The sequence below is a fragment of the Thrips palmi genome, unplaced genomic scaffold, assembly GCF_012932325.1.
Source record: "Thrips palmi isolate BJ-2018 unplaced genomic scaffold, TpBJ-2018v1 HiC_scaffold_19, whole genome shotgun sequence".
Classification (NCBI taxonomy): Eukaryota; Metazoa; Arthropoda; class Insecta; order Thysanoptera; family Thripidae; genus Thrips; species Thrips palmi.
The window spans coordinates 2,760,306-2,867,969 of record NW_023144628.1 but is presented as its reverse complement, the minus strand read 5'-3'; the positions used below and the strand labels follow the sequence as shown (position 1 = coordinate 2,867,969).

Genomic DNA, 107,664 nt, shown 5'->3' with positions numbered 1-107,664 from the left:
GCCCTGGCCGTTCTGGCCCTCGTCGTCGGCGGGGTGCTAACCGGCCCTCTTAGTGACGGCCCTCTAACCAAGCCCGGCCCGGCCCGCCAGCGCAGTCAGCGCAGCCAGCGCCCTGGGGTCGTCAGTACGGCGCTTGTCCGCGACACGCCGCGCCCAACACCGTCGCTGTCCCTCTCGCACGCCCGCCAAGTGCCCCGCGAGTGCGACAGAGTGCGACGGACCGAGCGCCGAAGCCGAGAGTTCGGAACCAGCCTTACTTCCAGCTGGCACGGCCATGGCACGGCACCCTCACGGTCACGACGTGTCACGACGGCACCCGGAGGGAGGCCAGTCTGGCCAGCCCGGCCGATCGATCAGAGGTTCATCCTTAATCAACAACAAGGCGATGCAGCGCGTGTGGCTGGCCGTGTGGCCCGCGGGATTACCCGCACTCCGTCAATACTCGAGCATTGCCGTGGAAATAAAACATGTGTCGCCGTGCGGCAGTGCGTGGCAGTGCGGCTTGCGGTCGGAGCCGCTCGGCGCGAGCCTCCCTTTGTCGGACCGCGCTCGCCGCGTGCGTGGAGCGTCGCGGAGCAGGCCAAGCGGGCCATTATGCAGAATAAGGGCCGTCAGTGGCGGCATACCACGCCACGCGACGCCAAGCGACGCCACTGCGGCCTCCGAACAGGGCTTTACGCCGCTCTGTCCCTCTCGTACTCGTGGAGGGTTCCGTTGTCGTGCGAGAGAGACAGAGGGACTCGCAGTGCAGGGCTGGCCGGCCGTGGCGTTGGCGTGACGCACAGCCTGCTAACTACGCCGCTTGTTTGTCTCTCGGAGCGTGGAGCGAGTGGAGCGCGCCGCGCCGCGCCGTGCCGCGGTCGCCGTGCGTGCGACGGAGACGGCCCGACGGCAGAGACGGCGCGAAGGGGAGGGCGAGCAGCGGAACTTCGTTCAATAAGCACTTTGTGGAAGTAATAAGAGTGCCGGTTCGGAGTGTCGGGGTGCCGTGGCGTTGCCATGCGGGAGCACTGCGATGACGCCCCGCCGTGCTGGCCGCGCAGCCCGCGTAGCGAGCCATGTGGCATGCGGGAGCCAGCACCGCGGAGAGCCGAGTCGTTTCATCGCTCTGCCTCTCTCGCACCCCTACGCAACGCCCATGCAGTGTGAGAGATACAACAACGAAAAGACTCTTCGGAGTCAGTCGCCTGGCCCACGGTGGGCCTGTATTAATACTTACAGGCATAACTTTAAGTTTGGAGCTGTACGGTCGTGAAACGGGACTCGAATCAAGTGTATGATGGTACCAATGGATTCCTCGTTTCAAGGGCAGCCCATTGGTGCTGTGTTTGATTCGAGTCCTGATTGAGGGCCGTGCCCAGAGTTGTCTCGCCAGCACCAGCAAGCTCCTCGGGATGGAGATGCAGTGGAGCAGCTTCGCCTGCAGACTGTCTCTCTCGCACTCGTGGGGCGTCCCGTGTAGGTGGAGGAGAGACAGCGATGGAAAGGACGCCGGCATCCGTCTGCAGGGAATTTGGAGTGAACCGCGGCGAGCCGCGATGAAGGAGCAAGAAGCGCCACGTCGCCGTAACGTGCCGTTACCCTTGCGGTCGGCAGCAGCACAGCAGTCGGCAGCCTCGGCGGAGCAAGGCGGAGCGATCCCGCACAGTTTTGCGCCGCGCTGTCTCTCTCGCACTCCCACACAACGCGCCGTGAGTGCGAGAGAGACAGAGAGCACTGCCACTGCCGCCGCGCCCTACCGTTGCCGCGTTGCTACGCGTTGCCACCGACCCGCGCGTCCCGTGTAGCGTGCGCGCGGCGCCGCGGCTAATCTATCGACGCGCGCCTCGCCGCCCCCGCTGGCTTCAAATTTTAATTGGTATCGCGCCCCGCCCGAAGGCACCCGGAGGCACAGCGTAGACTTGCCAAACTCCTGTTGTCATCCCTTTGCCGTCGCCACCCTGCCGTACTTCCCGAAGGCACCCAAAGGAGCCCGAAGGCACCCGAAGGCACCCGAAGGAACCGACTGCCACGGCCAAAGCTTCAGGCGCTTTCTCGCGATTTCCTGGGCGCCGCGGCCGCCTCTCTCGAAGCGGCGAAGCGGCAGTGGAGAGGCAAGGCAAGGCATAGCAAGGCAGCAAGGCAGCGGGGTCGTCGGACGGCGCAGGAATTCGAACGCGGGACGCGGGGAAGCACTCGGGCGTCACCCGGCGGGCTGCGCCGTGCCGCGCCGCGTCCAACGGGCAGCGCACCTCCGCAGCATGGATAATGTGCACGTGGACGTGCTGCGTGCCAGGGCCTCTGCCAGGGCCTCGGCCAGGGCCGGGACCTACCGAATGTCCTCACGTGATGTCTCATTTGAGAAAAGTCATTGGAACAGACGTCGTTGCCCTGATTGATAAAACTTGAGGCAGAGAATTGAATTTTAGAGGGGGCCTGCAGGTCCCACATTTTGCCTATATGCCTTCAGCTGGAGTGTCATGCTTGTACCCATCGTCGCTATGTTTCTAATGTATAACACACTGCACTGAGTTTTCCAGCAGGCGCTCAACGCTTCCCAGCTCCGTGCCATGCAGCGACCGGTTGGTGTCAGAGCGTGCGAGACACGGCACCGGCCGCGTCGCACCACGTCCATAGCGGAGATGGCTGCTGGTCGCGTCACTACGGCACCGTGGCACCATGGATACAGCACGCCGCGACACCCACCGTTCATGGTGCGGGGAGGGGAGTGTAGGCAGTGTAGGGCGGTGCTGCGACGTGCCTGTCGCTGCCGTTCCCCGTGCCACTTCCTGGGTATATTTCCCGCTGTGACTCTGTTGTGTGTGTGTGTGTGTGTGTGTGTGTGTGTGTGTGTGTGTGTGTGTGTGTGCGCGCGCGCGCGCGCGGGCAGAGGCGGAGACGAGGAGGGGGAGTAAGAGTAGGAGGATGATTCAATAAAAAAACATGATTTGTAAGATGTATAAAGATATATATATTATTTATTCCAAAACAGTTCTCATACAATTCATAAAGAAGCTTAGCACATATTGGACTGATAGTACATGGTATTATTAATAACAATCGTTTCTACCAGAATCATATTCTGGAAAAAAAGAATATGCAATATCACATGAATTGATACATACAATTACACCTTTCCAGCAGGTTATTTTAATTATCTTATTTATACAATACGTATTGCTGTGGTCCTGATATGAAAATTGCTCTTATTACTGAAATTTGACCTGGCACTGGCGTTTGTATATAACGCATGTAAACAACGGTAAAATCGGGGGCAATGTCCCCTGCAGACATGCAAAAAATTCAATTAAAACAATTATTGCCAGAGAGGCTAAGATATATTCACTAAGAAAATTTATGGACACAGAGGCATCTTCAAATTACAACATACAGTATCACAAACTTTGAGTTAACTTTACACACTTAAATTAACACTACGTAATTGTTTCGTCGATATTACATTGTATAGTATTGACATTGGCGTTCTTTATCCTTCTGCACACAGCACATATAAGTGCAAGACTTGACACCTCAGAATCCTAATACTTAGATTACAGAAATTCATGACTCCAAAGATCTATCAAAAACCAAAATACTAGAAAAGGCCGAAAGCTTCAAGTAACATTAAAACAAAACATTCGGCAAGGGTAGTATCGGCACAGAATTCATTAAAAATACATCATTCAAAAGGTACAAAACAAATTTTAAAAAAGGCGATTAAAAATTAAAAACACACGCACATTGCACACGATACGTCAACTATAACCTATTTGCACTATACAGTAAAATAAAGCAGCTAATTCAACAGGTACAAAAACAAATTAAAACTAACGATAAAACACACAATTGTCCACGTTCATCCCACGTAAAATGATTGTCCAGAGAGCGAGAACCCGTACAACAACACAGATGAGGGTAGGCTTGGGCCAGGCCACGGCCGGCCGTGGTCAAACCGTGGCCACGGCTGGCCACGGCTGGTCACAGCGTGGTCAGAGCATGGTCACAGGTACCACGGCGCGGTCAGCCTGTTGAGGCAGGCTCGGGCGCAGATGGCCAGGTTTCTCCTGAGGTCGACCACCAGGTGCGCCGCGGCGCCGGTGGACTCCTGCAGGGCGGTGGCGGCCAGGACGGGCGCCATGGCGGGGGCGGGGGCGGGGGCGGGGGTGGGCCCGCGCGAGGACGCCGCACATTCGCGCCGTGTCAGGCCATCCTGCCGCCGCGAGCGCGTCGGGGAGCGCGTCGGGCACGCCGCGACGCGCATGCACTCGGGACGACACGATGACCTGAGACAGGGCGACTGCGCGGACCTGCCCTAGCGGTGGCCTCTGCCCTCGCGGCCCTCGCGGCTCGGACCTGCGCGCTCCGCGGACCCGCCGCCGCCGCGGTGGCTGCCGCCAGCGCGCTGACCGGTGCCCGCCCCGGAGCTGGAGGGCACGGCGCCGGAGCCCGAGGTGGCGTAGTGGCTCAGCCGGGGCTGCGCCTTGCCAGCCTTGCCGGCCTTGCCGCGCGACGCGGGCGGCTTGGCGAGCACCGCGCTGGCCGCGGCCTGGGGGTCCCCGTGGGACGGGGCCCCCGGAAGCCTGGATCAGCCCGGCCCCGCGCCGCCGCCACCGCCCGGCGTGCTCGACGCCCGCGGCACCACGAACGGTTTCCAGCGCAGGCACTTGGCGTCCAGCTCCTTGAACACGGGGCTGCGCCGCTTGGAGCGCGCCTGGTAGTCCTCGATCACGTCCTGGAAAACAGAAAACAGACCGCACACCCGGCGATGAACCTCTAACCTCTGCGGCCGGGGCTCTAGCGGCGCGGTGTACCCCCTGCCTGACTCCGGCCTCGGCGGCGACCTCGTCGGCGGCCTCGGCGGAGTGTCTAGTGTAGAGACGCGTGACACGTGACGGCCGTGGTGCCGGCAATGTGCTGCACACGCGTGATGTACGGCCGCATGGTCGCGCGGCAGGCTGAACGGGGCTGTCGTCGCCCCGTCTCCGTCGCACTCATGGGTGCGAGAGAGACGGAGCGACGAAAGACGGTCAGCCACGCAGCCAGTCGCCACGGGGGGGACGCCACCGGGACGCTGCAGCGCGCTGCAGTTGGTGGAGTACTTACGCCTCGGGGCCGCCGCTAAGCGACTTGCCCGGCTGGCCCGGCTCTGCCTGCAGGGCGGCCCTCTGGGTCTGGGGCGGTCTGGCGCTGTATATTGTTACTCTCCGCTCCGCTGGCCCTTACTCATAGACAACATAGTCCCTATGTTGTCTATGCCCTTACTGCTGGCCCTACGCGCCTCCACAGCCGCGTTGCTACGTACTCGTACAGCAGCACACACACGCTCGCTCACTCACACACACGTGCAATGCAGCAATGCAGCGGGGGGCGCAAGCACGAGCGGCACTCGGTGGCGCGAGCTACGCGAGCAGCACACAGACAGCCATCACGCAAGCAAGCAGCCGGCACAACGACAACAACAAACCAAACAACAACAAGCGTCCAATCTCGCGGCTCTTTTCGGTCCATGGGAGGGAGAGACAGGACCTCGGGCAGGACCGAGGCGGGGCACAGCACAGGCACAGCCGGGCCGTGTGTGACGCACAGTGGGCCAGAAGACCGGTGGAGGCGGCCAAATCTCTAGACGCGTTTTGAGCTCCAGAGTCGCTAAGCTGGACTCGAACCGAACGTGTGACCCCACCAATGGATTGCTCTCCGAACGCGGAATCCATCGGTGGGGTCACACGTTCGGTTCGAGTCCAGCTTAGCGACTCTGGAGCTCAAAACGCGTCTAGAGTTTTGGCCGCCTCCACCGGTCTTCTGGCCCACTGTGTGACGGCGGGGTTCCGCACGTGGATAGCACGGAACCCCTTTGAGACAAAGGCGGGGCGGGGCGGGCCGGCGGGGCGTGCCACGGAACCTACTGAGGCGTGCGGGGTGCGGGGCGCGGGGGTCGTCAGCTGGCGGGGCTGGTGGTGGCCACATAGGGCTTCCACCGCAGGCACTGCGCGTCAAGCACCACCTCGGCCGGCTCTGGTTTGCGGCGCTTCCTTTTCTCCCGGTAGTTGGTCATCACGTCCTGGCGAAACAGAAAACAGAAAAGAGGCGCGGCGGCGCGGTGAGGAGGCGGTCTGTGCACTGTAGGGTGCAGTGCCGAGGCAGTGCCGAGGCAGTGCCCGTGCGCCATCGGCAGCGAGGGGAGGCCGGCCGGTTGGGCGACAAAGGGCTGCTGGCTAGCAGGCTGTGCAAAATAAGGGCAAAAAATTTTGAAAAAAAAAAATTGTCCGGTCATGAATGAACGAGAAATAAAAACGACGCGAGAGCAGCGAAACTGCAAAAGCTTTGGCGCAGCAGAAGGCAGTGCCGCAGGCAAAAACTGCGGCGCATGACGCCTTCCATCATTTAGAGGCGGCGGCAGCGCAGCGGCAGCGCTCGGGGGAAAACGATAATTAAAAACAAGCAGGGACAAATAACTGCACTCCCGTACCGGGGGCGCAGAGCTCGGTCGAGCTCGGCGCAGCGCGCAAAGCGTTCCACTCGGTCCACCTGGACGCTGGACGCGCGGTCGCCTTGGCGTCGCACAGTGGGCCAGTATAACCGGCGCAGGCGGCCAAAATTCTAGACACGTTTTGAGCTCCAGAGTCGCTAAATGAGACTCGAATCGAACGTGTGACCCCACCAATGGATTGCTCTCCGAACGAGGAATCCATTGGTGGGGTCACAAGCTCGGTTTGAGTCATGTTTGAGTCCCATTTAGCGTTTCTGGAGCTCAAAATGCGTCTGGAATTTTGGCCGCCTGCGCCGGTTTCTGGCCCACTGTGCGTCGCCTTGGCGTCGCCTTGGCGCGACACGGGGGCAAAACGAGTCAAACGCGGAAAGCAGGGCGGCACGGCGGGGAAAGGGAGGTGGCACTCGCACTCCGGACTAGGTTCACTTGCCAAAGCGATATTTTAAGTGTAAGGCCAAAGCTTGAGCTACACACGAACAAAAACAACGACACAGGGCCAAAAACAAAGCCACGCATTACACAAGCAGAACAAGGGACTAACGAGGTGCAAATTAATTTTTTAGCCTCTAATGAGAGAGGGGAGTGCCAGGCATCTACAGACGCACACATATACATATTTATAAAAATTAGTTCCTTCACTCTGCCATTCCATTCCATTCCGATCGTAAAACTGGGCGACGGGTCCGACGGGCATGCCACGGCCGCGCCACGGCCGCAGCACAGTGTGCCACCTACCCAGTGGGTACCCACCTGCTTCTTGAGGATGATGTGCTTGCCCTTCCAGTACTTGATCATGCCCATGGCCTGCAGCGTGCTCACGATGTCGTTGGGGTTGATGGCCATCTCCTGGCTGATGTCTGCAACACGGCAAGCAAGCAATCGCACCAGGCGCCTATGCCCTTTCCCTGGTCGGCGGGGGGAAGGGGGAAAGGGGAGGCACACGTGACCCCCCGGCCTCGGGGTCCCCGTCAGTCTGCCCGGCCGTGCTGCCAGTGTGCTGGCCGCCCTGGCCGCCCTGGCCGCACCGAGCTATTTCGGGCCGGATGCGCACACTGTAGCGGCACGGCCTAGCTGCACTACGCTGCACTCGGCTGCAGTGCTGCACCGCGAGGACAGACGCACTTCGTCGCGGCGCGCTCCTTGAGCGGACGGCGGCGACCATAAAGCGATGCGAGAGAGACGAGTCGCCAGCGGCTTAGCCGAGCGTGAAGGACTCACCTTTGACCATGAGCTCCTTGCCGCCGAAGTTGCACAGGTACTCGAGCAGCACGTCCTTCCAGTACGAGCGGTACGAGATGAGCCCCAGGTCCGAGAGGGGCTTCTCGGGCGAGCCCATCTTGCCTTCCTGCCTCGTCAGCAGGTAGCCTGCAAACAAACCAAAAGCAAAATGACGACGCGGCTCGACTCGACTCGGCTCGGCAGGTTTTGGACACCGAACCCTGGCGGCGATGGCTCCTCTGCGGCGTGGTGCTACGCCGCTGCTTCCCCGCGTCCCTCCGTCCCTCCATGTGCCGCCCGCAGCCCTCCCTCCCTCCCCCTGGGTGCCGCGGCGTCGCGTCCCGTCCCTGCCCGGCACGGCAGTGCACGGCACTGTTAGAAAACGGAAAACGTGCTCCCAAAGCGGGCGGGGCCGGGCGGGCGCGCGGTGCGACGCGGCCCGACGCAGTGTCATTCTCACTCGCTTTCGGAGGCATTCATTCCTCCGCGACTCCACACTCCGCGCCCGTCATGGCGGCGCTGCGCCGCGCTGCGCACCGAGACTCGTACCGACCGGCCAGACGCCAAGGTCGACGACCCCAACCCCGAGGCAGGGCGTGGCGGGGCGTGGCGGGGCGTGGCGGGGCGGCCTAGGGCGCATGGTGCGGCGTGCAGGGTGGGGCTCCGCGCAGGGCCAGCTACCTCCATGCAGGGCTCGGCACGGCTCGGCACGGCTCGGCACCCAATGAATGAATCAATGAAAGCCGCTATGCATGAATGAGTGGTGGAATCAGAGGCTCGCGACTCCCGGAAGGGCAGCTCCGAAATCCGCCCGCCATGAGAAATTCATGTCGACCTGGCAACGCTGCCCCGCCCCGCCTCCTCTTCGCACCCTTATCCCATTTTCCTACGCCGCTGCACGCCCTGGCCACCCGGCCCGCCCCGCAGCCAAGACAGTCGCGCCGCGCAGCGCTCCGCCGGCAACGCACGGGGTTGTCGTCCGGCCTCCAGCCCCTGCCCTGCCCCACCCTCCCCGCCCCGCCCCGCCCCGCCAAACGCAGACTGCTGGCGCGGCGGGTGCGCCCGGCCCGGCCCGGCCCAGCCCCCGAGGCCCGAGGGTTGAATCAGGAGTTGCCCGATCGATTTGGCTAGACGGTAAGGGTGGATGAGGACGGCAGGCAGCGCGGCGCAGCGCGGCGGTGGAGCCTCGGCGCCTCGGCCTCGCGGAGCTAGCGGAGCACGGCCCGGACCGGCACCGCAGCGAACCGCGACGGGCCATGGGGCGGGGACCGAGGCCCGCCCGGCCCGCCCGGCCCGCCGGGGCAGGGGCAGGGGGAGGGGGGCAATGTACCCTGCGGGCCGGCCTGCGGCGCGGACCGGCGCAGGCGCACGGCGCACGCGGCGCACGCAGAGACAGCCCGAGTCGGACCGGACGGACGCCAGCATTCGCGTTCACGTCCAAGGCGCAGCCCATGCACACACACGGGCGCGCGCATACGAACGGCTGGACAGAGGCCTCCGAAGAGAGGGAGAGAGGGGAGGGACGAGGAGAGAGTACAGTACCCACATCCAGGGGCACGACACACGCACCGGGCCCTCAAAGTTGGACCAACGCGGGCCACGCCCCGCCCCGCCCCGCCCCGCCACGCCCCGCCCCGCCCCGCCCCGCCACGCCTCGGTGCCCGCAGCCTCACGGACAATGCGGAGGGCCGGGAGGGCCTGCCCGCCTGGCCCCTGGTCCGAGCTTAGCGCCGTATATTTAGCGCGGCCGCGTCTATTTTTGAGGAAGGTGGCGATGGAGGGCGTGCGGCCCGCCAGCGCTGCCTTGCTGCCAGCGGTGGAGCATGGCGTCCCCGGGCGTCTCGGGGCGGGGCGGGGCCCGGCGGGGTCCTTATCGCCGTCCTTGACGTGTCAACAGGGCCGCCACACCGCGATAAGGCTCACAAAGGGCTGAGGCTCCAGGTGGCGACAAGGCGGCACGGCCGAGGGCACGGCGGCGCCCTTCGCTGCACCGGCTGCACCACAACGATCCCGCCGTCCAGGCCGCCGTCGTCCAGGCCGCCGTCGTCCAGGCTGGATGCGGGGTCAGTGCCCGACGGCGAGCCGCCCCCTTCCCGCATTCACGGCACTCGTCTGTACTAATCGAATGGAGCGAGGCTAGCGGGAAGAGGAGGGATTCTCTCTCGTATTGTCGCTTTGCCTTCTTTGCTTGGCGCGAGCCTCTACGCCTCAGCGCCTCGGACAAAAGCAGCAGGCGCATTCCCAGCCGCTGCCCCTATAACGCGTCCCCCCGCGAGACACATACGCAGGCCCGGACACACACACACACACACACACACACACACACACACACACACACACACACACACACACACACACACGCACACACGCACCCACATTCAATGGAGCCAATCGGTGGCCACGCCTTCCCAGCCCGGGTTCGAAACCCGCCCCCGCCGCCCCCGCTACCGCCCCACCCCTTCCGGGCCCGGGCGTCCCGACCTGCCGCAACACTCCACTTCTTGCGCAGTGCGGCACTCCGACCCCCCCCCCCCCTCCCCGCCCCCCTTTCCCCCGACTGCAGACCGGCGGAATGCATTCAACCGCCAACGTGCAAATAACACTGCACGGCTGCGCAGCGCAGCCAACCAGCCAGCCCGGCTGAGCCCGGCCGCCTGGAAAGGCTCTGGAAATGACGCAGCCAGCAGGGCCGGCAGCCCGGGGAAGGGGCCGCAATGCGGGCGATGCTGGCAGCACACAGGCCGCCAGCCGACCCAAATCTAGAGGCAGCCGGGGGCCGTGCTTCTACAGGCCCGCGGTGGCGTGCGACGCGACGAGAATCAAACAATGATCAAGTCGGTCGGGAGCGGCGAGCACCTCCCCGATCAAGGCATGCGGAGCGCGGCAGCGCGGCAGCGCGGGCCAGGAGGCCAATCCAGGGCCGCGCCGCGCCGCGCCCCGTTGGGAATAGGCGAGGCGACACTGCGAGGGTTCGATAATCAGCTCGCAAACGCCACCCCGCACCCCGCAGCCCCAGGTCCGGTATTTCATACTGGCAGACGGCAGCGCCCTCGGCCGTCGGCATCATGCCGAGTTGACGCCGAGCGCGGCGCGGGGCGACACGTTAGCGACCCCACCGCCACCCCGGGGGCGCGAGGAAACCGCTTTGGATTTCCACTTTGTCGAGAGAGCATTTCTACCGCCCAACATCATTTCGCGGGGCCAAGCAGCATTTCCCCGGACCAAGAGCATTTCTTCGGTTCGGGACCTGTTCGGGACCATTTTTTTCTGGGAGAGAAGTTGATTTCGGCGGTGCGGGGTCGCGATTAGTTTCAGTCGCCATTTGTGGGTCGCGAGTCAGGAAAAGTTGAGAACCGCTGCTGCAGGGCTTGCAGGGCTTGCAGGGCTTGCAGGGCCAGAGGGCCAGCGGGGACGGGAAGGGCGGCCGCGAAGGCGGCGAAGGGAGGGAGGGAAAATGGCGGCGGTGGCGATGGCGCGTTCGATGCGGCTACACTGGCTACACGCGGCGCGGTCATCGCCCTGCACAGCGCCCCGCCCCGTCCGGCCCCGCCCCGCCCCGCCCCCCGCCGCGGAAAAATCAAAGCAAGCCAAATTGGGCGAACGCTAATCGCAGCCGTTTCGCGGCCCTCGCCACCACCAGGACGTCCCCGACGACGACGACAGGTACGCGACGACACTGTCACGGCAGGCACGCGCCGACAAAATCCGCGTCCTTCTCCTCACTCTCGTCCTCTGAGGCCTTGAGCGGCCCGCAATTTTCGCTGTCTCTCTCGCACGCCTACGGCACGCGCCACGAGTGCGAGAGAGACAGAGCTAGGCGCGCGCGGGCGGTGGAATCGCTCGGCAGGCATACGCAATGTACTCACTGAAGTCGATGAGCAGGCGACCGAAGCCCTGGCGCTGGTACGGCGGCAGCGTCAGGATGCACGACACGTTGTAGCCCTGGAACGAGTTCTTCTCCTGCAACACAGACGCACACACACACGTCAACATGAGCCGTGGTCGTTTTGGAACGCGCGCAACGCAGAGATTACTACAGGGAGACGAGGCGGCGCTCCTGGACGTGTCCAAATAGGGACGTTTCTGGACGTCCACACACACACGCACGCGCGCACACACACACACACACACACACACACACACACACACAGTCTATACACTCAGGCACACCGCACGCGCGCACACACACACTTGGGGGACGACCATGCGGCAGCCCGGCCACGCGGCGCCCAATCAGATGGCGACGATTATTTGGGCGCAGCGGCGACAAGCAGACGGACGATTCCGCAGGCTTGTTCCTGTCTCACTCGCGACCCATCGCGACGTCCCACAGTGGGCCGGAAGACCAGTGGAGGCGGCCAAAACTCTAGACGCGTTTTGGGCTGCAGAGTCGCTAAATGGGACTCGAACCGAACGTGTGACCCCACCGATGGATTGCTCTCCGAACGAGGAATCCATTGGTGGGGTCACACGTTCGGTTCGAGTCCCATTTAGCGACTCTGGAGCTCAAAACGCGTCTAGAGTTTTGGCCGCCTCCACCGGTCTTCTGGCCCACTGTGCGTCCGCCCCGCGAGTGCGACAGAGAAGAGCGGCGAAACGGCCTCGGAATGAGCCTGGGGGACAAGCAGGACAAGCAGGGGAGGAGGGGCCGGGCGTAAATAACGTGGCAAGGGCGGAGCGCGGCCCCGCGGGGACACGGACACGTGACGAGCACCCGAAGCGAGTGGCCGGGGTTCAAATCACGTGTCTCTTTGCTTTTTCTTCTTTTTCTTTCTTTCTCAATTTCGTTTCTTTCTTTTTCTTTTCCTTTTCGCTGCGCACGCCACGCACGCTCGCTGCGCTTCCTACCGGCACGTAATGCATGCGGCAGAGACACGCGCAAAACAAACGTCGCACTGCGACGGCACTGCGACGGCACTGCGACGGCACTGCTGAAGGTGGCAACCCGCCCCGCCCCGCGCCGCCCCGCCCCGCCCCCGCACGTGAGCTGCTTCCGGCCGAAGCGCACCGTCATGGCAGAGCCGGCCAGAGCACGTCTGAGGGCCGCCTGCTGCCTGTCTGTGTCAGGGTTTGCCTTGAAATAAATTGTCCTGTTCGAGTTAGTAAAAGTGTATACGCGCCCCCTCCGTGCCACTTCACCCCCCCCCCCCCCCCCCCCACCGCGCTCACCACCGCGCCACTGGAAGCCCCACACGTGCTCCACGGCCTCCAGCCGGAAGAGCGGGCCAGTGGCGTAGCAGCGCGGCAGCCCTCAGGGGCGTAGCCCTGCGTGGCACGGCACTGCGTGGCAGCCACCGCCGCCGGGCTCACGTTTCAGTCAAGGGGTTGGATGGAGCGCGGCGGCGTGGCGACGACAGCGCAGCGACAGCCGCCGCGCGAAGCTCCGGGAAGCCGCGTCTGGCTGTCCAAAGCGGGCATGCCGCGATGATAGGAAGACGCTTCACAGTGCTTCACACTCCGTCGCCTCGCCTCGCCTCCCGTATTGTTCCTCCCTGGTTCCTCCATCTCCATCGCGGCGCTCCGCGGACAGTTCGTCCGAACGGCGCTTCGTCGCCCTGTCCTTCTCGCACCCTTGCGGGAGGCTCCACGGGTGCGACAGAGTGTCGCTGGGTAGGCCGGCGGCGACACGACACGCTCCGTGGCGCAGCGAGTGCCACGGACAAACTGGGTCAAAAAAATTGGCCGGTCGTCAGCGGTTCCTGACGGCGGCGTGGACGTTGACGTTGACGCCGACCCGGGCGGTAACCGAGCAAATCGGGGCCCGTGGCGGTAAAGCAGTGCGAAGCCGCGAAGCCATGGCGAAGCGTTGCACCGCCGACTCATTCCGGACAGGGCCGTCGTCGCTCTGTCTCTCTCGCACCCGCGGGGCGTGCCGCAGGCCGCAGGGCGTACGAGAGAGAGAGAGAGAGAGAGAGAGAGAGAGAGAGAGAGAGAGAGAGAGAGAGAGAGAGAGAGAGAGAGAGAGAGAACGAGCCGGCTTGCGGCGGAGCGTTCCGGGGCGTCGCGTTGTGAAACGAGGCCAGGCCGTTCGGCCGTTCGGTGCAGCGAGCCCCGCGAAGCGCGAAGCAGTGCGAAGAAGCACGTCGCCGTCGTCCACGCGTCAGCACGGCGTCAGCCCGGCCTCGGCCACCTTGGCCACCTCAGCGGCTCCACTCCGAACACTGCCCGCGTAGCTCTGTCTCTCTCGCACCCCGACGCGGCGCCCCGGAGACGACGACCAAACACTTTTCGGAATCGGACTGCAGGCACGGACCGGCTCGGCAGAGGGCTAGCTCGGCGAGTTTGGACCTGCTCTCAGCCCTCGAGACGGACCACGGGAAGGCCTGGGCGCTGGGCGCGGGCCGGAGGACCCCTCCCCCTTTCCCCTCCCACGCTACGTTTAATTTATGAACGAGCAGCCCTTCTCGAAACGAGACGCACTCAGTCGATGACGACGCGAGAATTAGAGGAGAGTGTTTCCACGTGAGCGTCTGCGCTGCGAGTCGGGCTGGCGGGCGGGGCGGCGGCCAGGCGAGGCGGCCAGGCGAGGCGCCACCCGTCCCGAGCAGCAGCCTCACTCTCTCGCAACTATTCGGAACGGCCCGTCAGTGCGAGAGAGAGAGAGCGCGACGAAAACGACTTTCGGAATCAGTCCGCAGTCCGGAGCCACTCCGACGAGACGGATCTGGAATCGAGCGCGATAGCACGGCGCGTCTGGATAAAGCCAGTTCAGGCGGACATAACACTCGAGGAGACACATTTCGAGGTCTAATGTACCCAAATGGGACGCGCGTCGAATGCGGCCATCGGGTTCCTCCTTCCAAGGGCAATCCGTTGGCACCGTCGCGTGTTTTATTTGAGGCCTGTTCATGGAAATCCGACCTCAAAATGTGTCTCGTCAGCTGAGCCTCCGAGCTGACCATGCAGCAGACCGACTCCGAAAGGTCACTTGCTCCGTCGCACTCTTGGCGTGTCCCGTGGTACTCGTGGAGGTACTACTCGTGGAGGTGCGAGAGAGACAGAGCGACGAGGTGACTCTTCGGAATCAGGCAGACACGTGCCGACCACTTCCGTGCCGCCGGCAGGGCTGGAGTTACGGCACTCTGCACCGCAACGCCACAACCTATGGCTGCAACCCCAGCCGACGCCCGGGCCGAGTGCGAACGGCCCCTCCGTCTCCCTCTGGGGGCGCATCCCCCGAGGGCGCGAGAGAGAGGCACAGCCACGGGGAGCACTCATTCGAAATCCGGCAAGCCGCAGGCCTACTGGCTTAGCCAGCTTGTGGTAACAAAACTGGACTGAACGAGGTATTTTGCGATAGTGAAGAAGATAAAGAAGAAGATGCGGCGGTGGGGGTAGAACATCACAAACCCTCATTTGTTTGGCGGCCATGATGCCCCCCACCCGCCCCCGCCTCGCCCCGCAAGCAGACGAACTGCCTAAACAAATGAGGGTTTGTTATGTTCTACCCCCACCGCCGCATCTTCTTCCTTCTCTTCTTCACTATCGCAAAATACCTCACTGCGGCTGGTACGGCGCCCCGGCGAGGGAGGGGTTCGGAAAGGGGAAGGGGGGGGGGGTGTGTCCCCGTCGGCGGGGACTGCGGTGCGCTTGCAGGCGTAGTGCGGGGGCGCACTGCAAATACTGTCATGGGGAGGGGGAGGGAGGGACGACAGGGACAGGGCAGCCTGATTCGGTTAGAGATGCGGCCGGGGAGAGCAGCAGACCGATTCCGAGCGGGAGGTCCCTCTCTCCGTGTCTCTCTCGCACTCCTGGGGCATCCGGCAGGAGCGCGAGAGAGACAGCGAGGCGGTCCGACGGGAGGCCCGGAACCAGCCAGCAGTCGGGTCCCGCAGGTCCCGCAGGTCCCGCAGGAAGAGCGAGGGGCGGCGCGGCGGCGCGGCGGCGCGGCGGGCCAGACGGGCTGCACACCCTCCGGCCTCCACGTCCCTCGGCGCAAACTTGGTGAGGGGGGGGGGAGGCAGGGCGTCGCAGCTGTAGCTGCAGACAGCAGCGGCCTCCCTCCGAAGATCCGCTTTCTCTCTCGCTCCGCCACGGGGCGCTCCGCGCGTGCGACAGGGACAGAGACGGTCCTTCGCACCAGCGCGCAGCACGGCACAGCGAGGAGTCGTAGACGGCAAAGAGCAAGAGCGGGCGATGCCACTCCGCGACGCCGTGCGACCAAAGTTGCGAACAAGAATAGCTTTTGTCTTCCTGCCGAGCGATTCAGAGGAGCGGTTCGTCGCTCTGTCTCTCTCGCACCCTCATGGAGAGCGCCGCGAGTGCGACAGAGACAGAGCGACGAGACGACTCTTCTGAATCGCTCGGCTGCTCGACGCGAATCAAGCAGTTAAAAGACCCCCCCCCCTCCCCCTTTCCTCTGCCGGCAAACGTCGCCCTGGCACTGGCACGTCGCGCGAATCAGGCGCAACGCAGGACGTCCATCTCTCTCTCTCTCTCTGCTTCTGCCAAGACGACGCAGCACGCCGACGTCTCCATCTCCCATACCATCCCCCCTGGGGTTCCAAAAGCAGGGGAAAGCAGGGGAGGGAGGGGGGCCTCGGACAACGACGGTGGTACCGCCATCCCCGCCCATCGCCCCGCGCCGCCGTTCCCCTCTCTCTCGCTCTCGCACACACGTCCGACCCGCGAGACAAAGTAAAGGCAGGGTGTCAGCGACCCCGTATAAATGGCGCGAGGACCCGCAGCCGCGGTCGTGGCCGCCGAGCGATTCCGAAGGATTGTTTCGCCGCTCTCTCTCTCTCTCTCTCTCTCTCTCTCTCTCTCTCTCTCTCTCTCTCTCTCTCTCTCTCTCCCAATAGTCGAACGCGCCTCCGGCCGCTTGCTGCAGAACAGTGCTATCTGTCTCTCACACTCACGGGGCGCCCCGTAAGCATGCGAGAGAGACGGAGTGCTGCAGTGCGACACATCGACGTGGCGCGCCACTGGCGGTGGCTCTAGCGGTGGCGCACCGTACCGGCAGCCAGCACAGCAAGCCGACGCCGTTCCCAACTTCGACTTTATGCACTTCGGCGAGGTCAACAGCATCGACCGTGATTTCCATCTACTAGGAATCGGCGCGCAACGCGCACCGCGAGGCTTACAGTGAAGCACCGGCCGGCCCGCGCCGCCCCGCCGAGGTTTCATGCCGCCATTAAGCATACACGCTCACCTGAACCCCGGACAAAAGCTCGTAAAGACCATTCATAAAAAAGAGGCAGCAAAAAGGAAACCAAGACGAGCCGGCCGCGCCGTAAAACGTTAATCGGCGCCCACTCTGCGATAGTACACTGCATTATCTCAGTGTCACACTGTTGCCCACGCCGCGGCGCGCCGCCAGGCCGGCGGCAGGCCGGCAGTCACACTGTTGCCCCCAAACCTAAATGCTGGCCGGTGTTGCTCCGAGTCCCCGATATGGCGGCGCGGCGTGCCCACGGCGTGCCGGCCGCGGACACCGGCGGACACACTTGGCTTTGCCGTCGACGGAGTTGGTGGCCGCCATGGCCGCCACGGCCGCCATGTGGGAAGGAGCATTACGAGCGCCAAGTCGCTCAACTTGCCGCATCGCGCGGCCGCCGCGCCGGTGCACACCATGGTGCACACCGAGTTCAACGAACCGGCTCGGCTCGCGTCGCCTCGCCTCGCCTCGCCCCGCCCCGCCAGCGTCGCTGTCGCCGTCGCCTCGGGCCGGGCATGTGGCCGGGCATGTGGCCGGGCCCAGGGTCCGCGGGGAGCAGGGAAAGGGGAGTCTGGAGGACGCGGCGCGGGGGTGGCGCGGGGGTGGCGCGGGGCGGGGCGCTGAGTCACACTCCCTTCACTCTCCGCGCGCATCGTTACGGGGCGAAACCACGCCGTCCCTCCGCGCTGGGCTCGAGGCTCGGCTCCACCGCCGACTCGCACTTCGTGGCGTCCCCGGGCGCGCCGGCCGCGCGCTGTCCGTAATGGCCGCGCCAGCCCCCATTCAATGAGTCTGATTCGGACCAGTTGGGCCAATTAAAGAACAAAGTGAGGCCCGGCGTCGCGGACAACGCGGACCGGCCACGGCCGCGGAGGAAGCCGCGGAGGACGCCAAGACGACCCGCCGCCTGCACTGCTTTTTACGGCCGTAGGGGGATGACCCGGTGTCCATCAATGTTTCAGAGCCGCGGCCTCCTGCAGGCTCGTTTCGCAGGGTGCTTCGCCCTTCGCCGCTGTCCCGCCCGCACCCTGACGGGGACGCCCCACGAGTGCGAAGGAGACAGAGAGCGCCGGTCGGAAGCGGCCTGCTGCGAAGCACTGCGCGAAGCACTGCGCGAAGCACTGCGCGAAGCACGTCCCGACACACGTGGGCGCGGGGCGGGCGGGGTGCGTCTCCACGTGTCGAGGGCGTTCGACGGCCACGTGACCCTGGCCGGCGACGGCCCGGTGACGGTGGCACGCCGCAGGCCGGGGCCGCGCTAATGCACTTAGCGACGTCGTGGAGCGCTGCCGTCGCCGACGCCCGCCAAAAGATCTTTTTCACGTTTCACGGAAAGCGCGGCTGAACACGAAAGAGAGAGGGAGGGAGACAGAAAACGACGAAAGGTGTCCAGGAGGCCAAATAATTTCGGCCAGGCAATTAACACGTTCCCACTGCGCGGGCAAAGGCATGCAAACGGCCAGGCCCGCCAGGCCGACCGGCTGGGGGGGTTTATCGCAGTTTCCTTGACCGGAACCAGCACTCGCGAGCGCACTCACACACGCACACACTCACACACACTCACACACACACACACACACTCACACACACAGAGCGATACCACCACTGGCTGCGGAACCAGGTGTGTCCAACTAACGAGCGACCCCCAATCGACTCATTTGCCACATTTGCCACACAAACTCACACACGCGCGCGCGCACCAACACACACATACACATACAAACGCAGACAAAGAAAGTAAACCGTCGTCCGGCGGAATTCAGTGACGCAGACGGCCGGACGGAACAAATATAAAAATTCTGGAAAAGGGAGAAAAAGGAAGAAGGAAAGAGATATGAATTTAATTCTGCGGCAGGTTTGGTTGGCTGCGCGGGCTGCGCGCGAACATCGGCACTCGCCACACCACCACCCACACTGTCAGACGCCGCCATGTCTTTGCCGTAATTGCGCAGGCCAGCCGGCTAGCAGGCAAGCAGGCACACATCCGGCAGTGCTGTCCGTTGACTCGGCTTATTAAATGGCACACTGGCAGACTACATCCCTCTCTCTCACACAGAAACACGCTGCGGCGGCGGCGACCACCGCGCCACCTAGACGCGCGCAGACGCTCGCCTTTTTAAAACGCCAATTACTGTTGGGGCGCAACCATCCCCGCGCCGCGCCGGCCGCGCCTTCTGGAGAGGGCTCTGCTTCACCGCCAGACCGCCAGCCGCTTGACTCGGAACAGCGCTCTCGTCGCTCCGTCTCTCTCTGACGCACTGCACGGGCCGTCCGACTGGAGGGTCCGAGAGAGACGGAGCGACGCAGGCACTGTTCGGAATCGGGCTTCGGCGTGTCGGCCCTGCCGGCACGGATGTGCTCCAGACGGGCTTTACGATCAGGCCGAGCACTGGCACACTGGCACGCCGTGGCACGCCGTGCATGGCCATGGCGGGCCCCAGGCACAGGCCCACGCCAACCGTCACAAACCCGATAAGATAGAAACGCACTTCTCGTGTTACGGAGCCGGCCGCACCAATCCGTTCGCTATGTGGACCGCGACCTAAGAGATAACCGAAAGCAACTTTGTGCAAAGCCTGGCCCGCCTGGCCCGCCACCCCAGTGCAGGGGCGGGGCAGCCGTGCAGCCCAGCCAGCGCAGCGCCCAACTACTAGTACGTCAACGTCGTCAGGCAGCAGGCGGAGCTTGGGGGCGGGGGCGTCGCAGCACTGCAGCGTTGCAGCCGCCGCCCGGACAGCACCGCGGCCAGGGCAGAGCAGGGGTAGTTCCGGCGTGACAAATGACACTGCGCCGCTGTCTGCAGGCTGATTCCAAACGGTTGCCTTTCGTCTCTCTGTCCCTCTCGCACTCACGGGGGCGTGCCCTCCCGGTCCGTCCCGGTCGCAGGGGAGCGAGAGAGACGGAGCGACATTGTTGGGAGCCTCTGCTTGCTCTGCTGCAGTGCGCGGCCGCCCTGATAACGCAGCACTCGCACAGCGGCTCCAATTATTCACTCGCAGTCGAACTCGGTGAGTATGGCGGCGAGGCACTCAGTCTGTGCGCAGCAGCGAACGCCCCTGGAACGCCATTCGGAACGCCCTGGAGGGTCATGGAAACGTCATGGAACGCCATACGGAACGCCCTGGAGGGTCATGGAAACGTCATGGAACGCCATACGGAACGCCCTGGAGGGTCATGGAAACGTCATGGAACGCCATACGGAACGCCCTGGAGGGTCATGGAAACGTCATGGAACGCCCGGACGAAAGCGCAGAGCGTTTTACGGCCGTCCTCTCGTGGGGCTCGCATCGTCACGCTCGCACGCATGCGCGCACGCACACTCACGCACCACTAGACCATCCACGCTCACACGCACACACTGCGTGAGGCACTGAGTATGACACGCACCGGCGACGCAGTCATAAATAAAAATCAACACAAACACTGTACGGCTTAAAGGAAGGGGTGGAGGGAAGGTGGGGGGGGGGGCGGAAACGAGGGAGAGAGAGACGGAGAACAGAGTGAGAGACAGGGAATGAAAAAGAAACACGATGGAAACTGAAAAGACGCGGGCGTCGCGCACACACTGTGCACACACACGGACACGACGCGTCGCCATCGCCCCTCCCCACTTTAATCCAGATTGGCCGAGATGTTGGTTTGATGAAGGGGTGCGCAGGCCCAGGCCGTGCAGGCCGTGCAGGCCGTGCCCCGGCATCGGCTCGCCAGGGTTGCCAGGGTGCGGCCCCGCGGCACGCTGAGCGGCACGCTGAGCGGCAGGGACAGGGTATAAATTCAGCACGGGACGCATATATTGCGATCGGTCACCCAATCAGGCCATAACGACCGATATTGCACGGATGCGCTTTTGTAGCCGCCACGCCCCGCCACTCCTTTATCTCCAAATTCAAATAACGCCACACACACACAGAGCGACAGACACACACAGACAAGCGGAGAGGGGAGAGCCCTTGCACGATCCATCCATCCAGAGGCGAGTCCAGCAGCCGCACAATGAGCCCGGCATAGGGTGGCCGCCCGTCCGCCTGTGGTGTGTGTATAGCATGGCCACTCGTCCCGGGACTGCGGGAGACGGCAAGGAGACGGCCCGACACACGGTGACACCACACAGCGGGCGTCCTCGGTCCTCGGCCCGTGACGTCACCGCGGCGCGCGGCCCGTCATCAAGGGCGTCGAGCTGCCGCCGCCGCCAGCCCCGCCAGCCCCGCCAGCCGGCCGCTCCCTCGGATGGCGAACATCGATTAGCGCGAGACGAGCCTCGGAGTCTCGAGACGAGAAGAGAGAAGGGAAGGCTTGGGCCGAAGGGGCCGAGAGGGCCGAGCGGCGAGGCAGGGCGCGTCCAGGCGAGCAGCACTTGGCAAACACGCCGCCGCGCCGCGCCTCCCGTGCCGCAGCCACCCCCCGGCGGACAAGGACGGCGGGCACGGAGGTCGTTCACCCCTCAGAGCCGCCGCGCCGCGCCGCGCCGCTGGAATCCTTGGAGGACTGGAGGACGGGGTGCGCGGGCCGGGCGGCGGCGGGCTGGCTGATGTCTGGCTGCAGTGCGTCTGGAAAAGAGAAGGGGAGAGGGGAGGGGAGGGGCACCACACCGGCATGGCTTATCAGCAGGGGCTGGGCGCTGCTTGCGCTGCCAGCGATGCCAGGTCGACGCGGCGCGGGGCTGCGGGGTGCCAGACGAGCCAGACGCACCCTGCTCCGCCACGCCCCACCCGGGCCACCCCGGCCGACCTGATAAAACTTTAAACAAATCCGAGCTTCGGCCCCGCGGCCCCGCGGCCCCGCCCTGCGCATCAATACCGTGGACCTGGACCCCCTGGACCCGCACCCCCGGCACGCCGCGCGACGGCCTCGTCGGCCACGCCCTGCACGCCACCGGACAGCGCACTCGCAGCCTCAGGCGCGGGCATTTCCGGCACAGGGTGGCGGAGAGCACGGCCGCGCCCGGCTGGGCCATCCCAGTGGCGGGGCGGGGCGCGAGCACCAAGCCAAAGGTTCGCCGCCACTACTAAAATAAACATTTTTACGGCGCTGCACCGTGGGGGTGCCCGCGGCCGACCCGGTGCGCCGCGTGCGCGTTGCTGCCCTATGGGGTGGCCGACCTGCCGCCGGATTCCGGAGACTCGTTTCGTCGCTCTGTCTCTCTCGCACTCGTGGGGCGTCCCGTAGGCCCCCGTAGGGGTGCGAGAGAGACAGAGCGACGAAACCATCCTCGACGCCGCAAACAGCAACCGCACAATCCAGCGTCAGCGAGTCCGCGGTCGGATGCACACCGACGTCGCAAAAAGCGAAAAGGGTGAAGAGGACGCCAGCCTTTTATCATTTGGCACGAGATGTTCGTGGAATTTGAGAGAAGCCTGCAGCAATCGGCTTGCAGGTGGCGGCATTATTTTTTGCTGAGGACATTCGGTCGGGGCACTGTGTGTGCACTGTGTGTGCGCGGCACTGCTGCGACCAATGAATGGGCGGTCCCACATGTTCGATGCGATTAAAGTCAACTAATATAATAACACGACATGCTCACACGGGCACAGCCACACACACGTACATGCCCCCCTCCCAAACGCACCGCACAGAAACAGACACACACGGACGAGGGTGGCGCCACGCTGCACGCCTGTTAGTTGTTATGGGCCTCAACTTTTAGGCCAGACAGACTACGGGTTGGAGAGAGAGGGAGAGAGGGGGGACACAGCAGATAACAACTACTGCGCGACATACGTACTGGGGGAGAGGCAACGGAGCATGGCCTGTCAGAGGGGGATGTCACACACACGCACACACGGGCGCGCGCTCGCACAGAGTCATTCAAACTCCCAAACCTACGGCCAGTCATCGTCCGACATGACGCTAACACGGCCGACCCCAAAGAGCCGTTTTCGTGGCGCTGTCTCTCTCGCACCTGCGCGGTCCGCCCCATCCGTGCGAGAGAGACAGAGCGACGAAACCGCAGTTCGGGACCGGTCTGCAGCGTTCAATCCAACTTGTTTATCGTCCGCGCCGCCCCTAACTAAAACAAGGGGCCGCTACACTGTGGCCGCCACTGTGGCGCATCGGGTGATACGTCGGCTGGCGGGGCTGGCGGGGCTGGCGACAGCCGAGTCATTCCCCAGAGTCGCTTCGTCGCTCTGTCTCTCTCACACTCGCTACCGGTGCGGCGCTTGCGCGAGCGCGACAGAGACGGACGAGGAGGCGACTCTGGGGAGTCAATCTGCAGCGAGGAAAGGGATAAGAAGGCTTGGTCCGCCGCGTTCGCCGCGTTCGCCGGGATTAGCGGCAGATTAGGGAGTTGGGAATAAGGACGGCCGTCAGAGCTTCCGCCGCTCTGTCTCTCTCGCACACCTGAGGGACGGCCCGTGGGTGGGAGAGAGACAGAGCGACGGAAGCGCCGGCGAACGTCAAGGCAGCGAGATGCGCGCGGCAGCAGGGCCGACCAACCAGGAACCAGGGCATCGGCGCGTCGCCGCGTCGCTCCGTGTGGCAAGTGGCAGCAGGCACGTCCAGGCACCGAGCGGGGCGGCGCAGGCGGCGCAGGCGGAGCCCGTGGCGATGGCGGGGCGGCGGGGCCCCGGCACGGTGCGGAGCGCGGAGCACCGGAAAGAAGGACGCAACTGCAGGCCGCCGCCAGCGAGTTGCGTGGCTCTGGACCGGGCCAGCCGATAATGGACGAACAGGCCATCCAGCGGGCAGAGCGGCCAGGCACACATTGTGTGTGTGTGTGTGTGTTTGAGCGCATGTGTGTGCGCCATGTCGTTCCGTTCCCATGGCCGCCCATGCCCGGGCTTGAGGCCCGCGGGGTCGGTCTGTAAACCACCTTTGTGTGGAACATACCCCGGTTCGCACAGCGCCAGCACGGCGCTCACGGCCGGCCCCCAGGGTGCCGCCGCCATCACCCCGACCATCCGACCGGAACTAAGCCGGGGCCTTTGCGACACTACCTGGGGCTGCGGGGCTCACAGGTGAGCAGGGCGGCCGGCCCGGAGTCCCGGACCCGGAGGCCTCTGGAATGCAAATGTCTGCGACGGCATGCGAGGCGAAGCGAGCGTAGCGACTCGCCCGACGCGGAAAAAATGGTCCCGGGCTGTATCGATGTGTATGGAGCGATGTATCGAACCGGAGGCGGCACATTTCTTTCTCGACTACACTGCAACATCATGCCCTCGATGGCCAGTCAGCGCCGCCGTGCCCAAAAAGCTCGCCCCGCCCGCGCCAGCAGCAAAGCCTGTCTCCCTCGCACCCCTACGGGAGGCCACCTTCAGGAGTGCGAGAGAGACAAAACGACTCTTCGGACTCGGTCCGCGCGACGCGGGGCCTGGCGGGGCGCACACTGGGCCCACACGACGCGACCGATTCCGCGCGTACAGCACAACAGTCATCTTCTTTGTCTGCAGTGTGTACTGCGTGTATCGAGGAGGCGCGAGCAACGACCTCCGCGGCGGGGCGGGGCGGGGCGGGGCGGACGACGGCCGGGCTGCGTCCTCTTTCGCCGCACTTGGAATCCAAGACCAGACTCGGCTCGGCGCTTCATTAGAGCGTTGGGGGGCCGAACGGCGAGGCAGGGCCCGGCAGGGCGCGGCTGGCTGCACAGCCACCGACTCACCGAGAAGAGACACCCAGCAAGACGGCGTAACCCGGCCGCCCCCATTCGGGCCTCCATTTACACAGGCCGCCCTCCGCCGTGCTTGAGCGGCAAGCGCGGCACAGCGCCGGCCAGGTGCTAATCAGCTTGGTGCGCTACCATGTCGCTGCCGAGGCCTGAGGCTCGAAGTCCCGACGAAGCCGCCGACAGGTTCTTTCCGAAGCGCTGCCCCGGACCCCAGCGGCGGCGGCGGCTAGCTCCTGGGAGGCGGGCAGCCGGTCGGCACGCCGGCGGGAGGGTTGCCTACCCGCCAGGGGCTCCGCTCCCTCCGCTCACCGCGCCCTCTCCGACGAACCAGCCAACACAGATCTCGGACATGCGCAACTTTCAGTTGCCCCATCGATCCAATCGTTCAGTTCCCAGAATTTAATTTTCTCCAAAGGGTCCGACCGCACGGCGCACGGCCCGCACGCAGCGTGGACTTGGACAATGCTCCGTCGCTGCGTCTCTCTCGCACCCCAACCAGAGGTCCCGTGAGCGCGATACTAGAGACAGAGCGATGAGGTGCCCTGTTCGGAAGCAGCCTGCGCAGGCACGCGGCGTGGGGGAGGCGGTTCGGGGGCGGGGGCTTGGCGGGGGCTTGGCGGGGGCTTGGCGGGGGTTGGCGGGGGCTTGGGGGCTTGGCGGGGGCTTGGCGGGGGCCGTCAGGAAGGCGGCAGGGCGCGTGGGCGAACCGGCGGACTGGCCGGGCCGGGCCGGGCCAAGTCGCACGGAGGGCCGCGGGCCGCGCCGGGACCGCTGCAGAAAAACGAGTCGCGGACTGCCGAGGCGAGGCGAGCGATTCCGAAGGGCTCTGTCTCTCTCGCACCCCTGCCCCCTGCGAGACGCCCCAACCGCCCAACCGCCCCACGCGTGCGACAGAGACGGCGCGTATTCCCTCGGAATCACTCGGCTGACGCGCTGACGCTACTCCTCGCGGTGTGCCGGGGCCGGCAAAGCGCTCATCCGTGCCAAAACGAGCCTCCAGCAGAGGAGAGGCTCGCTGGCAGAGGTTCACTGCAGGATAGGGCAAGGGCCTCATAACGCAGCAACACGCACGCACGCTCACACGCGCAGGGCGAGCGAAGCGTAATGCGACCATGTGGCCGATGCGCCCTACACTGTCATTATATTGCAGGCCGAGGCTCGCTCGCGCACAGACGGGATGCCCCGTGAGTGCGAGCGAGACGGAGCGACGAAAACGACTCTCAGTCTGCTGCGCTGCGGGCCGCCGTTGGCCGCCGTTCGCAACCTGCACTGCAGTATGTACGTCGAGTACGTCCTGCTCCTGCGCGCGGTGGCGTGGCGGCAGGCCAGGCCACCAGGCCCAGGCCGGCCAGGTGCGGCAGACAGATGTGCGCACCCTTCCACGGATGGGGCCGGGACCGCCGGGACCGCCGGGGCAAGGACCAGGCCGAGCAACGAGCAGGGGCCTACGTGCGATCGGATGCATTCTCATGACGCGTCCGTTTATCAAGGTGTCATCACTCACGTGACGGGGGCCTACTGGGCCCCGACTGGCTGCCTGCGCGGCCAGGCGGCCCGGCCGCCCCGCCACCAGCCAGCCAGCCGCTGGCGGGGAGTGGAGGTCGAGGCGAGCGAGAGCCGAGCAAGGCAGAGCGGCACCTAGCAACAAGCACTCCGTCCTGCCCCTCCCATCCCCTCTTCGGCTCTTCGGCTGCTGCAGCTACCGCCGCTCCTTGCCTGCCTGCCTTGACTGTGCCGTGGTACGGCCCCGCCCCCCATCGCCGCGAACCCCGCATGTCCCGACTCGTCCGTCCCGACCCGCCTCTGCCCCCTCCCCCTCCCCCACCCCGCCGTGCGGGGTGCCGGCCGGTGCCGCCGGGACTATAGAGTTGTCGACGACCCAGGCGATGCCTTTGCCTTTCTCGGCCAGGCCACCGCCAGGCCGCGATGCACCCTGACTGGGTACATTCCCAGACAGAAGCAGGCCGTCGACGCGTCGACACGGCGCCGAGGCCTTCAAGCGGACGGGCCCGTGGACACGGAATGGGCGGGGCTGGCGGCCGGACCGCGATAGCACTCGATAGCCCGCGGCTTGCTGGCTGTCTGGCTTTCCAAGATTCGCGCGCCGCGGACAGGACGGCCTGCCTGCCTGCCTGCTTGGTGCCTCCGAGGCCCGCAGCCCGCACGGCCGTGACCCGCGCGCAACGACCCCGCGGGGACGACGACGCGGAGGTTATCCGCCGAAAATGTCTTTCCAGGCGACCCCTGCCACCCTGCCCTGCCCGGGCCCTGCCTCCCCCTGTGTGGGTCCTGGGTTCGCACAGGCGGCCATGGCGGCGCGGCGTGCCAGGTGGCCTCCGGGCGGACTAGCGCTGCCGAAGCGCGACAACGAGGGGCTGTCAGCCTGGCCAGGGGCAGGGGCTTTGGGGACGGACCCCGACCGCAGCGCTACGGCAGCAGCACCGCCAGGGCACGGCTCAGCAGCCTGGGGGCCTACGGCTGGGCCTACGGCTCGGCCTACGGGAAGGGGCCACGCCGTGCCGACGCGCCCGGCCGCCCGGTCATTGCTCCGTTGTGACAGAGAGGCCAAGAACCCCCGACAATTTATGTCTGTGTGACGGATATTCGTCGCCTTGCTCGTCTTGCGCGCCATGCGCGGCCAGAATACGCGAGGCTTGGCAGGCTGCGTCGCGGTCGTCGCGGTGGCTACGCCGATGCCCGCCCGCAGCGCACGGCGGCACAGCCTGGGCAGCCCCGCGCCCCGCAAAGCCAGACAGTCGTAGACATCCCCCGCCTGCAGCGCCCAGAGGCGCAGACAGGCGGTTCGGGGGTCGCCCCGCCCCGCCCCCGCAACATCCCACCGCGCCAGACAGCCAGACAGGAAGGGTAGGGCCGGAAAGGGCCGCGCCGCCGCGCCGCAGGGCCCCAGGGCAGGGTGTGTCGCCGTCCTTGTCCGGGAAGCTGCACGCCGTGCACGCCACCGGGACACCACGATCAGAGCGTAGCCCAAACCCCCAACGTCGAACCCCTCGGCAGCCTCGGCAGCCCGCGTCACGGCGACGGGGAGAGCGTGTGTGTATTTTGACCGCACTTTCCGCCAGCCGTCTCACAAATAACACGCACACAGACTTAACGTACATGGGCACGGGGGATAAAAAATGCAGACGGAACTGGGCGTCGGCCCGTCGGGTCCCAACCGGATGCCGGAGCACCGCGAGGTGGACGCCAATGAAAGCAGTGAAATGGACTTGCGATTCGGGGATTCGAATCGGATTGGCTTTTGGCGTTTCGTCACTTGGACGCCGCGGAACATGCTGCTGGAGCACAAACACGCAGCCCGCCTCTCCAGGACGGTGCTCTTGGTGCTCTCGTTCGTCGGCACGCCGCCCCCTCCTCGAGACGCTTTTTTCCCCACTTTTTTTGGAGGGGGGAGGGGGAGCCCGGCGATATGAGCGGACTTTTGGAGGACGGAGTTGAGTTAGCGGAGCGCTGCTCGGCACCAGCAGACGGTACGGTTCAACGTGAAATTCAGCTGCAGAGCGGGGCGGGGCGGGGAGGGGAGGGTGGGGTCGGACGGGGAAAGGAGGGGCATCGCGTTCTCTGCAGCCCCGCCCCGCCCCGCGAGTCAGGTCCTGGCTTCGCAATGCTTCGCTATCGAGCGCCCTACTCTTGGTGCGCGGCCTGCGCCCTCGGCCTCCCCTCAGGGCGAAGCGAAGCGAAGGGCCGGAGGGCCAGAGGGCCCATCCCCTGCATCGGCCGCAGGGCCAGGCCCTTGCCCTGCCAGGCCCTGCAAGTGCGCCTCTCTTACGGACGGCCCCCAAGCACCAGGCAAGCCAACCGGCGTCACGCGTGCGGCACACGCCGGGCCGTCAGCTTGCCGTCAGCTCGCCGTCAGCGGGTCGTCAGCTCCGGGTCGTCAGCTCCGGGTCGTCAGCTCGCCGTCAGCGGGCCGTTAGCTCGCCGTCAGCGGACCGTCAGCTCGCCGTCAGCGGGCCATCAGCTCGCCGTCAGCGGACCGTCAGCCGCAGGTCGTCAGCACGGCGTCGGCGGCAGTCAGAGGCAGAGGGCGAAAATTGGTCCTCAGTGGCCTGCCTCTTGCCTCTCGGCCTCGGTCGGCCACCGAGGCTGAGAAAAAGTCCCTGCGGGTCGTCAACTCAAACTCGCGGCAAAGTAGCCAAACTTTGCCGGCAAAAAAAGGGGTGAGGGCGCTTGAGAGGCGGGCGGAGGCGGGCGGAGGCGGGCCGGGGGCGGTGAGGGACGGCAGGCGTACGTGTCTGGGCGGGCCGTACCCTGCCGCACTGCGGCGCAAGGACCTGCAGGACCTGCGACCCACGTGGGCGGAAAATGGCGGCGGGGGCAAAGGGTGCGAGCACTGCGAGCCGAGGGTGCGGCCCAAGGGTGCGACCGGCACGCCACGCCACTATGCGCCGGCAAGCCGGGCGAGCCGCCCCCGCGTTCGCAGGGCCTTCTAGGAGCATTCTAGGAGTACCGGAGGGGAAGGCGGGGCACCGTCCGGACCGTGCAGGCAGGATCCAGGCACGTGGAAGGCGCGTGGCCGGGGCCTGCCGGGGCCTGCCGGTGTGGGCGCGGTGGGCTCGCAGGGGCCTACCGGGTGGGCGCGGGACGCAGGAGGCGCGGGGGGGTGGGAGGCGCGGCGGTCAAGCGGCAGGGATGCGCAGCGCAGTGCGGCACTGCCGCCGCCAACAACGCCATGCCACGCCTGCCACGCCCAGCTGCAGACAGCAGAGGCGACACGGACGAGTGCTGCGCTCTGTGCGCAAAGCTCGGAATCACCTGCGCACGGAAGCCCGTTCGTGGACCCCAAGCGCGCGCGCACACACTCTCACAGGCACGCGCATACATAGGCAGACGTAACACTCGACAAAATGCCATCGAAAAAGAAAAACGGAAACAATCACGATGACTAACCTTGCTGAAGTAGCCCACAGTGTGGCATCCGTCAGAATCGTTGAGAGTCATCACATAGAAGAGGAAAGGTTCCACATCGTAATACAGCGTTTTGTGGTCAAGGAAAAATTTTGCTAGGAGGCACAAGTTTTGACAGTACAACTTGTACCTCTTTCCATCAACTTCCCACACAGACAACTTGTCTTTCCTGGTTATAAATAGAATAAAATTTGTAGATAATCATCAGTTAACTTAAATGTTCAGAGAAAGAGATGTAGACATACCTGTACACTTCTTTTCCAGGCGGATGTCTCCAGACACACTTTACAGCATGTCTCTTCAAAATAGTGGCACTTTTCATATAACGAAGGCAAAATTCACAAAGGTACAGCTTAGGCAAGCGAGCATAATCGTCAGGATAGGGGCTCTGATACCAAACTTCCATTTCATGTTTCCCCATTTCTATGTATTTAGTGCCCTTGGTAAATGGAAGAGTTTTCAAATCTTCCTCCTATAAAGCATTTTTGAAAAATATTAGTTGGCAAGTTAACACCTATCAGTTTAACAAAAGAAAAAAAAGAAAAAAGTCAGTAGAAACTTACCATTTTTTGGCTTGCCATTGCTTGCGCTTCTTGGAACAGTTGGATATCATACATTGGTGCAACACCCTTAAGTTTTGGCTCTCTCTGGCCGGTATCTTCATCATCACCTTCTTCATCTTCACTGCTACTGCTGCTTCCACTGGCACTACCACTATCGCTTCCACTGCTGCTGTTTTTCCTTTTCTGACGCTTTCGGTCTTTGTCACGCATTTCTTTTACCTAATCATAAGAATTACAATGAAAACATGTTTAAAACTTTCTTGACTGTTTTCCAAGAACAACACTTTTGAAAATACAAATTTACATTACCTTTAGCATGTAATTTCGTTGCTCAAGGGACTGATGGGTTTTGGGAGATCTTCTCTCTAAAATGGCAGTCAAAGCTCGTTGTCTCTCTTCATTCTTTCTTGTCCGATCATTGTAAGATTCCTGAAAGTATAAAAATATTTATTATAAGAAAATTGTAATGCATTAATAATACTTTAAAATGAGAAATCCAATCAGTGCCTACTTTGCACTCCTGTGGAGTCTTGTTGTGATATAAAGGGCAAGCTTCAATAATGTAATGTTTTTCATAATTTCCACTCAGATGGCCTTTAGAATCACATCCTTCATACGGACACTTCCTTTCTTCCTCTGGAATTATCTTTGCACCTGTTTCAGAATGGGGAGCTCCCATACCTTTTCCCTTAGCTTTGCGAGGAGGTGCTTTGGAATTCATAGTTTTTTTCACAGGATTTTTGGAGATAATTGATTTGCTGTCTGTAAGGTGGGAAGAAAGGAGATAATAAGAATCAAATAAAGTACATAATAAAACAAATAAAGACAGAATTGTTTTGGTTAGTAGTGAAAAATGTATTTTACAAATCTCTTACCTGCATCAGAGTCAGAGTCACTGCCAAGAGTCGACTTGCCTATTAAGTGTTTGCTTCGCCGAGCATTGTTAGTAGCTGACCGTGTAACTTTTCTTACAAGTGGGGTTTCGGTCTTTGATTTCTCAGGAGAAGATTTTACCTGTGACCCATCAGCTTCACTTTCTGAGCCAGCCCTGGTAGAATCCCCACCGCCTGTTGGGAGGCCTGAGTTTGAATTAGAGTTGGAATTGGAGGATGAATTTGGAGGAGTTGCTTGCTTGGCATTTTTTGCATTTTTGCCCTGATTGCGAACAGGTGTTACTGGTGACTTCTTGGGAGGCCGTCCTGGTCCTTTCTTGACAGGTGTTGTAGCTGTTGGCTTAGTAGGAGCAGATGTTGATTCAGCACTTGAATCACTGTCAGAACTGCTTGATGATCCAGTTGAAGAACCTGATTCAGATGAGGCCGAAGAAGCAGCTGACTTATCAGATACAGCCCCTGATTCTTTCTTTTGCTTAGCCTTCTGATTCAAGGCTGATGCCACTTTGTTTGCCATACTTTTAGGCGGAATAGTTTTGGATGGAGTGGACGGTCCTTCACTTTCACTGCTGTTCTCTGGACTAAATATACTTTTTGTCTTATTTTTCTTATCTGCTTGCTTGGAGGCATTTGTTTTGGATGAAGAATTGGTATCCTTTGAAGGGGCATTCTTCTGAGTGGAATTCGATTTCCCAGCATTTGTTTTGGCCTGAGAAGGCTTTGAAGGTGCTTTTGCCTGTCTCTGCTGTGGAGTGACCGTTGCGGAGGCTTTGGGCTTGGCTGGGGCTTTACGTTTAGAAGTAGGTTTAGGTGGGACATCATCATCTTCTGATGAGTAGACCTGACTTGCCTTCTGAGCCCCTGCTCTTGTTTTGGCAGCCTTCTTTGCAGCTTCCAAAGCACTTTCAGATCCTGTACCAGATGCTTCTGGTTTAGAATTAGTTTTGGATGAAGCATTTCCAGAAGAGGCATTGGATTGACCGCTAGGAGCATTTTGACCGACTTTCTTCTTGGCAGACGATTTCCGGCTGTCTGAATCAGTTGAGCGGCCACCACTTTTAGCAGCACTGGCCTGAGAGGCTGAAGAGTTTTCTGAGTCTGATGAACTGGAGTCGCTTCCAGAAGAAGAAGAGGAATTGGATGAACTCGAAGAACTGCTGCTTCCAGATGTCGATTCAGAGCTCGTTGTTGGCTAATTACAGACAAAAATAGCAAGATTAGTGAGTGCTGCAAGGATAAATGGTATCCAATTCAAATCAAATTTCGAAAAAGGAGCAATAAAATAGATTCATTTCGATAAAAATTGTAGAAAAAGATGGGAATAACACAATGTAGTTATTTGTATATACGGACGGCTATAACCTCTAGGTTTCTAAAAACAAACAAGGACGCCCAGACAATCATCTATGAAGGTTTCAGAGAGCTTACCTTCTTTCTTGGCGTCATGGTGAACGTGGTGCAATGCGCTTTGGTGGTCGTTTAAAAGGTTAAAAGTAAAATATTACGTTAAAATAGAGTGCATCCCCCTTTTCGCACCATTTTGTATGTCAAGAAAGACGTCTGGATTTGAAGGTGGTGGGGATATTTGTATGTCAATACGGCGCCATTTTGAAAAGCACCGCCCTCACCGCCCTCTAGATTAGACTGTGTTCCAGCAGACGCCAAGCTGAAGCTGCCAGCTCGGTCAGACCGGCCATCTGTCAACTTTGTTGGTGTTGCTTTAACCTGTTTTCAGAAGTCACTCTTTTCACCTTTCAAAATTTAATCGTTCCTCCAAAACGTTGAAAAGTTTAATAACTGAGAAAAGTCTTTAACCTATCTCTGGGCTATCTTTGAAAACAATGGTGATATACAGTGTTTATATTGTATCGAAGTCAGGTGGTCTCATTTTCAACTATGATCACAATATCCCAAAAATTGAGACAGAGAAGACGTACAGCTTTCCTTTGGAGCATAAGTTAGTCTACCAGAACAAGCAAGTCGTTGTGGCTTTCGGGCAGAGAAACGGAGTCAATGGTCAGTTCACTTTTAAAACTCAATTCTATCAACTTTGATTGCCGATACTTCAAATCAAATCGTTTCTACTTATGTTCCTTTTTCCATTGACAGTTGGCCATTTACTTCTGGCAGTAAATGGTTTTCCAGTGAACGGGCGTACCATCGAGGAGGACAAAAATCCACGTGACGTGTTTGAGGTTCTAGAAAATCCTGAAAATTATCCTATTAATCTCAAGTAAGCTCATTCATTCTATTTTGACTACATTGATGAATTCTGTTAAGAAACCTTGCTGAATTTTTAAATATGTCCTCTCCCTCATTACCCTTCTTAAATTGTTTGTTTGTTTTGTTTCAGATTTGGAAGATCAAAGATGTCCACGAATGAGAAGATTTTCTTGGCGAGCATGTTCTATCCGCTCTTTGCAATAGCAAGTCAGCTGAGTCCACAACCTCGTACTTCTGGTATTCAAATTTTGGAAGCAGATACATTTCATCTCCATTGTTTTCAGACGTTAACAGGCAAGTTGGTTTCTTAAAACAGGGCAGTATATACTTAAAATTCAAAAGACTTCAATTGTATTTCTTAATATGATGTGTCATTAATTATTTGAACATTTGTGTTTTGTCTTACAGGTGTCAAGTTTATGCTTATTGTGGAACCATCTCAGACAGGAGCAGACTTACTACTGCATCGAATTTATGAATTGTATGCTGATTATGCTCTGAAAAATCCCTTCTATTCCCTGGAAATGCCAATCCGTTGTGACCTCTTTGAAAGTAATCTTCAAAATTTACTAGATCAATCTGAAAAAGCTGGAATCAGCAGTGTGTAATCCATTTTTATGGCAAAGTAATTCTAAGTGTTATATGTTGGGTTGTTAAAATTATAAATACAGTGTATATAATTATAAGTATGTTTTTAAATATATCTTTTCTAAAAGTTGCATTTATATTTATCATCCCATCCAAGTATTATTTTTCCGACGTGAGCACCGTTGAACTTTAAGATCTAAAATGTCGAACCAGCTGATGGCTGATACTAGATATAGAATCACTCGAAAACTGCCGCCGAACTGTTAAGGAAAAGGGGCAGTCGTACCAACAGCCAAACAACTTTTTTCTCGAAGGCGGAGATGTGGTGGGTGAAACAAAAGAAGGCGTGTTGTGTTGTTGTTTGGCTGTAGCTGCTGTCGAGGATTTCTTTTAATTTGCTGAGTTTTTCTTCAAGTCGCTGCTAAAACTGATCAGAAATCGCCTTTTCTGTTTCTGAGTCATAATATCACACCGGCTGTATCATGGCGATGCTCCAGCAGCGACGACAAAATGTTAGTCTCAAAGAATTTAACGTATGCTAATGCGCTAGGGTTCGAACACATTTCGTTGTGTCATTTGTTTCCCGTCAAGTTCACCCAAAATAATCATTTGTATGTAAAGTTAAGGTTTTATTAAGTCATGTATGTATCTTGTCTTGATTGAACTAACTTAACTTGCTGCAAATGTAACTCTTCCTCATGCTAATGCTACCTAACCTCTTCATGTTATACATGTTTTAAATGTTGTTTTCCTACCTTCCCGCGACTCATGTAACCCTCTGAAAACTTTCAAAAGCTCTTGTGCTGTTCCATTTTTTTATCTGCATCTTCTATGGGTCAGTAAATTTATCTTTCCTTGTTTCAGGTACGACTTCCGCCAGAAGTGAACAGAGTCCTATACATTCGTAATCTTCCATACAAAATTACTGGCGATGAAATGTATGATATATTTGGAAAGTATGGTGCGATTCGTCAAATAAGAGTGTAAGTATTTTATGGTTTCAGTTATTTATTTCCTGTCAAATGTAGGTCAAACTTACAGTCTCTTGGTTTATCTTTCAGAGGAAACACTCCGGAAACCAAAGGAACAGCTTTTGTAGTTTACGAAGACATTTTTGATGCAAAAAATGCCTGTGACCATCTGTCCGGATTCAACGTTTGCAATCGTTATTTAGTTGTTTTATACTACCAGGTATGTCTTCAATTTTGGTCCATCAGAAGGGCTTTGATTGTTATCATTTTACTGTATCACATAATTTTGTTCTTATTCTAATTTTTAGGCTACCAAGGCATTCAAGAGGGTAGATGTTGATAAGAAGAGAGAAGAGCTCGACAAGGTTAAAACAAAGTTTGGCCTTCATGATGAAGTGAAGAAGTGATATGACTTAATTTTGACATACTGTCCTATTTTCCAAAATATTTTTTACAATGTATCTGTGTTTTTTTCATGAATAGAGTTTTTGATTCCCTTGCATGAAGCTAAGATGCTTACGTGGTGAATTCGGGTCTTGACCATCATCTATTCTTTGTTTGAGTCTTCAATTATTCTTTTGTTGTTGTATGCAATCCTCAAAGTGTACAAGTAGCATGAAATTTTGATTTTACTTTCTAAAACTCTTATATTGTTTATTTTTCCTCAAACTCACTGGTTTTTTTTTTGTTTCTTTTTTGGCTTGTAGTATTGAAAGCTGCACAGCTAAGTTATCATGCTGAGTGTTGTGTACTATTCTCCATATTATCATTAAATCATGATGTCCTCATATTTATGCTGTAGCTTTATTTCCTGGTCATAAAACAATATGCTCAGATCAACCATGTTAAAAATGGTACTGTAATCCCTTTTTTTAGCTTCATCTGCCTTCTCTGGACGTTTTTTTTTTTCTGTTAACTGTCAGTAAAACTCTAATTTAGACTTGGTAAATATCAAAAATTAAATTAAAATTTAGGTTGTAAAAGAAAACCATTCAGCAATTGAAGGAGGCGGGAAAATATTTCAGTTGTAATGAATCACCTTGAAACAAGAGGTTCAAACAAAATTTATATGGTAAAGGATTTGAAAAATTTGAGTGAAATGAAAAACTTTGAAATTTAAGGTCCGGTCATGGCGCATTGAGAAAGATTGCCTGGCATAGCGCCTGCCCCGGCCGGTCCGAGTACGCCCATGGTACGCCCAAGCTGCCCAAGCGACAGCCGCGGCCCTCCGGCCCTACACTGAAAGGGGGCGTGCCGGCTGGTGTCGACGCTGCTTGCCCTGCTTGTACACGGTGTACACACCACGGCGTACACGCACCGTGGTCGATACGAAGGGACGCCCCCGGGCCCGCCGCCCCGCCGCGCCTTGGGTCCGCTCAGGGGAGGGGGTAGCCGCGGGGGTGGCGCCCCACCGCCCGGCCCGCCCGGCAGGCGCGCCTCGCCACGCCACCCCGCAGCCCCTCTTACGCCCCATGCCGTCCGCCCTGGTCCGCCCGTCCGCGTAGTCTCTGGTAGAGCCGCGACGCAGGCTTTCTGCTGCTTTCTGCCCGGCCGTGGAGACCGAGTCCGTGGAGGGGGTGGACTAGTCGCGCTTCGGGCCGGCACGTCCTGGCCGCGTCGCTCTACGTCGTGCCGCCGCCCCGGCCGTGTCTGCGCGCCCCGTGCGCCCTGTGCCGTGCCAGGCTCGCCAGGCTTGCGTTCAAGGTTGTCCGCGAACACTTTCGCTTTCCGACTCCGCTCTCGCCGCCGACCTCATACCTACCCACTCGGCATGGTGCTCGACATGGGCCGGGACCTCGACGAGAGGCCCCGCTGGCGATAGAGGTAGGCCAATTGTTTCGACCTTGCCTGACCCGAAAAAAAGGCTCGAAAGTCAGTGGCTGTCCTGTGCGGCCGTGCCGCGATCGTCCGCCGCAGAGAGGAACCAGTCCGGTCCGGGGGAGAGGCACAGGCACAGCCGGCCCGCCGAAAGGCAAGGCGGCGCCGCGGTGCGAGGGAAGTTCTCGACGTGGACGTGCAAGTCTTCGCCTGACTCGTTCATTCTCGCCGCAGACGGCCGACGGCCGGCCTGAGGCGAGGCGCGTAGGCCTTTTGACATTTCCCCCAAAGCCCGATGGGCCGGGCGATGATAGGTGCCGCGGCCTGGGCGCCTCGGCCTCTATTTACAAGGGAAGGGTTCCCATTGGCGCCGTGTGGTGGCGCCACCGGCACCGCGCTGCCAGAGCCAGGCAGGGCTGCCAACGCGGCCGACTCTCCCCTGGCGCGCGCCGCTCGTTCGCCAAATCTCGCTCGTCAGCACGAGTGTGAGTTTTCTTTCAGTCCTGCCGCAGTGACTCCTACTGCTGTCAAGTTGGCAGCTTGTAAATCGATCCAACACGCGACAAAAGCGCGGAGGACTAACGGCGCGAACTTTGAAACGCAGCGCTGTTCTGTGAAGGCCCTGCTGTAGCCCCTTCTAACACGCCGCCCGCGAGCGAGGCGCGTGGCATCTGGAACGGAGATGTGTTGGCAAGATGGCCTGAAAGGCACGGGTTTCTAAGCCCGCAGGGCCCGCAGCGTCCTGGCCGCCACCGTTCCCGAAGCACAACGTGCAGTTTGCAGCAGCCGCAACAGCTGAGGGTCCAGAGACACGCAAAGTGACGCGCAAAATAACGCGAGGGAAGTCCCACAGGGATTGCAACAAAACGAAACGGCCGTTTCTGCACTGCCGTGTGCCTATGGACCCGCCGTACCGCGGCTACGGCGGCGACGGCCACGCCTGGCTAGGCCAGGGCTTGGGCCAGGGGGCTGGAGGGGCACAGACATGGGCACAGAGGCGCGAGGGGGGCGGCGAGGCCCCGAGACCAGCAGGCCGGCCGGCCGGCTCCACATGGCCGCCCCGCCACCGCTGGGGCCCATGCCGCTGGGGCCCATGCCGCTGGGGCCCATGCTCCGTGCCCCCTCCTTGGTGCCCTGCCAGCCTGCCCAGCCTGCCCGGCCCAGCCAGCCGGCTCAATCGAAACACTTGAATTGTTGATCAGTTTTGTGCCGCCGCCCGCCGCCTGTGGCCGCCCTGTCCCGGCGGAGCGCCTGTCTCTCCTTCGTGGCCCCGCCAGCCGCACCAGCCCCGCCGCCAGCCCCGCCCCGACGCTGGGACTCGACTCGGCCAAGCTTGAGGCTCACACTCGCATTGCCTTAGCGGCGAGGCAAAGGCGCGGCGCAAGGCCCAGGCTCGGCGTTGTGCTTAGGCTCCGCGCGCCATCGCCGCCACTTCGTGGCCACTCCGCCATCGCTTGCGGCGCGGCTCGGCTCGGCACGGCCCCGACCCCTACCCGGCTTTGCCCCGGCCCCGCCTGGCCTGGCCCTTCCCGGGCCCCGACTGTACACTGTACTCGCAGAAGACCCTCGCCGGCACCGCCGTCGCCGCGCCCATCCTGTACGAGCGACGCGCCGCATCGCGACGCACCGCCGCGACGCACTCCACCGCGACGCACTCCGCCGCGAGCCCGACGCCGCCGGCGCCGCGCGTGCAGCCTGCATGGCCGCGTCCTCACCGCCGTCCTCGCCGCCGTCCTCGCCGCCGTCCTCGCCGCCCTGACGGCCAGTGACACCGCCCGCGGGACTGTGCGCGCGTTTGTGTGTGTGAGTGCGCGTGTGTGTGTTCGTGACACAAGAGGACAAGACTGCTGCTCCTGGATTTAATTATCGCTGCGATGATGCGTCAGTGACATTACGCGGTTACCCGGTTGCACGTCGTCCTTACAAAGGTACGTAGTGAGTGCACGGCCAGTGCTGCGCGCCGAGCCTCCACCAGTTTTACTTTCGTTGGCCGCCTCGGCCGTCTCGGCCGGCACGGAGCGGCCGCGGCGTCGCGGTGCAGCCACGCATTGAATGCAGTGCAGGCGGGGCGGGGCGGGGCGAGGCGTTCCGATTCCAGCTCCAGCCGCCTGCACTGCTTACTGGGGGAAAGTGGTTTGATGGTACCTCGGCCGGGCACCTGGAGTACCTCCTGGAGTACCTCTCGGAGTACCTCGCGCACCTTCTTTTCCTCCCAGCACGTCCAGCGCTCGTCCGGGCAGCCGGGGCACGTCCGGGGCACGTCCGCAGCACGTCCACCAGCAACGTGCAGGCATGTGCAGCCGGAGAAAAAAAATTAGAAGCGACAGGCCGGAGCGGCCGGAGATACCCTCCGATGCACTCTGCAAAGCAGCACAGATGGAGGTTCGGTGCGAGGCCGGCGAGGACAAGGAAGAGCCTCCTGCCGGCGTGCCGCGCGAGCATCCCCTCGGCGGGGGCGTCTGGTGAGACGAAGAGCACGCGGACGGCCGCCGCGTGTCTTGCGTCATTCGACGACAGGTGGCCCGGTGCGGCCCGGTGCGGCCCCGGCCTTCAGCCCTTATCTGCTCAGGTTTAGATAGGTCAGTGATAGGTCCCTGGTGAAGCCAGCGCCGATCAAGGTGCGCACACCCGCGGCCGCCGGGGCACCGCCCTCCCGAGGGGGCGTCGCCGTCGCCATGTCGCCGTCGCCATGTCGGCATCGCGTCGACGGCACCCTCGGCGCGGAAAAAGCGAAAAAGCGTCCGTCTGCCTCGTCACCGGACTGAAAGTGTGGCGGCGGGGTGGCCGGGCCGGGGCGCGGCCTAGACGGTCACACCTCAGCGGACACTTTACCTCGCGCCAGTCTTACTCTGAGCCGCGCTGTCTCTCTCGCGCCGCGCCCTTCGTTGGTGCCTCACGTGCGCGAGAGAGACAGTGCGACGAAAGCCGCGTTTCTGAATCGGCCGGGCAGCCGGTGGCGCGGCGCTGGGCTGGACGCGCTGGGGGCGAGCGCCCGGCAGGGTAGGCCGGCCTGTCCGACGCGGCTGTCGCGGCGTTGCCTACCTCCCAGGCGCTTCTCCCGCCCCGTTCGCGCGAGCGGTCGCGCCTCTGTGTGTGCGCGTGCGTGTGAGTGAGTGTTGATGCGGGTGCCGGCACGCACCGCTGCGCTCGCACGCACGCGCACGCCAACGCATAAAACGCACGCGCCGGCAGCCCGGCACGTGTCGGCGGGGGATGCGCGCCTGCCAGCATTTCCGTTTGCGCGCGATGGCCGACAGGCACCGCCACTGCCAGAGGGTCTTGGCGGGCTGAATCTATTTCCCTTGCCGAAAAGAAACACACGTCCGATTTTGAAAAATTGACACCCGGAGTCGGAGTGACCTGGGCCGGGGCAGGCCGGGGCCGTTGCTATGCGTGGTCGCGAGGCAGGCGCGGCGGGGCAGGTGGCACCGGCACGGCCGGCACCCAGCCCGCGGACGGGACGGGGCCGGCTGGCGGGGCCGGCTGGTGGGGCCGGCTGGCTAGGCACCGGCAAGGTGTACAGTGAAAGTGCTCGAGGACGGAAAGAGGAGGAGGAGGAGAGGGGCCGGGGGGTTCTGCCGTCGTAGACCCCCGGCAGACGGCGCGCGAGGCGGCGCGAGGCGACCGGCGACTTCCCTCCGCGCCCACGCCGCGCACTGCCAGGCACACTGCCGCGGCCCCGTCCTGCCCGGAGCAGTCCGGCCGTCCGGTAGTCCTGGAGCACTGTGGTGGCGAATCCAGGGCGGCGTCCTCGGGGCCTGCGGGTCCTGCGCGTCCTCGAATCGTCCTTGTTTCCAGAACGAAAGTGGCCCGCCGCCGTGGGCCCTGCGCGCCGGCCGGCGGCCTCCTCCCCCTTCCCCGGGCCGCACAATGGCGAGCAGGCCGGCCTGATTGACAGTCTTCGTGGCGACGAGGGGCGGAAGGAAGGAGGAAGGCGTACAGGCCAAGCAGGCCGCCAAGCAGGCCGTCAGGCCGGGCGGGCGAAGCGAGGCTCGGAGGCCGGTGCCGCCGTCCGGGCCGTCCGCGATGCGGGTCTGTGGACGGGCCGTGGACGGGCCGTGGTCCACCGGGCGATCGCAGGCGTGGCGCTGGACAAGGCCGAAACGCCAACCCCTCCCCCTCCCACGCCCGGCTCCGCTTGCTTCGCCTGCTTCGCCTCACTTTTCCCGTTTGTCCGCTGCTAACTCGTTTCCGCTAACCTTTATCCTGCGGGAAGGGCACGCGGGACGCGGCGCGGCTCGGACGTCGCCCGGGGAAAGGGGGCGGCGGAGGGGGAGGGGACCTATCGCGACTTTTCTGGTGGAGCGCGGGGCTCCTTTGAATGGGACAAGTGCCCCGAAGTCGCGAACGTGGCCGCGCTTACATTGGCGCGGACAAGAGGCTGCGAGGCCCCGCGTGGTTCGGCCGCTCGTCACCACGTGACCGCGTGTTCCGGCGCGGTGTGCGTGTGCGTGACGTCACGGCGCGTCGCGTGACTGTACTGGCGGGCCGCGTGCGCCGCGGCACTGTACTGTCGCCAAAGCACGCCAAAGCAGGCCAGCCAAAGCACGGCGAGGCGGAGCACCCATCGGTGCAGAGGCGACTTTGCTTTCCACGCCACCATGCAGGCGAAACAACGGCTGGTGGCACTGCACTGGTAGAGGAACTCACCCGTGCCGAAGAACGATTCCGAAGAGGCGCTTCGCCGGCCCGTCCCTGTCGCACCTCTTTGGGGTCTGCAGACTCTGCAAGTGCACAATGAGTGCGACAGAGACGGGGCGACGGGTCGATCCTCTCCCCGGAACGAGTGCTGCCGCCCGCCCGGCCGACGGATGCGGTCGCTGCAGACACCTGCAGCTGCACCTCCATCGCCCTCATCGCCTTCATCGCCTTCATCGGCGTGATCCACGTTTATCCGCGGTTAAGCAGGCGGCTAGGAAAACAGGGCGTCCGGCGAAAGCCGCCAGTGAAAGTGAATAATTCCCTGTGTGTGTGTGTGTGTGTGTGTGTGTGTGTGTGTGCGCGCGCGTGTGTGCGTGTGTGCGTGTGTGTGCGCGTGTGTGTGGTATGCGAAATAGGAACAGTTATTCCGCTTGCAGCGCGTAAGCAGGCCCTCGTAATTGGGGTCACGGCGAGTGCAGCGAGAGCGACGGGCGAGACACACGAAAAAAAAAAAAAAAATTTGTGGTCATCAATAACTTTTTGGTGATCGTTGGGCTCAATTCGATAACTGCAATCGAAAATCCCGTATACACACTAACCAAAAGCTGGGCTACGTACACACGGTGACCGGTCGTTTAGCAACCTGATTTTGGTAGGTGTATCGGATTTTCGACAGCAGGTATCGAACCAAGTTGAGCATCAAAGTCTGCTTTTTTTTCGCGCAGTTAGACTGCGCAGTTAGGCTGCGGGTGGCCGTCGCCACGCACTTCGCGGCTCCGCGGCGGGGCGACGCGACGCGAAGTGCAGTCGGTTCGGCCAGCCACTTGCCAGCCTGGCCAACTTGGCCAACTTGGCAGCGCGGGCTGGCAGGGAGGGACTAGCAGGGACTAGCAGGGACCAGTATGTGGGGCAGGTCACGGTTAACTTGGGTCCGGGCCGGGCCGCGCCGCATGCTACTTGCCGCGGCTTGCGCAACGCTTTCCCGCTCGGCGCGCTGCAGGCCGCGCTGCACTGACGGACTGATCCAGCCCGCTGCACTACGCTGCACTACGCTGCACCAGGTGTGCAGTGCAGTGCATTCCACATGGCTCCAGGATGACGCCACCGCCGGCCGCCGCCCCGGCCGCCACGCGTTGCAAAAGGGGCGGGAGCCAGCTGGAGGCTGGGACGAATGGGACAGGACAGCGAGCGGCACGCTGTTCCAAGGCGTGAACCAGGGTGTCTCTCATGGCTGTCTGTCCCATGACATGGAGTGTCCCATGGTAGCGATGCCCCGCGGAGCCCCATGAGGCCACATGGTGCGCCCCATGGTGCCCCATGGGAGGCTCCCGTGGCGTGGTCCTCCTCCTGCCGGCTGCCACAACCTGTCATGGCAAGGTCAACTACTCCGGCCGTCTTCCCGACAACAACACTGCTAAGCAGCGTCTGCCTTACATGTATGTATTAGAAGGCGGCGCGACGTTGCCAAAGGAAACGCCAGTCGGAAAAATTTGGCGCTCGTCCTGCTGCCCTGCTGGGCGTCCAGGAAATAGGTGGACAGGACAGGTGGCGTCCTCGCCGAATAAACAATTTCTGTTCGGCTCTAGCCCAAAAGCGCGCTTCGGTGGTCGTTCGGAGAGGTTTTGGAGTTTTCGGCAGCCCAACAGGATGGGCCCCCGACTGGCATTTCCGTCGCCCCGTCTGCGCCCCGTTGCGCTATCGTCGCTCCGTCTCTCTCGCACTCGTGGGGCGGCGTCCGGGCCCGTCCGGGTGCGAGAGAGACAGCGGCGAGAGCACCGCTCAGACTACTGCGCCTTGTTTTTAGCCGGGATAATGGATGCGGTACAAACACGAGCACGGGGTCCTGTGGGTCCTGGGTCCTGGGTCCCGTGGGGCTCGGGGGCGCCCAGGAATGCAGGCGGGCCAAAGGAGCCGAGGCAGCCCGGCCGAGGGGACTCACAAGGGACTGCGTCGGGCTGCGTCGGACTGCGTCGGACTGCGTGCATCTCCAAAAATTTCCGGCGGGAGGCGTATTTTTCTTTCCTATCGGCTTCTCGGCTGAGCGGGCTCGGACCCGGGCGGACCTGGCTGGCCTGGCCGGCGGGTTCCCTGAAGTCGAAGTCGCTCTCAACCCTATCCCATTGTGCTAGTGTGTGTGTGTGTGTGTGTGTGTGTGTGTGTGTGTGTGTGTGTGAGTGTGTGTGTGCGCGCGTGTGTGAGGATGCGTTTCAGGGAAGGATCGGCAAATCGGTCCGGAGGGGAGGGGGGAGGGGGGAGGGGGAGGCGGCCGACAGGCCCTGCCGCGAAAGGATGATTGCAGGAATGCAGGTGTGCCATGCAACCCAAAGCCTCCCGACTTTTTTTTTGTGTCTGTGCAAGTGCGTGTGTGTTTTGTGTTTTTTCAAATTTTCCCGCGGCATGGTCTTTGTTTGTCTGTTTGTTTGTGCGTGCTCCTTGTGTGTGTGTGGTAAGGCAAAAGAAGTGACCGGAGCACACTGCACCTACACTGCACCGCACGCCACTGCGGCAGCCGAGAAGACTCCGAAGAGTCGTTTCGCCGCTCTGTCTCTCTCGCACTCGCACGGGACGACCCAGAAGTGCAACAGAGACGGAATGACGAAAAATAAACAACTCGCTTCGGAATCGGTCTGCAGACAGGCCCGGAGAAAGTGGAGTCTGGTAGCGTTACCGCGCGGCGCAGTGCGGGGCAGTGCGGGGCAGTGACACTAACGTAACGTTACGCCTGCGTGACGGAGTGACGGAGTTGACGGACGTGTCGGCGGCAAGGCCGGTCGTCACAGGGAGCTTGTCCCGATGCTGGGTGCATCCTGGTGCATCGCCACGCACTGTCACACTGTCACAACGCTCGGAGCTTTTTGCCCGTCGTAGTTGAATGGATTGGCGGGGAGGTCGGCCCCTGCAGGCTGATTCCGAAGACAGTGCTTTTGACGCTGTCTGCATCTCTCTCTCTCTCTCCCTCCCTAGGGAAGTCCCGCCCTCACCAGTGAGAAAGAGAGAGAGAGGGACGAAACCATTCTGTTCGGAATCAGCCCGCTGGCGCGGAACGCATCGAAGCGCATTCACACACACATGCACACTTACACACACATGCACGCACGCGCTCACACACACACACACACACACACACAGACACAGCAACTTGTGTGCACGACCCAGGTGAGGCCCCTGCCAGCGAATCAATCGCGCGCCGGTTGGGTGTGGTCAGGGACGACGGCCGTCGGGGACCACCGGGGGGCCGGGCGGGGCCGGGCGGGCCGGGCGGGGCCGGGCGGGGCCGGGGGGGCCGGGCGGGGCCGGGCGGGCCGGGCGGGGCGGCGGGCGGGGCCGGGCGGGGCCGGCGGGGCCGGCGGGGCCGGCGGGGCCGGGCGGGGCCGGGCGGGCCGGCGGGGCCGGGCGGGGCCGGGCGGGGCCGGGCGGGGCAGGCACCGGCGGGCACGGGCAGGGACGCGCCCCGGCGACGCTGCGGCCGTAGCGACGCCCAGCCGATAAGGGGCACTCAAACTCACACCGCACCAGTTGGTGGCCGACATCGCCGCACCTCGCTCCCGGTCTCAGCGGCTTGACTTGGTGCAAGGGAAAATGAAACACAAATCTGGCCGCTGCGGGCGCTGCCTCGGCGCGCGGTGGTCGCGCGCGGCGCGGCGCGGCGAGGCATGAATATGTCATCAGCACGGCGGTGGCGAAACGCGGCAAAACGCGCGCGAGGGAGGCGCGCTTGGGAGGTCCCCGACGACGATGACGACGACTCTCCGCGCGCCGCTAAAGAACCCAAAGACTGCAGCGACACTCGCGCCGCCGATTAGGACCCGCAGCAGGCTGGCGTCTCTCTGTCTCTCTCGCACTCGCGGGCGTCCCCCAGAGGAGTGCGAGAGAGACAGAGCACGCAGGGCCGACCGGATCCCGATCGGAATCGACCGACACGCCATCGCGTCGCGGCGTCGCCGTCCCGCTGCTGTTTACCTTTGCTGCCGACTGCCTGATGCCGCCTCGCCTCGGCGCCTCGCCCTGCATTTGCATGAAGTGCGCGTCGCGCTGCGGGACTAGTCTGGGCGGCTGCAGCGCTGCCGCGCCCCGTCGCCCTGTCGCTCTCGCACCACCACGGACCACGCGGCGCCCAAAGAGTGCGAGAGTCTGTCCTTCTCGCACTCATGGGGCAGCCCGTCGCGGTGCGAGAGGGACAGGGCGAGTCGGCCTGCAGTGCAGGTGAGTCTCCAGATGAGTCACGGCCAGCGCGGCGCAATTAGCACCCGCCGGGGCCCTCGGCCGCGGTCCTTGTTCACCTTGTTGACGCGGCCAATGACCAGCACTCTTGGCAGCACTCTTGGTAGCACTCTTGGCAGCACTCTTGGCAGCACTCTTGGCAGCACTCTTGGCAGCACTCTTGGCAGCACTCTTGGTAGCACTCTTGGCAGCACTCTTGGCAGCACTCTTGGCAGCACTCTTGGCAGCACTCTTGGTAGCACTCGGCCCCCGAAACCCGAAAGGCCGAAACGAGGTAACAAGTGCTGCGATTCAGGTGCCCTATCTCGGTGACTCCGCTTTGACGCCGGGGTTCACTCGGCGAGCAATCTGTCTCCCTCGCTCTGCGCGCCATCTGTCTCTCTCGCACTGCGCCACGCTGCGCCACGCTGCGCGGCACCCCTCGCCTCGCATTTCGAAGTCAACATGATCGCTGCGATATCGGACCGATATCTCGAATACGCCGTCGAGTGCCGTGGACCGGCGGGCCGAGCGAGCAGTGGTTCCGTCGCTCCGTCTCTCTCGCTCTCGCGGCCCGGGCGGCGCGTCCCGAATGGTCCCGAAGGGGTGCGAGGGGGACAGGGGCCTGCAGGTCACCGCAGCCACCGGTATCGCCGGATGGCTGAATCGGCTGAATCGTTCGGCGCCTCGGTCCCCGTTGCACAGTGGGCCAGAAGACCGGTGGAGGCGGCCAAAACTCTAGACGCGTTTTGAGCTCCAGAGTGGCTAATGGGACTCGAACCGAACGTGTGACCCCACCAATGGATTCCTCGTTCGGAGAGCAATCCATTGGTGGGGTCACACGTTCGGTTCGAGTCCCATTCAGCGACTCTGGAGCTCAAAACGCGTCTACAATTTTGGCCGCTCCGCCGGTCTTCTGGCCCACTGTGCGTTGGCTGCCCGTTGGCTGCCGACGGCCCGTTGGTATTCATAGAGGCCCGGCTAGTGTTTTGGAAAGCGCGCCTTACGCATTCAGCGTTCGGCCATTCGGGCCATTCGGGGCCCGCGTGCTTCCGTCTCCGGCGACGCCGGGCAGCACCATGGCGGCGACAGAACTGGATCCCGAATCTGGACGGGTCGCCGGACGTAAAGAGGGTGTCTTTGCTCGGGTTTTCCCAGACGACATATTCACCGTTTTCCGCGCCTGTTGGGTTCTTTTTCTTGTTCTTGGCAGCTCTGCAGCGTACCGAATTTGAATTTCATTGTGACAATGGCATTCTCTGCATCTCGGTAAGACCGTTTGCAGGGACCACCCACACAGTCTCCAAACTGACGTCGTCCAACACAACGCTCAGCCGAACCCGGATGAAGCACTCGAGCGTCTAAAAGCCATCGTTAATCGAATTAAACCTGCATCCAATGGTGGACAGTGAAGGCCGCACGCGGTTCGGCTGTAGCACCCCTCTGGCCTTTGCTCTTCGCCTTCACACTGGATGGGCCTTGCCTCGTTGGCAGCACCTTGGCTTCGCCTTGGCTTTGCCTTGGCGCCTGGAGGCTTTTGCACGGGACCTTTTCTGGGCCATGCCCGACCCAATGCAGACTGAATGTTTCATCGGCCTCTTTTTATGTGGGTCAACAGATCAAAGTGCCATTAAAAGGCAGCCCTGGCGGGGCCCGGCGGGGCCCGGCGGGCTTGGCGGGGGCCCTGCCGACCCGGCCCATGCCCAAGCCCCAGCGCCGTCCATCCCACTGGACTGGTTCCAGGTCCTCCAGGTGTGTGTGTGCTAGTTTGGCGCGCCGCGCTGCGCGTTCCGCTTCTGGCTGCACTGGGCTGGGCTGGGCCGACCGGCGTGGCAGCCGTCTGGGGGTGTCCCCATGGCGGCCCGCGTCACCGCGCCGCCGTCCGCGCCGTCCACCGCGCTCCTTCAAAAAGCCGAGTCGGGCGACGTGGCCCCGTCCTGGCCGTCCCCAGCCGGAAGCCGCCGCCTCGCCCCGACGTCGGCTGGAGGCTGGACCGGTTGACCCACGGCAGTGTGCCAGCTCCGGCCGGACTCCAGCCTGCAGGAGCAACGCGCTTTCCACAGTGCCACCCTACGAGCAAGACCCCCGGACCCCTCCACCTCCGGGGCGTCGCGCCGCAGCCGGCTGGCGGGGCTGGCGGGGCTGGAGGGCCCCAGGCGGGCCTCGGTCTGGCCCGGTCTGGCCGCGGTCTAGACGCCGCGCCCGAGTGCGAGCCCCCAGCCCCGGCCCCAGGCCCGGCCCCAGGACCCAGCAGCCCAGCAGGCTGATTCCGAGCGGTGCGAACCGTCTGCCTGTCTCTCTTTGGCCGGGTCGCTCCCACGAATGCGAAAGAGAGAGAGAGAGAGACCACCACCCTCGGCAGCGTCCCGTTAGTGCATTCGGCTCGCTGCGTCCCGCCAGTCTCGCCTAGCGAGGCGTCTGGCGCGGCGTCTGGCGCGGCGTCTGGCGCGGCGTGCGTGTGACTGTGTGTGCTTTGGGAGGGGGTGGGGGACGCACCTGCCGCCTTGCCGCCCTGCCAGACGCCTCCAGGCTGCCTAAATGGAGCCGCGGCACGACGATGGCCCCTGCTGAGGTTCGCCCCCTTTCGCCCCCCCCCCCCCCCCGGCAGGCGCGCGAAGCAGGCCGCTGCTTTTTTGACGCCCCCATTGGCCCGGGCCCGCCGTGTCTCTGGGCCAGGCAAATAATGTATTGCCGCCTAGGCGCGGCCGCCGGCATCTCGCCGACATGGCAGCACCACCGTGGACCACTGAGGCATGGTCGCCGGGCCGCCATAGGACACTGGCTGGGCCGCGGGCGGCCGCGGGGAGGTGGGTTAGTGGGGCAGAAGGCGAAGCTGGCCAGGGCGGTGACGGCGGGGCCAGCGCGCAGGGCCAGGCCGGCCGGCCAGGCCGATTCGGGTACGAATAAAGCGACATTTTCGGGACGACTTTCTTTTCCGCCCCACACGTACACCTAGTGGGACACACCGCGGTCGGAACTGACGTCGGAGCTGCACGCATTTGTGGTGCAGGTACGGCAACGATTCAGAAATAAAACGAGGGAAACAAAAAAACAATGGAACCGCGACCATTCGGGCGGGGCGGTGCCGGCCGTGCCACCGGCCACAACGTGCGCACGGCATTCCGTTGAAGGCGTGGATGGTGATTAGCACCTGTCTCGACGTGCTCGCCGTGGCGCGGCGTGGACGGTGCCAATGACCCTGCCCTTAACGCGGTGGCAGCGCAGCGGTAGCGCCAAGGTTGTCACACGTGAAGCGGCTAGCGTGCGCGCGCACACAGATACACACGTGTGTGTGTGTGTGTGTGTGTGTGTGTGTGTGTGTGTGTGTGTGTGTGTGTTTTGTGTGTGTGTTAGTAAGTGTGAGTGTGCCTATCTATCCGCCTGTGTGCCCGACTGACGGCTTCCTAACACAAGTGTGGCTGTTTCACGCGTAACGGCCCCCCCACTGCAAGGTGCTTCTTCTCGGCACGCTGCTGATTCACCACCGGACGCGCAAACGCCTAAATGCGTCGCAAACTTTTGCTTCTCGCTCGTTGTTCTTGTTCTTGTCCTTTTTTTTGGCCGCTCTGCCGACCACCTAAAGTTCCCACCCAGCTTGCGGCGTTTCCGCGAAGTACACTCTCGTTGCCAAGTGGCTGGCCGCGCTACGCCCCGCCCCGCACCCAACCCATTCCCTTCTATCATTCTATTGGGCCGCCGGCTCCACAATAGAGGCCTAAGGCAAATGGTCCTTGGGTGGTGCCCCCCTCCCCCCCCCCCAAGATGACTCTCCCTTTCCGAGACGGATCGCCGGCCAGCAGACCGATTCCGACGGACGAGTCGTTCCGTCGCTCTCTCTCTCTCTCACCTTTTCACGGAACGCCCCGTGAGTGCGACAGAGACAGAGCGTCGAAACGACTCCCCGGGACGCTCTCGGCTGCCGCACTGCTGCCTCGGGGCGGCGGGGCCGGCCGGCGCGCTGCACTGTGAGTCAGCTGTGCCAATGGCTGCGCCGTGGTGGCCGTGCGGCGGCCGTGCGATTCGTACAGGTTCAATTAGCCCCGCAGTGCCCCCTCCTCCCCCTCCTCCCCCCGCGGGCCACGTGACCCCAATGTGCTCGGACCGGGCCGCCCAATAACCCAGTTACACGTCGAGCACTCCATCAAGCGGCACCGCCACCACGGCGTCCTCGGCGGCCTCCTCCAGAGTGGCAACGAGCAGGAGGCCCGGGGCGCCGTGCTGGGTAGGCGACCCGCGCGCGCCGCCGCACACGGCTGCCTCGAGGTTGCCTACCTGCCGGGCGGCCAGCGCGGTGCACGGTGCACCTTAAGCGACGCAGTGCGTTGCCGCGTCTGGCGCGCGGCGCTCTCTCTGTCGCACCCACGGGTGCGGGGGAGACGCAGAGACGGAGCGACGCCGCGCTGTACTTCCGAATGACGCGCCGAGCGGTCGGCCCGGGACGATCCGCCTGCAGCGAAGCAGCGCGCGGCTCTGTCGCGTCCTGCCTCTCCTCTCCGCTCGTTTGGAAGGGCGCGACCCCGGCCGGCCGGCGGGCTTACACTGTCGCGGCCCTCGCGGCCCCACGCCTCGCGAGGCCGCCTTGCGCTAGCACTGCTTCTTCCTGACGAGCCGAAATTCGAGAGACGGACGCGAGCAAGGCGGAGCAAGGGGCAGCGGGCCGCCGCCGGCAAGTGGGCCAGAAATGGTACTCGATGTGCCCCCCCCCTCCCAACTTTTTCTCGTACTTGGGGCGTCTATTGAGCTTGGAGACAATGACGGCTGATTGATTTGCCTGACCCAGTTACTGAGTCCGCTGCGCGGCTGGCACCGTCTGCGCTAGAGACCTTGCCCTTGCGGCCTGCGGGGTGCGCGTCCCCTCTTCCCTCGCGTTGCGCGCAGCGCGCCATGGTGTCTAGCGTCTAGCGCGCCGGCGCGGCCCTTTAGTTTCGAGAGGCACTCACTCTAGACTCTAGACGGCGCGCGGTAGCCTCGTGCCTCGTCTGGCCTCGCCTGGCCTCGCCATGCCGGCCGGCTGCCGTCTCAAGAGAGTCATCCTCGGCGAGACGGGACGCTGGCCGGTCTGGGTCTCGCGTCGCGTCGCGTCGGCGGAAAATAGAGGAAGCGAACGACGTCGTCTCGATGGACTCGCCGTCGTGGTGCTGTGTGTCTCAATCGCAATACCGCCTCCATGCCGCTGTTGTCCCGCGTCGTTCCGGGTGTCTGCGCCGGCCAGCTGCCGCCCCGCCCCGCCCCGCCCCGCCCCGCCGCCGGCCGGGAGCCTTATCACGCGGCGCGGCTCGGTCTGCATGGTAATGACGAAACCAATTTAAAGAAAAACATTTATTCCGCACAAAATTCGCGTGAGTGGCGGCGGCGCGCACGTGTTGTGAAAAAATTGCGGAAAGCAAGTCAGTGAAGGGGCCAGTATTTTATCTTTCCGTCTACTCCCCGAAACCCCCCCAAAAAACATCCGTGCTAAAGCAAAATATGTGCCGCGTGGTGGTGGCGTCCCCCCCCGTCTTGAGCAGGGCCAGCAGGGCGTTGGGTAAAGTGCCAAGTGCCAAGGGAAAGTTGATTGACCGCTAAAGGGGACAATGCAAAGTGAGTGCTGAGCGCGGCCTGCGCCTGACTGCACGCACGCACACAGACACACGGACACACACGCACACACACTCGCGCGCTCACTCACACACTGAGGAGAAAAACGCAGAAGGAATAAAGCAGCCACTGAAACGCTTGAAATGCACGCGATGCAGCCGCCACCGGCCGCCACATCCACCCGGGCCGTCAAGAACGTCATGACGACGTCATGACGCAGCCAAGCTGTCCTCTCTCTCCTTCTCTCTCTGGCCGGTAAAAATTAAAAATGCTCAACGTCCAATTAACGTGCAAGCGAACCCCCGCCGCGGTGCTGCAGGCTGATTCCGAACAGGGCGCTTCATCGCTCCGACTCTCTCGCACTCAGGAGACGTCCCGTGGGTGTGCGACAGAGACAGAGCGACACTGTTCGGAATAACTCTTCCTGCCCCGCACTCACTCACCCTAGCACGCGCCGCGGCCGGAAAAACAAAAAACGAAACACAACAACAACGATTAATTAGCAATCGGATTAATTATGCGGTGTTTTTTTTTCGGAGCGCGCCAAAATGCATGCATACACGCCACCTCATTGGAGCAAGGGCCGCTTCCACAAATTCGGGTGACTTCGCCTTCGCCGACGCGGAGGTGCACGCGCGTGTTATCGACACTCGCGCCATCCTCCCTCCCTCTCTCTCCTGCTTCGTCTATTGATAGATAACAGCGGGCGCGCTGCGGTGGGGCGGGGTGGGGCAGGGTGGGGCAGGGCGGGGTGGGGCGGGGCGGGGCGGGGCGGGGCGCGGCGAAGTCATTGACCGGGGCCGTCGCGCTGGCCGCGCTGCAGAGCAGCAGTGAGTAATAAATAGTGCAGGGCTCGCGGGCCGCGCCCCGCCCGCCGCGCCACCGCGCCACACGGCACATGGTAAACAGTGCCACCCTCGCGGCCTACTCTGCGTGCTCCGGCGCCGCGACGCCCGCCTATGCCCGCCTGCGCCCGCCCCAGCCGGAACTGTGCGGTACAGTATGAGAAATTGGCGAGGTAGCGCAAACGCGAACCCCATCGCGGCGGCGAGCAACCAGTCCCGGGGCCGCGGCGGTGACGCCGGCGACGGCGGCGACCCCGCCACGCCACTGGCTCCACTGGCCACTCGGCCGCCCCGAAAAGGAACCGGTTCCGTCCGGCGGCCCGAGGGCCGAGGACCGCGTCGAGGAAAGTGCTAGCGCGGTGGTGGTCCCCGACGGCCCCCGACGACGACGACGGCGCAGTCCTACGTACGCGCCGCCGCACTTGGACGCCTCCACCGAGCCGCACCGAGAGCTCCACGCCGCCGCGTGGACCGTCGTCCTTCACCCAGAGTCGCTGCCGCCGAAGCGCTCACACTCGTGTGTGACTGTGAGTGTGTGTCTGTTATCAACATCGCCACAATGTGACATACTTGGCAACCGAGCCTAATGCACGGATGGGGCGGGGGCGCGCGCGGCGCGTCCAAACCTGTGGCGGTGGTCGTCGCGGTCGTGCCGTCGTGCCGGCCGGCGAGGCGTGTGAGTGGACCTGATTATTGAATCAGTGCGCCGCACCGCCACACCGCCGCCTTGGCTTCGGCGAGCACAGGGCGCACAGGGCATGCCTGTGCACAGGTGGAGAGGCGACTCATCCTGCTCACGGATGTGGTGTTTGAAGTGCGTGCCGTGCCTGTGTGTCCTGTGTGGGCCCCCTTCCCCTCCCCTTCTCGTCGCCAACCTCCGGGACGGACGACGGCGGCGCCGCCGCGCGGGCGGAACGAGGAGTGTTTGCTGTTCGCGTCGCGATAACCCTTTGCTCTCGGAGACAATGCTATTGGGGTCGCGACGCAGCGCGCGGCGGGGCGCGGCGGGGCGGGGCGCGGCGGGCAGCGTGTCGCGACAGGCAGCAGCGCCGAGTCCTGGAGGAAAAGTACTGCAGAAACGGAAAAGTGAATTACAGTGAGAATGAAATGAATCGAGGACTTGATCGGACGATGACTGAGCGAGGAGCAAACCAGCCGGGCCTTTCCGAATAGTCGTTCTGTGGATTCATCCCTGTCTCTCTCGCACCCCTACGAGACGTTCCATGAGGACGACGGAGACAGCGATCTAACGAATCTTCCGGATCAGTCTCGGGCAGGCCCAGGCTGGCGAGCTGCTGTGAACGATATCGGTGGAGATTCGCTCGGCCGCTGCGAGCGTCTTGTTTTTGCCTGCGAGAGAAGGGAGGAGGAGATTGGGGTGGGGGGGGGGTCAACCTGCCCTCCTGACGCATCCTGGAAACTTCCTCTGCTGCGAAAAGCGACTTCGACGAATTTGGTGGTGGGCTGCAATCGCCCCCATCAGGATCATAATTTATTTTGCGTTTTCAGAACTGTCCAGGCCCGCCCCACCCACCCTACCTGGCCCTGCCCTGCCCCGCCCCGCCCCGCCACACCCCGCCCACCCTGCCATCATGTTGTTCGCGGTAAAAGTTGCACAAGATTCTCCAGAAGCGAAAGGGAAGAGTGAGGGCCGTGCGTGCGAGGCAGTGCGAGGCAGTGCGATGCGAGGCGGCCCGACTGATTCCGAACAGGCTGTCTCTCTCGCACTCACGGGGCGTTCCGTAGAGCGTCGAAAGCGATGTTTGAGAGCGCCGGACCGGGCCGGGCCGCCCCCCGCGAGACTCCGTGACGGCATCCTGACGTCAGCGGCACCTTCCACTCCATCCACTATCCACCACGCGGCCCCGCGGTGGCCGCAATGTTCGAAAAAGGTCCGATAAGACTCCCACGGCATTGTCCCGCCTCTCGCCTCCAGCTCGGGAAGAAGCAGACCAGAAACAAGTCGGTGATGTCGGCGGTGCCATGCCGGCCGCGACGCCGCGACGCCGCGACGAGCACCGCCAATCAGGAGCGCGTTCCCTTTCACTCACTCTCGTTTTCCCGGCCGCCTCGACCCGTCGCGGCGTGTCCCGCGGCAACAACTAACAACCCGGCGGGGATTCGAACCCGGCGCCGCGCGCCGCGCTCCGCACGCGACCTTGGGCGCCAAACAGGAGGCTGGGCTGGAGAGGAAAAGACGCGCGCGACACCCCAAGGTCACCAAGGTCACCCCGCCGGTCCGAATGGCCGAATGGCCGAATCCCAACCCAAATGTGAAATTCGCGCACCCGGCCATTCCGTTTTCGTGCGCGGCCTTTGACAAATTAACGACGCGGTGTCGTGTCGCCGCGCCGCCCCCGTTGCCGCGTCTCCACGCCACGCCAGGCCACGTCACGCCACGCCGCGGCGCGCCACGAGGCTGCGCGCTGCGCGATATTCGGCGTTCGGCGTATTGATTGACGTTCCGCCGAGGCCGGCCAGCCTGCGGCCAGCCTGCCGCCAGCCTACGGCCAGGCCAGCCCAGGGACGAGGACGAGGCGTGGCGGACGGCCGCTCCGGCGACTCCGGCTCGGCGCGGCCCGGCCCGGCCCGGCCATGGCGGCGCGGCTCGCTGCGGCCCGGCGGCCGGGCCTCAAGGACGCCAAACAGGCCTAAGCCCTGGAGAAGGTGCTGCCGGCGTTCGCGCGTTCGCGGCCCGGAGTTTGCACAGTGATTACCTGATTAAGTACGGGCCGCGGCCATTCCGACCGCCTTGGCCGTCCCGGCCTCAAGGACGGGCCTCCTGTTGCGTGCCGGGCGCCGCTCCGGGCGTCCTCGACGGCGACGTGCTCGACGGCGGCCTTCTTGTGCAGCCGAGGGAATCGGGGCCGGGGCGTCGCGCTTAAGGGCGCCCCCCGGGGCCCTGCTTATCAGGCACCTGTTGGGGGTATCGGAGAACGACCTGGGGGTAAACAGGGGCGGCGCGGGGCCGGGCACTTAGAAAGCTGGAGGGAAGGGACGGCGCGCGGGGCACAGATCGGCGTCGACGGCGAGCTCATCGCGAGGCCACTCCTCGCCAAACAGTCGGTGTTTGCGCGCACTAATGGCGGCCGTCGAGTCGGACCTGTTGCGCGGCAGCCCGGCCGGCCCGGCCCAGAGCAGGCGGTGCACGCCGTGCTGCAGCAAGCTCGGAGGCTCGGAGGCGCGGCAGGCGCCACCCTGGGCGGACGCGCGGCCGGGGCTGCATCCCAAGTGCCCACACTGCAGTGCGCTGCGTCGACGATAACGCGGAGATGAATTGCCTTTTGATTGGGGGTCTGATCACGGAGCTGCCATGCCGGGGCGGCGGGGCGGCCGAGGACCTCTGCCAGAGCAGGAGCGGGGGCCATGTCGGCCTGTGTCCCAACCTGTGTCCTGCTAACTCCGAACAGTTTTCGGTGTGTTACGCGAAGCTCAGTTCGGAATGAGCCTCCTGGCCAACAACGCCAACAACACCAACGACACAACCCCGGAGGCGACAAGGACGCCGATATTGATCCCCGCGACCGCCTCCTCTCCGCCACCCCGTTTCCAAGGCTGTTCAATCCCCCTCCCCCGCATCCGTACCTGCCGAGAGGAGGCCGCGAGAGGGGGCGTGTTTCGCGGGTGGGAAAGGACTGAGCCACAGTTTGCCGTCCTTGCGAGGCTAGCTGCCTCGCCTTCTTTGACTTTCTGTCCCTACTTTGATGCCCTCCGTACACCATAAAACGGCAGGCGGGGAGGGGAAGGGGCGCTCCTTTGACGCGACTGGCGCGACCGCGAGATGTAACACGGCCCGCGGCAGGACACCCGCACCGCTCGGGCGTCGCGACGAGCTGCCGATACGGAGCTAATGACGTCATTTCCACTTTTGAGCTGTGTGCTCTGTGTTCCGTGTGTGGGAGAAATGGTCCAAACTGCCTCTCGGCCGGCAGAGGGAGGGGAGAGGGCTGCGCCGCGACTGTTGCCTGTTTGATCCCCCTCCCCTCCCCCTTTCCCTCCGGGCCGGTGCGCCGCGGCGGAGCCGGCAGAGCCGGCAGAGCGTGCGCGGGGCGTCCTCGCGAATGGATGGAAGCGTGGAGGGGGGAGCGTCTCCATTCACCTTGACAGTGACCCACAGCTCGCCGGCCCGCCCGGCGTAGCCCGGCGGAGTGCAGACCGGGGGCCCAAGTGAAGAGGCCGGCCGGGGAGAGGCCCTGCTCCTAGGAGAGAACGACGCCGACGGTCGTTCCGGTTCGGCCGCCGGCTGTTCCCTAGCCAAGTAACGCCGTGGCTCTGTCTCTCTCGCAACGGCACGTGAGTGCGACAGAGACGCAGCGACTCCTCGGCGTCGGCCTGCGGGCTCCTGCTGCACAGTGGACCGCCAAACGCCAAACTAACGCGCACGGCCGTCCGTCCATCCCTCTATTTTTAGAAGGGGTTGGGCCGCGCACCGCACCGGCCGGCCGGCGGGCTGAGTGAGAGTCGCTGTGACGGACAGGCCCCGTGCGACGCCTCGCCCGCCTCGCCCGCCTCGCCGTGCACGTCATGACGGACAGGACGTCGGCGCCATTAGGACGCTGGTCGCCTGCTGCTGCCGCTGCCCATGTGCGTGGCGGCCAGGACGCCGGCCAGGACACCGGCCAGGTCGGCGCCGAGCTTCTAGGAGCGCAGGCAACGCCGTGGCCGCCAGACAGTGATGCGACGGCCATTAACGCCGGCGTGACGCTGCGGCTCGTTTTACCGACAAGCAGCCGCGGTGATCGACAGCAGGCAGATTTCGAACAGCGCTTTCCTCTCTGGTCTCTCTCGCACTGCGAGACGCCCCAGGAGTGCGACGAAGACAGAGCAGCGGAAGCTCTGTCCGGAATCTGCGTGCAGTGCGCGTCGACGGCCTCCCCGAGCAGCCGGCTGGAGCGCCGTGCTGGGTAGGCAACCCGATCGCAGCCCTGCGCCGCTGGCTCCGCGCCCTCCCGGCGTTCGGCCGGCCATCCACGCCATCCACGCCATCCACCGGACGCGGGGGTGGCGACTGTCGATGGCGCACGCGCACTGGAAGGGCCTGAATGGTGCCGTCGCCGGGGCACGGCCACGGGGCACGTGCTGTCACGGCGTCGCGTCGCGTTCGCCCCGTCAGGCCGTCACGCTCCGCGAGTGCTCGACGACTCGGCCACGGCCAGGGCCTCGTCGGCCTCGCTGGCCTGTGGGCGGCCCTTCCGGGGCGCGACGCGCGACGCCGCCGTCCTGGCTGACGACCTCCAGGACGACGCGGGGGCGGCGGCGCCGGGGAAAGCATTCGAGAGCGACATCTGGACCGGTTCGTTTTTATTGTTTTCATCGTCAGTCACTTTCGACATGTGTGGGCGGCCCGACGTCGCTGGGCTCCGTGTTCATGATCACGCGCGGCGCAGAGTGGGCCAGAAACCGGCGCAGGCGGCCAAAATTCGAGACGCATTTTGAGCTCCAGAGTCGCTAAATGGGGCGAGCGTGTGACCCCACCAATGGATTCCTCGTTCGGAGAGCAATCCATTGGTGTCTCATTTAGCGACTCTGGAGCTCAAAACGCGTCTCGAATTTTGGCCGCCTGCGCCGGTTGCTGGCCCACTGTGCGGCGTCACGCGGCCCCCAGCAGGCTCATTCCAAACAGTGCTTTCGTCGCTCTGTCTCTTTCGTCCTCAGCAGGCGTCCCGCAGGCGCGCGAGGGAGACAGAGCGACGAGTGGTTCCGCAGCCACCCGCGTTCCTTGTCGCCAGGATGATCCCCGGCGTGTTGGCCCAGCGATAAAAGCGTCTCGTATTTTATTTCTTGTTTTTGAAGCCGTCGTTGCGACCGAGCGCGGCGCGGCACGCCTCTCTGTTTTACCCGCGCGTTTTGTCCGTCGCGGTGCGATTTTGCGGTGGAAAAATGACGGTATGGCGGGTCGGCAGCTCGAAGTTCAACCACCGCCTCTGGCCGCACGATAGACGATAGTGCGCACGTGAGTGAACGATAGTGAACGATAGTGGGACAATGGTTCCTACCGCATACCGCTAGCCGCTAGGGTGGGCACCTTCGGAATCCAACTTCCCCGCCCCTTCCCGTCTCCCTCCGAACCTTCATCCCCCCTCCCCCGGGTATAATTGACACTCGGCCAACGTGATGGACGGGGAACAAGAGGAGCTCTTTTCGTTAGCGGGGAATTTGTTTCGGTGGCAGTCAAGCAGTGCTTGTTACCCAACGGGCGGGGAAGGGACGGTGTCTTAAGAGTACCAGGACTTTGAGGGAGGCCTTCTTGTGCCCGGTCCGATCCTCAGGTCCTCAGGCAGTGCTTGCCGCCCGGTCCAAGCACCTGCCGATTTGCGCCGCCCGCCGTGCCGCCGCCGTGCCGGCCGCCAACCGTGACCGGTAGCCGATAAGCCACCGCGGGCCCGGGGCACGACGGGCACGTGCTCGTCGTCGGCGGCGGCCTCGGCGGCCTGGAGGGGCGCGAGGGGGAGTCGCCGCCGCAGTGCCGGCCAAATCGGCCGGGTGCACTGACTGGCCGCGGCCGCGCGGACTTCGTTGCCGAATTTATTTCCTGCGGCGCGGAATACCTGCGCGAGCCAAGGCTGCCACGGCTGCCAAGGCTGCCAGGGCGGACCGACGACCACCGGGACTACCGGTGCCGGGGCCTTGCCGGCCTTGCCCTTGCCCACCCTGCGGCCCACGCCTTGCCACGCCCATTCACTCATTTGGCTCGTTCGGCCACTCCATCAACGTCGCTATTTCGGTTGGTCAGTAGGTGGCGGCGTGGCAGGGCGTGGCGGGACGCCGCCGTCACCGCAACCCCTCGACGGCCACGTCCCTGACGGCCAATGAAAGCGAAACACCCCTGCACCGCCTCACGAACCCTTCCTCTTCTGTTCCAGGGTGCGATGGGACGCTGGAGGTCGTTCTACAGTCGAGCATCGACAGACGTCGACATGACCGCCAACAACGAGAACAGCTACACGACGACGGCGCTCCCGGAGCACAAAAACGGCGGCACTGAAGTGGCCGTCATCGCCACCGTGCCCGTGGCCGCCAACGGCCTCAAGAAGGACAAGGACGCCACCAACGGGTCGTGGCACGCGCCCGGGGACGCCGTCACCGACCCGCTCAACCCCGTCACCGGTAAGGCTAGCTAGGTCTCCCATTTTTACGCCGCCGGCCTTCGCTGCCGCGCCTCGGCGGCCCTAGAGTGCCCCGGCCCGGCCCGGCCGCTGGCTGCAGATTTCCACTGCATAATTGCAGGTGGGAAACGAAACAAACACTTTCGCCTTCTTGGCGGCAGGGCGCGCGGTGGACGGGACGACGTCGTTTTGACGAGTATTTAATGGCGGCCAGGGAAGAGCCTTGCGCGGAACGACGCCGAGAGAGGCGGGGCGGGGCGGGGCGGGGCGGGGCGGGGCGGGGCGGGGCGGGGCGTGGCAGCGAAAGTGTGCTGCTCCGACGCTGTCTGTTACCGAATGCCAAGGACAGGATGCGTCCTCTGCTTCTAAATGAAATAACAGCGACGCTGCCAAGTCCAAGGTCTGTCCGTCTGTCCGTCCGCCACCCTGTGTCACTGTGTGTCACGGCCTGTCCACGTCAGCGCCGACGCCGATTGTCGTCCGTTTCAATTTGGGCGCGAGGCGCGACGCCGGCAAGGCGGCAAGGCGAGGTAGGCAGCCCGCATCGTCCATCGCGGTGCTCGCGGCCTGGCAGCCAAGCCGGCCAAGCGCTCCGAAGAGCCGTTCCGTCGCTCCGTCTCTCTCACACCCACGGGGCGCCCCGCAGGGCCTGCAGGGGTGCGAGAGAGACAGAGTGACGAAATGGCTCTTCGGCCTGCAGGGCGCAGCAGCGCAGGCCGGCGCGAGGGACATTCACCCGCCCTCCCTCTTCCTGGGTAGAAAATAGAGTCGGTCGAGGCGAGGGGTGCGACGCGGACGCGAGGCGCTGCGCTGCGCCCTGGCCACCGCGGCCACGCGGCACGCCACTCTGAAAAACAAAACACTCCATTTGCCGCCGTTTCAAAACCCTCTTTCCTCTCCGCTTGTTGCAGCCGTCGTGGACGATGGCGACCTCGACGACGTCGACCTGGAGGAGATGCAGTGCGGCTTGGGCCCGTGCACGCCGCGCTGGATGCAGATCTTCGCCTCGAAGCAGGCTTTCCTCGCCACGTTCTGCATCACGTGGGTGCTGCAGGGCATGTACTACACGTACTTCGTGTCCGTCATCACCACCATCGAGAAGCTCTTCCAGATCCAGTCCAAGACGACGGGCTTGATCATGAGCGCCACCGAGATCGGGCAGATCGGCTCGTCGCTTCTGCTCACCTACTACGGCGGACAGGGCCACCGACCGAAGTGGATCGCCTGGGGTGAGTTTGCACCTGCCCGTCGACGCCCGTGACGCGCCGACGCGCCACGCCGAGTCTGGAATTCCCTGGCGTTCGCGCTCGCACCCCACCGTGCAGGCCTACTCCCTACTTGGCCGTCTGCCGGCTGTGCCCTGTGCCCTGTGCCCCGGCTGTGCCGGCCGCGTCTAGTTGAAAAACGGCGTCCCCTTGCCCCTCTGCCTCGCGCGCCTCGCGCCCGCGCATCCCGGCGACTCTCTCTCGTCCAGATTTCGCAGGGGCAGGCTGGCGCGCTGGCGCAGGCGAAGCGTCGGTGAACAGGTTGGACGGAACCGTTACGGCCCGGGCCGGCCCCGCCCCGTCGGACCGCGTCGGACCGGTTGGAGCCTCGTCCGCTCACTTGCACTATCAACAAGGAGCGCAGCGCTCATTCAGTCACTTGCACTATCGATACAGTACCGCGGCACCACGGCACCGCGGCGCAGGCACTCAGGCACACCGCACGCCATTCGCCGGCCGGCCGACCAGGGCGTTCGCCCGGCGTTCGCCACTTGCACTATCGACCGTGCCGCGGGGCGGGGCGGGGCGGGGCGGGGCGGGCGTGGCGCGGCGTAGTACACCCCACTACTTGCACTATCTGCACAAGCGTGGGCAAGGGCAGGGATGTGACGTGTGCCTGGGGCAGCCTGGGGCAGCCCGACGTATCGCCGCTAGAGCCGCGCCGCCCATCATGGCCACGCCTTCCTCTTTTCGCCATTTTAACGTTTAACGTTTCTTTCTCTCTCTCTTTTTCTCTTTCTCTCTTTCTCCTTCTTTCTTCATCTCTCTCTCTCTTTCTCTCTCTTTCTCTTTCTCTTTCTCTCACTCACTCTCTCTCTTCTCTCTCCCTCTCTGCAGGCATGGTGTTGTTCGCCGTGTCCTCCTTCACCTGCTCCATGCCGCACTTCATCTTCGGCAAGCAGCTGATCCACGCCAACGACCTCCTCTTCAGCGGCGTCGTGTCCACGCACGCCGCGCGCGGCGGCAGCGGCGGCAGCGGCCCCGCCCCGGGCTCCGAGCTGCACACCATGATGAACACGTCGGAGCCCGTGCCGCCCAACATCTGCCGCGCGCCGAGCAGCTTCGCGGAGCACCTCGACGAGGACTGGGACTCCAGCAAGTACAACTCCAGCGTGCCGTGGTCCACCCGCCTTAAGTGAGTGTCTTCGTGCCTTGCAGCGGCGCCGTCGTCGCCACCCCACTGCTAACCGTACTCATCGTCATCCTCTCCCTTTTCCAGGAACAAACGCTGCGAGGAGGAGACGGGTCAGGTGGAGCAGCGGATCCACTCCAAGATCACCACCATCGTGCTGGCCATCTTCTTCATCAGTCTGCTGGGGGTCGGCATGGGCCAGACAGCCGTGTACACTCTGGGCATCCCCTACATCGACGACAACGTGGCCAGCAGAGAGTCGCCCCTGTACTTCGGTGAGCCCTCTCTCGCGCGCCGCGCACTTTCATTATTGAAATCGCTCCCCGGATCGGCGGATCCGTCCATTTGTAGTGCAGGAGCTCATCCCCGCCCCCTCTCCCTTTCCAGCCATCACCATCGGCGTGCGCATCCTGGGGCCGGCGCTCGGCTTCATCCTGGGCTCGCTGTGCACGCGGCTGTACGCGGACCTGTCCGTGGATCCCCAAATAACACCCAGCGACCCGCGGTGGGTCGGCGCCTGGTGGCTGGGTGAGTTGAACATGAACGGCGTACGTACGGCTCAAGAGTCGTTTCGTCGCTCTGTCTCTGTCGCTCTCACGGGGCTTGCCGTAGGGGTGCGAGAAGGACATGGCGACGAAATGGCTCTACGGAATCGCTCGGCTCGTGCCTCACACGACATGGCCCTTTGATAAGACGATAACACTGCTTGCGGTGATAGACAATGCCGCGACCTCCGCCTGCAAGGTCACTGAAAGGTCACTGCAAGGTCACTTCAATGTCAACGCCCTTCGACCTCCACTACAACCTTCTCTGCGCCCGCAGGTCTGGTGCTGGTGTCCTCCATGCTGATGCTGGCGTCCCTGGCAATGTTCTCCTTCCCGAAGAGGCTAAGCACGTCCAGGCCGACACCCAGGGCGTTGCGTCGAGAGAAGAAGAACCCCAGTCTCAGAGGTGAGAGCACGAACACGGCGGCCTTTACGGTGGCCTACCTCCACGGCGACATGCCTCCGCGGTGGCCCGCCACTACGGCGGCCCCGCTGCCGCAAAGCGCACGAAGAGTTGCCGACCTCGAAGGCGGCGGCGCGCAGCGCAGGAACTTGGCTGTGGCGGATGGGTTGCCTGGTCCCACGGCGCGCTGGTCTCAACGCGTTCTGTTTTGCCGCTTGTTCCGCAGACTTCCCGAAGGCGGTGAAGCGACTGCTGCACAACGACATCCTGATGTGCCGGACGGCCAGCAGCGTGCTGCACATCCTCCCCATCGCCGGCATCTACACGTTCCTGCCGAAGTACATCGAGTCGCAGTTCCGGATGCCGGCGCACTCTGCCGCCATGATTTCAGGTGCGGTTTCGGGCCAAATTTCGATCTGCCAGAACGCGCCAAATGGATGTGACTCACTGAATCTCTCTCTCTCAGGCGTCGGCGGCATCCTGGTGATGGGCCTGGGCATCATCATCAGCGGCGTGTTCATCCTGCGAGTGAAGCCGAACGCGCGCTTCGTGGCGGCCTGGATCGCCTTCACGGCTCTCGTCTACGCCGTCGGTCAGTACAGTTTTGCTATCCCATCCGATTGTTATCCAACACCAGAATCTCACGGAGCCCCTGCGCAGGCATGGGCGTGCTCATGTTCATCGGCTGCCCCATGGACGACTTCGCGGGCCTCATGCCGCAGCAGCAGGGGCTGCCCAAGTTCGAGCCCGTGTGCAACCGCACGTGCGACTGCGACCAGGACAAGTTCAGTCCGATCTGTGGCGCGGACGGCAGGACGTACTTCTCGGCCTGCCACGCCGGCTGCACCAACATCACCATAGACAACGGCAAGATCGTCGAGGTATTTAACGATAGTCCAAGTCCATCGCGCCTACGGTACTTTTGCCACTGACTGCACCTAACTTAATTGTTCTTCCAGTACTCGGACTGCCAGTGCCTGTACCCCAACGCGACGGGCGCCTTCAACCCGGGGGATGCCCACTTCCCCGCGCAGGCTAGCATCGGCTACTGCGGCCTCAAGTGCGGCAACTTCATCTGGTACATCCTGCTCTTCTCGCTGTTCGTCTTCATCCACTCCACGTCCGAGGTGGGCTCCATGCTGCTCATCCTGCGCTGCGTGGACCCGCGCGACAAGGCCATGGCGCTGGGCCTCATCCAGTTCGCAATCGGGCTGTTCGGTAAGGAGAAGGCGCGCAAGCGGTCGTTGTCGGAACACGCCGCCTCCAACATGCTGGCTGACGGACTGCTCCTCCTGTTCCAGGCAACGTCCCCTGCCCCATCGTGTACGGCGCCGTGGTGGACTCGGCGTGCCTCGTCTGGGAGACGGCGTGCGGCAAGCAGGGCGCCTGCTGGCTCTACGACGCCAGCATCTTCCGCATGTTCTACCACGGTAGGTAGTACAGTCCCGGATGTGTCAGAGAAACGCTCATTCTCCGGTTTGTTTCAAGATCGAGAGGACTCGCCCTGCGTTTCTCTAACACATCTAGGACTTAGCGGCCTCCAGCCCTGCCGCATGCTGCCGCGTCGCCAGACTCACCCCGTTTTTCGTGCACACAGGGACGACGGGTGCCATCATGCTGTGCGCCTTCTTCGTGGACCTGGTGGTGTGGTACAAGTCTGGCAGCATCAACTTCGTGGACGAGCAGGCGCCGACGCCGAGCCAGGAGGAGGAGCTGAACCCCATCGCGACGTGCGCCAACGGCAACGGCAGCGCCAACGGCAACGGTGCGGGCGCCAAGGCGCGCTCCGAGACCAGCGTATGACAGCACGCCGACGACGGCGCCGACCACGGCACGGGCCCGCCCACCGATGGCGACGCCTGCCGGGTCGACGTCGACGTCGGCCAGGTTCGCGTCGAACAGCGTCCCGACGCTGTGGTGCTGAGCGCGGCGACCCTCGCCGACGACGCCAGCACGGCCCCGCAGCGGGCTGCCCCCGTGCCATAAGCGTGTCGCATAGAAGCACGTCCAGGCCCTGGACTCCGGACTCCAAGAGTGCCACTAGTGCTCGGGGCAGGCAAACAGTTTGCCCGGAGCCTGATGCCTGCTGGGGCTCGCACCGACCTAAAGCACACCAACCTCATATGTCATGTGCCATGACGACAAGAACGTGAACGTGTGTGTGTGTGTGTGTGTGTGTGTGCGCCTGTGTGTGTGCGTGTGTGTGAGGGAGCGTATATATGCGAATGTGCAGTGTGGATGAGAGTGCGAGCAAGTCAGCGTCGTGACGTGGACACGATAGGTAACGTTTGAGCTGGGTGTTTTGGATTGAATCAGAGGTGTCTAATGTATTTTTGTAAACTAATTCAGTAAGTGCTTTGAAAATGAATAGGATTTTTCTTTTTGACTCGTACCGGCCGGTTACACGTGGCCGCGTGCTGGGATGAGTTTGAAGGGGCTGCTTGCATGCGAGCACCTTCTCGCGAACGTACCTGTTAGTAGGGAGGATTTACTTGGTAGAAATTGAACATCACAGGTCTAAGTTACCATTTAACGTTGGTCGGAGTCACTCGGTCTCTGGAGGAGTCATTTCCCCGGACAAGAGTGTCATCTAGGAATCTTCCTATCGAATTAGCACCTGACGAAATTGACGATGAGCGCGTCCAATCCATCTTCATTTGGATGCGAGTTGATGCACTGGCTGATAAGATTGGCCCTTTGCCATGCCTCTCGTTTGTTCGTCCCGATTCGAAATGGTTCGAGAGTCAATGACACATTTTTGTCGTGACGTCGTAGTCTGTGTGTTAGCACGTCACGTTTAGAGCGACGTCGATTCGAAATATTTTGCCTAACTTCCTGTGAGAGATTCCTTATTAGTTATTCCTTTCTAGGATATAAAATCTAGTTATTTGACTATTTTTCACGAGACAGTCCCATCTTATTGTGATAGTCTGTCAATAGTTTCTTTTTAAAGTGATACACTTAACAGAAAAGCCTCAGGTTCTTCATAACTCGTGAGACATTTATTTCATTATGATTAACTTTTTAAAAGATCAACTGCCAGATAACTCAGGTTGTATATTCTACAAACTGCCAATCGCACTCAGGTAAATGAAACTGTAACTGCCAATAATCGGGTTTGAGAAATCTTTAACTGCCACTTGGCTTGCCACTGGGCGCTGCAGTGCGTCCACACTGCGCGCGTTAGCATTAGAGAAATGTAGACCCAGCCTATACTACGAAAACGTTCCCCAAGGATTGAGAATTGGGATCATTTCAAGGCCAAGATGAATCTAATGGACGTCCCTTGACCTTAAGGAGATACTGGTCTGGCTTGGGAGGTGGGCGCGCCTGCTGGATAGGCCACCCATTTGACACCAGTTTGGCGCGTGCCTGGTGGCTCTTTTATCGTTTTCCATTTTATGTCACTTTTGTATTGTTTATTTATAGCGCTTTTTGAAGAAATGATTTCCCTGTCACATATTTGGTTAAGCCTAAGTACTGTAACGGTGTAGCGTCTGTCTATTCCGTCCGTGGCGACCAATGCGATTCCCCGGGGAGGTGGGGGAGGGGGCGTCTGTGGTATGGCCCGACGGGCAGCCACTTGGCCTTGGCCTCCAGTTCGAAAAACGATGAATAAAAGAGAATTCTTGACAGGCCTTATTATATCTGTAAACGTCGATCACTTATCTGCTTTATCTTCTTGCTGTGATATCTGAGAATCTGAGAGCCATTGTCCGTTATAGACATAACTGAAGCGTCAAACGATGGATCTTTGTAAAAACGTAACCGGTTAGTAGACTCTGCTTGGGCAGTGTGCAGGAGGTGACCTCATGTGTGTTCCTTGCATTCTGATCTTGAGCAACTCTAGATGGGATGCCTCACGCGGTCTTCAAAGTCTGTAATAAAATGAATTGTATCAATGTGCACCACTTCTAGAACATTAACATTGTTTTGCTTTACATCTTTATTGCTATTATTTGTTCATAGCGCTGTCTTATGTTGTGCACTCTAGTTAATTTTTTTCTGGAAAAAGGCTGTGAGTTTCTTTGGTTATGTCATTTTCTCAATTTTGATGGGTTGTCGGACATTTGTAAAGAGCTTTATATAGGACGTTAGATAGAATTAGCGTAGAATTTTACCATAAATAAGAACTTTAAATGTAATATATTGTTTTATACAGAGTAAATAAATATTTATTTTCGCTTAAATGTACATATATATTGAGCCATCCTGCATCACGAGATGAAATAACAATTAGCTAAAACAATAAACTCTTGCCTGATTGATGTGCTTCATTTTGCGAGACGCCATGAATCTTCTTCCTTAGTACTGTAGTTTATTGATGACGCCTTTTCACGACTTCTGATAAATTTTCCTAGACATGTTTGAAAATATTATTTGGAAACTGCTGCATTGGCACCTTTACTCTAGTTATGAGAGGAGTAAATTAAAAAGACTTGCTTTCTTTAAGTGAAAAAAAAAATGTTGAATATGTAGTCAAGTTGTAAAAGGCGTCTCAATAAAATTACCATACGGGTATATCAATTAATACTTTTAGAAAACAGGACGGCTACAATAAATCAAATTGGCTGTTTTAACGACGGATATTTTTTTTTGTAAGTCATAAATAAATAAGTTCCTCGAAAACTAAACACAGGACCATTTATTATCGTACTGCACTTTATCCCTGCTCACTCCACGGCACCGAATGAATGGAAAATGAGCCGCAGTGGCCAAATGAGAGAAGTCGCGGCGCGCGAAGCTCTTCGCGGAATGGAGGATGGAACTAGTTTGGACGTCGACCCAGGAAAAAGGAGAAGAAAGAGTCTCCGCGGCTTACGCGCCTTTGCACTGCCTTTCCAAAAGTGTGTCAAGGCAGCTTCCTCGACTGGACATCGAAATCCGGTCCGGTCGCCGGGTCCAGCTGGGTCCGGCACCGGCGCGGGCTGTCAGCAGGGCCCTGGCACTGGCGGAGCCTTGCGCCCCAGAAGTGACAGAGGCAGCAGCAGTTCCTGGTTCGAGAACTGGCCTTTCGATTGGGCCTGATTTAATGCTGATACGCCCAGCCCTTAGAATTTCGCACATTGTTTTACGGCTGAAAGTCCTGCCTCTACGACACACTATGACAGTGTCCGAACTGTTCGTGTTCAAATAGAGAAACTCAGACACTTAATTAAGATAAATCCTCAAAAATGTTCATTGGCTGACGACTGAGTGAGGTGTAAAAGTGAGAGGCTCGCGTGCGAACGGTGGGGCAGTAAAGCACGTCGAAACGAGAAGTTAATGAGCACCGAGGTGAATAAAACGGAGAAATGAACCAACACGCGTGGCGTGGCGTGCGTGGCACTGCGTGCGCGGTGCGGCGCAAGGTCGGAAGTGAAGGCGGACCGGGATGGGCCGGCCAGGCCGGACGAGCAGCAGACTCATTCGTCGCTCTGTCTCTGTCGCACTCGGGGTCCGTCCCGTGTAGGTGTGAGAGAGACAGAGCGACTCATCAGTCTGCTGCTGCACCGGGGCGATGGCGGCGATGGGCGACGCGGGCACTGGGCCGAGCCAGCCGAGCCAGCCACCGAGCCCCGTCAGGCCGCCGGGGAGCCAAGGGCGACGGCCGACGGGGGCAGCGAACTCCAGCCAGGGGGTCCTTGCAGTGGCGACGCATCTACCAGCCCGCAGGGAGGACGACGATGACGACGGCGGCGCCTTGATTTGGGTCAAGAGCACCTGCATCGCCTTCGACGGCGTGTCGGCGCGCAGGTCGGCGTCGCCCGGGGTGGCGGTGGTGGTTCACGCTCTCGCCGCGCGCCCCGCGCACCCCGCCCACGCCCACACCCACACCACGCTCCGGCGGTCCGACGGCGCCGACGCCGGCCGAGTGTGCTCTCTCTGTCTGTCTCTCTCTGTACCGGGTGTGGTCCACGGCCGCATCACGGCCGTGCCGGTGTCGTGCACAAGGAGCGTGCGGGGAAGTAGCGCACGTATGCGCCGGCGGGCGGACGGGCGGACGCGCGCAGCAGAGTCCGTTTCGTCGCTCTGTCTCTCTCGCACTCCCAAGGCATCTCGTAAGTCCGTAGGGGTGCGAGGGAGACAGAGCGACGAAGCGATTCTCCGGAATCGGTCGGCTGGACGCCGTGCGCACTTCCTCGCCGTTTTCCCTTCATGCCCGCCTCGCCTCGCCTCACCGAGGCGCCAAACAAAACACCCGCATTAAAATGAATGAATCGGGCTGAGGACACACTGCAATTCGACGTCCTGCGTAACAAGCAATCTTGCGTCTGTGTGTGCGTGAGCGTGCGTGTGTGGAGAGTGTGCCACATCCACGGTGGGCTCTCCGTAACCAGAACCGCCCTAAACCGGTGCGACCTGCAGTCGAACCGATTCGAACCGGCGCGTACCAGAACTGCAGCGCGCCAAAGTACCCGCGACGCGAACCTACCCCGAGGGAAGCCGAAGGCGCCCGAACGAGCCGGACCGGGCAGTGCCGAAGGTGCCCGAAGGCAGCCGAAGGTGCAGCCGAGCGGCGGGGCGGTCCAGTTTCCAGAAGGTCCCGGAGGAGCCGAGGCGCGAGGGAAGTCCCTGGGCTTGTTTACCCGGCTGCCCAACCAGGAAGGCGTGGAACCGCGAAGCTGCGCGAAGCCGGGCCGCGTTTCGTGCGTCTCGGTCTTCGTCGCTGTTTGTGTGCCGAGCTGATGACATTTTGCAGCGGCGTGACGCAGTCTGGACGCAGTCTGGACGCAGCTGGGGTAAAAATGAACGTGTCACACGCCGCCACGACGTTGCCACTGCCCGGCGCCATTGCCTCACGGGCGCGAAAAAAGTCGCACGGTGCACTGCTGTCGAAAGGGTGGCCTACCTCAGCCTGCCTGCTGCTGGAAAAGTGCCACTCTCTCAACATCCAGTAATCAGTGCATCTTGTGACTCTTCCCCAATTTTTGTGGCAAGGCCAGGAAGCGCGGACAATTGCCACTTTTCCGGCTGCATGCGAAGTTATTTGAACCATGCGTGAACTTAGTACTTACGGGGAGTCTGCGCGCCCACCGCGGCCACTCGGCAATTATAAGCCCCGCCCGCCGCGCCACTGTGACAGTGTGACGTCCATCTGTAGTCTGGAACCCCCTGGACAAGGCGCTGGAAAGTGGGACGAGGCTGAGGGCCGGCGGTGACGTCGCGGTGACGTCGGGGAGGGTGCAGCGGCCGCGAGGTGCCGCGAGGCAGCCCCGGCGCGCCCCTGACGTAAGCAGAGGCAGCGAGGCAGCGAGGCAGCGTCCAGTGTGCGAGCGAGACGGCGCACGGCTGCAGCCCCCGCCACTGTAGGCCACTGGCCGGCGCGTTCAGCCTTCGGGGGAAACCCAGGGAAACCCAGCGCACTGAACGGCGGATCGACTTTCGCGCTCTCGGGGAAGCGAATTAGCGAAGGGCCGAGCGAGCGTAGTGGCGGAGGGATAATTAATTTGAGTTCCCGGAGTGGAGTGCGCCCGTGGAAGGCGCCTCAGCGTCTCGGTTGTCCGTGGAGCTCGCGCGGAGGGAGTCATGTGGGTGTCGGGACTCTGCACGCAGAAAAAATGGCGCTCCTCGTCTCCGAGGACTCCACGGCCTCCGCGGCCGGTGGAGCCACCCGCTGCTCGGTGCAGCAGCAGCAAGGCGGCGCGTGATATAACAATGACGCAATGGCCGATGGCGGCCGACGGCGGCCAATGGCCACACCGGACAGCGCGTCGTGGCGTCCTGGCCGCGTCCAGGACCTCGTTGGCACCCCGTCGTTCGCCACAGCATTCTCCGCGCCAACAAGGCCCTGCTGCAGCCGGACAATCCCCACGTACACGCGTCGCAGCATTGCAGCAAGCACTAGGGGCGCCGCGGCCCGCAGTACTCACTTCGACTCACCTTGAACCAGCCAGCCTGCCGCAGGGCCAGGGCGGACCAGGGCAGGCACGCCGAGGGCGGCGAGGGCCACCAACCCGTCGCCCCCGGACGAAAACATGCCGCCTGCCCGCCTTTTTTCCGAGTGTGTTGGCACCAGCTGCAGGATGCCAGGGAGCGGAAACGGGCGCGCTGTCGCGCAGTAGGTTATTGGTTTCTCGTGCAGTGTTTCAGTCAGGCCTTCAGGCCCGCCGGCCGAAGTGCGCCGCCGTTTCCGCGAGGACCGATGCATGCTGACGTGTGTGAGCGACGGAAACGAGACAGAAAGAGCCTAAAGGCGCCTAAAGGGGCGGGGGCGAAGCGGGGCGAGGCGGGGCGAAGCCACACCGTTCTGGCACTGCCTCCATCTCCCCCTTTCCCTCGATTCGCGCTTGGCTGCAGTTTCTGCAGGCCGGGCGTGATGCTAACGGCCTGCACCCAGCAGCGCACTTCCAGTCCTTCCAGTGCTGCGGCGGCGTGGAAAGGCCAACGTCATCGCCATCACCCTCACCACCGAAAGTTCATTTCGTACATATCTCAGGCGGAGGTCGCGGCGAACAACAAGCGGCTGCCGCGCGACACGGCGACACCCGTTAGCATTGGGGACAAACCTGCTGCACCGCCGCGCCGCGCCGGATCCGGCAGGGTCCGGCAGCCGCCGGGTGCCGAAGGATCGCCCCGTCTCTCTCGCACGCCCACGCGGCGCTGCAAAGTGCGGGAGAGACAGAGCGTCGACATGCCCCTTCGGAACGAGACGGCACGGCGGCACGGCGGCACGGCCAGCACGTCCTTCGCCTCCACGACGACGCCTTCCGGGCAGGGTGCACCTACCGCCACGCCGCGCCACGCGCTGCTCCGCGACGTCCCCGTCATGAGGAACTCCCGGTACGGCGCCCGGCCGCCGCTAGCTGAACTGTAGCACTCCAAGGCCGCCGCCGTGTCGGACTCCGCCGCGGGGGAGCACGGAGCTCGCAGGCGGCCGCGCAACCCCCTGCCGGCTGACTGACTCCCCCCCCCCCCCCCCCCCCGGGCCGCCCCCCGAGTGCGAAAGAGACGGCGACAAAGCCCGCTCGCTGGCGGCGGTTATCGGGCCGCATTCAGCACACGACTATCACGATCAGCGCCGCGCCCAAGGCTGTTCTCTTTGTTTTAACGCCGTCCGCGGGGGGTACTTGAACCCTCTGCGAGGCGCACTCAATACTAATGACCGGCGCGGGGGTGCGGGGCTGCGGCTTGGTATCCGTATGTCCAAACTCGCTGGACGCATCCGCCGCGACACTCCATTTGCGGCACGTCGCATACGACGCATCGCGTATGTATAGCTTCAGTGGCACCCTGCAAAACCACGGGGGAAAAACTGCACGTCGAATGGCGTTCAGATACTGCAGGTCGAGCGGCCTCGATAACCTTCCGACGCCGAAGTCTGTCTTTCAAGAAGAAAATGCTCTTGGACAGCGGAAATGCTCTGGGGCTGTGAAATGCCCTTCCCCTGGCGCCGCCACTGCATGCCGGCGGGCGGACCGGCTTGCTTGGAAGTTGGAAGTCAACAAAGCGATAACAAAGATAACGCGCGCGCGGCAAGTCAGTCCGGTGCGGGTCCCGCTACATTGCACAGCTTTTCAATCCGAGGCGGGATCTGTCCGAAAAGGGTCCACGATGACGACGACGGCGGCGATAACGACGAGCGAATGATCGCGGCGCATCCCGCCCCCTTTCCCCTGTTCCACCTGCCGCCGCGCCGCTCCAGCCCCCGCACCACCTCTCCTGCGGCTGGCTGGCTGCTGGCTGGCTGCTGGCTGGCTCCCCGGTCCTCCCGTCCCGACCGGCGGCCGGCCGGCCCGGCACCACCCGGCACCACCACCACACCACCAAACCAAACCATTTGCTCGCCAGCAGCCGAGCCGCGAGCACGGGCACCGAAGCCTCGCGTCGCGCCGACCCAGCCAGCACGGGCAGCACGCCGGCCGAGGCAGCAACACCACCGGCACGGCCCGCGCGTCGCCGCGCGTCGCGTCCACGCCAGACAAACCTGTTTCGGAGGTTTGCCCGGACCAGCCGAACGAGTGTCGCGAACGCTGTCCCCATTCCCCGGCGGATTCCTGCCTGGAAAAGAAAAGCCCCACCGCCGGCAAGGAGTGCGCCACCCCGTCCGCGAGTGTGTGAGTGGGCGTGTGTGTGTGTGTGTGTGACCCAGGACAAGAGCGTCTTGTTTGTGAGTGTGTGTGCGTGCCCTGTTGGTGGATTACTGCGGCGCGGGCGGCCGTCCCGGTCACTTTCACGCTACTTGATCTAACAGGTGAGTTCAACTCGTGTCTGCCGTTCGCAGGTCTCGTCGTTTCGTCTGCACTCCGCACGCACTTGCAGTGGCGCGGCGACCGCCTGTCGTCGTCAAGGCAACGGGCCGGCTTCTTCTCGCTCTGCTTCGTCTGCCCGCGCTAGACTGGAAGGACCCGTCGCTCTGTCTTTGTCGCACTCTTGCGGCAGTCCGTGAAGGGCGCGAGAGGGACAGAGCGACGAACCGTTGGGCCAGAGGGTCTCGGCCGCCAAGTTTCGTCGCTAGTCAATAAACCCCTGAAATGTCGTTGGAATGCACCTTGCCGTGGTCCGCAGGCAAAACGTGCTGCGTGGGGCATCTGTGTTGTTTGCGTCACAACGCGCTCCTCGCGCGCGCAGGGGGGCGACAAAATGAACGAAGGCTTGAAAGCCTGACGGGAACAGTACGCAACGGCTCTCTCTCTCACCTCGCCATTGATTGGCCCGGCCCTTGTTTCGTCTCGCCCTCAAGGGTTGCCTCGTTGCCGCGATTTACGACGTGACACCTGTCGGCGGCGACACCTGGCCGGGTCGTATTTCAGAGCGAGGCGCGCCACCTCCGCGACGCGACGGCGAGCCACGGCGGGAGACTTGAACGCCGGACGCGCGTGGCGTCGCGGCGTCGCGGCGCCGTCCGCCGGAATCACTTCGTCATCCTGGCAAGCCTGGCGGGCCGACGGGCACCCCTCGGCGGCCTCGGGTCCTTTACCGGGGCCGGGCCGGGTCGACGGTCTGGTGCTGCATCGCGGCGGCGGCACCGCTGACCCTGCTGCACCGCCGCGCTGCACCGCCGGTCGGACTGGCCCCCGCCCCGCCCCCCGCCCCGCCCCCAGCGTCGCCCCCAGCCACCCATACGTGGAGTCCGGCCAGGACCCCGCCGTCCTGGCGGCCCGGCGGCCCGGGGCACGTCCAGGGGCCCGTCCAGGCGCGCGGCTCGGCAGGTTACCGTTACAGGTAGTCTCGGAGGCTGGCCCGGACGACGGCCTGGACTACGGCCTGGTCTACGCGTGATTGCGCGCTTTGGATGCCTGCTCTCCATCCGAGGTGCCCGTCTCGTCCTGGCCCTTGGCCGCGCCCGACCGGCTGTCTGTGCGTGTGTGTGTGTGTGCGCGTACACGTGTGCTTACATGTGTGATGTTCGTGTGTGTGTGTGTGCTGGGTGCAAGCCGTGCGACGACTCCGGCTTTATAATGGCCGGGTTGGCCTGACCTGCTGAATCCTGACCTGACATACTTTTCTTTTCGATGTCTCTTTTTTTTTGAGCGTTAGTATGTGTGCGTGTGTGTGTGGCTGAAGAGGTGTGAAGGTCAAAGACCTGCAGGATCTGCTGCTGCTGACCCGTGAATTCTTGGCAGCAGAGTGAGAAGTCGTATTTCGGTCTGGAGTGGGTCCGTCTCCGGGGGAATATCTCACTTCGGTGGCGCTCCAGGCTGATTCCGAGCGGGGCTCCCGTCGGGCTGTCTCTCTCGCACCACAAGGAACGCCCCATGAATGAGAGAGAGAGACAAGACAAGTAGGGGCAGAGACCTCCCGCTCGGAAGGAGTGTGCCGGAGAAGGGTCCAGGCTCAGCCTTGACCGCCGCAACGCCCCACAACAATGCGGAGGGTCCTCCCAGCGCCCATCGCGCTGTCTCTCTCGCACCCGTGGGGGCCGTGGGGTGCGAGTGGAACGGGGAGACTGGCCCGCGGCGCGGCCATGCTAGACACTGTTCGGCCGTTCGGCCCGACGATGCCCGCCCTGTAGTAACGACTCGGGACTGCGCTGGCCGTGCCATCGCCCTGGCGGCCCTGGCCTAGGCAGCCGAGGACAGAGCGCCGGTGCACTGGAAAATCGAATTATTTTGCTGTGTCGCCCTGGTTAAGCCCAGACGCCTCTCTCCCCGTTCGGACCGTTCGGACTCCAGGACGAGCGTCGTGAAGTAGAGGGGGCCGTTGCCTGCCCCCCGCTGGGAAGGCGCGGGCACTGCTTGGCGGACTCGGCGGTCCGGCAATCTGGTTCCGAACTATCGTCGCTCTGTCTCTCTCACTGATGGGGCTTCCCGCGGCGGTGCGAGAGAGAGACTGCTGGTCGCGAAAGGCGCCCCTTTGTGGCTGCGCGTAATCCGTTCCATCCTGGAGTCCTGGAGCTCCTGGAGCAGTGCCTTGGCAGTGTGGCCGCGCGTCCAGCGGCCTCACCTGCCCAGCCTGGCCTAGACTGCCTATCCCACCTGGCTCTCAGGTAAAAGGATGGTCTGGGAATAAAGGCCTCCCGTCCGAGCTGTGCCCCCCCCCCGCTCCCCCCCCCCCCCGCCCCCGCTTCCAGCATCCCCCACCTCCCTATGGACCACCTCGCTGGCCAGCCACAGGTACACAAGGTGCATCCAGGAGGGACCGTCAGCAAACCACGCTGCCTTTAAACCGAAAAAAAAATCTCCCTTCAAATAAAAAACGCTTGCGGCAGTGTTATGAATAGCTATTTTTTTTGACAAACTAGTCTTATTTTTCACAGACAACGATTAGCAAGAAAACTGGTGCGAATGCTAATGAGACCTGGAAGCTTGATCCGCATTCACGGCTGTCTGCTGAAACTGGAGTCATATTTGTCATGCGTCCTCCAAGCTCGACGACCAAGTCCGCTCAGCATTTTGGTTTTATTTCTCTAAGAAGCATGGTGGTTCTCGCGACAGCGGCACACTGTCAAAAGCTCTAGAGTGGCGCAGAGAGTGTCGGCTGAGATGAAGATTAATCCGCGGCTGCGCAGCTTCTGCCGCCAAAGTGGCGGTGGCTTGGAGCTGGCAGTGGCATGGCAGTGGCTCGGCCGGCTGGGCGCTTCGAATGCCCGCTTTCGTTTTCCCAGGCTAGATCGGCTAGACGGTGCCTCGGACGCCATCGGCCATCGCCCGCCATCGGCGTGTCTTTGGACCCCCAGTGCAGCGGAGCGGCCGTCCTGGCCTCCGCGGCTCCGCGCGTTGCGCCACTCATTTGCTTCTGATTCCGGGCGAGGGCGCTGGCCGGCCGCCGCAGGCTGCAATAACCGGGGAAGTGGGTTGTTGGCGGCGATCCGATCCAAAGACGGTTCTGCAACCAGAACAGGAAGGCGGCGGTGCATGGCCCGGCCGGGCTTTGGCAACCGGCCTGCTCGGCTCGGACCGCTCGGACCGCACTCGCTGACAAAGGGCGTCTGATTGTGTCAAGAAGCGCTGCCCGCTCAAAATAACACGAAAAATGGAAGAGCGCGGCCCGTGAATGAGAGACGCTGAGCCTGGTTTACGCTCTTTGTCGGACACGCTGGCGCGCGGGGCGGCGCGGGGCGGCGCGAGATTAGTTGACCTGTTGGCCGTCGCGCTACTAAGCGGCTTAGGCCTTGTCAAGCAAGCCCCCCACCCCCACCCTCGCGCTCCGCGGCGGAACTCTCGCCGCCACTGATTGGCTGCTTTTGTTTTCGCGCCAAAAAACAACAGAAAGACGCGTGCAGCGACGCGGGGAGTATGAATAGCCCTGGGTTTAGTCGAAATTCGACCCACTGCAAAAACGTACTGTGAGAAAATCGAAAACAAAAACCTGTGCAATTAGTGCTAGCTGATCGTGTCAGCCAGAGAAAAATGAGATTTTCTTGTTTGAAAATTGAAGTAGATGGGAATCACGAAAAAAGCGCCACGAGCAAAAAATATTTCCAACAAAAGTGTCTAAAAACATAGATGACAACTGAAATGTGGTTCTCGCGACCCGTTTTTCCGGCGCCTCGGCTCCGTTGGCGATAGCGGCGCCACGCCGCGTCCCAGGACCATGTCCCAGGTAGCGTTCCATCCTCATCCTGCCAGCTGAGCCGCCCCGCCCCGCCCCGCCCCCCCCCCCCGGCTCACTGGGTCACTGCCTCCTCGGCGTGCCGGCGGCATGTAATTTGCGGCGTGTAGGGGCGGCGGGGCGGGGCGGGGCGGGGTGGCTCGTCGGTCTCCTGCTCGCCAAACACGGTGGTAGAAAATTGGCTGCAAATCGTGTTGTTGTCTTTTTGTTGTACCCGCCGCCAGCCATGCCCGTCCTGTCCGCGACGCACTTCCGCCCGCCCCGCCCCGCCCCGCCCCGCCCCGCCCCGCCCCGTCACGCGAGTACGCGAGGCGCGGATCGCTTTAAGGGCGTAGTGGCCCGACTCGCCGTTTTCCCTTTTCTTATGTTATGTGGGTTTATACCTTCGCCCGCCTCGCCCGCCTCGCCCGCCTCGCCCGCCTCGCCCCTCTCTCCGGCGGGGCCGACCGAGGCGCGGTCAGACCGGTGGAGCGCCCTGCCCGCTCCGCCCCGCCCCGCCCGCCCCGCCCCGCCCCGCCCCGCCCGGTCGTCTCGGTATTCGTGACCCCGTTTCCTTGCGGCCCGCTGCTCCTCTGCTTTTACCTTGCCCCGGGTGAAGGTCAGCCCTTCACCGTGAACGAGGGAGCGACGCATCGGCCGAGTGCGTGTGCGTTCCTGGGGAGGAGAAAAAACAACAACAAAGTAAGTCGGGGTGCCGCGCCGTGCTGTGCTTGTTAGTGTCGTCTGCCCGCCCTTCGCCGCCCTTTCCCCTTTGACCTGCTGCACTGAAAGTGAAAGCACGCACTGTCCGCCTCGCGTTGTCGCCGCCCCCGCCGCCCCCGCCGCCCCCCGCCGCGGAGGTGCTCAAGTGGTGACCCGTTAAGTTTATGAGCCCGGCAAGGCAGCGCCATCTTGTTTTTTCCTGTTTTTGCGTGAGTTCAGTGTTTAGCTCGTCGTTATTTGCCCCCGCAGCGGTACCCGGTTTGGGCGGTGCCGCGCGGTGCCGCGCGGTGCCCAACACGAACGAGCCCCCGCGGGGGAGGCGGGCCGGCGGGGCCTAACAGGACGCGGCGTTCCTAGGCGGGGCTGGCGGGCCTAGGAAGCGAGGAGCAGCCAAGCGGTGACGCGGCGCCCCGCAGCGCTGCATCGGTTCCGTCATCCTTTCTTGTGTTAGTCAGCGGTTGCCCCGTTTCCGTGGCAGGGAACTGGCGCGGCAGTGCGCGGCAGCCAATGGCGTCTAGGGACGGCCCCACACTGTGACTTCGACTTTGAGTACAATGACAATGACTGCGCTAGATTGCTGGGGCGTTCGCCATTCATTTTGCCCTCTTGCAATGCGTCCCCGTCGGTCCCCGTGGCAGCACTGTCGCGGACACTGGTCTCGCCACGTGGAGGCAATGCACCTGTGCCCCGCTCTGGGGCCCGCTGGTTCGCCAGTGTAGTGTCCAGCGAGCGACCGGCCGCCGGCCGCGCGGTTCGGTGTGTCCGATTTTAATGGCTTTATGGCGCGAAAGTCCAATCGCGGAGCGCGGAGCCGCAGACCCATTCTGAGAGTGGGTCCTGTCTCTCTCGCACCCATGGGCCGTCCCGCATCGGTGCGAGAGAGACAGAGCGACGAGAGCGACTCTCATTGGCTGCGGGCGAGCGGGCCGCTCTTGCGTTGAGGTTTCCGCCCTTTCCGCCGCCATGAATGAACACGGCTTGGGCGCCTCGGCGGTGCTCGGTGCTGCCGTCGCGAGGATCCGGACATTATATGGGTCAGCGCCCTGCCTCCCCTTCCCCCTGCCCCCTCCCCTGGCGCCTCGACGGGCCGATCCAGGCGGGGCGGGGCGGGGCGGGGCGGGGCTGCGAAGCTCGGAACCGCGCGCCGCGCGGATTGCAGGGGACGCGCGACTTTGTTGACGAAATTGTTTTTTGTTCCCGTTCTCTTTTTTTATCATTATCATTATTTTTGTTGCGCGCCGCGTCTGACTTCTGCGAATGAAAGAAACAGCGAGTTTGCCAGTGTGTCGGGTTTTCTGCGAACGCAGTGGGGCTGGCCGGGCCGTCGCGGCGCGGTATGGTAAATGGCGCGGGATTTGTGGAGAGCCGCTGGCCTCGGCGGCCTCGCGATGCATTATAATTCGAAGGCTGTCGCGGGCTTCTAGTCCTCCATGCGGGCCTGGCCGGCCTGGTCCGCAGCCCATGAGAGAGACGCGGCTAGGAGCGCGCACCGAGAATGAAAGAGTCACGATCATGACTAAAAGTTTGGGTCAAACCAATAAATGTGTTAAAATTCGATTCTGTTTCCCAACTAAGTTGTGGGGGCGCTGGCCGTGTCCGAGACGCAGACACCTGGAGTTAAGGAGGCACTGCGCGGAGGCGTCGGAGGGAATGGGCTGTAATCCCACACAGTCCTGCTGCATTATCGGCAGTCTTCCGTGTACGAAACCGCTTGCGCAAAGCGGGGCGCCAAGCGGGGCCAGCAGAGTCCCTATTCCCTCGCGGACCCGCGGACGGTGAGCGGCATGGGAACGTCGGGGATCAGGGTCCCGTTGGCGTGGCTCGGCGCCGCGGCCCGCCCGGCGCCAGGCTAGCTCGTCCACCACAAACGTGGCCAAATAGTGCACGGGAAAAACAGGCGTCGTTAGGAAGGGTCCGGCTGACGAGCTCTGCGCTCTGACAACACGGACGCTGCAATGCGTGCTGACTCGGCGTTGTGCAAGGCGCGGTGTTTGGGGACGCCATGCCGTGCCGCCCCGCGCCTGGACCTGACGCGGACGCCGCGGACGCAACGCGAGTGCTCTATGTACACCTCCTCAATCACCGCGTAGGCCAGTCTGGTCTTTAGCCACTGACGACCTGTGAGGCACGTACATTTCAAGCGTACTTGGATTCCACTTCGGCTGGCGTGACAGCTGGCCCAGTCAGAGCTCACCGTGGAGAAACTCCGCACTTGAAACGCGGAGGTGAGGAATCAACTGCGAGAGCTGGGCGATTCGTTTTCGAGTCCCGAACGCCCGTTTCACACCTTGGCGGCGCCCTTACGCCCTTCCGCCCCCTCCCCTTCCTTCCTGCCCCCCGCGTGTGGCCGCGGCGGGCCGACGCCCCTCCCCTCCCCTCCCCTCCCCTCCCCTCCCCTCCCTCCCCGCCACGCGGCTTTATTCGACTCGGCATGTCATTAGGGTTGCATCAGCGGCGAGGCTTTTTAGCACGTTGTCGCTGTGCTAGTTTGCCAGCCATATGTGGTTTTTGTAGCGGGCGGCTCTCTTCTCCTCCTCGCGGTGCCGCGGCGCCCCGCGTGGCGGCGTGCGGACAGGGCAGTGACGGGGACGGCGGCACGGCGAGCGCGTCCTTGGCGAGGATGGCACGGGGGTGCTGCAGCATGCTGTTACCTCTGCGACTGCGGTCTCCAAGGGGCCTGGGCGCCATAATTCGCGAGGCACTGGTAAAACGGAGCCCTCTCGCTGCCAGCGCACTGTAAAAGCAGCGCCACGTTCGGCCTCGCTTTTAACAGTGAGTCCCCTGTTTTTAGGGCTGTCTTAGCTAAAAGCGTCTTCAGCGCTGGCTTTCTTACAGCCCCTCAACCGAACCGGTCGCCTCCAGTTCACTGCGTGCTGACGGCGAGGTGCTCTTGGCGTTTTGCGAGCCGCGCGCCGCGCACCGTCGCCGGGGAGTCCGTCGAGACCCACATCGCGGAGAGCTTTGTTGGAAGGCGGCGATCACGGCTCCCGTTGTGACAGCCGTTCGGAATGGCCAGCGAGTGACCGCCCCGCCGACGGGACGAGTTTGACGGCGCGCTTTGCACCTGCCGCGCTTGGCCGCGCACCCCGCGGGCGTGTTCGCGTTGCAGCGCCGCCGAGTGGCGCGCCGCGCGGTCACTTTCTGGTCGTTTTGCGAGGCGGGTACGTGCGCACCGACGGCACCGACGGCACCGACACACGACACGCGTGTGGAGCGCGCTGTCACCGCCGCCGCGCCGCCAACGGAGCCGTATGGCGGTGCACTGTAGTGGGCGGCAGTGAAAGTGCGTGTCGTGCGCGACTGTACGCGGCGCGGGAGAGCTGCGCCTTGTTTGAAAAATGTTCCGCGCCGCGAAGGGTGTCGAACGAGGGCCTCCCTTGCGGTGGTGTGCCGTGCCGTTCGTTCCGCGTGTCGGGTGGACTAATTAGCTGACGAGGAGGATGAGCAGCAGAGATTTCGGGGCCCGGCCGGCCTTGCGGCCTTGCTGTCGGACTCTGTCTCTCCCTCTCTCGTCCGGGTTTGTTTTCACCGGTCGGATCGAAAGTGACATAAAGAGCGTTTCGGCTTGGCGCCGCGGGCCGCGGGGGCGTGAGGCGGAATAACGCGCCGAGCCGGTTCCGAACAGTGCTCTGTCTCTCTCGCACACCCGCGGGACGCCCCAGGGGCACACAGGGGTGCGAGAGAGACGGGAGGGAAGTGTTTGGGTGGCTACACTGCTTCCTCGCGCGGGGCGTGACGGTGCAGGGCGTGGTGGCGATGTGGGGCAGCCCGGACGGTGCGTGTCACGGCACTGCGCGGTGCGCCCGGCTGCCGGGCACGCACTCACTCAACCCGCCGATGGCATGGGATGCTTGTTGCAGTGTGCTGGCTCCGAACTCTGCTCTCGTCGCTCCGTCACCCTCGCACCGCGACGGTACGGCCCGCGAGTGCGAGGAAAGCGCCGTTTCGGAATCGACCTGCTGAGAAACGAGCGGAGGAGCCGACAAAAAAAAATGTAGTGCCGGCGAGTCGTGATTGGCGTGGCTGCCGCCGTGGCGCTGCCGTCGTCGCCCTAATGACGTGTTGTTGTAACAAGTTGCGTTTTGAACCGCCGCCCGGACAATGGCCGCGCGCCGGCCGCTCTTTCGCGCCGGGTGGCGGATTTTGGCGGCGCCGCGGTGGCGTGGCGGTGGCGTGGCGCCTGGGGTGACACAGTGACACGGGGGTCGCGCAGTGTGGCAATGCGTCGGCCGGTGTGTCTGTTTCCCATCACCGTTGCCTCTCCCACGCCCCGGGCGGTGCTGCCGGCGGTGGCACTGCCACTGGAGCCCCCCGCCGAGCTCCCCGACGGCGTCCCGCTGCAGGCGCCGCCGCCGCGCCGCGCGGAAGTGCACGCGGATGCCGGCGTCCGGTTCGACGGCGACATTGACCCAGGCCGTCGAGACCCCCGGCAGCGCGGAGAGCAGTCAGTGTCAGGGCCCGGCCGCCGCCGGGGCCGCGGCCGCGGCCGCGCAGGAACTCCCGCGGAACTCTCTCCCCATCGCTCGAATCTAAAAAGAGAAAAGTGCGAAAAAACAGCGGGGCTGCCGAAAAAAGATAAGACTGAAACCGGCCGTGAGTGTGGCAGCACACTGTACGAGGCGCTGTCAGTCACGGCCGCTGAAGGCTCCCACATATAAATAGGCGGTCGACCGCGGTGGGATGATCGCCGTGCCTGTGGCCTGTGGCTGCCTGTGGTCGCCTCGGACCACCGCGGAGCCCCGCGCCCGCCCCGCGCCCCGCGAGCGACGCGACATTGAGCTGTCCGGCCGGGGTGCCCTGCCCTGCCCTGCCTCGCGGACTGATTCCGAACAGTGGCAGCTTCGTCGTTGGGTCGCCGCGTGAGTGCGAGAGAGACAGGCGGCACTTCTCGGACTCTCTGGCTGGCCCGCTGGACGCCAGCCGAGCGTGGCCGCGGTGCCGCTGACCCTGCGGGGTGAAAGGTCAATCTCATTTCGCCTTCTAGTAGAGTCTGCGGAGAGGCTCGACCCGACATGATTTGTTTTGAAACAGGAGGGCAAGCCGTTTCATTACTTTTTAATCATTTTTTTTTTTCGGTGTGCACCGTGGCCTGTCGCGTCGTTTTGGCGGCGAGGCGGGCTAACCCACTTACCCGGGGGACGCCTCGGCGCGCCTCTGCCCGCAGTTGGCCGCCGCCGCCGTCGACGTGGACGCTCCCGACGCTCCGGCCGGCCGCTGGCACGGCGCTGGAATGTCGTCGGGGAGGTTGAGGCGCCCTCCTTGCCCTGGCCGGCCTGCCCGGCCTGCCCGGCCTCCGCGGTGTCGTCACCCACCGCGTCATGTAGGTTATCGGGTTTACAGTTGTTGCCGCGGATAATTACCCGCCGCTTTGCCTTGCTGAGTGATCGCGTTAGAACGGGACGCCCTCTGCAGGCCGTGCCCAGCAGTCGCTCTCCCGTCTCTCTCGCGCTCGCTGGGCGCCCCGCGGGGTGCGAGAGAGACGGGGAGCGGCCTGGTGAACGGGACGAGGCGCCGCGCGTCGTTGTGCCGGTGGGGGTGCAGCCTGCTCCTCGCCCCGGTGCGCTCAGCGCGGCGCGGCGCGGGGCCGCAATCTCCCCCGCCGATCGCGGCAGCGCGGCCTGGTGATGGTGATAATGATGATGGTGATAATGGTGGCGATGGCCGTGTTCCTGCAGTGCCATGATTGAGCACGCGTGTGGATTGCCACCGCGTTGCGCTGTCGGGTTGCCAAACTGCGTCCTCACACTCGGCGACGCCCGCCCGCCCGCCAGCCCGTTGCGTTTGCCGGCGGCTGGCTTGTTTGGGCGCCTCTGCGGCGTTCGCGCCTCCTCGACGGCCACCGTCAACGCGAACCTCCCCGGCGGCCCGGGGCGCGGCCACGGGCTGTGGGTCGCCGCCTCGCCTTGCCTCGCCGCGCCGCGGGTTTGCGTCAGGACGCATGCGGGCGAATGGGTGCAGGGCCTTGGCCTCGGCCAGGGCACCCCGTGCCCATTGCGCGCCCTCTGGTTGGCCAACTACGTGTCCTGCTGGGCCTGCACTGCATTGTCGACTTCGATGCCTTTGTATCCTCTGACGGCTGTGTGTAAATGCTGTTTCAAAGTGGTCGGCTCAAGCGTGTGTGTATTGGCCCCCCAGGCCAGCGCGGCGCCTGGCCCGGTCCCACGTCGTCGTTGCTTGTTTTTTGTTCTCTTAATAACACCAATTTCTTGTTCATTCCCGGCAGACTTTTGGAGGCCTCTAGTCCGGTGCTGACTGCTATAAGGTAGTTAGGGTGGAGTGGATGACTGTTCGACGGCGACGGCGGCAACAACCAAATAAAACATGAAAAAGGAGGTGAGGGAGTCGAGTTTGACTTTTTATTTATTTTTCATCTTTTTTTTTATTGGCCGCGGTTTTGCACGAGTTTGTTTTACGCATCACCCACACCATCACCATCATCACCACCATCGAGCTTGATGTATTTCGCCCATGTGTTGGTCGTGTGTGTAGGGCACCTTACGTGCCGCGTATCTGTGTGTGGTGTGTGAGTGTGTGTGGTGTGTAGTAGTCGTTTTGCCATTTTCTTCCTGTTGTGCCTGTCCATTTGAAGATTTTATCTTTGCATGCTAGTGTGACTTCTCTTTTTTTAACGTTTTCTTTTATTTTTCTGCTAATTTTGTTATTCCGTGGAATGGCCTTTTGTTCGTCGACTGTGGCGCTTCTGGACGTTTTAAAGCCAGAGAATGTGTCCCGCGGGGCGGAAGCTGCGCGCTGCGCGTTTCGCATTGTAGGGGCGCCGAGTGGCCGCGGCGTTAGCGTTCTCGGCCGGCCTTGCCTGGCGTGTGGCAACGCGAACGCAGAGAAGATGCATTCCCCGTGCCAAGTGGCCAGGCCGGCCAGCCGCAAGCCTTTTCTTTTCTTTTATCAAATTTGGCGCTGCTCTCTCGGCTGGCCCACTTCCCGCCCGCCGACGCGCTGTGGCTGCCTGCTCGGTCTGCTCGGCCGCCTGCCTGCTCGGGACGCCGCCACCTGCAGACGCCGATTCCGAACAGTGTGTCTCTCTCGCGCCCCCGCGGGACGCACAGTGGGCCAGCAGACCGGCGCAGCGGCCAAAACTCTAGACGCGTTTTGAGCTCCAGAGTCGCTGAATACGACTCGAAACTTTCGTGTGACCCCACCAATGGATTGCTCTCCGAACGAGCAATCCATTGGTGGGGTCACACGTTCGGTTCGAGTGCTGTTTAGCGACTCTGGAGCTCAAAACGCGTCTAGAGTTTTGGCCGCTGCGCCGGTCTTCTGGCCCACTGTGGGAGTGCGAGAGAGGCGGGGCGTCGAGACCACTGCTGGGAATGTGGCCGGCTGGGAGGATGGACGACGGCGTGGATCGCGGTGCGTCGCCAGAGAGACGACGACACTGCAGCCGGCCGCGCCGGTCGAAGGTCAGCATGCCGATGGCCGGACAGCGCAGCACGTGGCGAAAGTGGCGGAGTCCTGCGGCTCCGCGCATAAGGCCATCTCCGTGGTCAATCACACCGCGCTGCCTCCCTGTCTCTCTCGCACTCGCGGGGCGCCGCTTGGAGTGCGAGAGAGACGGAAGCACTGTTGTTGGGAGGCCGCCGGCGGCCCGCACCTGCTGCCGCTGGCGGGGCGCGGACCAGCAAACTGATTCAGAGAGTCGTCTATCTCTCTCGCACCTACACGGCATGCCCGTGAAGACGAGAGAGACAGAGCGACGAAAACGACTCTCTGAATCAGTCTGCTGGCCAACAGACCAACGCATGCTCGGCGAAAGTGGTGGCGGTGGCTTTTCGGCCGCCAAGGCCGCGCGATGCAGTGCGCGGTGCAGTGCGCCTGGCAGCGCTGCCAGCGGTATCGCACTCGACCCTCAGTCTGCCGCCGCGGGTTCAACCACCGCCGGCGCCGAGCGGTTTGTGTTGATGGCGACGGCTTGCCGGCTTGGCGCCACTCTAGCTGGAATCCGAACTTGACGGGGTGCTCCAGGACCGGGACAAATGAGGCTGTCGCCGCGCGAGGAATGTGTCCAGACAGAATATCCACGACGAGGGTGACGGCGGGCCGCGCGCCGCGCAACGGGACGGCTGCTGCCGGCTGATTCCAAGCAGTGTTCGCCGCTGTCTCTCTCGCACTCGTGGGGCGTCCCGCGGGAGTGCGGGAGAGACAGAGCATCTGGCTACAGGGACGCTGCGCAGAGTGATGCCACGCAGTGCGGCCGTCGGTCCATCTCTCTCGCACTCCTACGGGAGTCTCCATGAGTGAGAGAGAGAGGGAGAGTGGGTCCCCCGCGGCGTCCCGGCGTGCGTCCGTGCGTCGCGTCGTTCGCCGGACGGAACCAGCGAGGAGCCAATGAGGTTCCGATAATGAGACGGGCGGCTGCCGGCTGTCCGGCCGTCCCCGCCTCGGTCCGCGTCCTCGGCCATTGTTGCCGGCGACCCTGGACAAGTCGTCGCTGCATCGGGAAGGAAGCAAGTCCACGCACGCGACTCTTCCGGACAACGCTCGCTTGTTCGCTCGCGCACTGGCTATCGCGCGCGGGAAAGTGGTTGGCGCCGCGGGTTCGAATCCCGCCGCCGGCCGGCCGCCCGCCCCCCCCCTCTTTTTACGGTGCACGTAATGCGCGCGCTGCGGTGTGGTGATGAGCACTATGGCAGTGCGGCCCTTTGCATAACCGTGTTTGCCGTGTGAGTGGCCGGCGGCATTGTGTCAGCCGAGGAGGAGGCTGCAGGCCTCGCCGCTGTCTCTCTCGCGCTCATTGGGCGGTCCCTTCGGGTGCGAGAGAGACAGATCGACGAGACTCAGTGGAGTAACTCGGCATGGAGATGGAGGCCAGCTGGACCGACCGCCGACCGGATATAGGTCCGTTTTAAGTCATCTAGCGCCCGAAACGTGTCCAGGTCCCCGAAGTGCAGCAGCCGCCTGCGGGACTCAGGGCGGGCCGCCCCGCCGACCAGCGCAGCGCGGCGGGCTAGCCTACGCCGCATTACCATTAAGGGCTAGACCACGCGCTCGCAGCCGACACAGTGGTTCGTCCCAGCCTCTGTCTCTGTCGCACCCTTCCGGAGCGCCCCGTGAGTGCGACAGAGACAGAGCGACGCGCGCTCGCTGCCGCCGTCCAAGCACGGCGTCGTCTTCCCCGCCATTGTCGCGGCCATTGTAGTGGCGTCCTCATTTCCGGCTCCACTTCCGGCCGATCGGCGGCCTGGCCGTTGACGCCTGGCGCCTCGCTCGCGCGGCCGTATCGTTAGCGAGTGACGTCTGTCCGTGGGCGGCCGCGGCGGTTTGGACGGCCCAGGCGCCTCCCGGGGAAATGAATCAATTTGGAGCGCTTTTTGCCGGGGAAGCGACGACACGTGCCCCGGTGTGTGCGTGTGTGTACGTGTGTGTGGCGGTGCCACGTTGCGTCAAGTGGAACACGCGGTGGAACACACCAACACACGCGGGTATCACTCACACACGCCCGTCGAATCGAACGTAACGGTGACTGGGGCGGGGCGGGGCGGGGCGGGGGCGTTGCCTCGTTAGGCGGCGCGTTGCGTTCCGATGCAGGAGCACGGCTTGCTTTGGCACGTCGGCGGCGGCGGCGCGTCTGCCGTCCATTCCAGGACCGGCAGAGTGATTCCGAAACGCGCTCTGGTCGCTCCGTCTTTCTCGCACTCGTGGGGCGGTCCGGAGGGGTGCGAGAGAGACAGCGTCGGTCCGCCGGCGCGCGTCGCGGTCGCGAAGCGGTGCGGCGGCGGCATGGGCGAGGCGAGGCGCGGCGCCTCCGCGGCACTCCGCGGACCGTGCGCTGTTCTGTTCGCTGATTCCGGACGCCAGTGCTTTTCGTCGCTCCGTCTCTCTCTCTCTCGCCACCACGCCCCGCGAGCGCGAGAGAGACAGCGCGATGAAGCCCGCTCGGAAGCGCCCTTGCAGTGCACCTCGCTATCTCCGCCGCAATTAAACTGCTCGTCTCGCCGAGGGCTGCCGAGGGCCCAACTGCCGCGGATCACATTAGCATGCGGAAGCGGTCCGCGCATGCCCGCGGTTCCGGACTGCGCTTTCGTCCCGCTGTCTCTCTCGCCCCACGCGGCGTCTCGCGAGGGTGCGACAGAGAGCGCTGCTCGAGGGGCGGCCGGCCACTATGCTCACCGCGGGGCGCCTCCCCGCGCACCGCGCACCGCGGCCCTTGGTGCGGCGGCAAAGCGGCGAGCGGAGTGGCCGACGACTTTCATCGGGGTGGCGGACGCCGACGTGCTTGAGGTGGACGACGCCGACGTGCTCGTTGAGCGGGAGGACGTCGCCGACGACCTGCTCGACGTCGCCGACGCTGGCGGCCCGCGCCGTCATCGTCGTCGCGGTGGCCCCCGTGACATAATCCATCGCGACGACGCCGAGGGCCTTGGAGGGGGCGGCCGGCTGTCGGCGGCCGGGCCGGGCCGCGGCGCGTGAGGCAGGCTGGCGCGGTGCTGCTGACCGTTTGTGGAATGTTTCGACATTCTTTGCGGTGATCCTGGTCTGGGGCGATTCGTGTTGCAATTTGTCGGCTGCGTGCGCGGTGCGTGCGCGGTGCGGCCCGGCCGGCCGGCGGCGGTGGCGGCCCTCGGGACGGTGTATGTGTCTGTGTGCGTGTGTCGCCGGCGGGGGGGTCACTGGGTGCAGGGCCGCTGGGCCGCTGCGTTGCTGCGTTGCCCCTTCCCGTTTTGGCGCTGCGTAACGTGGAGGGGCGGCGATAAAAAGTGTCCCCGCCCCGCGGCCCGCCGTGCCCGCCGCCGTCACGTGGCACTTGCTGCCTGTCCGGCAGCCCCAGTCGCTCTGTCTCTCTCGCACCCCACCGCGACGCCACGCGAGTGCGAGAGAGACAGAGTCAGCCCCCTGGGACGCGCGCCGATCCTTGAACGACGCGCACCGCTCGTAACGCAATGTGTCAGCGCCGCCGGCGCCGCTGCCACGCCGCGACATTCGTATTCACTTTCGACGGGCAAAAAGAGTTTCGGGATTGGCATACGAGGTGTGGCGCTCCCCGCGATGCGCTCCCCGCGGTGAAAGCCTCGTTGTTCGTGCCACTGGCGGACCGAGCAATTAACAGTGAACACGTTTGGGGCAGCGAGCACCACCAGCAGGATGGCGGCTGGGCGTCTCGCCGTCTCTCTCGCACTCGCCGGGCGCCTCGTAGTGGTCCGAGAGAGCTCAGTTCAATCATCCTCCAGCTCCGTCCAGCCACCCCGTGCGGGTGAACTGACTTGACCCCGTCGGGCTGGCTGCCCGGCCAGGCCGGCCGGTCCAGGCGCGGATAATGCTGGAGCCGGTCGACTTGGTCCGGATGTGTCGACACCTTCGGGCGGCCGGGCCGAGCGCCAAGGCGGGCATTTTGGTGGGTAATCTGTGCCACTCACTCCCTCTCACTCGTTCAGCCCCTGTGTGGAAAAATTTGATGCTGTTGAGTGACCAAGCTGAAACAGCGCGACTCACGCGCACGATAGGTCCGTCCCCCCTGAAAGCCGGTTGAAATCTTAGGACTCTGGAGGGGAAATTGGTATTGCAAACAGTGTTTGCTTTCTTCTTGTCCTCGGATGGCTGTGCCAAAGGGTGGCCGCTGTTCACGCCGCGGCGGCACGCGGCTCGGCGGCTCGGCTTGTCGATGCAGCCTTGATGGGCGGCTCGCAGCGCGCGCCGGGCATGGCAATGGGCTCGTCTTGAACAAGATCAGCCGCGAGGCGACGCGCCGCGACGCGAGGCCTCGGGGCTTTGCCAGCCAGCGCCAGCATTGGCCAGCGTCAGGGGGATTGTCGCAACGCCGGGCTGCCCCACCGTGCCCCGCCTGGCGGACGGCCACGCGGCGCGCCAATGATAATGAGCGGTTACGATGATGATGAGCAATGACGATGATGGTGCTGGGTGATGACGATGAGCAATATCGATAATGATGAGCAATGAGGATGATGGTGCTGGGTGATGACAATGAGCAATATCGATAATGATGAGCAATATAATGGTGGCCAATATCGATAATGATGATGACCATTATCGATAATGATGATGATGAGCAAGTTATATCGACAATGATAAGCATCGAAATTAATGAGCAATGTAGAGGATGGTGATAAACCCTGCTAATGATGACAAATGTCGATAACGCTGATGAGCAATGAAGATAATGGTGATGAAGGATGCGTGACGATAATGAGCAATTCCGATGATGACTGGCGGTGATTCCGGCCGTCCGGCGCGGCGCATTGACACTGCGGCGGGAAGAGCGCCGCGCTCCGCGATGCCGATCCCCGCGGTGGCTAATCTGGAGGCTGCGAGGGGAAATCCAGCGGGCTGCGTCGCTCCGTCCCTCTCGCACTCGCGGGGCGTCCCGCAGGGGTGCGAGAGAGACGGAGAGGGCGTCGTATGGCGGCGGCCGAAGTGGGTCGTCGTTTCTCCTGGTGGACGCCGCGTCTCCGCGGACGGAGTGGCACGGAGTGGCGCGCGTCTCGTCTCGCCGATTGAGATGTCGTACTTGGCCACGCTAATGAGACTCGCTGCCGTCCGGCGTGGCGTCCAGGGCGTCCAGCCTGCCGGCCGCCTCGGCCTGCTCCAGCGCGTCTCGCGTCGCGCTCCATGTCTGGCGTCGCGCCGAAGAGGATGGGACCGCTGAAAGTGAAATTAAGAAGAAAGTAGCGTACCCTTGAGCAGCGCGGCAGCACCCGGGTGGCGTGTCTCGCCTCTGTCTCTCCCTCACACACAGGGAGCGGCCCGCGAGCGCGAGAGAGACAGCGGTGTGCGGCATCGCGGCGTGCGGCGCGAGGCAAGTGGCGTTGATGCGGATCTGGAATGCAGAATGCGGCAGAATGGCAGGGCCTGGCAGGGTGCGCGATGACGCGCCGCGCTTTCGCCGCTCGTCGAGAGCTCGCGTGGAAGGCTCGCATCGCCGTCGGAAAGCCCTCGCCACCTCCAGTGGGCCGCGGAGCTACCGGTTGCCCCCGGGGCTGCTCGACCTACTGACCACGGGTTACCCCGCCCCGCCGCTTCGCCCCGCCCACACGGCGGCGAAAGGGTTTCCCAAAGGCTGGACCCCGGCGGCGCGGTGCGGTCGGCGGCGTCCTGGACGACGAAACCAAGTCGCTGCTGCAATGAGGAGGCGCGCGGCACGGCACGGCACGGCACGGCACGGCGCGGCCGCAGAGTGCGGTCGCCGCCAGCCTGCAGCCTGCAGCGTTATCGGGCGCCAAATGGAGGGAACCGCGCGCTCGGGCGCAAACCGCATCCACCGGGCGGGGCGGGGCGGGGCGGGGCGGGGCGGGGCGGGGCGCGCGACGCGGTGACCCTGCCCTTGGCCGCCGCACCGAGTTGCCAGCCACCGCGCGGAGGGGACGGACGGACAGCCGCCGAAACGAAGCGAAGCGGGTCGCCCGGCCCGGTAGGCGTTGGCGTGCTGCAGTGCGCCGTGCGTGCGCAGCTTTCACTCCCCCGCCCCGCCCCGCCCTCGCGGCGGAAGCCCGTGAACTATGCCCCGCAGAGATTAGCGGAAGAAAGTGACGCTCTGCTGCCGGGATGGGCCGGGCCTGCCGGGAAATGCCGCCTGGAGGTGCTTGGGGCGGCTTGGGGGCGAGCAGGTGCCGAAGCAGCCGCGCTTCCAGCCGACGGTGGCGGAGAGGACCCCGTCGACGTGCCAAACGGACAAATTGAACAAGTTCGCGCCCAACTTTGTTGGTGATGGCTCAAACACCACGCGCCTCACCCTCTTGGTGTGGTGGAAGGCAGTACCCGTGGGTTGCTTGTGCCCTGCTCGTCGATCAATCAAGGAAGTGGGTGTTTGACACGCGCGCGCACCCACGCCCCATCTTGGATACGCACCTGTGGACCTGCGGCGTGGCAGACGCGAGCCGGAAACGCGTTGTGATCTCATATCTCGTCTCTCTCCCGCGGGAGCCTCGAGGGAAGTCCCACGGGCACGGCCGGCCGGTGTGCCTGCGCTGGTCCCTGGATGTGGTGTGGAAGGAACTTTGGGCCGCCGTGGGCCGTGGGTTGCGTCGGTGCCGGCCGGGCCGGCGGTTCGAGTCCGCTGGGAGGGCACATTTTATTGAGATTGGTGTTACGCAAGGCCTGTGTGCGCCCGGGGCAGCCGCGGTGCGTTGCAGCAGCGCCGTTCCGCCGCTGTCTCTCTCGCGCCCCTGCCGGACGCCATGTGAGTGCGACAGGGACGAAACGACGCTTTGGAATCGGCCCGGGGACTTGCAGCCCGCAAGGCCCGGCCGGCCGCCAGGCCTCCTGCCGCAGAGCTGCAGGTCTAGGGCGGCCCGGCCCCGCCCGGCCCCGCCACGCCGCGACCCTTGAGCAAGCGGAGGCCCCCTAGGACAGTGGTTCTCAACCTTAGGGTCGCGACCCCAAGTGGGGTCGCGAAAAAATTTTAAGGGGTCGCGGCGAGGTAGCTGGGGTCGTGTTTTGGGCCGATTTTAAGCAGCCACTGCGTCTGATCCGAGGCGGGCATTTTGCTCCCTCAACTGGCAATTGGTCTTTGAACCTTCCTTTAGCATGCCTTTGTTACGGAGTGTGATTATCAGTCTTAGTTTGGGAGCAGTATTGTCTCAAAGTTTACCAAAACGGTCAGAAATGTCTTTGAAAAATCGTGTTTTGGGCCTATTTTAAGCAGCCACTGCGTCTGACCCGAGGCGGTATTTCGTCCTCCTTCAACGGGCAATTGGTCTTTGGTCCTTCCTTTAGCATGCCTTTGTTACGGAGTGCGATTATCTGCCTTGGTTTTGGAGCAGTATTGACGCAAAGTTGATCAATACACGATTTTTCAGACATTTGTGACCGTTTTGATCAATTTTGCGGCAATACTGCTCCCAAACCAAGGCAGATAATCGCACTCCGTAACAAAGGCATGCTAAAGGAAGGTCCAAAGAACAATTGCCCGTTGAGGGAGCAAAATGCCCGCCTCGGATCAGACGCAGTGGCTGCTTAAAATCAACCCAAAACATGATTTTTTAAAGACATTTCTGAGCGTTTTGGCCAACTTTGAGACAATACTGCTCCCAAACTAAGACTGATAATCGCACTCCGTAACAGAGGCATGCTAAAGGAAGGTCCAAAGACCAATTGCCCGTTGAGGGAGCAAAATGCCCGCCTCGGATCAGACGCAGTGGCATGCTAAAGGAGGGGTCCCGTGGGGTCGCGAAATTTTTCCTGGGGGTCGCGGAAATTTTTGGCTACAAATTTGGGGTCGCGAGCCGAGAAAGGTTGAGAACCGCTGCCCTAGGAGCAGCACAATCATGCGTGCGTCTCGGCGAGTCCAGCGCAGCAGTGGAGCGAGTTGGCCGTTTTGACGACAAGCTGTGAACGCCCCGCTCCGCGGCGGCTGAAACAGTGCTTTGGACGCTCTGTCTCTCTCACACTGGTTGGCGATGCCGTAGGTGCGAGAGACACGGCGGCGAACCACTCACGTTCGGAATCCTCCGCCCGGCGGCGCCGTGGCGGTGGACCTGGAGTGCATCATCCTGGCGGTGGCGTTTGGGGCCGTGGATGAGTGGGGCAACGGGAAGCGGCGCCTGCTCCGCCTGGACGGGCGCCTCGCCTCGGAACCCAGAAATGCAGGAACGCAGTCGGGGCGGCAGCATGGCGGCGGCGATAAGCCTTTAAGGCCGTAATACCTCAAAGGCCACCGGGACTCGCGGATCCCTACCTGACTGCATCTCATTGACTGCCCGAGTGCGTAGCTAACGCCCTGTTTCTCTCTCTCTGCCCGCAGATTCCGATGGGGTGCGGCGTGAGCTGGGTGGACGAATGGCTGACGCGGAACTTCTTCCGCGTGGGGCTGTTCGTGGGCCGCCACCCCGGCTACTTCATCATCGTGCCGGTGCTGCTGACGGCGCTCTGCATGACAGGCTACCAGCGCATGCGCTACGAGATGGACCCCGAGTACCTGTTCTGCCCCATCAGCGGCGCGGCCAAGGACGAGCGCGCTATCGTCGAGAACTTCTTCAAGACCAACTACAGCTCTAGGTTCAACGTGGGCAGGATAACGCGGCCGGGTGAGTGACCAGCTCTACTTCGCCCCTTTTTACCGCGGCCCGATGGGCTGCGGAAAAAGTCCGGGCGGCGTGGCGCGGCGGCGCGGTTCGACGTCCCCTTTAATCTACGCGGCGAATAGCTAATGAGGCACCGCCGGCTGCCGACTCGCCGTCTCCCTCGCACTCCCACGGGCCGCCCCGTGAGTGCGAGAGAGACAGAGCGACGAAAGCGCTGTTCGGAACCGTCCGACCGCCAGCCTGCCGGCGGCGTGCTCGGCGTGCCCGGCGTGCCCATCCCATCCCGCTATGAAAGTCAATAAACGTTTACTGTTGCGTCCTCCATTCGGTGCGTGGCTGCGCTGCCATTAGCGCCGCGCTTCGACTTGGAGGCGAAGTGTGCCGCCGTCCTGGGGGTGGCCGCCGCGCCTTCGTGCCATTGTCGACGGCCCCGCCCCGCCCCGTTCCCACCCCCCGGCTTACCGCCGGCCCTCCATCAGCCAGCTGACTGATTGATCCGGCCACTCTTTCCGCCGCTCCGTCTCTCTCGCACTCCTGGGTCATCCCGCGACACCACTACACTGGAAACTGTCCCGATGAGTGATCGACGCCTCGCTGTCCGCAGGTCGGTTCGGGCGGGTGATCGCCATCCCGCGGCACGGCGACGACATGCTGAAGCGCGAGATCTGGGAGGAGCTGCGCATGCTGGACGACCTGATCCGCAACGCCACGGTGCCCTGGAGCGGCGAGGGCGGCGACTTCCAGTACGAGCAGGTGTGCGCGCGCTGGCAGGACAACTGCTTCACCAACGACATCCTCAACCTGGACCACGTCATCGACGAGGTGAGCACCGCGTTGTCGCTGGCGGTAATCTGCTGCAGTTGTTGTTTTGGCTGGTTTTATTGTTGTGTTTGCCGGAGGCTAATGTCGCCCTTCCTGCGCAGGTCGAGAATCGGTCGCTGCTGCTGACGTTCCCCATCATGTTCAACCCCGTGACGTGGGACGCGCACGCCTTCCCGGTGTACTTCGGCGGCTCCGAGGTGGACGGCGAGGGGCTGATCCAGCGCGTGCCGTCCGTGCAGCTGGTGTACTTCGCCAAGGCGGACAACAAGGGCCAGGACGCCAAGTGAGTGCCCAGGACGGCTATTTCCGCCGCTCTGTCTCTTCCGCGCCCTCGGGATGGGCTCGCAGCCGGCGAGTCATGGTTCCAATCTGGAAGGGCGATTGGGCGTCTCGGTCCGCTGGGGATCGCGGCTCGCGGACCGCGGCGGCTAAACGCGAAGGAACGCCCATCGGATCGGCGAACCTGTGACGCGGCCCGCGAGAACGCGGTGCCTTTTTTTGCGCGCGGCGCGGCCAAGGAGGCGGCATCCGGCTATTTGGCCCGCATGCGCGCTGCGGACCAGTGCCGAGAGCCTTTTTCGTGTCGCTCCGTCTCTCTCGCACTCGTGGGGCATGCCGTGTGTGTGCGAGAGAGACGGAGCGACGAATCAGTCCCCCGGTTCACTTTGGGGCGGTCGTTTTGAGGCCCGCGTGGGCGGGATGTCGCCACGCGGCTCGGCTAGGCTCGACTAGGCTCGGCTTCGCAGTGGACCACCGTCCTGCCTAGGCGGCCGCCGTGGACGAAGCTCTCGCGGTCATCCATTGAGTCTCGAGGGTCAGGGGCCTGAGCGACTCAGAAGCGACAACTCTGGAGGCTGGCCTCTCCGCCTACGAAGCTCTCAAAACCTGATTCCCTACCGAACCTCGATTTGAGTTCGTTCAACTGAGTCCTGGGGTCGAACAGAGTTCGAGGGTCTCAGTTCGGAGCCGCCAGGCCTGGTCTAAAGCCGTCTGACCTCCTTCGCCCCTGGCCGATGGTGAACACCTGGAATCCAACGCACGTCGCACCACAGGTCACTCATCCCTGATTAAACTTTTGCCGCCATGTGTGTGCGGTATCGAGCCCCATTTGAGGACTGTAGAGCTGCTACCGCGCCTAAAGCAGCCCAAAGCTGTATCCGCCAAACCCAAACAGGTCTCGCTGCCGAGCTACTCCGTCGCGCTGTCTCCCTCGCACCCTTCCGAACGGCGCCGCGGGTGCGAGAGAGACAGCGCGACGAGACGACTCTTCAGCCCGCAGTGCGACGCAGTGCGACGCGCCGAACTCCCTGAATGACGCACGGAGTCACGTGGTCCGCGCTCCCGGAAGCGGGCCGCTGGGCGCTCTGGCGCTGGGAGTCGCGGGGGCGCGGCGGATGGTGCTACTTTCACGCTGGATCCGCCACTCCTGCTCCTCCTGCCCTCGTCGCGCGGAATGTGTCACCTTTGTTTACGTTGGCGGCGAAGGCGGCGGGGAGGTGACCCGGTGCTTGGGCTCGGGGTGGCTGCCCTCTCCAGGCCTCTCTCGCTCTCGACTGTACAGCGTGGTCCTCTTGTATTTTTATTTTTTCCGGGGTGGACATTATGTCGTTACACGGTGTCGCGCCGTCTCGCCGACCAATCGGGATGCTGCGGACTGATGACCACTTTTGCCAACAACGCCCCCGCCAAAAATAACTAAAAAAATAACAGAAAGCTTGCAAAAAGAGCGACAACAAACTAGCGAGCACACTATAAGCTATCCATTCCGCACGGGTGCCTCCACGTGGCCTTTATAAGTATACACGATGCCAGCACATCAAGTACGAGGATTTCCAACAAGTGAATAATTAGGTGCGCGGTTAGCTCTGGAATGAGAAAAAGAAGGTTTCGGAAGCTCTTGCCGTGCGCGACGCCGCCGGGTGTGTGTCCGAGGTGAGGCAGTCGGCTGGACTTGGCCTGGACTGGCTGACCCGCCGCCAAGGTCCCCGTCCTCTGCTATTGACATTGAGCGACGCGGCGAGGCGCGGCGGCGCCTGGAAGAAAGTCGGGTCGGGTTGCACAAGGCGGCGCGCGATGCAAACGCAGCCGTAAAACGACCGATAAATAATCGATTAATCGACTTTTGGCAGCGAGGAAGCGCTGGGCCGGGCCTGGTAGTTAGGATGCGCACAGGAAGTGGCCGAGCTGCCGGGCGGGGCGGGGCGGGGCGGGGCGGGGCGGGGCGGGGCGGGGCGGGGCCGGGCCGCGGGGAGCGGCACTCGCCTTGGGGGAGCAGCATTGCGGCATTGCAGTGAAGTGGAGCAAGGCGTGCCGTGGCAAAGGAAAACTGGTGACACCGGCTCTATTTTCCGCCGTCGCTACACGCCATACGTGACACTGTTACTGCACTGTTATGACGAGGAAGGACAAGGTCGCGCCGCGTCGGCCGGGTCAATTGCAGCGCTTGTATGCCGCGCGCTTTCTCATGACTAATGGATCGATCGGTTTGTCCCGCTGCCCGCCAATGTCGTGGGTTAGGTTAGGCACGCGCGCGCCGAACGGCCGAACGGCCGTACGCACGCGGCGCCGACGCGTCATTTTAAGTGCAGTGGGAAGGCGGGGGGCGGCCGCCATTGGCTCCCATTTGCATGTTGGTTTCGCAGGGGGTCGCGGTCAAGGTGCCGCTCGCCGTCGAGTGGACACGCGTCCACACACGCCACGTCTTTCTAACTGTCCGCTCGTTTTTGTGTGATTCCACCAGGGGCGCCGCATGGGAGGAGCGCTTCCTGGAGGTGGTGGGCGAGGCCGACGAGCACCTCTTCCAGCACATCTCGGTGGCGCGCTTCGCCAGCCGCACGCTGGACATCGAGCTGGAGCGGAACACCCGGTCCATCGTGCCCTTCTTCTCGTCCACGTTCGCCATCATGGCCATCTTCTCGGTCATCACGTGCATGATGACGGACTGGGTGCGCTCCAAGCCCTGGCTGGGGCTGCTGGGCAACGTGTCGGCCGGCATGGCCACGCTGGCCGCCTTCGGGCTCGCCATGTACCTGGACTTCGAGTTCATCGGCATCAACCTGGCCGCCCCCTTCCTCATGATCGGTGAGTAGCTCGTGCCGCCCTCTGTCGGCCTGCCCCTCAGCACCGCCTCCCTCAACCACCCCGTGTTGCAGGCATTGGTATCGACGACACGTTCGTGATGCTGGCCGCGTGGCGCCGCACGCCCGTGACCATGTCGGTGCCGGAGCGCATGGCGCACACGCTGTCCGACGCGGCCGTGTCCATCACCATCACCTCCGTGACGGACATCGTGTCCTTCTTCATCGGCATCATCTCGCCGTTCCAGTCCGTGCGCATCTTCTGCATCTACTCCGGTGAGCGCTCGTTCGACTTGCTTGCACTGATTCCGAGCAGTACTTTCGTCGCTCCTTCCCTCTCTCTCGCTCTCATGGAGCGTCCCGTGTGGGTACGATTCCGCTTCGTCGCCCCGTCCGCGGGACGCCAAGTGAGTGCGAGAGAGACAGCGCCGACGCACTGTGCGGCAGGCATGGCATCGCGGCGTGGCTGTCACCGCGTAGCAGTGTAGCGGGCCCGGCGGGCCGGCCTTCCGCGGCCTTGCACCGCGGGAACTCATGCCGCCCAATTATTATGCCCGTCCCCCTTTCATTTTCTCGACAAGAAGTGGGTAACGGTGTTGATTTGGCGGGCCCGCTCGGCCTGCCCCCGCGGTTCGCGGCCCATGGCGCACAGCCCGTGGCACACGGCCACGGCCCCGTGACGCGTGCGTGCGTGTGTGTGTGCGTGCCCGTCGCGGCCGAGTTCCTTCCCAGACGTCGCCGCCGACGTCGTCTAGGACCCCCAAGCCAGCGGCATGTCACTGGCCGCCCGGCGCGTCCTTATTTTGACAGCCCTGGTACGTTTCCTTTCCGATGGTTTGTTTACGGTTTTGTTTTGGTTCCCAGGTTTCGCCGTCTGCTTCACCTTCGTCTGGCACCTGACCTTCTTCTCGGCCTGCATGTCTCTGTCCGGCTACCGCGAGCAGTACAACCGGCACGCGCTGACGGGCTGCAAGGTGGTGCCAAGATCCCTGGCCAGTGAGTACCCACACCAACATCTCGGCTTCACCCCCATCCCCAGCCCAGCCCCGCCCCGAGCTTGATGCTTCATTTTGAGGGTCGCCGCGTCGCGTTCCGTCGCGATCCAGGGGACGAGCGCGTTGTCACAGCTGTCCGGCCTGCCCTGCTCGCTCTAGTGGCTCTCACGCCCCGCCACGCCCCGCCAGGCTGATCCCGGGCGGTGCTTTCGCCGCGCCGTCTCTCACGCACTCATGGAGCGCACCGTGGCGGTGCGAGAGAGACAGCGCGCCGCTCGGAGTCGCCGTGCAGGCCGTGCAGGCCGTGCAGGCCGTCCGGCGGGCTGCACTTGATGCAACGAGGCGGTCATCCTCGACGTTCCTATGACTGTCTATGGCAGCCCACGACGTGCCACGCCTCAACGTCCCTTCGCCTGTTACGTCACGTCAGTGCCGCGCACTGGCTGGGCTCGGCTCGGCTCGGCTCGGCCAGACACTGGTCGCCCTCGGCTGGGCTCGGTCGGGCAGTGGCTCGGCTCCGTCGGTCGGTCGGTCAAGGACACTGGAGGATGGGATGGGAGGAGGGACCGGCCGGCCCCTTCGATGCCGCGGAGCGGTTCCACTTCCTGATCTGGATGTCCCGTCCCCGCCGTCTCGGGACTCTGGACGCAGCACACGCGCCGCCATCGACCGATTCCGAACACTGCTTTCGTCTGTCTCTCTCGCACCTCCACGCGCCGCTTTGGGTGTGAGAGAGACCAAGCTGTGCTTGGAATCGGCCCTGCAGGCGGCCGGGCCCGCCTCGGCGCTCAGGGACGGTGTGGTTCCATTCATTAGCAACGCGGACATCGAGACGCGCCTTCGATTTCGTTTCGTTGTTTTCGTTTTATTTGGCGCGTGGCTCCGTTATCGGGCCGCCAACCTCGCGGCGGTTTTTCCTCCTTTTCGGCCTTTTCACTCCTTTTCGGCCTTTTCCCGGAGCCCTGCTCGTCGCGTTCTTATGTGAGCGGCCTGACTGCTCCGTCATAACCAGTGTCGTAACTCATTTTAACCGGGCGCTTGTCGCTGCTTGTCGCACAGGGCGTCGCGCACGACACACTCTGTGGCAGACTGATTCCGAGCGAGAGGTGTCTCTCTCTCTCACCCTCGGATCATCCATGCACTGGTGCGAGAGAGACAGACTGACGGGCTTTGAATGAGCCTGCAGCACGGACGCGACGCTCTGCACCAGCCTTATGGCGAGCCTGACGGGGTCCTCAACCCTCTCCGTCGTCGGTCATCGTTGTGGCCCCCTGGGAGGCTTGTACCCGCGCCGGACCGAACCAGACCGAGGCAGCAGCCGTGCCATGCAGAAGATCGCTTTGTCGCCGTCTCTCTCGCACCCTTGCGGATTGACCCGCGAGTGCGACAGACTCTTCTGGATCGCTCGGCAGTCAGTGCCCCGGCGCGCGGTGCTGACCAGGGCCCTGTCGGCCACAAGCCTCTGGACCTCGCTCTGGACGGCCAGCCTAACATCGCGTTGTCGCTCTGTCTCTCTCGCGCCCCTACGCGACGCCTCGCGAGTGCGAAAGAGACAGACTGAGGAGGGCGCTGTTGTTTGGAGCCGAGCTGAGGCGGGGGCCTCTCGGACCAGTTCTGGCTCGCGCGCGCCTCCTTAATGTGCCGCCTTTTGGCGGACGGGGGTCGCGGGGCGCGGCGGGAAGGAAGTGGTTGGCTGGAGTAGATTGGCTTGATCCCCGAGCGCCGAGTTTGCTCGCTGTGGGCCTGCCGACCTGCCCTGCCAGCCTGCCCTGCCCGCCGCCGTGGATGTCATGGCCTGGACTGGGGCGCGCGGCGAGACGCGAGGCGCGGTCATGGCCCCGATGACCTGCACCACGGCGTGGTGGCGGCAGCGCGCCCAAGGGCCCTAGGGCCAGACCACCCGCGCCGTGGTGGGTCTGCCTGCCGCCTTTTCCGGCTGGCACTCGGACGGGGAAAGCTGCGGGCGTTGCCGCGTTGGCATGGCGCACCAAGGAAGTGCACTGGACAGTGTCTGGACGGGACACTGGAGTGGGTCACGTGGACACGGTGCAGCACCCACCCACTGTGGTGGCTCCCCGAGGTGCCCCAGGTGGGCCGAGCCGAGCCGGGCCGAGGCGGCCACATATCGGCCGGGTGCTTGTGCAATCCGGATGTTGCTGGAGCTGGGACGGCTGGAACCCCTATGCCGTGTCCACCGTGTGCAGTGGCGCAGAGTGGCGCCGTGGCATGCTGACCCGCTTCTGTTGGATCCGCTGGGCCGCACCGGCGCTGCTTTAAAATGCAATATCGCCAAGACTGGAGTTCGATTCCCCCCGCCCCCTCCCTTTTTTGTGTCGAACCCGAGTATGGGCTGTGGCAGTGTGGTTATCCCGCGCCTACTGACGTGTTTGTTTCTCCTGCCCGCAGAGAAAAAGAACATCCTGTACCGCGCCTTCTGCGCCGGCGGCCACAACCCCGAGGACCCCAACAACCCCGAGGACAACAAGGAGCACGCCGGCATGAGTTTCTTCCGCGACACCCTGGCCAGCTGGCTGAACCGCTGGCCCGTCAAGGTGCTGGTGCTGCTGGTGTTCGGCGCCTACCTGGCCGGCGCGTGCTACGGCATCACCACCATGGAGGAGGGCCTGCAGCGCCGCAAGCTGTCGCACGCCTCGTCCTACTCCATCGAGTTCTACGACCGCGAGGACTTCTACTTCCGCGAGTTCCCGTTCCGCATTCAGGCAAGCGCTCCAATTCTCTCGGCCACTCGTTTGGGTGGGCCCCGGGCAGAGCAGCGTATGCCGATGGGGAACCCGTTGCAGATACGCTGTTGCTTTCGGTGGCCAGTCAATCATTTGCGAACATCGATTGCGACGTGTGTTTTTTTTATGCCCTGTCCAGGTGGTGGTCTCCGGCGAGTACAACTACTCGGACCCGATCATTCAGGCGCAGATGGAAAACCTGACGCAGACCTTGGAGAACTCGACGTACATCTCGTCGCCGCTGTACACGGAGTCGTGGCTGAGGTCCTTCCTGGGCTACGTGACACGCAACCAGGACTACCTGAACGCCACCATCGACAACGAGAAGGACTTCATCGCCTCCCTCAAGGAGCTGTGGCTGTTCCCCGCCAACCCCTTCTCCCTGGACGTCAAGTTCAACGAGGCCGGTGACCGCATCATCGCCTCGCGCTTCCTCATCCAGGCCGTCAACGTGACCGACACGAACCAGGAGAAGGACATGGTGATCAACCTGCGCCGCATCTGCGCCGAGTCGCCGCTCAACGCCTCCGTGTTCCACCCGTACTTCGTCTTCTTCGACCAGGTGGGTCGTCGCGCCGAGCTGCCTGCGGGCTGACTCCGAGAGGAGGTCTTCGCTAACCCTGTCTGTTCCCCTGTTGCAGTTCATGTTGGTGCGGCCCACCACCATCCAGTGCATGATCATCGGCGCCATCATCATGATGGTCATCTCGTTCATCTTCATCCCCAACATCCTGTGCAGCCTGTGGGTCGCCTTCTCCATCATCTCCATCGAGGTCGGCGTGGCGGGCTACATGTGCCTGTGGGACATCCACCTGGACTCCATCTCCATGATAAACCTCATCATGTGCATCGGCTTCTCCGTGGACTTCACGGCCCACATCTGCTACGCGTACATGTCCTCCAAGGCGCGCACGTCGGAGGAGCGGGTACGGGAGTGCCTGCACTCGCTGGGCCTGCCCATCTTCCAGGGCGCCACCTCCACCATCCTGGGCATCATCGCGCTCGTGCTCGCCGACAGCTACATCTTCCTCGTGTTCTTCAAGATGGTGTTCATGGTCATCTTCTTCGGCGCCATGCACGGCCTGTTCCTGCTGCCCGTGCTGCTGTCCATCTTCGGCCCCGGTGCCTGCTCGGGCGGGTAAGTGAACCAACACCGCCACGCAACGCGGCAACGCGGCAACGCGTGGGCGCTCGAACCTACCTCGTCGACTCGAGTGTGCACTTGTGTGCGTCATACCCATAGCAGGTGCATTCTCAATGAGAGCACACTTTCAACTGCATTCCACGCCCACTGGGTACGCACTCAAAGCGGCAAAATGCTAACGCGCCTGTCCGTGTCGCAGGGCCAACGACGACGACGACGTGGACCCCAAGTCCGCCGTGGAGAAGACGTTCCCGCACCCGTACTGCATCCCGCACCCGTCGCTGCACCCCACGCAGCTGCAGGTGCCGCACAAGGGCAACGGCCACGCCCCCGCCTTCGGCATCCCGCTGCCGGGGCTGCCCAGCTTGCCGTCGCACCTGGGCATGCTGGAGAAGGACATGGGGCTGGGCACCTCCGGGGAGGACTCGAGCGAGGCCAGCTCGTCCAAGTCGCAGCGCCGCCGCGCCGCCCAGGCCGAGGAGGACGAGCGCCAGCGCCGGAAGTAAGTACCTCGGGTGGCGGGTTCGATTCCCGGCCGGGTATGTGCTTTTGTTCCTGAGTGCGAGTGCTGACGGCCGCGGCGTGTCCCCAGGTACGTCGAGGGCTGGCGCAAGACGTCGGCGCTGCCCATGCAGCCGCTGCAGACCCAGATGCGGCACTACCAGCCGCGCCACATGGACGTGTACAACAACAGCGGCTACCTCAGCGACGAGGACCGGCACGTCCGCAGCCGCAGGGACTCCAGGGGCTACCGGGGGTCGCCGTCGAGCCACCCGGGCCTCCAGGGCCAGCGGCAGCCCAGACCGCCGCCGGCGCAGTTCCAGCCCGGGCCGCCTGCCAACTTCCGCTACGGCGGCGACATGAAGTTCCCCTGACCCTGATTCCTGCATGTAGTGCAGCGGTGCAGCAGTGCAACGTGGTGTCGCGTTTTGTTACTTACGGACCGGAGACCCCACGCTTCTCCCGGCGGATGGCGGCCACACTGCTCGGTGCTGAGGCTGCCTGGAGCGGCCGGCACGCGACCCGAGCGTGGTCCATGATGGCTGCGTAGTCAAGCGACACCGTCAATAGTTATTTTTCGCCGCCGGTCCCATTTTCTTAATGGAAGTGTCAAGGCTCCTCGTGCGGTGTTCGTTTCCAAACGAATGCCCCCTTGGATTTTGAACTGTCTGAATTATCTTGGCCAAAGTCTACATTTTTTCATTGTTTTGCCATAGTCATTCACGTTTACATGTTTTAACTCCTGATTTTTATTCTATTTTGACCAGAGACATTTTTCTTATTGTTTGGAATAGTTATAACAAACGTCGCATTAGAAAAGAAATGTGTTGATGAAATCAGGGAAAAGTGTCCTTGGCTATTTAAATTATTCTTCATTGGCTCTTTGTGAATAGATTTTTAGAATATAACAAATTTAGTGATTTAATTATTTTGATACAGATTTTATTTTCAATGGACAGTGCCATTAAATCAATATTAGCTTATTTCTTTCTTGTATGGATTGAAAAAGAAACATTCTTTTGTTGTTTCATGGTACTACAACTTCTAAACCCCGTGCCAGTGACTTCTGCTCATTGATAGGAAATAATTTTAACAATCTTGCATTCTGTTCGAAAAAAAAAAGTTCATCCTCAACTGCTAAGTCATAGGTGCAACATCAGTAGAGTAAAACTCTTAAACGACTTTGTTACCAACTAGTATTTCATTAGAACAAGGACACTGCCGCCTTTATGTCCCTGCATAGATTTAGTATTTTATGAATTTCTCAGACTAATTATTTTATTGAGACTGCAGCTTATACCCCACTCTTGTTGTTTAACGACTTGTTGTGTGACATTTTTTTTTTTTTTTTTTGTCAAGTTGAAGTGTATTCATTGCACTATGCTCAATGTTCCCACGGAAGAAGACTTATCTTTTTGTTCTCATTGTATATTGATACCTCTCTTTTGTAAAAGTTTAACTGAGCTCATGAAATAGCCATTGTGAGGTATGTTTTGAAGCGTGATGTTTTTAAAGTTTATTCTTATCTCAGGTAAAAAAAAAACAATTTGAGAGCTATTACAATGGACTTTTATTAGAACCAATGATTTGCATTCTTGATAAACATGTGATATTGCAATGGGCTGCTTTGTAGGATGTTACAATTTTGTCTCAATATAAATATGTTAAAATAAATTTTGTTATGTGTGTGCCTGTGTGTGTATTCTCCTTGTGGGGATTATAAGTCAAATGCTCAATTTGTTGATTGCTTGAATGTGTGTGTTTTTAACAAATGTAAATAAATAATATTGAATAAGTCATTGAGTAACATGCCTGTAAGAATGAATGGTCTGTGAGTGTGTGTGTGTGTGTGTGTGTGTAGGTGTGTTTGTGTGTGTATGTGTGTGTGCGCGTGTTGATCAGTTAGTTTTGTAGATTGTAAATAAAGCAAAAGTAACTTTATTATCAGATAAATGTGTTGTTTCTTACTTATCCCATCTCTCAGACTTCACATCATTCTGTGTTCTAAAACAAATACGTCCATAAACGCACAACTATTATTAATATTAGGGTTGCCTGGACCGCAGTTTCAATCCACCAAAGTCTGGAAGAGAAATATTTGAGATCAGATATGTTATAACAAACGCCCAACAACTAAAACAATGTAAAGTCTACTCACCTTGACATGTGTTCACTACTCTTAGCAGGATCATATTCTTCGTGTAGGCAATATTTGACAATTCCACCGATGGTATTTGCTGCCCATTCTTTGTATTGTTCAGCAGAATCTTTTCTGGTGAGGAAATCGAGGTAACAGTAGTCTTTGGTGTCTTCTGGCAGTAACAGGCTTTGCAGTCGCCACTGGTTGACCGCACTGAAGCGGAAGGTGGTCTGCGTGAAGTATTTAACGGAGTCGAATCCTACCACACATTTTCGGTAAATGTCCAACATCCTAGAAGGGAAAGAGATACAGGTTAAAATGCGTGTGAGGGAAAAGAGCGAGAGCGCGCGCGCTACCGTGTGCGCCGGAAGTCCGCAGCCCGTCAGACGACCATGCCAGAGGGGCTCCCTACCCTCCAGGCGCCCGCAGTGGAGCCATTCAGCGCTCGTCGCGGCTTGCGCTGTCTCTCGCGCACCACGGCACGCCCAGTGAGTGCGAGAGAGACGGAGCCACTAAAAAAAACGGAAAAAAAACGAAAAAAAAAACTCGGCCTGGGTGGCACTTGCCTGGGTTTCTGCCCCGTGAGTCTCGCCAGCAGGTCGAGCGCGCAGCCGAATATGAGGTGGTTCCACACGTGCAGCACGGCATACACGGCCTTGGACCGCGTGAGGGTGGCCCTCGGGGAGCGCACCGCGCCCGGGAACGCCGTGAGTCCGTTCATCAGCTCCTTGGTGAAGAACACCATCTCCTCCAGCCGGACTCCCATGTGGTCCAGGGTTACGGAGTGCACCACCTCCACGCCGTCGTAGTCTTTTCTCGAACTGGAACATACAGTGTGTTGGCCACCATCTGCCGGGCCTCTGCTTTTCTGAGGTACTTCCAAAAGCCGTTTGGACGCCCTGGTCTCTCAGCCTCTCGCGACAGAGACAGAGCGACGCAGGTTGGGCGTTGTTCGCTGGCTCGACGCGTACCTGAGGTTGATGCCGATGCCCTTGGCCCAGGCGGCCAGGATGACGGTCTTGGCCACGCAGTCCCCGGGGATGAGGTTGGTGGTGACCGCGCCGTCCACGTCGAACGCCACCACGATGCCCTTGCCGCCCAGCACCCAGAAGGCCGAGAAGCCGTACAGGTTGTCGATCCAGCCGGGGAAGGGGTCCTGGTCGGTGCCCAGCACTGCCAACAGCATTGGAAACAACGTCACTTTCCGTCGCATTTTTTCGTGAATGCACCATCATCTGCATAACGAGGAAGCCAGTCCGTCCGGGCCGTCTAGTGCAGTGTGCGGGCGTGACTCACCGATGGACGGTCTGACGATGACGACGGGGATCTCGGAGCGCGCCTCGTTCACGACCTGTTCGGCCAGCGCCTTGCTGAATGTGTAGCTGTTTGGCTGGAAACCCAGAAGCCTACAAACGCGCAAAACAAATCAAACAACGACAAAACAAACAACAAATTATGAATATCCCCCATCCGGCCCCACGTACTGCCGCACTGGGACACAACGAGTTGTTCGTCCGGCTCAGCCGGGGTACTGCTTACTTTGGCCCCAGTAAGGTGAGGGTGTCCGGGTCGGGGATCTCGTTGACAGCCTTGAGCACCGTCCTCCAGTCCAGATGTGTGGGGTACACGCACTCCTCGAGGAAGGGCTGGTTGGTGTTGGTGTACGCCGTGGACACGTGTATCATGACCTGCCACCCAGTTCCACGTCACTTCTCGGCTCCAGGTAGAGGCACGAACAAGTACCTTCCCCCCACCCCTCCGAAAATCCGAAAACGGCAAAACGCCCTGACGAACAGCACCTTGAGGTTGGGCATGGCCTTGGCGAGCTCCACGGCCTCCTTGGCGCTGGCCACGTTGGTGAGCACGGCCTTCTTGATGGGCTCCGTGAAGCGCACCGAGGCTGCCACGTTGAAGAAGACGGACACCTCGCGGCACACCAGGGCGGCGTCCTCCTCGCTCAGCCCGAGGCGGGGCTCGGCGATCTCGCCGGCCAGGGCGTGCACCTTGCGCTCCAGGACGCCGGGCTTCTCCTTGCGCAGCCGGTCGAACAGCTGCGGCCAGGGCAGAGTGAGGAGGGCGTCCATGTCCGCGGGCGGGGCGGTGAGCCTAGGGGGAAGCACTTACGGGGTCCGAGATGGCGACGCGCAGCCTCTCCTGCACGGCGAGGCCGCGCTTGGGCCGCATCACGACGTACACCTTCTCGACGTCGGGGCACGTCCGCAGCACCTGCTCCAGGACCAGGCGGCCCAGGAAGCCCGTGGCGCCCGTCAGCAGCAGCGTGCGGCCGACGAAGAAGTCCGGCACCCTGGTGTGGCCCGGCACCTCGGGCCAGCCCGCCGCCGCCGCCTGGCGCCGCGCCGCGAACACCGCATCGCGCACGGCGCGGCACTCGGCGTTGTGGGGGTGGCCGACCTGCAGCAGAGCAGGCAGTGCAGGCAGTGCCGGGGTGCTGGGTTGGCGGCGCCGAAAAGGGCCACCAGGGCCGAAAGGACTGCCCGCACCGGCCCGCGCGCTGGGCAATGTCTCTGGCTTGGCTCTCGAGAAGTTGCCCAGCAGGCGGGCCGAGGCCGGCAACCCTTTCCACACCAGTGCTCGTGGCAATTTTCGTCTACTTATGGACTTGAGTCACACATGGTGCAGTGCTTTCGGGGAGGGTGCCGCTGGCCGGCAGCCACTGCCCTGTCGGCTACGCGGCGGCGCGGCGCGGTACCTTGAGTCCTGGCATGCTGTTCGCGTGGTGCGTCGTCCGCCGCCCGGTGGCAAGTGCCAGACTGTGCGAGAAGACTTGCAGAAGCGACAAATGAGGAACAGGAAACGCGCTGGCGGCGAGCGAAGCGACGCGAAGCCCGTCAAGACGGCCGGCCTGTTCGCGACTGGCCGTCCCTTCGGGTCCCCGGCGCGGCTTTGCGGCTTTCTGGCCCCGACTGGGCTAATGGATTCTCAATCCTCGTAGACGGCCTTAGCCGACTTCGCCCGGTGGTGGTCAGCGCCGTCAGCGCCGTCAGCGGGCACGTCGGGGTCGCCGCGTGTCCGCGAGCATTGCGCGTCGGGAGCCACGCGGTGGGGCGCCGCCACGCCGCCACGCCGCCGTCGACTGCCTAGAGAGGCTCCCAGAGCGGCGGCAACGCGCGGAACTTTGGCGGAGACATCCAATCGCAGCGCTCGCTCGGCCGCTCAGCCCAGTCCTTACGAAAATCTCCCTTCGAGATTCTCCTAGCGTCACCTGTCCGCGTTGTTTTGGCGAGCGGCGTGCGGCACGAGCGAGAAAGACTCGGAGTCTCTGCAGCCGCGGCACGGCGGCACGGCGGCACGGCCCGTGACGTCAGGCTGCTATTTTGGAAACCCGAGATTGGTTGAGCGGGTCGTCGCGCCCACTGCTTCACAGACCTTAGGGATTGATCCTTGTTCGTTCGCGAGTCCCACCCCTCGGCTGGGCAGG

At 62.4% G+C, this 107,664-nt stretch overlaps 6 protein-coding genes across 7 annotated transcripts; 4 read left to right on the top strand and 2 right to left on the bottom strand.

The window, feature by feature from the left end:
• Nucleotides 1–4,592: 4,592 nt before the first annotated feature.
• LOC117646013 (histone acetyltransferase KAT7) lies at nucleotides 4,593–32,410 on the bottom strand. The gene is made up of 12 exons (XM_034386632.1): nucleotides 32,255–32,410; nucleotides 30,809–32,018; nucleotides 30,445–30,695; nucleotides 30,243–30,362; nucleotides 29,934–30,152; nucleotides 29,616–29,842; nucleotides 29,353–29,539; nucleotides 11,551–11,644; nucleotides 7,685–7,831; nucleotides 7,217–7,323; nucleotides 5,883–6,037; nucleotides 4,593–4,711 (listed from the first exon to the last, which is right to left on the bottom strand). Exons 1-11 carry the CDS (start codon nucleotides 32,270–32,272, stop codon nucleotides 5,915–5,917), a joined length of 2,703 nt encoding a protein of 900 aa, XP_034242523.1. The 5' UTR covers nucleotides 32,273–32,410; the 3' UTR covers nucleotides 4,593–4,711; nucleotides 5,883–5,914.
• A 96-nt stretch (nucleotides 32,411–32,506) lies between these two features.
• On the top strand, nucleotides 32,507–33,766 carry LOC117646014 (trafficking protein particle complex subunit 4). The gene is made up of 4 exons (XM_034386633.1): nucleotides 32,507–32,842; nucleotides 32,936–33,059; nucleotides 33,180–33,343; nucleotides 33,458–33,766. Exons 1-4 carry the CDS (start codon nucleotides 32,668–32,670, stop codon nucleotides 33,655–33,657), a joined length of 663 nt encoding a protein of 220 aa, XP_034242524.1. The 5' UTR covers nucleotides 32,507–32,667; the 3' UTR covers nucleotides 33,658–33,766.
• Nucleotides 33,767–33,960: 194 nt separating this feature from the next.
• On the top strand, nucleotides 33,961–35,398 carry LOC117646015 (splicing factor 3B subunit 6). Its single transcript, XM_034386634.1, has 4 exons — nucleotides 33,961–34,149; nucleotides 34,502–34,620; nucleotides 34,699–34,828; nucleotides 34,917–35,398. The coding sequence occupies exons 1-4, from the start codon at nucleotides 34,120–34,122 to the stop codon at nucleotides 35,013–35,015; spliced, it is 378 nt and encodes a 125-aa protein (XP_034242525.1). The 5' UTR covers nucleotides 33,961–34,119; the 3' UTR covers nucleotides 35,016–35,398.
• A 2,748-nt stretch (nucleotides 35,399–38,146) lies between these two features.
• Nucleotides 38,147–66,330, top strand: LOC117646099 (solute carrier organic anion transporter family member 74D-like). Its single transcript, XM_034386802.1, has 13 exons — nucleotides 38,147–38,354; nucleotides 58,553–58,796; nucleotides 59,707–60,024; nucleotides 60,898–61,195; nucleotides 61,280–61,467; nucleotides 61,580–61,720; nucleotides 62,015–62,143; nucleotides 62,367–62,531; nucleotides 62,607–62,732; nucleotides 62,801–63,021; nucleotides 63,100–63,358; nucleotides 63,442–63,570; nucleotides 63,738–66,330. The coding sequence occupies exons 2-13, from the start codon at nucleotides 58,559–58,561 to the stop codon at nucleotides 63,941–63,943; spliced, it is 2,418 nt and encodes an 805-aa protein (XP_034242693.1). The 5' UTR covers nucleotides 38,147–38,354; nucleotides 58,553–58,558; the 3' UTR covers nucleotides 63,944–66,330.
• Nucleotides 66,331–71,956: 5,626 nt separating this feature from the next.
• Nucleotides 71,957–104,032, top strand: LOC117645911 (patched domain-containing protein 3). Of its 2 annotated transcripts, XM_034386463.1 has the most exons (13): nucleotides 71,958–72,314; nucleotides 83,040–83,149; nucleotides 92,526–92,808; nucleotides 93,410–93,627; nucleotides 93,729–93,910; nucleotides 96,368–96,708; nucleotides 96,780–96,980; nucleotides 97,569–97,700; nucleotides 100,106–100,419; nucleotides 100,580–101,002; nucleotides 101,082–101,578; nucleotides 101,784–102,086; nucleotides 102,177–104,032. In XM_034386463.1, the coding sequence occupies exons 2-13, from the start codon at nucleotides 83,138–83,140 to the stop codon at nucleotides 102,457–102,459; spliced, it is 3,189 nt and encodes a 1,062-aa protein (XP_034242354.1). In that variant the 5' UTR covers nucleotides 71,958–72,314; nucleotides 83,040–83,137; the 3' UTR covers nucleotides 102,460–104,032. The 2 variants fall into 2 exon arrangements, with proteins under 2 accessions (XP_034242355.1, XP_034242354.1); XM_034386464.1 differs by lacking the exon at nucleotides 83,040–83,149 and having other exon boundaries at nucleotides 71,957–72,314.
• LOC117645913 (fatty acyl-CoA reductase 1-like) lies at nucleotides 103,638–107,154 on the bottom strand. Its single transcript, XM_034386465.1, has 9 exons — nucleotides 106,936–107,154; nucleotides 106,350–106,637; nucleotides 106,025–106,276; nucleotides 105,765–105,913; nucleotides 105,522–105,631; nucleotides 105,197–105,398; nucleotides 104,792–105,046; nucleotides 104,244–104,516; nucleotides 103,638–104,168 (listed from the first exon to the last, which is right to left on the bottom strand). The coding sequence occupies exons 1-9, from the start codon at nucleotides 106,948–106,950 to the stop codon at nucleotides 104,090–104,092; spliced, it is 1,623 nt and encodes a 540-aa protein (XP_034242356.1). The 5' UTR covers nucleotides 106,951–107,154; the 3' UTR covers nucleotides 103,638–104,089.
• Between the last annotated feature and the right edge of the window lie 510 nt (nucleotides 107,155–107,664).

Bases quoted from the DNA above. Each gene is read 5' to 3' on its own strand.
- LOC117646013 (XM_034386632.1), bottom strand. The intron at 29,843-29,933 runs GTAAGTTTCTAC...AATGCTTTATAG, and splicing joins CAATGGCAAGCCAAAAAATG to GAGGAAGATTTGAAAACTCT. The intron at 29,540-29,615 runs GTATGTCTACAT...ATTTATAACCAG, and splicing joins CCTGGAAAAGAAGTGTACAG to GAAAGACAAGTTGTCTGTGT.
- LOC117646014 (XM_034386633.1), top strand. From the start codon at position 32,668: ATGGTGATATACAGTGTTTATATTGTATCGAAGTCAGGTGGTCTCATT. The intron at 32,843-32,935 runs GTCAGTTCACTT...TTCCATTGACAG, and splicing joins GCAGAGAAACGGAGTCAATG to TTGGCCATTTACTTCTGGCA. The intron at 33,344-33,457 runs GCAAGTTGGTTT...TTTGTCTTACAG, and splicing joins TTGTTTTCAGACGTTAACAG to GTGTCAAGTTTATGCTTATT.
- LOC117645913 (XM_034386465.1), bottom strand. The intron at 105,632-105,764 runs GTAAGCAGTACC...GCGCGTTTGTAG, and splicing joins CTCACCTTACTGGGGCCAAA to GCTTCTGGGTTTCCAGCCAA. The intron at 104,169-104,243 runs GTGAGTAGACTT...TTTCTCTTCCAG, and splicing joins AGTAGTGAACACATGTCAAG to ACTTTGGTGGATTGAAACTG.
- LOC117646099 (XM_034386802.1), top strand. From the start codon at position 58,559: ATGGGACGCTGGAGGTCGTTCTACAGTCGAGCATCGACAGACGTCGAC. The intron at 62,532-62,606 runs GTGCGGTTTCGG...TCTCTCTCTCAG, and splicing joins CTCTGCCGCCATGATTTCAG to GCGTCGGCGGCATCCTGGTG. The intron at 63,359-63,441 runs GTAAGGAGAAGG...CTCCTGTTCCAG, and splicing joins GTTCGCAATCGGGCTGTTCG to GCAACGTCCCCTGCCCCATC.
- LOC117646015 (XM_034386634.1), top strand. From the start codon at position 34,120: ATGGCGATGCTCCAGCAGCGACGACAAAAT. The intron at 34,621-34,698 runs GTAAGTATTTTA...TTTATCTTTCAG, and splicing joins GCGATTCGTCAAATAAGAGT to AGGAAACACTCCGGAAACCA. The intron at 34,829-34,916 runs GTATGTCTTCAA...TCTAATTTTTAG, and splicing joins TAGTTGTTTTATACTACCAG to GCTACCAAGGCATTCAAGAG.
- LOC117645911 (XM_034386463.1), top strand. The intron at 92,809-93,409 runs GTGAGTGACCAG...CGCTGTCCGCAG, and splicing joins GGGCAGGATAACGCGGCCGG to GTCGGTTCGGGCGGGTGATC. The intron at 101,003-101,081 runs GTGGGTCGTCGC...CCCCTGTTGCAG, and splicing joins ACTTCGTCTTCTTCGACCAG to TTCATGTTGGTGCGGCCCAC.